At 32.1% G+C, this 129,909-nt stretch overlaps 2 protein-coding genes across 3 annotated transcripts; one reads left to right on the forward strand and one right to left on the reverse strand.

The window, feature by feature from the left end:
• Nucleotides 1–3,470: 3,470 nt before the first annotated feature.
• On the forward strand, nt 3,471–17,207 carry LOC143232269 (thiosulfate sulfurtransferase/rhodanese-like domain-containing protein 3). Its single transcript, XM_076467457.1, has 5 exons — nt 3,471–3,791; nt 10,017–10,324; nt 10,759–10,929; nt 14,085–14,247; nt 16,760–17,207. Exons 2-5 carry the CDS (start codon nt 10,102–10,104, stop codon nt 16,827–16,829), a joined length of 627 nt encoding a protein of 208 aa, XP_076323572.1. The 5' UTR covers nt 3,471–3,791; nt 10,017–10,101; the 3' UTR covers nt 16,830–17,207.
• Nucleotides 17,208–19,628: 2,421 nt separating this feature from the next.
• On the reverse strand, nt 19,629–109,706 carry LOC143232266 (gamma-tubulin complex component 3 homolog). 2 transcript variants are annotated; one of them, XM_076467455.1, is made up of 23 exons: nt 109,323–109,706; nt 105,004–105,049; nt 103,420–103,481; nt 98,466–98,533; nt 88,439–88,516; nt 84,879–85,287; nt 79,448–79,566; nt 63,340–63,534; nt 61,593–61,731; nt 60,695–60,789; nt 58,253–58,324; nt 57,278–57,388; nt 55,795–55,900; nt 40,683–40,810; nt 38,755–38,819; nt 38,054–38,189; nt 36,683–36,751; nt 36,358–36,493; nt 35,620–35,708; nt 35,193–35,324; nt 30,960–31,100; nt 29,752–29,871; nt 19,629–28,332 (listed from the first exon to the last, which is right to left on the reverse strand). In XM_076467455.1, exons 1-23 carry the CDS (start codon nt 109,480–109,482, stop codon nt 28,174–28,176), a joined length of 2,835 nt encoding a protein of 944 aa, XP_076323570.1. In that variant the 5' UTR covers nt 109,483–109,706; the 3' UTR covers nt 19,629–28,173. The 2 variants fall into 2 exon arrangements, with proteins under 2 accessions (XP_076323570.1, XP_076323571.1); XM_076467456.1 differs by lacking the exons at nt 19,629–28,332; nt 29,752–29,871 and adding an exon at nt 29,882–30,519.
• Between the last annotated feature and the right edge of the window lie 20,203 nt (nt 109,707–129,909).

Consider the following 129,909-nt stretch of genomic DNA (forward strand, 5'->3'; position numbering starts at 1 on the left):
CACGTAATCAGCTCCCCGCTGCGGCCAAAGTCCAAGAAAAATTACATTAATTAGCTATATGGTGTAACAAATGGAGGAGAGTTCTTCTCAAATCCAGCCTCGTATTGCCACGTGGTTATGGCGCTCTGTTTGTAATCTGGTGTCGTGGGCTCGAATCCACGTCACAAAACATGCTCGTCCTTTCAACCGTGGGGCGTTATAACGTGACAGTCAATCCCACTATTCGTTAATAAAAGAGTATCCCAAGAGTTGGAGGTGGTTGGTGATGATTAGCTACATTCCCTCTAGTCTTACACTGCTAAATTAGGGACGACTAGCGCAGATAGTCCTCGTGTGGCTTTGTGCGAAATTCAAAACAATTATTAAACCCACTCATAGCGCAGATAATTCTCGTATAGCTTTGTGCGAAATTTAAAACAAACAAACAAATCCACCCACTCCTGGGATGCTCTTTTACTAAACAATAGTGGGAATGGTACGGTCAATCCCACTATTCTTTATATTCTTTAAACGTAATAATAATGCTGAAAATTACATAAATGATAATATTACTTTTAATTTAAAACATTTAACAGTATTACTAAAATACCAGTGCAGGTAGATTTGTTTATAATTTCGCACAAAGCTGCACGAGGGCTATCTGCGCTAGCCGTCCCTAATTTAGCAGTTTAAGGCTAAAGGGAAGGCAACTAGTCAACTCACTGCCAACTCTTGGGCTACTCTTTTACAAATCAATAGTGGAATTGACCGTCACATTTTTTCGCTCCCACAGCTGAAAGAGCGACCATGTTTGGTGTGACGGAGATTTGAACCCACAACCCTCAGATTACGAGTCGACTGCCTTAAACACCTGGCGGTGCCGATAGGAAGAACAGATGAAAGCATTAAACTTTACCTTCCAAATTCCAGGTAAAGAGAGTTTGTTCCAGACACACATCAAGTCTTTGTCTCTACTTCATAAACGTCCAAGGTGGTTTGTCCCATGACCCTGCATACAGAATTTACAAGATAGGAGCAAAATATTCCACAATCAAGTTTCACGGTTCTATAATATTATTGTAAGAATATTTGTGTTTCTCCACGTATAGAAGAAAGTAGAAAGACATTAGAAAATACATCTTACATGAATTTTAAATTATTTAAGTTATTATTACGTTTTAGCATAAGAGTTGATTATTTTTTATATTCACTAGTTTGTATAATTTTATAAACTGGAAGTGTTTCAAATACAGGTGTGAATACAATGTTAGTAGGACACTGAAATCAAGTTGTTCATCAACCCTCCGTTAGATAAATGTTCCCTTACCGAATTTATGTTTGGCGGGAACTTTTGGTCTTTCTGTGGGACATGGTGAATATTAATATCACAGTGCATTTATTCTAAGTAGATTTGTTTTCAAAGTGTTCTGGTTTTAATTGTTTAAAGCGAATAACGGTTTTAAGAAGATATTTCAGTTATTAGAAATAATATTTCTCTTCATACAAGAACCAAATAAAATCAAAATTTGTAATAATATTCTTCGTAATACGCTGAAGTACCTTATAAAAACTGATTTAGAAAAATATATGCAGTTTTTTAAACAATATTACAAAATTATACTAAGGCAAATGTAGAGCATAAAAATTGTTCCGTTTTCACTGTATACTTTACAAACTATAACTACATGATTAGAATCAATATACGAAACATTTCCATCTCCATCTGTGATAAGTAATTGTAAAATGTGGATTTATTGTATTAGACGTCCAAACACACTTCTGCTACATCAGTTAAGAGATTTCAGATATCAAATTAAATGTTCTGAGGAACTGAGTAAGGTGAATCAGTTTTAGAAATGTTGTATGGATTTATTTTGGTCTCCACTGGCGTGACGGTAACTCTCATAATATGAACACAGGATTTTGATAATCGTGGTAGGCACAGCATAGATAGCCCATAGTCTAGTTTCGTGCTTATCAACACATAAACAAGTAATTCGACTGATGTCGTGACTTTTCACTGAAACAAAAAATGTTCGGGGTTGAACAACTATTTGGCAGTGTCAGTCACAGTTAACACTATCAAGTCACAGTTAACACTATCAGAATGAAACACATAAAAATGGAATAGATAACTGAAAGGGCGAACATGTTTGATGTGAATGGGATTCGAACCCGCGACCCTTATATTAAGAGTCGAGTGCCTTAACTACCTGGCTATGCCGGAGCTCTTTGTGGGTAAACTCACAATCAAGCAGTCTAGATATATTAATATCTTATTATTCTGAAAATATCCGATTCACCCAACTCTCCCACTTATATAAATTATTATCTAATGTCTCGTAATCTTTATTACAGCTAGACATACCAAAAATCTAATACCGTCATCATACTTTATTAACCAGCTGATCACATATCTACCGATATTATTAACGTACATATAAAACAAAACAGAGACCCAACTACTAACACATCACTAACAACAAAGATCCAGTTTGATTGGACTACACTAATAACAGTTTTTTGCCTCCTCTCACCCAGCCAACATGCAACCTAACCCCCACAGCTAGTATTCAGTGTGGCGTATCATTAAATACTTTTTACAAATATTAGTTGTATTAGATCTCCACCTTCTAAATAATCTAGTTAACGATTTAAAATTTTCAAAAATAAAAAGAAGCTAACAGCTCAATAAGGCAAAGTTTCCTCTTTAATGAGTTCGTGTTAAATAATTTAATTCATTATATCATATTTCACTAGATGATCTGGTAAAGCTTCTTTAATTGCATTCTCTGTATATTATTTGCCACATAATTAAGACTAAGTGACCTATATTTTCGAGGCAACATACTGTGTAGTAATCTTGCATATCTGATCTATGATATTCATTAAAACTTTGGAGAAAGAGAGCATTTTTCATTGTTTCCCGCTGGGGCAGCGGTAAGCCTACGGACTTATAACCCTAAAATCAGGGGTTTGATTCCCCTCGATGAAAACCGCAGGTAACCCCATATGGTTTTGCTATAAGAACACATATACAGTATTTTCATTTTTTTAAAAATAATTTTCAATCTGTCTATATTTTATATATGCCATCAAAGTACTGTTATTTTTAAGTAATAATTACCATATATTAACATAGCTACAGGTTATTATGAAAATTAATTTTATAAATTAACATAATAGCTACGTATAATGTATAACTTTATTTATCATTGTCTCATGTAATTTCATACAAACCTAAACATTCCACCCTTTAAACCTATTATGGTATTGAACTGCAACACAAGTTCACTAAGTTGTTTTCCATGGTGTTATTTATTAACTTAGTATAAATCACAAAATTTACAAACTCAGTACAGAATACAAATAATTTTCACCCCAGACATGTGTACTTAAACACAGACGGAAGGAAGGATTTAACCTTTCACACTTATCATTTTCTTCAACTCATCTAAGGTTATGCTGGGTCACTGACTCAGTTTTGGTCACGTAACTAACGTAGTCAGTACAGAATATAAATAACTTTCTTTATCATAACTTAATATACAGCAGTACAAATCTATGTGATCGTAACACTAAGGAAAATTAAAACTACGTTTGTTATCTCTGAATTTATCTTAAGTTTTATGCTGAATTCTCATCCGTTATCTTGTACATTTTAAAAGCTGGTCACCTTTAGTTTGTTCTCTTCAAAAGCCCCTTCCCCCCCTATCCTTTCATGATCGACCGTCGGGAAGACTTCCTTTAACTAGTTTCCCAACATAAGTGGATTGAATCAGGCTGCATAAGGTCATTTTTACAGGTTTGTGGTAAGTAAAACTTATCTTAACTAATATGTATAATACTGACAGTGTCGTTAATATTCATAAAATCTCCAATAAGGACATTGTGAAAACTTATTTTATAAATTAACATAAATACCTACGGAATATGATTTTTTTTTTTTTTTGTCATACTGGATGAAGCAAATCTTCGGATTACATAATCTAAAGCAAAGCTACCAATTCTACCCTTCAAAGTTATCATTTCTTTTAACTCTAGTATTATGTTTGGTGTTACGTTCGTTGATTCAATATTAATCGCATAATTAGTAGGGTTAATTAGCACATAACTTTCTTCGAACTACACATGTACTCTAACAGACCTGAACATTTAACTTTTACACATTGGCATTTTATTCAACTTTACCAAGATTAAGAGGATCAATCGTTCATCATGGCGCACTAGTTATTTCAGTTACTACAGGATAAACATTTTCTTTTATTATAACCTTGCATACCACAACTCAATTCTAAGTGTTAACACAGTGTTTCTCAACATTTTCGGCCCAACAACAAACCCCATATAGCTCAAACTAAGTACTAAGGTATACTAAAAATATGGCAATATAAACATTTATTAAAATATATATTATTCGTGTACTATAAATTACAATTAATGGGAAATTCATAAATACTCGGTTCGAGGCTCGATAGTGCTTATGGCTAATCGAAGAGATTTGAATTTTTTTTTGGTTTTTGAAAGTAAGACTGACGGGTCTAACCAATAAAATTACTCGTGAAAAGTAGGAATAAGGTGAACAATTTGTTCAGTGTATGTGTGTTGTGTTATTTTTTTAATTTCGCGCAAAGCTACACGAGGGCGGTCTGCTCTGGCCGTCCCTAATTTAGCAGTGTAAGACTAGAGGGAAGGAGGCTAGTCATCACCACCCATCGCCAACTCTTGGGCTACTCTTTTACCAACGAATAGTGGGATTGATCGTAACATTATAACGCCCCACGGCTGAAAGAGAGAGCATGTTTGGTATGACGGAGATTTGAACCCACAACCCTCAGATTACGAGTCGACTGCCTTAAACACCTGGCGGTGCCGATAGGAAGAACAGATGAAAGCATTAAACTTGACCTTCCCCACTCCAGGTAGAGTTCGTTCCAGACACACATCAAGTCTTTGTCTCTACTTCATAAACGTTCAAGGTGGTTTCTCCCATGACCCTGCATACAGAATTTACAAGATAGGAGCAACATAATGCATAATCAAGTTTCTATAATACTATTGTAAGAATGCTTGTGCGAAATTGTAATTCAGTCAAAACTCCCATATACAGCAGAAAGTGGAAAGACGTTAGAAAATACATCTTGCATGAATTTTAAATTATTTGACTGATAATAAAGTTTTGGCATAGGAGTTTATTATCTTTTTATAATCACTAGTTTATAAAGTTTTATAAACTAGAAGTGTTTCAAATACAGGTGTGAATATAATGTTAGTAGGGGCACTGAAATCGAGTTTTTCATCAACCCTCCATTAGATAAATGCCTCCCCTACAGAATTTACGTTAGCGGGAACTTTTGGTCTTTCTGTGGGACATTGTGAATATTAATACCACAGTGCATTTATTCTAAGTGTATTTGTTTTCAAAGTGTTCTGGTTTTAATTGTTTAAAGCGAATAACGGTTTTAAGAAGATATTTCGGTTATTAGAAATTATATTTCTCTTCATACAAGAACCAAATAAAATCAAAATTTGTAATAATATTCTTCGTAATACGCTGAAGTACCTTATAAAAACTGATTTACAAAAATATATGTAGTTTTTTAAACAATATTACAAAATTATACTAAGGCAAATGTAGAGCATAAAAATTGTTCCGTTTTCACTGTATACTTTACAAACTATAACTACATGATTAGAATCAGTATGCGAAACATTTCCATCTCCATCTGTGATAAGTAATTGTGACATATTGGATTTATTGTATTAGACGTTCAAACACACTTCTGCTACATCAGTTAAGATATTTAAGATATCAAATTAAATGTTCTGAGGAACTGAGTGAAGTGAATCAGTTTTAGAAATGTTGTATGGATTTATTTTGGTCTCCACTGGCGTGATGGTAACTCTCATAATATGAACACAGGATTTTGATAATCATGGTAGGCACAGCATAGATAGCCCATAGTCTAGTTTCGTGCTTATCAACACATAAACAAGTAATTCCACTGATGTCGTGACTTTTCACTGAAACAAAAAATGCTCGGGGTTAGACAACTATTTGGCAGTGTCAGTCACAGTTAACACTATAAGAATGAAATGATACAAATGGAATAGATCTGTTTTGGAACATCATGAAAACGCAAAAGGTAATTGATTTACGAGACGATGACACTCGTATTAACCAGCACCACGGTGTGATGGGTGCTATTATCTGTAAAACAAAAAGACTGCATTGGTTTGTTTCTTTTGAATTTTCTCGCAAAGCTTCACGAGGGCTATCTGCGTTAGCCGTCCTTAATTTAGCAGTGTAAGACTAGAGGGAAGGCAGCTAGTCATCGCCATACACCGCCAACTGTTGAACTACTCTTTTACCAACGAATAGTGGGATTGACCGTAACATAACGCCCCCACGGCTGAAAGGACGAACATGCTTGATGTGATGGGGATTTGAACCCGCGACTCTCAGATTACGATTCAAGTGCCTTAATCACCTGGTCATACCGGTCCTGTTCAGTGTCACAGCGCACCGGTTTAGAAACGTTGGTTTAGCACACCAAATAGATTTGAAACTATGTCTCTTATCTCTGACTATTTGGCTAAATTTTCAAAAACTATTTTTCCACTTTTTCAAACTGGTCAATTTTAGTTTGTTCTCTTCAAAAGCTCTCCCCTTTTTAAGACTGACCATTAGGCACAATTACAGTACTGTGCAAAAGTGTTAGGGCAAGAGAATATATTTTAATTCTTTCCATTTCATGAGTCTAATTCTTCTCAGACAGAATGTAGATTTTAACACTATGGTAATGCTTTACTGATCTCTGTTGACAATTGAACGAAACATGGTGAGAATACTTATCATTCTTTAGAATTATCATACAGGTAGGGACGTAGATTTTTACACCCGATGGGGAAAATGATTTTTGCAACCACTTATGTGGACTGTTCAATTTGCAAATTGGTAATCTCTGATTACGTGAACCTGAAAGCTGTAAACATGCAGTCACAGAGTAATCTTGTTGCCACGATACTTGCATGTATACTTAGGCCTACTGACTGATACTTATGAACTATAGCTTAGATCGAAAAGCTTAAAAGCACGCCTATATTAAAGATGTACATTTCGGCTACTGAAAAAGCCTACATCTAGGCTTAATTATGTAATTCGATTGGTAAGAACATGAGAATCGCAAGAACAAACACACAATTTGTAGGTTTGTGATGCAATAAAACAATTCAACAGACCAGACTATAGGGGGATGATTGTATGCACCATACCCCCACCTAAAATGAAGGGGGATGCATACCTCCCACGATCTACGCCATTGACAAGCCAAGGGCATGTCATTAGGGTTCTACTTGAATAAACATACTGATCTAATTTAGGGTCTGTAAAAACTGTCATGGTACCTCATGCAGTGATTTAACTACACACACACACACACACACACACAGAAGGTATCAACTAGCTAGTACATGGCACCAATATATGCTAAAATAAATCGGTGTAAAAGCGCTCCACAAATAAAACTTGATGGAAACAGTGTTTAACGCTACATATATTAAGTTTTGTTGTTATGTCACAAGTAAAAGAGCTTAGAGTATTACAGGAAAACATAGAGTTCACATAAAATCTTCACGTGATGCTGGATGGACTTTCTGACAAATTGCTGCAGACTTGAAATGCTTACCAAACACTGTCAAGTACATCCTAGGTCGTGAAACCAAGACAGGTAAATTTGAAAATGGAAAAAAAAAAATCAGAACATTTAAACTCAATTATATTAATATTAAATATCTTCATTTATACAGCCTTCGAGACACTAGAAAGACTGCAAGTGATTTCAAGCATGAGATAAACGATCATGTACCAAATGACAGAAGTACATCTACAGTATCAATAAGACTCAAATAGAATGGAATATTTGGTCGTGTAGCAGTTAAAAATCTTTATTTCTATCTAAAAATATTGTCAAGAGACTAAAATTTGATAAAAAAAAAAGTACAAAAAATGAATTGTTAATGATTGGAAAGAGATGTTATGGACAAATGTGTCCAAGTTTAAGCTATTTGGTTCAAAGCGTAGGTTATACATCCGGTGGAAGAAAGGTGAAAGACATTTTAGCACATACTGAAGCATGAGGTAGATAATGTAATTATTTGGTGTTTTTCCGGTGAGGTGATAAGAGATATTTGCAAAATAGATGGGATAATGGATCAGCGCAATTATCATCAGATACTGATCCGTCATGATATACCAAATGGTTTGCCTAATGTTGGTAAAGAACTCTGCCACCAGAAAAATGACCACAAACACTCACTCAACCTATGCAGAAATTACTTAGCTGAGAAAGAAGCTGCTGGAGTCATTCAAATCATGTAATGGTTTCCACAGATCCCCGATCTCAACCTGATTGAGCAGATCTAGGATTTTATAGATCAAGAACTTGACAAATCAAAAGTTACTTCCAAAGAAACTTTATGGGAGTGTATTGAAGACATTTGAAGTAAATTCCCAAAGGACACTTTGATTAAACATGTTGCAACATAGTCAGAAAGACTGTCTACATTCTTTAAAGCAAAAGGGAGACAAACAAAATATTAACGTTTGCTGACCTCAAGCAATGCCACTGAGTTTCGGTTGTACTAAATATAAAGTTAATAAAAGTTTGTTTCACTTGAGATTTATTTTCAATTGTTCTTTGAAAGTAGCCTGAAATCTAATTTTTGACATTGTCCTAACAACTTCGGACAGTATTGTACAAATACAGTATTGTATTTGGTTTGTTCATTTTGTAAGTCTTCATTTTCAACTCTTGCTGTTGGGCAGATTTTCTTGTTGCAAGTTTTCCCCAAACGCTATGGGGAAATAAAACAGGTAGAATTAGATCAAATACACTATAAATCATATGTTAAAATGCTGAGATATTATTTTGTGAACATCTAGCTGAAACTTGCTACGTACTAAATATATTTGCTTTGTAATTTATACTGACTTAAATTATTATATTTAAATAATGTAAGATATATGTTTTAATTATTAATGCATCAACTAAGTTAATATAACATTAATATTAAATAGTAACAAATACATTGACCAAATATTATAGGTATGGCATATGAAACTCTGCACGTGACGATTATTAGTACCATTGAGTAGACATTGCACATAACCAGATGTGGCTTTGCTAAAGAAAAACACGCACACACTCGCTTTAGGAATTCTTGTGCTTGGGTCGGAAAACGTCAATAGCAGAGAATGTACGTAACTGACGACTTTGCGCAGAGTTGTCATACGGTGTGTTTGTTAATATAACGAGTTTAATTGTTAGTTTCAACTGTGCCGTTTGTGATCTAAGAATGCCCTTAAGCATTAGTCATTTATCGAACAACTCGTTATGAATTTAGATTTCTACTCGTACCGAAATAAGTCCACTTCCATAGATTGTGAGCTTCATGATATAACTGAAATTAAAATGTGACAAACCTGGAAATTAACCAACAAATCATGTTCATTTTCTCATAATAATCAATGAATGACAAGTGAGCTAACAGGACTAACGCATTTCGTGACTGGTAATTAACGAAAGCGCCCGTAAATTTTTTAAATATAGTTTTCCTGCTATTTTTAATAAAATTGTTTATTAATGGTTATTGTATAATTTTAGCAGTTTTTCTGGTAGAAGTTATTGTGTACATTATTCGTATCGATTCGAGAGTTTTCCATAGAATGATCATCACAAACTCCCTTCTTCTGTAAAAACGTTTGAAAGTTCAGTCAACTCGCTGAATTCAGCAGAAGTACGTCATCAATGTCTGATTCCTATACATATTTTAAAGATTTGCGTGCTTCTAACATACCAAAAACTTAAGTTTTAACGCAATGTGTTTCTCATGAACTCAAACGTTTTATAATATTTTGATAAGTATAAATATTTAATTAAACATTGTCCACATAAAAAATAAAACAAAATAACATAACTAAGACTTAAATGTTAGATGCCATCAAATTTATGTGATATGATAATATATAATTTCAGGTCAAACGTTGGATAACCGAAGGGCCAAGACGCAGCTGTTCTAACCTTGAGTTCATTAACTGTTGATTTTTTTTCTTCTGGCATAATGGCGGTTGCGTTTGCTGGGTATACTTCTACTTTTAGCAAACTGTTCTTAAGGTGGTGTAATTTATCAAAATCGCGTATACTATTTTTATACAAAGCATTCCCAAAAAAACACGCTAACCCTCCCACCACTGCGTGTTTGTCTACTTGGTGCACAAGGGATAGAGTTGTGTGTACTTCGTCGTTTCCACCTGAGTTCAGCAATGACGAAATCTTCGTAACCCGTAAGTGTGTTTATTATTTGTAAAACAAGCTTTGCATTTCTAATTACTCGCACAATTTCCAGCATATGAAATGTTACAGCAATATAATATAATCATTTATTATATATATTTTATTACCACATTTCTTGGTCATATTGCATATTAATTTCTTAAAATTCTCGAAAATTTATTCTCATAAAATATTTTTGAAAACTTTTCTCAAGCTTGCAAAATAAGTTAACTGGTGTTGCATACAAGTGTATTACCACTACTATTAATATTACCAAACAATATGTGCAGAAAAGTTCTGTTATATTTTTTTTTATGAAAATATTCGGCCATTTAAAGGCAGTTCTAATGAAATGATTTAATGAGTTAAGTAATATTTTCTTAAACAAGAAATACCAAATGAAAATGAATCAATTTTACTTTCATGGTTTCTTCCTGTCTCAAAGCTTGCAGCTTACTCACAAAGAGGAGATATTGTGCATCAATAAAAGGTCGTGACATTTCATTCGAAGACCTTGAAGCTTTGGTCCATGGTGGAGATATACAGCTAATTGATGTTAGAGAACCAAAAGAAATTGAGGAGTATGGAACTATTACCAACTCAATTAACATTCCTTGTAAGCTGAAATTTTATTGTAATTTAAAGCCAAATTATTTTATTCGTTGATTTTTTACGTAGTTATTACTCAAAATTAACTGTTGACTCATTTGAATTTTTTCATTTCCTAGCATTAAATTTTAAAATATAGTTAATAGAGGACTTCCAGAAACTTAGCACATTTGCTATTTTTTGCCATATCTGTGAAGCTTAAACTTTATATTTTTACTTGTTCTCTTAAATTACAGGATATAAATTAATAGTTCACAATAAGAACAGAAATTTTGACTGCCCTTCTAAACATAATTCTTTCCTCTCAGGTTGTTGTTGTCATGTACAAAGTGTTTGTAAAATTTTTTAGCATTGATTATGTGACAAAATCTTTATCTATTCATTTATTATACACTTTTATTAGTTTGGGAGGTTTTCCTCCTTCAAAAATCTAATAAATATATTTGTTTGTTAAGAAATTCTGTGGCAGATTTTCTGTTAAATAATGATGATTTGTGAAACTGTTTTTAAAGTTTCAGTCTTCACATTATATTTTTGATTACTGAAAATTTGCAATGCTAGAACAGTTTGAGGTTTTTTCATGCAATATATATGAAAACTTCAAGATTGAATTAATTTTTTTTTGTAGAATTGTGCACTGCTGTTATTCTTACTATAAAGATGATACATTGTGAGCATGTGTGTGTTCATAATCATTACCCAGAATTAACTCGTTTGATTACCATAATTTTTTTTGTATGGTAACTGAAAACTGTTCAATAGCGTATATAGACTATTCTGTTTTAGGTTGTTGTTTTTTTCTAAGAAGAAGGGATAAACAAAAATGCACATTTCCTTTTTATTTTTAAGCTTTTGTCTGATATTTATTGTCAGAAGTACTTAATCAGTTGAATGAGTCAGTTATCACCTTCCACAGTGCAGGGTATGTAATTATCATGTATTGAAGTCATTAAGGATTTAATAATAAAAGAAGGGAAAGTTATTTATTATTGTTCTCTATGCATATTTTACTTTCTTAATTAGCTCCCTCACTTGATAAATTAACAACTTTTTTTTTTTTTCATCCCAGAATAAAGTGATGTTGTTTGCTATCATTATTTGTTTTAATTTTAGTAGTTTTAGGCTATCACACATTTCTTGTGATTCTGTTAAATAGACTCAGCTTCATTAATGTGGTAAGGTTAAGATCAGCCATATATATTGATTACTGCCATCTTCATCTCTATGATTAGGGTACAAAATAATTACTGGTATTTTTTATTAAGTTGTAACTTGCTATAATCTAATTCATAACTTTTGAGTAATGCCATAGTCATTAATTTGCATGTAATAGTAGTTAGTGCTTTTATATGTATTAGTGTATATGTTTGCCACTTAAAAGGAATGAGTACAAGGCTAAAGAAAATATTATTTATTTGGAATCATTAGGATTATCTTTAGTTTCATTGTTTCTTTTGAGGTAACTAATGGTAGTATAAGTGTTACAATATGTTGGAGAGTAGGGATTGAACCAGTTTTGCATTTTGTTTGGTAGGGTTCTTGAATTAATGTATTTATCATCCAGTATTATAAAGTTTTCAACTTGAAATGGAAAATATATGTCACATACAGCATTAAAAATAGTATGTTTCACAAAAATTATTTAGAACACAACTGCACAACTTGCTCAGTACACTATTACTGACACTGTGTAAAACTTGACTATTTATTGGTTGGTTTACAAATATCAAACTGTCATGCTAACCAGTTTTAAATGACTTTGTATTAGCATTTTGAAGTTCTTAAGTAAAATGTTTCTATAAACAGATGCTTAGGGTTAATAGCAATCTAATTTAATTGAATGATCTATTCATAGCTTTCCTAATCATTTAAAGTGGTAGCTGTTAGGCCTTTTGTAATGGCTTTAAGAAGTGAAGGACAATTCAAAAGTTGAAAATGTAATATATACAAAGCTCTCTATACCTGCATAAAATAAAATTACTTCAGAAAAAAATATTGACTTCAGGAACTGTGTGAAAAAATAAAGGGAAGTTATCATTATGTTTTCAAAATAAAAAAAAAAAAAATTTTGTTGTAGAAAAATTGTTCATAAAAACTGTCTGCAGCAATTTTATTAATATTTAACAAAGTTTAGTTAAAGTACATACAGCTAGCTTTCTTTGTCCTTCATTTTTGATTGAAGTTTGGAAGATGTAAGTTTGCAACAGAATGTAAATAGCCTGATTTTATGGTAAAGCAGTACATAATAAATACTCATTATTTTGGTGTAAGAAACAACAAAACTAAAGTTTCCTAGAGCTAAATTTCCCCTTAAAGCTTTTATTTTTGCACTTGTACATTCACATAAACACAGCAATAGTTTTCATCTTCTTTTTGCTTAACAAATATATGTTATGAGCAGTCAACTTCAAGTGCATTATATGAACAAAAACTTAAGAAATGGTTACTAAAATAATGTATTAAAAGGTATGTATTGTGGACTTTGTGAAGGTCAAAGAATATACCACAAGGTACTTAGTTTGCTGAAAGAACATACTTTGTTGGGATATTTGTACACACTATACACATTTTGCTTAATAACATAAATAAGAAATAAATATTTAAAAGCATGCATTGCACCTTTAATGGAATAGTATACATAACTCTTTACAAAACTATGTAGTAGTTTCCATAAGTAGTTTGATTAGTAACTATGAATTTAAGTTTTATAAACAAAATATTTTAATAAAATTTTGTGACTTGGTATTCACTTTTTTTTCTTGTCTTAATTTACTTTTAACATTATTTCTGGGAGATAATTCATGCAAGGAAAAACAACTAATAATACTTGATTCAGAGTATATCAGTCTGAGTAGTTTCTTGTATTTGAAGATTTTTATGGACTGTATATGTCCAGAAAGAAAATGTGGATTACATTTTTCTGGTTTTTGTGTTGTGTTTTTTTTTGCAGGTTGCAAGTATACTTCAGTTTGCTAACTTGGAAAGATTTTAACATCAAGAAATAAAGGCTTGTATCTTATATTACCAAATAAACCAAATGCTATACCTGAAGCTATTTTTAAAATTATGTTGAATATTTATTTAAAATTCAGTGTTTTAAAGTAACAATGCATGTTTCATCCAGTTTCTACAAGTTATTTTCTTTTATACATGTGTAAAAAGTGGGTCAGGTGAAGGATGCTTTGCTGATGTCAGATGATGTTTTTGAAAATAAGTACAAAGTTCTCAAACCACAGCAGTTTGATGCAAACATAGTCTTTTTTGGTCTTGGGCCTATCAAAGCAAGGGCAGCTCTACACCTTGCAGATAAATTTGGCTTCAACAGGTAAGTATATATAGTAATGATATGTTAAATATTTCTTAATCTCAAACATCATTTGTAAAATTGGAAATAGTTTAACAAGATATATTTATTAAGATAAATAATTTTCTTTTTTTCATTGGTATCTTAAGTACATATGAAATGCATAGTAATTAAAGTGATGTTTTTGTAGAGAATACAAAATATCTTTATTATGTTTTAATTAAAACAACTTTTAATATAAAATTTGAAAGTAATATATATCATTTGTTGTAGCATGCAAAATATTCATTCATGTTAGGGGATGATAAGACATCAAATTATAATTCAAAACAGCTATAATAATATTACTAATATTGATATTTATCTCGCATATCTCCAAACCTGCTAGCTATTATGATTTAGGAGTACTCTGATTTTGGTATCACTTTTAACATGTTTTCTGCTAATAATTCATCACTTTGCATATCGACTGTGCAAATAATGTTTTGAGAGAAATATGGCAGAAAAACATGGTTGTGCTTCATCCTCCATGACTTCAACAAAGGAAAGAAAATTTTATAGTGAGCACAAGTTTAGGTATTGAGTATTCAGAAAAAATTCATTGATGCTGTGTCATCTTCAGAAGGTATGAGTTATGTAAGATGTACAGTTTGTGTTTGTGATTTCTCCATTGCTCACAGTGGTGAAAATGAGATAAAAAAACAACAACATCTGAACACTGTTAATTACCATTAGAATTGCTTGAGGGCATCTAGAATTAATAAAGTATAGACTAACCCTGTCATAAAACCTGATACCAAACCAGAAAATGATTATGATCACAACAGAATATTTATTCATCTTCTTCATTGTGAAACACAATCTTCCTTTGTTTTTGGACCATGCTTCAAAATGTCTCTGGATTCAGAAATTGCTAAGATGCAGATGTTCTAGAAGCAAAACTTCTGCAATAGTTGGAGAAATGGCCAGCAGTGTAACTGAGTGAATTGTGACATACATCAAAGACAAAAAGAAAATATCTTAAATGCATTACTTTCTAATTCCAATTTAATTGGCAAATCAACTGACAAGAATATTGCAGGACTCATAAAAAGAACCAGCCTCAATTAGTGCTGATAAAGAAAATGAAGACAGCAAAAAAAACATGTTTCTCCCAATAATTTATAGATGACCTCCTAAAAAACCAAGAATGCTACTTACAAAGCTCTTAACTAGTACTGTACTGAATTGGTAAGTTTTAAATAAAACATAATTAGTAGTGACCCCATTTCCTTGTTGTTTTTCCCTTGTCATGATAGGGATTACTATTTTTCTAAATTTAATGTCCATATCTCTACTGTAAAGTTACTAAAATTAAAACAATATTAAAGGTTATATTGAGGACCTAACTTAACTAACCAAACATGTAGTAGTAAAACTTTTCATTATTCCTTTGCCAACTTTATTCACTGTGAAAATCTATTGGAATTGTTTCATGCTAACATTTTAATTCAAATAATTACAAATCATCAATAAGTTTAACTTTATATCAAGCTGCTTGATTATAATAAATAAAGCTTTGAGTTCTTATTATTAATTTTATTGTTGTATATTTATAAAAACCACAAAACGTACGTAATGACTATTACTGGACAGTTTAGTTGCACTTGTGGGCAAGATGGTAAGTAGTGATAATTACAAATACTATACATACACACAGCATAAGGTATTAAATTAAAAGAAGTAATTTTAATACACAAGTTGTAGCTATGCATGCCATTAAATAAAAAAGTGACTAGGCCTGACTAGCGTTGCTGCTTCTATAGCCCTGGTATTTGTATATAAATCAAGCAATGTCTTTTCTATAGAAAACCAGTGCCAAGTTTACTTCTGATACACAACATTAAACAGAGATTTATATTTCATTACATATCTAAACTGATAAACTTTTGAAACTTAAACATTTGTTAATGGTAGTACAACATTCTGAACTTCCATGGAAATGCTCTAAAAAGTGTGTGTATATATTTATATTGCAAGTGTTAAATAGAGTAGGACTAAACATTAGTAGCCTTTTTAAACCCAAGTAGTTCTTTTGCAAGGTTAAATTTGTTGCTCTTCTTGTGAATTGTAGTTTTTCCACATATTTTAATACTTCTCTATATTAACTGTCAAAGAAAGTAAAAAAATTAAATGTTTGCACAAAAAATATCTTTTAAAAATTAAATAATTCTAATACCTGGATATTATTATTATGTTTTTCCTTGGTATCTTAAAGTATAATGTTTATGTAATTAAGATATTTATTTATTTAGCCAGATATTTTTATTTCTAAGGCTATGTTTCTGTGAAGCTGTTTCAGTTGAATTATTTTTTATAATGATATTTGAATTATGAGTTTTCCAGAATAACTTGGTAAATAGCAGAAAATTTGGATAATTTTCCAAAGGTGGTGTACATTTTACCTGATTTATTCAATAAATATTTCAATATATTGTACTTCAGTAAATCTTTGTTTCCCTGGCTGTTAATGTCTTTTTTTTTTGTCCCTCAGAGCTCGTATGTATAGTGGAGGATGGGAAGACTTCACTAAAAAAACTGGACAGCCTTTGAAAAGAACTTGAAAATTTTGTTTTATTAGAATACAATAGAGATTATGCAAGAGATTACAGCACATTCATGCAACTTAAAGAAATGTGAAAAGTTAATTTTTTATTCTTGAATTTTAAGATTTCTTTATTCATTTTTATCATCAGTGCCTAAAAATAAAAGTAAAATAATTAACCATATAATATAGTGCCAAAGTACATTCTGTATGTATTTTTTCATAATTCAATCATTATGTCAGAGTAAATATCTTGAATTTGTCTAATTAAAAGTATAACATAAAATCAAACTAGCAATAATTTACAAAATGTATTTTGTTATATAAAAGAAATTTAAAACAACTCTTTTAGAATATTGAGACTATTTGTAAGAAGTAATAAAACTCTCCATACCATTAATTATTTATTTGCTTTCTAATGATGTACTTTAACCTTTGTGTGTGCTAAAATAAGTATGGACTTTTTTCCATAATGAAAACAAAATACATATGGTTTACACAGACTAATGGGCAAAATTTTCAGAGACCTTATTTAAAAAAAAATTAACTACCCAACATATTTTCGTTTTTTTTCTCACGCATACTTTGCAACATACAAGTAAGTATTTTGCAGGTGTTCTGGCAGCCAAGTTGACTTCCAACCATCCTGGATGGAATTTGTATTTTTCTGACATGTAAGCAACTAAATAAACTACTTATTTAAGGAAACAAAACCTACAATACAAAATAAATTCTAAAAGACCACATGGTACTGAATAAAAGCATTAAAGAATTCACTATTTATAGCCCCTTAAGTATACTTCTAACTTGAGGTACATATTATAAGTGATAAATGTTGTTGCCATGTAGTTATGTGGATAAAAGGCCAAACAGGACTGCTGGATCTCTCAATATTTTGAGCATTAAACAGCCTTTGTATCACACATTCAGAACACTGGTCTGTTCTGCTCACACAGAATTAGCCTTCAGTAATTCTCAGTTCACGAGTGTGTTGCAGATGATTTTGCTTCACACTATCCAATGAGTTACAGCCACTTTTTGTAATCTGAATTATATTTAACTGGATATATAGTTAAATGGCATGTTTAACTATAAACAAAACTTTATTTATTAAAGTTTGACTTTAATAAAGTTGCCTCCACTCTCTTTTCAGGAAATTATTATTCTGAAATGATCAGCTGTGACATTCTTGCTAAACTGCGAAAGCATTTCACACTGTTAATTCTAGCTAACTTCATTATCCAGCCTTGGAGTGCATCTGAATCACTTGCAGAGTTTGTCACCCACATACAGTAAACTACTTACAGTTTTGTTACCACTCTGAGAGATGGCTGTAACCAACCCTCAGATTAAATTGCTTGTTGTGCATGTTGAAACTTAAATTCAAAACAAGACTGAAACTTTTCATACTGATACCAATGCAATGATAGGAAGTAGCATGCTTGGAACACTGTTTCTATGTGGCAACTTTGATTAATAGTTCAAAGTGTTGTTTTAAGTGTCTTACATTTACATAGCTTTAACTGCTTATAAAATCTGCCATTGATTGGAATTAGAATGAAACCATGACTGTCTTTGAATATTAATAATTTACTACTTGCTACTGTATTATACAGAAATTGACGGGCAAAAAATTTAAGTAAAAATTTTAATTTCACTGCTGTGAACTTCTGAAAGAAAGAAATGTCTTATGTCTCAATAGTTTAAAAAAAGGGATAGAATTCTTAAATTTGGTGTTACAAAAAAAAAAAAAAAGCCAATCTTGTTTCTTCCTCTAGATATTGTGCTTTGGCTCAAGCTTAAAAACTTCAAGTTTGTAACCAGAATCTAATAATATGTATTGAACATATTTTATCTTACTAATAAAACAAGTCAACTTACCTGATTGGCTCCTGAACATCAGTGCTTGGTGAGTTATCACTGAAAGATTCACACTCGTGTTGTTGTGTATCTTATCGTCTTCTCAGTTTACTGCTGCAAGCAACTTTTCAAAAACTAGAAGCTTCATTGGTCAATAAAACTTTTATATTTTAACATGGTGTTTAGACCATAATTCTTCTTGCACAGTAACACATGCTAGCACCACAGCATTTCAGTACTTGTTGGAAGTTTACTTTCAAACTGAAATGCAGTAATATGCTATCTATAAAACATCCTCAATTTCCATACAGACTTCAAATTCTTAATATGTACATTTCTCTGACCTGAATTTCCTTTTCTAACTTTGTAAGATGTTATATAGTCACTGCAATAAATAATAGCACAACATTATGAAGCATCCTCCTATAACAACATTCACAACAAGTGTGGTGAAGAATATATTTGTTATGCAGACATCTACAACCATGTAAAAAAATTGTTTTGGCTAGGTGTATAAAAGTTAGCTTTATAATAAGGCAAAAAAAACCACATGCAGTATGTATTGGACGTGTCCAGTTTTCATACAACTTAAAAACTTACCCACCATAACAGCAATCTTGGTACACTTCTTATTTTTATTCTCAAGAATTATTTATTAATAAATTTGCTAAGGATTTATCACACTGAACTCAGTATGTGGTCTGTAGGGCTTTGCCTGTCTAATAAAGTATGCAACAAATGAATTTAGTATGAAATTCTTGATATTTCATTAGATTTGCCTAATTTTTGGGAAGACAAAATGGTCAGAGGGAAAGTTAAAGATGGAATTTTGGTTTTAATTGCTCAAATTGTTAGTGCTGTAGTTTGTGTTTTAAATTTTTCTGCTACATGTGTGTATTATAAACTTAAGCAAATCTTAATGTCTTGTACCAAAACTTTTATAACACATCTTCAGGGACATAATTTCCAAGTATTTATTATACTTATGAATGTACAGTGTTACAATGAACAGATCATAGAAACACTTCTGTATTGAATCACATGCATATCAAAGCAACATAATGTAGTCATATGACCAAATCTTTTTCAATAAAAATTCTGTTTGTGGCTCAGTATTTATACTTTTTCAAATCACATAAATTGGAAACCATTTTAGCAACAGTATAAGATCAAATGAAAACCTTATAAGAACTTTGTAACAATCATAGCATTCATGCTATGTATTTCAAGTGTTCAAATTTGGCCAATGTATTTTAAATAACTATTTCTCTTCTTTCAAGTTTGGGTGTCGTACACTTAAAGTGTATATGTTTACAGATAGGTTCTTCATTAATTATTAGAAACAACATTAAACTCATGGAAAACAGTCAATGTGAAAGATTACTTGAATGATACCATGCATTTTGTAAAATCTGTAGTGTAACTTCAATTTAAATGACTACATAACTTGTGTAACTCATACAAGCATGTAATCCAACTTCCTATGAAAAGTTTTCATTATTTCTGCAGAAACACGTAACATTAAGAAATTACTCAACTACATTTTGATAACCTCAACATACTACTTACATCCATACACAGAAACATGCAATGTTATAAAGTTAACATTTTCCTAAACTGAAAATTTATTTCCAGTGATACTTCCTTTCAGACTATAGCTATTCTTAAACATTGGTTTTTGCCTATCTAAACTTTGGTCTCTCATGCACTAGTATTTTATATTACACTTAAGTGCCCTTGGCAATATATAATTTGGAAATTACCTGGGTCAATGCACTTTCTATCCTGGTACTGTATATAAGCATCTCACATATAATGTAATCACTTATTCCGAGACTTACACCATCCCATTCACTAACACTGGTTCTTAGTGGAAAAGAAGGGTGAGAGAGTATCAGCAGAGGTACGAATTATTGGAAATACATTTTCAGTTTAGGAAAATGTTAACATCCGAAAGATACTAACCATCTGCTAACACTGTAAGCTGGAATCCCACACTGAGAAGGTGAAAAGGCTGGTGTAGCGAACAACCATACAGAAAGCATCTCTGTAGAACAGGGGTGTACTAAGATAAGAATGATACACAAGAGGGGGAATTGCACAACATCCAATAGGCATACTGTACTCTTCACCCAGAACCTAGTTCCTGTATCAATGCTGAAATAGTACACGAGTAATAATCAATATAGGCCAGCCTCAACCAGAGAGTCGAGGTTCCATAACTCAGGATTGTAATTAAGAGGTCTTGGTCCCTATATCCCACATTGTTGGCTACAGCTATTGGACTGCAGTGTTATATATAGATGCACTTTTAATTGGATCCCAACTGGAAGCAATATAGTGACGTGTTTCACACTACTGTAATCACAACGAGAAGTAAGCAACACCAAAGTGGGCAAACTTTATCCTCCACACGAAGAAGTTTGAAAGGCAACCTACAGGCTCAGAATGACAGGATCAAGTACACCTTACTTAAACAAAGGAATAGAATATGTCTGGCTTAGACTCGTGAACATTCATCCTTACTCTCCAACTGACTGGGAGGGAGCATACCACTTGTCCCCATAATTACAGAGAGGACACGGAGCACTAGGACTTAGGAATTATGAGGAGATAGTAGTTCTACTTCCACAAACAATATGCTAAACTGACATCGATCAAAGAGAAGGCCCATACACACCCCAACCAGATAGTGTAGTGTCAAATCTAAACCAGTATTATGGGTAGGCTCCTGGAAAAGCTGGTGCTGCTTCTAGTGACATCTTGGGCTCCAACTTTGCCCTCTTCTCTGAGAGTGGAAGAACATACTCTAACACTGGAGGAAAATCCTATATCCACAACCCCAATGACTGGAAACTAGGGTTTCTATTTCATTTTTATCAAGAGTTCTTGGACCTATGTGTTTTTAGAACATCATGGAAACTAGGTTTGGTAAGGCCATCCTAGATCTACCAGTAGCGTTGAGGGAGTGGGAGTGCATTCATGAGCCCTGAGAAACAGTGTACTAGGTTAACTAAGTTCTCTATGAAATAAAACTGTATATCAGAATGGCTGTTATGGCTATAAACACTTTTAGTGAGAAGGCGTGAAAAACGTTTTGACCATGGTAGGTCTTCAAGTTAAGAAAGAGAGAGTTTGCAAGTGGCCATTGCCAGGCACGTGTCTTAGGGACGACAGTATAAACGGATGTGGGAAAAACAGATATGGAAAGTTATTCAACAACTGTTGAAATAAAACATGCTTATTTTACTGTCAAAACAAGGGCAAACTGCTATCTGCAGTGTCGTGTATGGAAGTATGATAAACCATGAGATCTTCCCCACAGTTTTAACTAACCTATAACTAGAAGAAAGGCCAAATTTACACCCTGAATTGCCCTCAAATTTCTAAAAGTAACTTGAACCAAGTTTATTCAATCCAAAGTTTGGTAGGGGGAGGCAGAATCCCCATTAGCTTTCTTTTCTCATGATAGCCTATGAGTGCCAATCAGTGATAACATAATACCATATGGCAAGCATCTACATGGGCTTATGCAATATCTTATTTCTGCAAAGCCCATTGCAACCATTAGTAAGTATAGTCAAACTAATTGCTAGTGTGGAACTGGACAAATAAAAGCACACTCACCACAGAGTTGGATCCATTGAAAAAAAGAAGGGACCCTGGAAATAAAAGATATAACAGTACCCTTCCTCCTCATAATACAGCAGATGTTAAAATGGCCAAGGGGTAGTAAAAATCTGCCATATCATGTAAAGAATATGAGAGAAAAGCCAATGCTGAAGAACAGCTATAGTGTCAGCAGATGGTAAGTACATTGTGGAAACTTCTTTAGTGTTTCATAATCTCAACATACTATTCATATCCACACACAGAAGCATGTAGTGTTAGCAAAATAATTCATTACTGTTTCAACATCTGAACAAACTACTTTCGTTCACGTACAATATTTAAAAACTTCACCAGTCAACACACTTCTTGTATCCACAGTTAACAAAAAAAATTTATAAGTGTTTGATAATTTCAACATACTACTAACATATAAAGTTTAAATTACAGAGATACCAATCAATTTTAAAACAAAAAAAAGCGATTTAAAAAAAGTGGCTACATGGAGAAGTTAACTAAAATTTAAAAATAAATTTTAGGGAATTATTGTTTAAACACAAAAAAATGAGGAATTTATAAAATAAGAAAAAGAATAATGTAAAAACACAGTTGTACAAAACAGCAAATTGTTATTTTATCAAACTTGCTTCATTAGATAAACGTTAATGAAAATTTATTCACTGTATATGCAAAGCACAATATGTATTCCTATAGAAGTACCTTCACACAAAATAATCTAGCAAAAATTAAAATAACCATATTATGGGTCTTATATCTGTTTCAGTTTTGTCTAAAAAAGACACATTGATGAATACTGTTACATGTTTGAACTTGTCACTCAGCTTTATGACATAGTTTTTATTTCTTTTACACACACATATATTATTATGGACCATGTTTAATCAGAAAATAAATTTGGTAAAATCAAATAAATTGAAACTAGTAGGCTCTCTGAAACAAAGTCATGGGAGAGAAAGGATTATCTGAAAATACTTTAAAAACCTACAAAACAGTACCTCATTCTTAGAGCTAATTTGTCAAGTAACAAATTAAAAACAGCATAACTATTTTTTGCTTAATATTTTATGAATAAAAAATAGGTTCTGAAATTATATTGCACATTCACTATATTTCTGTAAAACTTCACTGTAAATAAATAAACTCATGAATGAAAAGTAATTTGAAATTATGTTTCTGTTAAACTTCATTGTAAATACATATATGTATATATTCACACTTTCAACTAAGAGTAAATAACATCAAAACAGATAATAAATGTATCAGTTATCAGGTAGATAAGTCTTACCTAATATAAACATTCAAGAAAACTAGTTTCTGCTGGTCATATTTAAACTAATTCCACTAGCTGTACAATCAATATAAACAAAAAAGAAATAAGATAACAATAAAATAAATAATAATTAAAACCAAAATAAACTCGTACATCAACCAGAATGCACTAGTCACATTTTGTAATTCTTAAGATTTTTTATTCCAGTTTTTCTTATTTCATGTTTTGTTTAAAATAAAATTATTGAATTGCAAATATTTTAGTTACAAATTTAAAAATGAACACTCTTCTAGATTATTTTAAAATCTAGCAATCAAAAATGTTTTCCCATTAATCTACTTCTAAACTTCTATTTAAATACATTTTATATCCAAGTAGGCTATTGTTTGAAACAGGAAAGGCAACTGTTTCCTGAGTGTGCCATAGATAATATATTCATTGTGCAGATAAAGTAGCACAGAATAATTTACATCAAACCACAGTCACAGTCATAGTAATAAGATAATATGGCTAAGAGAAAGAAGCCAAATTGTTTTGAACTTGCTATTACAACCTATCAAGAGATTAGATCAAGGCATAGAGAGCAACAAATCACACAGAGAGAGCACCAATAAAATATTACTTACTTATGATTTGGTGTGGTGAAAACTGGGCAAAAGCGAACTTGGCGACAGTAAATTAAGTTGAAAGACAAGTCGTCGACTGAACAAATTGTCAAAATACAACTAGTCAAAAAATCAACCTGTTGACAACTGTATCACGAAATGATATTGTTATTATATTTACATTTACTTAGGGGAATGTATGCATGTTTACAAGTACCTGTATCAGGTTTACAACATGTATGAGAAATCTGTTGCATTTTAAATAAATAAATACAAAATATAAATACATGACCAGTATTTACCTGGAGTATAGCAGCTTCAGTGTTGTGCTGCTCCCACTGTATTTTGTTTAGCAATGAAAACATGAGCACTCTTCTCTTGTTTACCATTTTGTTAAATGTTAAGCCATCCCTCTACAACATTATTAGTCCTAATAATGATTTATACAGTAAAAAAGCTATAGTCTTGTCAAAAGGTTAAGCTAATTATTTTACTTCGATAGCCATAATAGTCGGCTAGCCTACTATAAGCAAGACTGCCAGTACCTTCAAAATACTGTCAGCAAGTGATAATGCTGTTTGCAAATTGGTTGTCACCAAGTTGTCTGTTGACTAGAAATATTGTTGACAAATTGAATGTCACCAAGTTGTCCCATTGCCCAGTTAACCCTGAACTGTTATTTTGTATTAAAATCACATTACTCAAACTTATTTTTGTACACATATGTAGCTGTCATTCCTGGAACTTTTAGTGATATTTAACTTTAAATCTGAAAATTCTCTATTACACAAGTACTTAATGAGTGTATATAAACATCAAATAGTCTACAATCATGAAAGTTTCAACCTTAAAAGACTGAATATTGATACATAGAAGCTTTGTTTTTGCACAATTTGAACAGTACAATTATGTGGAATGAAATATATTTACAACATCATGATATATTCATTACCATAAGAACTACATTAACCTTGATACAAAAGATAATGCAACAAAAGTCTAATGAAAGTAATGAAAAATGGCTTATATTTTACCTCATGAAACAAAATCAATTTCACCTGACTGTAACACAAGCACAAGATTACAAGTGTTAAAATTAAAATCAGCATTTTTCATCTGAAAATCTCCCTCATACTTCCATAAAACACGTGCTACTGTAAATTCATGATGCTTATGCATTCCTTTTTCAGTGTTTTAACTGAATGCTCATTTCATTAATGCCTTCTCATAAAACAAGTTACAAAAATTCTTAACTTTCCAGTTTTCAGTGAGTTTTTAAGCTAAGTTAATGCACTGGGGCTAAAATTCACAAAACTTCTTTAAAATGATTCAAAATTAATCTAACATTTCCATGCAATGTTAAACACTTTTAAGCCACTAATTCTGAAACTTTTATAACAAGATTCTGCAGTAGTTCTGTATTCTTCTGTTGAGTATCTTAAACATTGTTAGTTATAAAAACTTTATCTGAAAAAAATTTTTCTCCCCAGAAACAACTTTACAGAAGTAGTGAATATCAGTGCACCTGAAATCATGATATAAAAAGTTAAGAGATCAATAGTTCTTTAAAACCAAGTATAACACAAGTATGTATCCACAAGCATTATTCATGAGACAGTGTAAGGTCAGAGTGAGATATTAGAATACTTTACAATGTAACATTTTAAAAAATATTTTATATACCACCTTTAATATACAAATAGGTTGTGTTACACAGATTGGTTAAGCCAAGTTTTATAATACAATTGAATCAGGAAAAGAGCAGTGCAATCTGACATACTATTCCAAATGTTGAATGTATAAAATAACTGTTCACTATATTACTGAAGTCTACTGTACACATATATATAAGGTCCTGTCTCTTAATTATATTATTAAAGTTAAGTTTACTGTACACATTGTAATGTAGATGACATATCTCACATTTCTCTTCCTATACTTTCTTCTGATAGTCTGTATAAATAAACTGTACACACTATGTAATAAGCTACTGTCACTCAATTATATTACTAAAGGTAATTCTGTCATATATATTATATAATATAGATGATATATGTTGTATATCTCTTTCTGCAGTTGTTTCTGGTAATCAGTAGCTAAAATTTGACAATTTAAATTTTTCATAGACCTTTAAGTATAAAATATGAAGTCAATGGCTCACTAATTAGTTTATTGTTAAACTAGTTTAAACACCTAAAAATCAGTAAAATTTACAAGTATTTAAAAAAACAATTTAATATAAATATCAAACATTTTCAGCATATCAGGTTTTTCTCAGATGGCCACAGGAACCTGCATTACTTTAAAACAAAGAAAATGTAATCACCACAGCCACTACAAGCATCCTAAATGCACTGTATATCTTTTGGATCAACCTAATTCTTTTTTCTTCATGTTCACTGAACAACCACGTGGAAAGTTTACACTATTTTTCACACTACATAAATTTCAGGATCATTTTGTTTTTAAACATGCAGTGTAGAAAAGATGTGTTCAATACAGCCTTAAGAAGACTGCACCATTAGAAATTTACTAATAAAGTCTAAAATTTGCATTTTACATTGTTCCATAATATATATATATAATCATAATCAATTGCCACAACAGTTGCTAGTTTTCATCAGAAACATAAAAATGTGGTTTCCCTGATGAAAGGAATGTTTTTTTTGAAATTTCATAAGAAGAAGATGATCACATTTTTTTAATATGACAACTTTTGTTTGTTTTTTCCTAAAAAAATATTATTCCAGCATATACACAAAAACCTAATTAATGAACATGTAGATGAAAGAAATTGCCTATTTTAAACATAAAAAAACAAACACTGTAATATCACTTATTGGACACTATTCACACTTAACAGTGTAAAACTGTTTAAAACTGATCAAAAATAGAGAATTACAATGTTACAGCATTCCAAGTTAATTATAACACTCCCCATGATATGAAACACCAATGTTTCCCTTCAGGTAACTGTAATAAACATCTCAGTTATATCACACCACTGACTTTTAAAGGTAATTGTAAATCTTTATATGCTATAACACACCACTGGCCTATTTGGTCTGACTGTAAAATTATCCCTTCTATAACCTGTGAGGACTTGTAACAATAAAGTAATTTAAGCATGCCACAGTTCATTGCCAGTAGTTTCACCTGTCTTATATAGAACTTTACACTGACATTTAAGTTTGATTTTCTAAACACAGTTTATCTGCTATTCAAAACATTGACTGGTATACACTGTAGCATGAATTAAGTCTTGACGGCTAATAAAAATAAACAGAGAAAATAATGGATAAACAATTCCCGACAGCAACTGTTTGGCAAGACAGTATTACTTCAAAACGTTATTACAATGCCCCAACAGAATGTACAAAGGAAGAAATCTCACGTGGTAATCACAAGTGTATTTTAGTTTTATGCATAGATTCAAAAATTGTTCATAATTGAATTTCTTCATCAGTGTGGAATGTAAAAATAGCAGGTACTAATGTATATATTAAAAAAAAAAAAAAGTAAACCATAGACAAAAGTTGCCTTTCATATACATGTTACTGCTGCTTCTAAGAAAAAACAAATCCACTCGATAAAGTTATTAATAACACACTTCAGGAAGTTAAATTACATTTTTAAAGAAATATAAAATTTTATAGTTTCTGTATTTTCAATGATATTTCAGTTTAATACAGACCATTACACACCTTACTACAAATGACAGTGTGATTAATACACAATTTTGAAAGTACGTAACACTTAATAAAAAGTATCTTATTAGTAACTGTTCATTTAAGTATGGCAGCAGTGAGGATGAGAGATAAAAATGTAGGAAACAGAATGTAATTCTCAGACAATAACAATGTCTTAACAGTTCAAGCAGCTAATTAAACGTAAGCACATCTAATGATAATTCCTATACTTGTTTTTTACATGTCACCAGGAATACAACAGTGATTGACATTACACTGAATTGTAGTGTACAAGGCCTAAAAAGAAAGCTACTTAACATATCGTCGTCTATGCTGGTACGTAAATGAAGTCTGGAGTCTTGAATTACGGCTTTTATAATGTTCATTGAAGTCCAAGCGGAAGCTGAGAAAGCGAAGATTTGGATCACTGTGGTCAGCAATCATTAATAAAAACTTCTGTACCATATCCTAAAATAGAAAATACAAAACATAAGGTAAGTAGTAGCTTATGTACCAGGCCTAAGGTCAACAAAGCTGTTGTACCATACCCACAAATAAAAAAACAAAACAGGACTTAATATGAACAGAAACTTCTTTGCCAAAAAGAAATATCAAGAAAAACAAAATGTAAAGCTTACAGTTACTATGACAATTAGCTTACACTTTACTGTATTACTGTTTTTAGAAACAATAATATCAAAACTTATCAGAGGTGTCTAATTACAAGTTGTTTTATGAATGTTCTTCAGCAACAGCTCAAAACATCAATAAATGCCATAAATTTTGCATATTAATAATAACTTTGATTTTATTTTTCAGTAACAGATCAAAATAATTATATTCATATATCAATATTGTGGCTTTCTAATAAAATTAAACTCTCTGATGTTTTAACTATCTGCATATATATATATATATATATATATATAAAATAACCAAATGTCTGTATCTGTCATGCTCTATATATCATGAATAGTTCATCTTTAAGACAAAAATTAAACAACAAATTCTTGTTCCCAAGAGTAAATTACAGAAAGATTATTCATTTTCTGAAATTCCTAAAACTTCATAACAATAAAATTGTTAATACATGCTGAAAGGTCAATCTGAGAAAACCACATTTTAAACAAGTTTTTTTATGTGAGGAAATTTCATGAAAAAAAGGGACTTCCTCCACTCACTGATTAAAAAAAAAATCTTCGAACAGAGGAGCAGGAACGGAAACAATGCATGAAAGGAAAAAGTGTTCGAGTCTCTGTTTTTGTTCAGTTTATACATATGTATTTCTTTTGAAGATAGTATTACATAAATACATGATTCCATTGTACCATGTTGAATAAACTGATTTGAATAACTGTCCTTTGACACTTTGAGTGGAAAAAAAACCAACCTACAACCTCTTAATGAACCTGAATTCTCTATTGTGCCAGATGTACCTGTTGCAATAAAAAAAACAAAAACGAATATTTTTCCCAATGATGCACTGCAGTCAGTCTCCTTTCATTATAAACAAACCCAATGCAATTTTTCTTCTTGAAATAACACAAAATGCAATCGGGAAGAGCCCATTAGACAATCATGTTGCACATATGCCATGATTCAAGGGATTGGGTTGACTACACATTTTATTATTTATACATTACCAATTTTAGGAAAATTACTATTACAATGTTTCACCAGGCATCTGCTAGTTCACCTAAAATGTTTAAGATTTATAATAATAACAATATATATGTTTGGTGCAGCTGAAACCTGAGATAACAATTCACAAAAAATAGAATGATTATAATTATAACTTAACATGATGAACACTTGATTAATAATAATAGGTGTTTTTCATTTGATTTACATGATTAATTAAGTTTAAAGCAGTTAGTTCTAATTTACCTGATAAGAACTGGCTAAGACACACAGCTGTGCTTTGGTTGTGGGTACAGTTTTCTTCTTAAATTCAAGCTGTTTTTGCCTTCTTACTTCAAGTTCTGCTTCTGCAACTCCCCATTTTCCCTGACAAAGTTAGAATATATATATATATATTTTAAGTGTTAAAGATAATGAATACATATAAAGTACAAGAAAATATAATTTTGCCTAAACTAAAAACTGCAGTCTAACTTCACTTTCACTAACTTAACATTTATTGAATTAACTTCTTTAGAAATCACTTGTGATGGTTAAACTGCCAACTACTCATTCTAGATCTATCTATTTATCTCTAACTTGCTTTCTTTTCTCTATTTAACTTGTGCTCACCAGTCACCTATTTCTATACTTTGTCTACTGGAACCTCAAACTGTCTATAAACTATGCAACATTATAATAGAACAATACTCACTTAAGGTAATAAGAAAAATACAGCATATTTAAGAAACATGAAATCAACAATATTACTAAAGTCTATAACAACAATCTGACTGCATACACAACATACAACTTGTACAAAAGTTATGAACTAAAATTTGTCACAACTAACACTTCTAAAACAATCAACTGTCAACATTCCCAGGAAAACTAAATAGTCGTTTAATATTAAGTCAGAAAAGAAACTAAATAACAATACTTACACTACACAGGCTTGTGTATCCAACACAGACAATAAAAAACAAAAAAACAAACTCACAAATGCTTCCAAACTATATCTATACTGACTGGTTTCTGGTTGTTTGGGTCAAGAACATTTCCACACATATTAAAGACAGAAAAATTGTGATTCATCACACAAAATTCAGACAAAATGTTAAAGTGCATTATACCAGATTCTAACAATGCATATGTCATCATCTTTTAATAACCTTCGTAAGGAAAGAAAAATTCTAACTCCTATTAATTTGTGCAAGTACTTACAATCTTTAACCAGGAGTTCAGACAAAATGCCAAACTGATACGAGTTTCTAGGTTTTTACATAACCAAACTTCACATATATCTAAAGGATTAGTACATATTTGGGACCTTTCAACATTCAGTTTAACAACAATGACATACTATATGCAAAATACCTCTAAGTAAATTTAAAAGAAATATGGAAATATTATAAAAGAGTGATATATACTTAGTTATGGAAGGGTGAAAATGAAACGTAAATTTTTGCACATACCTTTTCAGTTTTTGCATTAATTTGAGAGTCTAAGGCTTTATCAGCTGCAATCTCATCCAAACCCTGCTGCCAGAACTGAGTCTGGATATCCTGAAACTTGCTTATTAAATCATAGGTAGCACATAGCTGTGTCAATACATCCTAAGAAGATATAAGAACAAGTCTGAAAGCAAAACTTTCTATGTAATGTTATTTAGTCAAATATAAAAAAAACATTTCACATCAAACAAATGTTTTATTAGGGAAATAATTTATGGGAATCAAAGATATGTTTTAATTTTAAAAACAGAAACTACATAGTAACTCACTGAATATAACTGCTTTAAACACTAAGCACATGCAAGTTCTTACCATGAAATAAAAGATTTAATATTCTGTTACCTCTGTCTTTAGTTTCATATACATACAGATGCCCAAGTGTCTCACAAACAAATATCATGACTTCCCAACAAAAATGATCTAAGTCAATAGAGCTGTGAGAGTATTGTGCTGATCTAATGAAAAATCTTACAAGTTAATTGAAATGTTACCATATTCATAACTTCCTAGTACACAAAACATTTTAGTTATTCAAGTGCATGGAGCAAAGCTCTTTGTTTACTGTATTTCATATGTGCCACCATAATAACTGGCTTATAGATAGGACCTAAATAACAACAATATGCTTAAAACAAATAGCTCAAGTCAAATCACACACATTAAATAACAAATATTAGTTTCCACAACTTTTTCTTGAAACATAAGCTGACAATAAAAAAAAAAACCTAAATAACTAAAGAGCTCTTTGGACAAAAAAACAAAACAAAAATGCACACCCTATAGAAAAGAAAAACGTGTTCTCACATCTAATACTTACTTCATCCTTTAAGCAAAAGAATAAGACTTTATATCCATCATGTTTATTAAAATTTACTAATTTATACTTTTAAATTGTATTTTACTTTTCTCTCACTCAAGTTGTTGAAATTATTATCTTTACCAAAGAAAATAAATAAAAAAATGTAATTGTCTATAACAATGTACTTCATTCTCCAGAGAAGAAAATGTTATATGTAACAGATTCTCTTAGTGAAGTTACAACAAGCAAGTAAAAATTAAAAATGTATCTCAGAATGGCTGGTATGGGTATTAACACTTTTATTGGTAAGGAGAGAACAACGTTTCGACCTTCCTAGGTCATCATCAGGTTCTCTTCTTATCAATAAAAGTGTTAATACCCATACCAGCCATTCTGAGATACATTTTTATTTCAAATGGGTTTCTCATCATCAAGAACAAGTAGAAATTAGTACATTACTTCAGGACTGCAAGAATGTGTTTAGGTGTGTAAATGATACAGTCAACATGCTTAGGTATATAGATGATACAGTCATCATACAGTTATATTAAAACCAAACAATACAACACCTTCAAAAGCTGAATACTAGATACCTCAAAATCAAGTTCATTCCACAACTTAAAAAATACAGTTCTTTCTTCTCTAGATGTTATAATTCACTGTAAGAATAACTGTCTTACATATATTATATACAGAAAGCCAATATGAATAAACATGTACATGACTATATAGTCAAACTACCTACACACAATCAAAAACAATATTAAGTCCCTACTTTTCAACAGGACATTCACCTTATTGTCCCACTGACTTACATTAAATTTAATGAAGCTTTCCACATAAATTTAACTCATGTAAAACAATAATATACAAAACACTGTGCACATTGTGAAGATAAGTGTGCAAAAGAAACAGAGTGACCAATGTGACACCAACTGAAATATAATCAACAAGCTGATGAAAATTAACACAAAGGAAGTGAACAGGCAAAGAGAAATAACCAACAACAATGAATTGATGCAAGAGAAAAAAAGACATGCTCTCTCTGACACATTTTGAAAAACAGAATGTTTCTGGTCTTATCTTATGCCTTTTTTTATCATATATATTTTACAAATATGACACCCTTAAATATTACAGCAAATTAACCAAATTTGGTTAGACATTCAACAGTTCTGTATGTATTTCCTTTAGTAGTTTAATATATATTAATTGTAAAGTAACCCTATGAAGCATAATTTATAAGTTTGTTGCAAGTTATGTACAAAGTTTTTTCATAAATCAGATGTTTTTAGGAGCTATGCAGTACTTGCTGTTTACTCTAAATACAAACATTATTTCTGAATTTGTTTAAGCCAAATGATCAGCTTCAACACACACTTTGTCATTTTAAAATTCTTTCAATCTTTAAATCAAAATCTACATGAATAGATTTTGATTAACCCTCTCATGTTAGGTATTCTTTACTTGCATGACACAAAGTGTCTTACATTCAAAATTTTATTAAAGTATACTTTTAGTTTATGTTATACCAGCTGGTATAGAATAAAATCTCAGCTGATAATTACATTTTAATAGCATATACATTTTAAGTTCTTAATTCTAAAAGGCAATATTTAAAAATATCCTGAAGTTCCCTAGTGGGACATACGATACATTTTCTCTAGGCATCTTTTTTTCTCTCACCATTACCCCTTCCAAAAAGTACAAAATCAAACATAAATTACTCAATACAAAATTGTCATTGCTCAGATAAACCATAATTTTTGTAGCTTTCCATTTTGTTTGATTATATACCTATTATATTTTACTTTTAATTATATATTACCCATAACTTATAGAATGTCAAGATTTTCATCTATAAAATGACATATAACATTGTGCTCTGCACACATAACTGTTCAGTGGGAGATGTTAACAATGCTAATGTTTGAACACAAATGACTAAATTTCGTTACGTGTTTACTGATTAACGCTTCATTTCAGTATAGTCTTAAACTTTTGACCAGCTAGTATTTGAGCTAATTTCATAGTATTCACATTTTCCCTATTAAATGCTTAAAAGTTTATTTTATTTTCCATTTTCTTATTTTCATCTCTGAGCTCTACTCAAATAAGTGGTTGAGTCTAACAACACAAAATGCATATTTTTTGTTTATGTTCATTGACCTTCATATTTTGGCCAGCAGTGTATATTGTTATGAGCTTAAAACTAGTTAGGATAAACAAATATAGTTTCATGTTACAAGTGAAAGTCATTCTAGAAAGAAAAAAAGGTAATTTAGATTTATTTGGAACTTTTTGGGTGGTTACAAGGTCAGCCAAATTGACCAATCCTGTATAGAGATAAAGTAGAGAAAATAACAGATAAAATATAAAGTTTTACTGAACATGTAGCCAATGTTGGCATTGCCATAGACTGTGACAAGTAATTTCACTCCCAGTTATTTGAAACCCAGCTAAAGCTGTCAGATGTAGATTAATTCATTCCCAACACAATAAATAGTAAGTGTAGTAACAGTAATAAATTTAATATAAATTAAGATTTAAGTTGACAAAGGTACTTTAATTTAAAAATTTTAAACTGATTTCAACTCTAAAGAAAGAAAAATGCTTGGTACAATTGAAGAAAGTTCATTTAGATCGGAGTGACAATAACGACAAAAAGAAATATAAAAACATGAACAAATGGCTTACTAGATATAATCCAGATAAGATGATTGACTTTTTACAAACAAGAACTTATTACTTGCATCACTTTTAATAATCATTTGTAACACTGACTTGTTAAAGATATGTCATTTTTAACATCCATAATGTTTTTTTATATTGAGAGTGAAATAACCTTGAACCACCAAAAATTTGTACAACTGAAGAATTACTAATCAAGATGTAAACTGGAAAGCTCAAAAGACAATATAAGTTCTACATGTTAGAAACAAAAAATCTACCTTCAAGAAATACCAGGAAACAGAAACAAGCAAGCTATGCATTCCATTAACCTAGAAGTAAACCAAAATCTACAATCAGATACCAAGAGTTTGTATCAGATTCAAGTCATAATATGAACCCTTTTTCATTGCTGTGCATTAACACCCCTAAATTCATGCATCACCAGATTATACTGACCCTACAAAAATCATGCAAGTCATCTGAAATGCTTCCATGTTCCCAATGTCTGAAACAAGTTATCCATACATTTGTTTATTTATCCTAATAAACAATTTTCATGTACTTTACACATGTATACAAACGCACACACATATAGATTAACGTAATTACAAAATAACTACTTCCATATTTACAGCTCTATTTTAGTTTTTATATTCATGACATCTCATACTCAAGTCAACACAACAGCCCAAATCAGATATAAAATTAAATCATTATCTGACCTTTGATTGCTCGTCTAATAATGCCCTTGTAATTATACAATCTAAAAATTCTTCATGGGCAGCAATAAGCTGATCCAAGTCACCTGCAGATACAACTTTCTGTTGTAGCTCAGCCCAGGAACATTCCATTACCTACAAGAATTAGAATTAAAAGATACAAAACAATAATATAAAAATTGCAAGTGATAAAATTATTATTATGTTGAAAAACTTAAAATGGCATAATATATATTTATTGAATAAATACATGATGAAATACTTGTGAGAATACTGTCAAAGTGAAGTTCATATCTATAAGCAAATGTAGTAATGCATCTGTTGAAAAAGTAAACTATCTTATTAAGAATAATTTGGCAATAGTATTAGAGCCTTGCTCATAGATAGTGTAGTACTGTATACACACAAAATATGAATTAGTGACACCAACCTCAAAATTAATGTAGTACTGTACTTGTTGAACAAAATGAACCATCTCGGAGAGGATGAAGTGACAGTAGTGCAAAACAGGAGGAACCCCTAGAATGAAATAATTCATAAGAGCTATTTTTACATTAAATACAGATGAAAAAGTTATATATATTAACTTACATATAAAAATAAGCTTTTATAATAAATACTTCTTCATAAGTATGCCATTATATATAATGAATACAAATATTGATATTATCCACACAAACATCATTTTGCACTATGACTTATCAGTCAGACTGATTTTGTTATTTCAAAAATCATATTTCACTAAGTCAGATGGTAAAAGATTTAAATCCTATCTCTATGCTGTCCTTTTGACACACTTTCATTACAGTTTAAGGAGTTCATGCAAAAATGTTCAGAAAGGTTTGGCTTCAAAAGACATTTTGTGATTGGTCAGCTGTTCATCCATCAACCATTTTAAAGTAACATCACACATCAATTTTGCTTTATCACACACTACAAAGTAGACATGGCAATCTTGGGTTGAGCCTACTAGTACTAATACTTTGTACTTAAGGTGGACACCTGTTATAAAGTTCTGACCAGCAGAGAAAACAAATTCCTAAGTGTTGAATCTCTATTTGTCTGAAAATGTAAGAGTTAAGAAAAACAATACAAGAAAATGCTCAAATAGTCATAAATAACCTTCTAAACATCTAAAGTGGTAGTTAAGGCAACAACATTTGGTTACCAGGCAGAGTTTTCAAGAGACGAGAGTAAGTCATTTGAGACTGCCATATTCCAGACAGTATATATTCCATTCGTTTTGATCTCCATAAAGCATTGAAAAGACGAAGATAAGCATTCATACACTGAGGAGTGAAAACCTAGGATAAAGAGAATTAGACCTAAGTATGTGTTAACAACTAAACATTTTTATCAGATAACTAAACAAACAAACTTCAAATTTCAAACAGATGAATATCCATGCTGTTATATTTTTATTGATTATCTAAACTGTTTTAGTACTGTTATAAGATAAAATTTTCCAGTCTTCTGATCTCTTCTGTACTTACAGTGCCTATAGGACCATCCACATGGTAATCCAAGCTGAACACATCCCATCCACTGTCTCCTACAGAAGCCTGTAAAATACCCATGAAATAACATACAAGTAGAAAACATGTGATAATCAAAAGAGGAGAAATATTTATAACATAAAAATTGGTGTAACTCTCAAATGTGTTATAAAAAACAACAAAATGTGTAATAACCACCTAGAATTCTACATCAGAAAAATTGGAACAGTCGAACAAAATAAAACAAAGTCAAAAGGAAGAGCTGTATTAAAAACAACAAATACCACAAACCTCTGACTAATGATACTTTCTAATAAACAAAAACAAGTCCAAACAAAAATCAAAAGAATCTCCAAGTTATGGGCTATAATGTGAGATATAAAATGTACCCTAGGTTTTGAAGGTGACTGTGGAAGTAGGGCCCACATTGTGGTGGGGATACACATCTTATCAGTCTTAACTTCTGTTTTACCAGTCTCACACAAAGAAATTCATAATAATAGATAATAATAATTATCTATAAAATAATAAAAAGAAATTAGGAGATGAGATGTGGGTGCTCAAACCTACGTTAGCTCACATCTTTTCACAATGGACTTAATGTGTGATGGTTGGGAATTATACTAGTTAGTTTAGACAACTGGTTGGGATTCTATACTAAGATAATTTGTATTTTATCTATTGTACTACTAATCAGTGCTCTGCGACTATGATAGGGTCTGGAACACCAACTTTAAGAAGTAAATTTATCTTACTTACCTTCAAGTGATAGTACCTTTTATTATTATCTTCTTCTTTACTTTGGAGAGCAGTCACTTTCCCACAACTGTCTGCAGGTAGTGAAGGGTGATATAGATGTGGGTCTTTGTGGGTTTAGGCATCCTCATCTCACTCCTCTAATTTCTATTTCTTTTGATTATTTTATTATCATTATTCAATTTTATAAATTTCTTTATGTGAGACTAGCAAACAGAAGTTAAGACCAATAGACAATGTATCTAGACTCCACCCCAATGATGTGGATCCCACTTCTGCAATCACATTCAAAATTTAGGGTACATTTAATACCCCAGATTATACCCTGTACTCTGGTGATCTTTTTGACTTGTGCTGCATCTTTGATTTGATTTTTGTAAGGGCTTGTTTTGGCTTATTAGAATATATATATATATATATGTACAAACTATTGCATCTTATTATGACAAAGCTTTGACAAAATGTTGAACATTTGTTACTCTGTTACATTTGTAATAAAGTTTTCTCCATTTCTCATATAAGCCATCTTTAAAATAAAGACATATAAATTAGTTCTGGTGATTTTGTAAGTTACTTGGATTTACTTTTCTCATTAAAAATGTTATTTCTTACTTCCAGTAGTCGTACATCTAAACGCTGAAGAATATCAGGACTCTCAAATTGAGCATTTGTAGCACGTATGGCACTTTCAAGTATACCAGATAGGTTGTGGAGGTAGAGCATGTTGGCTGATTTTGGTAACTCCTCACTGTGCAAATTTAACATACTTTTAATGATTTGATTTAGTGATATTTTTACCTACAGTACAGATATGCAAATCAGACCTTGAAATAAGATCCAATAAAAGTATACATATTTTTGTATTTACACAGATCTGGATATCATTTTGCTATGAATCATTATAGGTAGATTTAGGTATTTTACAACTGTATTTTCCAAGTCATTAAGGATTCTCAAGACATTTTTATATTCTGATCATTTTTTACCATTTTCTGATGTTCAAAATGCAATATAATCCAAGAAAGATTTTTTTTTAATTTTTCAAGAATTAAAAATTCATATACAGTTTGTGCATTTCAAGTTTAAAGTATTCTTTCTTTACAAGAAAATTTTAAAGAAAATATTGCAAAAAAACCTAAAACACATTTTGATTTCAAAATCCTTGCATACATATTGTGTTGTGTGTGTTTGAGAGTAAACATTGTGGTATAAGTCATACCTAAATTACTAGTTATCATAAGACTAAAGTGCAACACAACTAAAATTTAATTCCCATTAACAGTTTTATTTTAAAATCACACATAAAAACTTACTGTAAAAGATCCATCAAATGACGAATAAAATCTCCTTGTCCTAAAAGTAGATATCTTCTCATTGCCTACAGGAAAATAGCCATATATACGCCATTAAAGCTATAAACATCACAGAGAATTGCAGATATACTGATAGCTAACATATTAATTAAATTTATTATACAACAATATAATAAGTCAAAAGCAGTTTACTTGTTAATTTTCACAATAGGTTATTCAATAAACCAGAATCTGCCAATGAAATTAATGTACTTCTTTAAAAGCATAACATTAAAAGAAAACAAGGGATTCTTTGTCCATCTACAATGTTTTTTTTACCCACTAACTTGAACTAAACATTAAAAACTAAAGTCAGCCCTGATCATTCAAACATTCAAGTTTCCCTTAAACTGCTTTATATTAACTCATCTACCACATTTGATAGCAACCCAATACAAAGGTTAACCACCCTGTTAGAAAAATAAAGATGTTGTAGCTGAAGGTGACTCCTACCATACCATAAGTTTTATCTGTGTACCCTAATGTTACCATTTTCACCATTCAATATGAAAAAATATGATGCATCCACATTATCAATTCTCTTAACAATTTTAAGCATCTCAAACAAATCCCCTTCCCCCAAGTTTAATTTTTTTCGAGAGAAAACATCTTCAGAGATTTTAACCTTTCATCCTCTGACAACTTTCCATCCAATGTATCATCCTTGTAACCATCCACTGAGCTTTTTCCAATAATTCAAATATCATTTCTGAGGTAAGGAAATCAAGCCTGAATACATTTCAAATATGCCTAACCAATGATCAATACAATGACATTATAACATATTTAGACTTGTATTCAATATTTCTATAGATATATCCTAAAATCTTATTTGCCCTACCACTAGCAACAGTACATTGTTTGGATGATTTATAAGACTGACCAACCATTACACCAACATACTTTTCTTCCATAACATTGTTAAGGTTATTCCTATTAAAATTATGCTTGTATTTCAAATTGTGATATCCAACATATACTACCTTAGATTTATTAAAAGCCATCTGCTATTTGTTCACCCAACTCACCAAAGAATCAAAATCCTGATGTACAATGGTAGCATAAGCTCAAAGCCAGCAACATCCAAAACTTTAGTCATCAACAAATTTAAATGATCTATTGATTATTCTTTCATCTGTGTCATTAATGTAAATCATTAAGAACAAAGGTTCTAACAATTAGCCCTGAGGTACTCCGTTCAAGAAATTGAATCCAGTTTTAATGAGCTATATTTATAAAAACCCATCCATCCAGTTTTCTACCAAATAAACTAATTTATTGCCTACATGTACAAAGATAACATTTTTAAATGAATTTTTTTATGTAGCATTTTGTGAAATGTTTCTTTCTTGAAAATCCAAATACACATCTGTACCTTCATCTACATAAACAGATACCTTTTCAAAGAATATCTAAAGATCAGTAACACAACATGCTCCTCCAGTGAAACCATGCTACTTATTATCCAACAGAATTTCAAAGTATGTTAAATTACTTTGTGAACATCTTTGTGAACAAACTTTCAAAAGGTTTTCTTGCCATTAGCAATTTTTATAATTACTGGGACAAATTTTGTCACATCCCTTGAAAAGAGAAATAGCATCAGTCAATTCCCAATCTGCTTATCATTCAAGGACTTGAATGTACAACTAATAGCAAGTAGCTCACATAATCAATCCTTAACCTCTTTCAAAACCACTGGGTCAGTGTTATACAGACCAGGAGATTTATCTTTCTTAATCTTCCCAAATTTTTCTAAACACAGTAAAGACAAGATTTATGTTTAATAAGTGTTATTTTTTCATACCCGTGAACATTTTCCTTTATACAAGATTTTCTTAACTATTTGATAATCTACTTATAGAAACAACACTCAGAAAATCACCTACAAGTAAATGATCAGTGAACTTGTACTGAGTGAATAAAGACTTGAGAACATGACAACTAGTTTCCTTATAGATGGCCTCTAAGAGTCTCTGGAAGTCACTGTCTTGATCTTGATTGAATAATGACTGTACTGTATAATTTGAAGAAAAAAAATCATAAATATCTCATATGAAAACTCTCTGATAAGAGGAGCCTACTGTTCAAACTACTTAACTTTTAACAATTTACTAATAAATTATCATCTGCTAAAAATACATAAACTTGGTACAAGTTAAAATACCCAATAACAACTCTACCATACCTGTACAATAATTTCTTAGACATGCTTCAGTCTAAATCACAAGTTGTGCACTCTGATGTACAAATCATCACATTATTAGGTATTCTATACTTTAAAATATATAGATTGTGAAATTTCATGTTTAGGTCTGCACATTATTAGGGATTTAATAATTTAAAGTACTAACTGTGATATTCGATATTCTGATCAACATATTATAAGCAATCCTACACTTTAAATTACAAATTGTGAACTCCAATGTGCATGTCAACACATTATTTGGTATTCTATAGTTTAAATTACAAACATGTGAACTCTGATGTGCATGTCAGCACATTATTAATTATTCTAGACTTCAAATAATAACTTTAAAGAGTAAATGATGGTCTATGCTCAATCAGTAGAATAAACTAAAGTCTTGTGAACAAGATGGCACTTTTTTTTTTTGCAAATATTTTAAGTATTACAGAGTACAAGTAAGAAGTTATCAGATTGTAAACATGTGACAAGTTTGACAGTTTGACACCAAAACAAACTAATACTTATTCTAGCAAGAACTTTTTAATGACTGTAACACTGATTTTAGGGTGATATATAAAATATGTATTTCTAGTTTTATCAGTATAAATATTAGTTCTGACTTGTTTTAAATTTGCAAAATCTTGTAAAGTTACAATGACTGTAACAGTTAATTAGGAACTTGAATGACTACTATCTCCTTCTTTCTCTCTTTAGTTACACTCTACCATTTGTATAATGCCATGTAAGTATCAAGCAGTCTTCTTTTATATAAGTAACAACATTATTCAGTCAGCTGCAACTGTTTCTGTCTTTAAATTTTGAAGTAGGAATAACAAATTAAAATGCTCTTTAGTACTTACACTACATTATGTCAGAATTATCCACAGTACAGAAAGTCAAGATTTTAAAACAATAAAACACCAGAACAGTATATTTTATGTACCTATCAAGCCATTTTTAAGCACTTTGAAACCTAAGTAGAGTGATATAAGCCACAACAGTTGGTTGATTTGGTATTTTATGACACAAAGCAGCTACACTATCTGTGCCAAACATCTGAAAAAGTTAAAATTAAAGGAAATTTTGTAAAATTCATAAAAGGAAATTAAGGTAAAACTAAACAAAGTTAAAAAAACAAATAGCATAAAACCAATGTTTACATCTTGTCTACAATGATAAGAGAAAAACTACAGTAATTGAAGTTGTAAAGAACTTTCTGTAGCATAATTGTAATTATCATAACTCGCCAGGAAGACTAACAAGTAAGTACAAAAACCACTGTCAGTCACCTGATGTTAGTCTTTCCAGTCCTGGTTTTGAATTATTTGACATTATAGCCATTTTCAAAAAATAAAGTAATAAAACTTTTAAAAGACTATAAGCAAAATTTTAATAATAATGTGCCAGGATGACTAATGAGTAGTTCAAACAGCAGCATTAGTCACCTGAAGTAGGCCTTTCCAATCATGGTTTTGAGTTATTTGATGTTACAGCCATTTTCTAATTTCAAATCAAACTAGATGGACTTTGACTCCTAAAAGGGAATCACATTAAAAAAAGTCTAATGATAAATTAAAAAAAACTTAAATGGCATTAAAAAGATAAATGGCTTTTAGAACACTAAACATATTTCCAAGGTGGACAGTGTCACCATCACCAATAACACTAACGTTATGGACAAACCTTGGGACAGAACATGTTTAAAATGGTGCTATTGTTGAGAGTCATACTGATGGAAAGAAAGTAAAATGTGGCTTATTGTGACCTGAGTGTTTCACAGAATATACATTGGTGCATCAATCCCAGATAAAAGAAAACAATGAGTTAAAAAACTGTGACCAAAGAGTAGTCTAGTGAGAACAACTTCCTTTTTCTGGTCCAATCAGGAGGGTCTGCATTTCTCAGATGACTTAAAGATAGGTCACAATTGGAGACTGTAAGAAGCCATGGTGGGATTGGCTGACCAGTGGATACAGCAATGTTATCCAAAGACAGACCCAATTCATCCAACTGCGCCTGGATACGAATGCCAAAAGGAGGAATGGTAGATCATCTGTGCTGAAAACGTATTGCCCACCGAGGAAGGAAAACACAACCCAGGTGGGATGCTTTGATAAGAAACAAAGTTTCGAAGCATATAGTAAAGGGAGTTGCAAACAGCAGAGGTGCAAAGAAGGTTCATGAGACTCTGTGTATAAGCCATGAACTGGGAAAGTGCAGAAAGCCCCAGTGCTGATGATGAATGGGATCCAGCATCTTTAAGGCCCAGGTTCTGGCAGAGCCATAGACCAGTGATCCATAGTCAAGTTTCAATTGAATAGAGCACGATATACCTTTAGCATAAAACATTGATCTGCTCCTCAAGTGGTGGAAGAAAGGACATGGAGGATGTTCACTGCTCTTGTACATTTGACCCATAGCTGCTTGATGTGTGGTATAAAGATCAGCTCAATGTCCACAACACCTGTTGAGAACATCCAACCCTGGTACTTGGTTGACCCTAGCCCAAATGGACCAGCCGATTAACCCAAGGGGAGCCACCCTAAAACTGCCCGTCAATAGAAATTCAAGGCCAAAGTGGTGTGTTAGGGTTAGACCTCTCAACCATCAGGATCCTCTCCTTTCCTTCACAGGTTGCCATGAATGGCAAACTCCCGAGTGGATATTTAGATTCCAGAGGAGGTAAACTGAAATAACAGAACCTTCCCTAGGAGGTCCCTTCACCACATACAGGAATCCACACCTTGGGGCCACAAATAGAATGCAGATGTAAATCCATAATTATTTTGGTCCATAAGTGACCTCACATCATGTTTCAGCAATAACTATAATATAAAGAAATGAAATAACAACCAGAAATATCTTAATCAATAAATTAATGTATATAAATATTCACAGAATGGAGTATATTATATCAAATATCAGTCTCAACCTGCCTTTTTGTCTACATTACCATTTCTCTTAATTCTCTACCTGATGATGTGCAAATGCCTTCAGTATAGATTATATTGAAAAAGGATCCATCATAAGGGCATCACATCCACTCCTCTCAACTGCTTTCCATGACCCACTTAATATATAGACAGTGGTTTCCCAGTGTCCATTTCAACAATTCAGTTGCTCAAGACCTACTGGTAATGCATCCTTGAACTGATATGCCTTTATAGGGAATATCATGAATACCCATTTTATTCTCCAGCTGCTTAAAGTATGTGAAAGTTGAATGGGAGGTAATATTGGACTGAAAGTATTATCCTGATGAAGTTAAACCTTGTTTGTCTCACTTCCATACAAAACCAGTATTTCTGGATGGTCAAAAACGTCCATAACATTAACCTAATAGTAAGAAGAGTTCACCTACTCTCCTGATACTTAACTTGCACCTGTTTTAGTAAGCAATGATGATCATAAATTATTTTGAAAACATTTTGTCACATGCTGTGTACTGCCTTTGGAAATTCCTACCGCCCATTAACCAGTAGCATAAATCTTGTTACAGTTATTAGAATACATATATCCTTCATCAAGTATTACCAGGTAATGCTACTCTTACATGAGTAATTACCATTAATACAGTTTTGACAGTTGGTCTTCCTTTCCTGGATATGTCATGGATTCATATTTCTAGACAGATATCCTTCTTCATTATTTTGCTTGGAACATGTCAAAGGCTTCTGTTGCTTATCTTTGTGGATTTTTACCTGTTACAAGATACCACACTTTGCTTATCAAACTTGGAATATAACTTCTTGCAGGTCTGTTACAGGTTAGTCTTGGTGCCCCATATTTATCTATATTCCTTTATTTTCCAATGCTAGAAACAGAGATGTTCCCATCTTGGACATTCTACATCCATAATCTGATTACATTTTTATGATCTAAGTGTATGAATATTTTGCATCAAAAATGTGATCAATTTTTGGTGGCATCAAACTACTTAAAGATTTCCAAGAAATATCAAAGTGCAGATCCAATACATAGCATTCCACTGCAAGTTTACTGAATGTGGTTATCATGTGACTTGTTGACTTGAATATTCAAAATTGCTTTAATATAACATACTCAACCCTCTGTATTAGGCAGAACCGTTAAATTATTTTATGTACAACACCTTCATTATCCTGTTTCTATCAAATTTTCAACCTTTAGCTTCTAAGAGTCCATGCTCAGTTGAGAAGCTGATTCTGTTAAAAACAGATATGAAACATTGAAATAACACTATGTAGGTTTTTTAAAGTAAATATCATTATAGAAATGTTGTTATATGTGTTTTTGAAAGTCATGTTAGTATCAATGAATGTTCAATGTCATATTCTGATTTTGAGATACACTAATTTCAAACATTTCAGAATCAAGTGGCTGCAAAACAAATGTCATGCAGAATGATATTTCAAACATGAACAGCAGTGAAATGTCACAGATCAACAAGTGAAACAAATCTTTATTCAAACATAGTATTTCTAAACACATTGCCAAGGGAAATTAGGTGAGTCAAAATTAATGAAACATGACACTTTCAAGTCAGGCTGGGGTCCTTGTGTGGTGTCCCACAATCCTTAATTACCTATAGCAGTGACTATTCCAAATAACATATATAAAGTAGAAAACTCCCAACTCACACTAATTTGTCAAATGTTTTCAAATTATTTGAATATTTTGAAATAGAGACATAATCTACATTTGTAATGAAGGGCTAAGATATAATGTTATTAATACCATCACACACACCCTTCCTTAGTTTTTGGTCTTCCAGACCTGAATTTTAAACATTAAAGACCAAATTAAAAGTTAACTAAGATATTATGAGATACAGTAATCATTTCCTTCAAATCACATCCATTAAGCCTACACAAATACAATAAAAATTGAAACTCAAAGGCTCCACTCGTCAGTTTAAGCTTAATAAATAAAAATGAAATTACAAAAAAGAAACCATAATTTACAACCAAAAAATAAAGGTAAAAATTAAATTTACATTAAACTAAAGCTAAAATTACATGCTGCAAAACTAAAAATCAAAATTACAAAATAAACAATGAAGCTAAAATTAACATGCTAACCAGCTACAATAAATGAAAAAATGAAACTTAAAATTACAAAAACAAATCAATCTTAATAAAAACTTTACAGCATGTTGAGGATTACATAAACCTAGCAGATACCCATTGAAATAATTCAGCAGTATATTTCTTAAAAATAGTGATAAATGAATAAAACATCTGCAGTCAATCCAAAGCTTTTGATCATGAACTACATACAATATGTTTATCTAATGGGCCATTTATAACTGTATTTTGTTATTTCATGTATTACTTGAATAAGGAAGAGTGATTTGCATTTAGTTTTAAGCAACAAAGACTAACTACAATGCACTGTTGGTAAAAATGTTTGAGGTCTGATTCAATGGGTGCATCCAGTACAAAAGAGCACTCAGATTCTGTAAGTAGCCATTGAAATTTTCTCCACAAAAGGATGCCATCCTTTCTTGTCATTTTATTGAGCACATGAAAAGACAACTAGTGGGCACTTTCTGCAAGTTGTTGTTTCTATGAGAAGTAACAAAGGAAATATATGTCATTCAATTCAAATAAATTTAATTGACTTGGTGCAATAGAAACGTGTTTATAAGAACAAAATGGAAAATAATCTATACACACACCCACACAGCAAACAACAACAAATTCTAATCAAACATGTTCTCCTGTTCACACATTTTCCATTCATGCTCCTACCATTGAAATATTACTTTCAATAAGGTTAAAGAGGAAGTCCTTTATGTGTGTGTGAAGTTCCCTCACAAAAACAAACATTTCTGTTATGAATAATTTTTTTATCAGATTGACTATTCATATTCAGCCCATATAAACCCTGACTGACTGATGTTGATATTAATATAAAATTGTAAAACTGCAAAATATGAACAATTTTCCTGTAATGTGTTCGAGAAAAGAAGCATTTTGGCACATTATTGTTTTATTAGCATTCTGGAGATACAGAGCATGACAGGCACAGAAAGACAATTGGCTATTTCAGACACACATGTACAAAACTTCTGCAGTAGGTCCACCTTCTGGTATGAGCTTCTGAAGTGACTCCTGTGATATGGTGGTTGTCTCTTAAAGTTCTATCTTTCCATGATAAGTTCACAGCACATCATCTACTAATAAATCAAACAACTGAAAGTTTCATTGGTGGTTGCTGCATGGGGTTTGTCTTCAGGTTATTTAGCACTTCACTGTGGTGCCGTTGTGATTGTAAAAGAGTATCAAGCAGTACAAAAATAATAAAGGTTAAAATACTTAACACAATCTCCATTTTTCAGTACACAACTGAAAACCTTTGTTCAAAAATGGATCTACGACCTTAAAATAGCCACTACACATTTCAATATCAAATTATGCCATCCTAAGAAGTGTGAAAGCAAACCATATATACATATAAACATACAGAAACATCAGTCATGTGCATACTTAGCTTACACACTGAATTTAAAGAATGTCATACCATCTACATATTGTCTAAGTAGTCACATGACCAACAGCTGGATCTCTCTGTGTATCTATATATAGATATATATTTTTACCAATTTTGTTTTGATACTCTTGAGGATGACATTACTCAACATTACAACATATAGTGTTTCAAGGACAATAATCAGTCTCAGAAAGTAACATTTTCTTTAATTGAAAATGTATTTCCAGTAATACTTATTTTCCTCTACTCACACTATTACTCAACTGCTATGGTTTCTTCCTTCATCCAACTAAGAATTGGTCTGATGTTTTTCTCACTTGCTCCAATCTTTTATAAACCACTTAACTGCTCTTGGCAGTATTTGTCTCATGACACTTTCCACCCAAGTCAATACACCCTCTATCCTGGTACTGTATGTAAGCACCTTATTTAGATAATTATATCTAACACCAACTGTAAGTAAGGCAGAAGAATTTGACAGAAGTTAATATTATTGGAAATACATTTTTGATTTAAGAAAATGTTAACTTCAAAACATATTTATACTCTCTCTCACTACAGTTAAAATCTCACACTGAGAAAATGGAGGGGTTGGTGAGGGCATTATCTATAAAGAAAGCATCTGCATAGTTCATGGTTGTGTCAATAGAAGACAGGCGTTCTAGTGGGAGGAACTGCACTACATCTAGAACAGATTTGTTCTTAACCTAAATCTTACGTCATGTACTGTGAGTGGAACTTTACATTATTAATCATCAATATTGGACAGGCCCCAATCAGATAGCTGAGGCTCCACTGGTTAGAGTTGGAATTATAGGGCCATGGTTTCTATATCCCATGTTGATGGCTAGAGAAAGTTGCCTGCAATATGTATGTGTATAAACATAAGAGTGGATCCCAACTGTAGCCACACAGTGGTGTGTTCCGAGCCACCAAAATCATGACAAGAAGGTAAGCAATACTGAAGTGGACAAACCTTCTTCTCAACCTGAAGACATCTGCAAGGCAACACCTCTGGCTTGGAAAGGCAGGATCTTGTATATATTACTCAACCAGAGAAAACAAAACTTTTGCAATCTGGAATTACAAACACTCATCCTTACCCCCAACTGTGTGAGCAAGGCAAATTCCTCTTGCTCCCAGAAGTACAGCAAGGACTTGGAACAAATTGTGATCAACCAATGACAGAATATTGAACCATTCTGGATTTGGAACTTTGAGAAGACAGTGAACCCTCTTCCATAAAAAATGTACTGAACCAGTATTGATAAAAAATAAAGGCCACACTCAACTGAACTAAATAAAAGAGCATCAGATCTGAACTTGTATTATGAATAGTCTCCTGGGTATGCTTATCTCTCTCCTATCAACATCTAGGAAAAACAACAAACAAAAACATCCAAGGACCTGGGTAGGAGGGCCCCTGACTCTACCCTCTTCTCAAAGAGTGGAAAAATTTCACTGTAACACTCTTGAACAAGAGCCTGTTTCTATTACCCCAATGACTGGAAACTGAGTTTGTTAAGAACTCCCTAGCTCCACTTGTAGAATCTGGGGGGCATTGAGAGTTCTGAGGAACAGTGCAACAGGTTAACCAAGTTTCCAAAATTTTTTAAGCAACTCAATCCTGATTTATTCAAACTAATGACTGGCAAAGATGGGCAATATCCCCTTATACTTTACTCAAGATAATCCACAAGTGGTAGTCCAGTATAGCACAGTAGTACCATCCAATCAGCTTCTAGATGGTCTTATAAAACACTTCATTTCTAGTTGCAACAGAGCTTGTTGTAACCAAGAATAAGTGGTTGATAGTGAAGAAATGGTTTCATAAAAGCACACCTGCCTGGGCAACACTTGCCACAGTGTGATATCCCACAAAAATGAGGTAAAGGACCCCCAAAGGTAAAGAAGAGAGAAGTGCAACAATAAAAATATTTACTGCCTCTGTAAAATCTAGTGTAAATGGGTAAGATAGTTACACAAGGTAGTCAAAAACCTTCAAATGAAGATACTACCAGATCATGCAAACAGTCTGAGATAGAAGTATTGGAAAGATATCAATGGACAATTCAACTGGGCTATAGAAATGTAATAAATATGATTTAACAAGACTCACAGAAGATTCCTCGGTCCAGAACTAGTGATGTGGATCAAATTCATATACACCGTCAATTTAATTGAAGATAAACCCTAGGAAGCTAAAAGATCCCAATGAATCAAAAGTCATTGTCCAGCATCTCTAAATACATTAATGTGGGCAACAAAATCACAAATGAAAACTAATTACCTATAGAAATGAGAAATAGTGATCAGACAAAACAGTGAAAATGAATTTATCCCCTTTCATGGCTCAAAGTGTCTTGGGGAAAAAGAATTGTTTTCAGGATATAGATAAAAAGATAAAGTGTCCTGTGCCCAAACAACACAAACCACTCTGACCAGCAATGTTTGTAGGTCAGTAGTAATGTAAAGCAAACCTCCAAAGAAAGGTAATACCTAATAATTGAAACTCAGGTCACAAATTGGTGCTGAGAAATGTTATGTAACCTTAGTATACCAGTTAGGTAACCAGAACAGGTGTTTGGGACAAAAGACTCAAAGAAACTTGAAGAAGATGGAGAATACTGCAAACTCAAAGAAATTTGTCTCGTGTGTTAAACAGTAATCAGTAGGCTACTTTATACAAGGTGACTATGGAAGATGCAAAACCCTTGCCAGAGTCAGATCAACAAACGAATTATGATTGGCACTTCTAATTGAAGTGAGTTCAACTTCCTTTTGATACATCGTTGCCAATAGATATGCCATTTACATTGATAAAGGTTCCTCATGGGACTAAGCAAAGACAGACTTATATGTGTCAATCTTAGAAGTTAAATCTCAATGTTGTACGAGGGACTGCATAAATTCCATGCCTAAATCTTGAGCTTTTGGATAGCTGGGTATCCAACATCTAATCACAGCTCCCTCCATGGAGAGGGCCAAAGAGGAAGTGCAAGAAGTGGGCACTCTTGGGGATATCACAGAAGCAGAAACCAGGGTACAGCTGCCAATCCAATGCTATCAACAAGACCTGATAATGAGTTGGAACAAATCATTAGTACCTTGGGTAAATTTTGAACTGTAAGGAAGACCTACAGCTGTAATCCTGTCCTGTCAGAATGCATCCACTGTCAAAGCCCAAAGATGATGTATTGAAAACCAAATTGCTACTAGTTGGGTATTACAATGAGTGTCTAACCCCCAATCATCAATGTTTCAAAATGAGAGTCAATGAAAGCCTCACAAATGCAGAATCTTTATGTTGGGAGAATCTGTTCAGGTCAAGACAACTGATTTGCTACCACAGCCATCATGGAACATAGCTAATAAGGTGATATTATAGGAATGGTCCTAATACAGGAGATTCAAGGTTCATAAAGAAGGAGCACTGAACCAAGTGCTCCTTTGAAAGAAAATGCAAAATACCACTTTGGAATTGTTAGAGAGAAGCCTGACAATTTTCCCCTTAATGGACCTTGACTGGATCTTTTGAAGAGGAAGAAGAATTAAAAAAATGGTGTAGGTAAGCATCATCATCTGTGTGTAGACACTAGTTTTCATGACTGTTGTGATATGCCCTCCAAAGCTGAAGTAAAGAATTTATAAAGAGACTGATCTCTGAACAAAGCAATAGCAGAGAAACCCCTATCTTAGTACTGTCCTGACTTAATAACCCATCGAGATTGAAGAATGAGTTTGAATAAGTAAACTAGGAAATTCAGTGATTTGATATTTTTGACTCCTTGGTTGCACAAAAACCACTAAGAGGATTTCTTCTGCACTCATCCTGAGGGTACAAGGAATTTGAGTGATGCCCACATTCCCAAAAGAGAGAAAATCACTTGTGCAGTGGGAGAAAAGAGTAAGAACTGAGCTTCTTGTTCCATAATGTGGATCTGATGGGAGTTGGCTGAGGGCAAATGAGATATGTGATGAAAAAGGTACACAGACTGAGGATGTATTGAGTAGGAGCACTAGTAGATATTTCAACTCTAAGAACAAAAGGAATAAACAAGTCTTGGTTGTTTCTGAAAGTAGAATCCAGGGGGTGATGTTCTGGTAACTGATGACATAATGCCAGCAGTAATCATTTATCCATTGAATGATGTGTGCACATACTAGGGTATGGAGGTGATGATAAAAAGCTTGTGTGATTCAGCAGAATGTATATGTTGCTGTTGTTAGTCTGAAGGCAAGAATCTCTAACTGCAGTACCTGACCCTTGTATACAAAAATTGCAGTAGTGCCACCACTATGGCAATGTGCAGAATTGAGCTGATGATATTAAACTTTGACATCTACAACCTTAGTGAAAAATGCCAATCAACCCAAATTGAGGAATAAATAATTTGTGAACCTTGGAGAATCTAAGCACTGAAATAGAATGATAATTGGACACCAATCTTTTTTTCTTCATAGACCCAACATCTCAACATCTAACAAGAATAAAACCCTCTCTCTCTGTCCCCAGACCAATCAAACTCTGATAGCCATGGAACTAACGTCCAAAATCCAAGGATCAGAAGGAGATGGAAACCCCACAGGTGAGGTAGTGCTAATGTGAACTGAATGGCTAACCATACTCAAGAACCTATAGTGGTTAAAGTTACTACAAGTTCAGAAATTCTTGGAGCCAAGCCCTCACAGACCCAGAAAGCATACACTGATCTATTCAGATTAACTCCAAACTCTGCCTTCGAATCCCTAATACAGAGGAGCAGATATACTGTTTAAGTTTGAATATGCTTTCACCTGATGGTGGTAGGCTAAATCACATAGTTCTGACAAAAGTGACAAATAAAGCACAGCTGTCCCTTCAAGTAACTGAGCAGTAAATCTCCCTGCATGAACCACAATGCCCATGAATGAAAAAAAAACTAAATATCTGTTCTAAGACCCTTCAGCCCTCAGTTTATCCCAAAGAGGCCTCTTTGTAAAGACTGTATTTATTAGCATTGTTTGGTACAATATTTTGTCAGATAAGTTTGTTTTGTTAGAGTGAAGCAACACTGGGCTATCTGGTATGTTCTCTATAGAAACTTAAACCCCAGACCTCAGCATTGTAAGTCCATGAACTCACTACTGTCCCATGGGGGTTGGGGATGGAAAAGCTAACAAAATAAAAGGAAGTGCATTCTATCCAGAATGTCCAGCCTCAGAGCCCCTCTGAAGAAACACCATCAAATCAAATAAGCATCTCCTTCTCACAACAAATAAGATCACAGACCTTCTCATCTGAGAGTAACCCCTTCCCAATTGTTGAGCAATGCTAGATATCAGAGGTGGGATAAGGAGAAACTTGATTTACCTTTGAGTGGAAATAATAATCTGATAATTTAAACAGTATATCAGCTTGTCAATTTTTTTTTTCTCACTAAAATCAGCCAGGTCACACAAAAAACACTCAAACTACCTCCAAATGATCATAGCACCAAGAAACCTGTTAGTGACATTTTGTTGAGAAAAAGTGGTAACATTACCTAAATTAGGTGCTTACATACAGTACCAGAACAGAAGGCACATTGACATAGCTGGAGAGTGCCACAAGACATATATCAGCAAGGCCAATTAAGTGGGGTATAAAAGACTGGAGCAAGCAAGAAAAAATCAGACCAATGCTCAGACTAGCAAAGAAAGAAACCCTGAGAGTTGAATAACAGTTATACTGTTATACAATTATACAGGATTAATAAAATTCCTTACTTCTTTCTCAATGTAATTTATACTAATTATGGTGGATTTTAATACACATAAGACACCTCAATATTCAAAGCCAAATTCTTTATTTGTCTGAAAAGCTGTGTTACTGTATAACATATATTTTCCATATATAATTAAATATAAAAACTAAACTCGTTGATACAAATAGCATAACACATGCACCCATCATCACAAATTAACAACTTATACTGTTTAGTACTGTTTGATCTGTTACTGTTTTGCCATAAAATCTTTCAACACATGGCCACTTTAACCACCTGCTGCCATGCAAATTCATGCACATCAGAAGCTGCAGAATACACCCATTCCACAGCTGCATGATCACTGTTACATATCTGCATTGAGTTGGTGGTCATATATCAGAATAACTTGGAGATGGAATTCTCATTAAAACATCAAGATATGTCAAGAACAATGCCAACTGTTGCTTAGTTTCAATGTATGCCATTGTGACACATTGAAGGTATTCATGTATTGATTCCAATCTATTTGATTGAAAGTGACTTAAAACAATGCCTTGCAATGCCTAGTCCTCTTTAAGAGCACCCTGATGTCTCTTAAGACCCACCCTAACAAGTTTTGAGACATTCAGACTGCTCAATCTTGCTATGACACTTCTTTATGTTTCTGTATAAGAAAATTATTTATTAGAGGTCATGGTTAGCAGCTATCTATGTTCCTCTAACTACTTTAGGACTCTCATTCCCAAGGGTAGTTCTAGAATGTGGACATAGTCCTCAACATGCCTAGTTGAAACTCTCAGTCTATGAAATGGTCTCCCAGTCCTTACTGTATTTTGTGTCCTCACTTTAAACACCAGCTTCTACCTCTTAAGTGCCCTTCATATCAAACATGATTTTTTTTACTTTATGCTATCAGAGATTAAAATATAAAAAAAAAGAAGTATGTTCAAAAGAAATCCTGCATAAATAAATCCTTTGGTCATGGCAACAAAAAATAACTTATTTATTAGTTTGTAAGATTCACATAACTGATGTGTGATTGGTTAGAATCCAATATTTGCAAAATACACTTCAAGAGACATTATGCATTAAGACATGTTAAACATGAAGAACAAAGGTAAACAAGTGATAAAAATAAAACAAATCTTTATTTAAAACAGTGTTTCTCTATTTTACATACTGCCAAGCCTCTGTATTTGACAGAACATATTTAAGAATAAGAAAATGTCACACTTTCAAGTCAGACTAGGCTATTAATGCATTATCCCAAAGTCAATAAATTATTTACAACAACAACCACTGTTACAAATAACATATCAAATAGAGAGAACCCTCATAATAACTTGTACAACAGACTGTATCAACTCTTGAAACAGGCATATCCAACACAAGGAAGTAGACACAGACAAAAATAAATCAACTTCCATGGGATAGTGGTTATAATATATAACTTTAAGCAAAAGGATTAGTAAATGTTTATAACATTTGTACATTCTGTTTACAATGTGGAAGCTAACTAGATCCAGAAAACCTACACAAAAACATAGAAACATTACCTAAATATATATGACATATTCTAGGCTATTTATGAATGGATAAGTATAACATTAATATAACATTTGGTGAATTTTTAACTTATACAGCTTAAGAAAACTGTGAATTATAATTTTATCAATTCATGAATTAACAGCTTAACAAAAGAGCAAATATTTTCATGGTTAAATGCAATGATAAAAGATATAGTGACTTAAATATTATAGGACAGCTTTAAAGTTAAAACTAATCACGTTACATGTTTATTAACAACAAAGGTTTTATGGTCTTGAATAATATATTGTTAACACAAGTCTTCATCAGAATTTCAGATTTTTAACCCTTTATTGTACATTGTAATATCTATGTAACAAATCTATCTTTATTACTTAACACACATACAAATGTTTCAGTCCTTTAACTGAATGTTCTTACTTCAAGTACCAGTCTATTATGAACCATGGAATTATTTTTGTTTACTCCTCAATCAAACAGTGTTATAGAGATAATGTATCCATTTTTAACTTACCAAAATATATTTTGTAAAAACATATTGTTAGTTCAAAATTGACCTATTTAATTAAACAATTCATTTTCATTTTAAATAGAATAGGAGGTTAAAGAGAATATGGCTAGGAAAGAAAAACACCCCAAAAAACAACTCAGTTTCAAGAAAACTCCAGCTTTCTAATTTTAAGGCCACTTTTTTACCCTAATCATAAAGTATCAGGCAAATGTACACATTTGAATTTATGTTTACTTCATAGATCTTGTTAGATTGTTATATATTCGCAGTTTTAATTTTTAAAAAATGTATTTACACAAATACAAAAACCTTTGGATATAACCTTACTGATGAATCTAATAACAAGAAATATTTCTGACATTGTTTCTTTTACTGGTGTCAAGTTTGAGGTTCTAGTATATTGGATGGTTTTAAACTATTGCAAAAATATGTTATAAAATGAAAACTTAAACATGCTGCAAAAAACAATTTGTTATTTTACAAAACTGTGAAAACATATGTACTGCTATGTGTTCTGTAAAAACTACAACTTATTCCTGAATATATATCACCTGTTGAAGCATCAGCTCTTATAGTTTGTTCATCCCTGGGTCGGACTGAAGTGTGATCATGGCACACCATCCGAAGAAAGTTGATAGCCTTTCCTGTACACAGCACCTGTAGGAAGAATATATTCAGTATATAAAGGAGCAAACCAAAAAAAATCAATAACCTATATGTATACAGTTTATTTACTGAAGGATGCTGCTTATGAAATGTAAAGTATTTTAAAATAAAACACCTGTTAAGAGTTTGTTACTAAAATTGGATAAAGTACAAGAAATTTAACTCCTACCATTTGTTTATATAAACTAAAACATATTGGCTATGTTAGTCATATAAGCATACATACTATCAAATATGTTACTTATATAAATCTATAAGGGGCCAACTGTATGTGTTTTATTTAAAAAAAAATACATTTGACTGAAATGTTAGCCATGAAACATTACTTAGAAATTTCACTTATCTGAGCACAATAAAGAAATGTTTTAAGTTCCAAACACTATCACCAACAGTCGCACTTTCTGTCTCATTTTCCTTTCTGTTGTAGTTTGAATACTCCTTTTAATTTTCAAACTTTCATAATCTCTAGACTCATGACTTTTTAACAGCTTTACTTTGTAGTTAAATGATAATTATATTCAGAAATCAATTTGCACATTGCTTTCAACTACTTTTCTTTATGAACAAAATGTTGTTTCTTATTAACCTGTGTGGTTTTCCTGTTAATGCATATACTACAAACTTTAAGATATTCATTTTCTAGAGCTTGAATCACCACAGAAAGTTAAAGTTCAACTCTACTCCCATTCCCATGGTTTTCTATTTCCATGTAATAACAAATTTATTTCCTCTCATAAACATTTGATATTTCACACTTAATCATGCTTTAACTGCTACTTTTATTAATGATACTTTTGAAAATATCTCATCTGAGAACTGTACTGAAAACAGTATATAACTTTACTCAATTACCAATATTTCTTTTAAACTTTTCTATTTTTATTTGACTTAGTATCGACCTTTCCTATTTTCACTGAAATTTTAGCAGTTTTATCTTACTTAAGAAACATCACTTATTATAAAAGTTTTGACTTTTAAAAATTAAAAGTATAAACAAGGTTAAACGTATAAGACAAAATGCATGAAGTAACATGTAGAGGTATTCAGATATCAATCAAAATGGAGGAAAGATACATATTTAACAATGAGTATAAACATCTGTATATATCTGTACATATATATAAGATTATGTTGAAAGTTAAATGTAAATAAACTTCTCCATACATTCCAACAGAAAAATATATCCTTGCTATTTATGTTAAGTAGATTAATTTATAAGCTAGAACCTGTTAATTACAAAAACCTGTATTCTGGTGCTTATAAGTCAGTCACGTGTAAGTTATTTACATTTGTATGCCCTATTCAACTTGTAATAGTGAGACATAACATACATAATGAAAAAAAATAATCTTACAAATATATTTTTACTTTTTTGGCTTGACTCAGACTAAGGAAAGATGGTATCATAGTCTTTCTTAAGCTGTACTTTTCATGCCACAGGCTAGTGTTGGGAACAGATGGGTTTACTGCTACAAAAAACTTTGAGAAAAATAAAGAGAAAATCGTAAACTTGTTATGTGATTTGACTAATCAAAATTATATTACAAAATACACACAGAAATTCAAACAAGTATACTAAAAATGTACTTTTTAAAATTGATATGTGAATTTTAAAATGTTGCTAAGTATTAAGAAAACACCCAGTATTTGATCACACATTCAAACCAATGACATTTATGGATATATTCAAACTAGAATCAAAATTTTATAAAATTCTCTTTGTGGCATCAATACCAAATCAATTTAAAAAAATTAATTTATATATTTACATACAAGTTTTTCTAGTGAGACACAGAATACCAAACTATTAAATCATTAAAGTTAGTATTCTATTTTTGTTGAAATACTTCTATTACAAAACATTATCAGAATGTGCACTTACTATTAATGTAATACACCATAATCTGCAAGTTTTGATATTACTTTCCCATATTGTTAGTTTCCAAATAAAACCTTATACAGAAAGCTTTGCTTTAACAAACAACATTCTCTACACTAGAAGTTTATTCAGGTTACTTAAGTCTAAAGATTAATAGAATACTTGTCACTGAACAAGTTGCAAAGAAAATCACCATAAAACTGTGGAAAGCACATAAGAAAATGGAAACCAGTTAGGAAAACATAGTTGTAATGGAATGTCATTTGTATTTTCTAATACCTTTTTAAAGAATAAATTTTAGGTTAAATTCCATAAACTGAGTTGTTCTTCCAGCCTGTGATTGTGCAGTTGAAAACTTTTTTTCAGACAAAGACATTATATGCATTTATGTAACTTATAATAAACCACTTAATGTGATTCTCATTAAGAGACAACATCCACTGAGGTAAAGTATAAATACTAACCTCATGATACATGTCTTCTAGTTCACCACTAAAAACCCAATGACTCAGCATTCTGTAGATAGGTTGTACCACCTGAAATATTCATAAATTTTGCTGAAGTTCACAAAAACGTCCAATACAGAATATGCTAAAATTAATTATTGTATTGAGTTATAGAAGTAATGTCAGGCACAAAATAACAAAGTAATTATATAAAACCACAGAAAAAAAAAGTCTAATACAGAATACATGTACATTAAAAATATTTAATTTATTAAGTACTTTGTGCTGACTATGAATGATATCAAATGTTTTCACACAAATTACATAAAAACAACTTTAGTAAAAACCAGTTTATAAAATAAAAAGTTTCTTACCAAATTAGTTTGACATTCCACTTATACCATTGAAAATACACAATGATTAATTGTGTATTTCTATAAACTGATTTATTTTTAATTTGTGCTAAGCAAAGTTTATTCTTGATGTCATTAGTTGTTATATTAAGCTATAGAAGAGATATCAGGTATAAAAAAGTTAAATAACATGTAAAAGCACAGCAAAAGAAAACTCTTAAAGAGGAAAGAACATTTACATAAGTTACACATTTAAGTATATTAGAAAACTATAATTGTCTTAAAATGCTATTGCAACCAACCTCACATAGCTAGATTTCTGAAAATACATTTGATTAGCACAATTCAATCACATAATAAAATAAATGATTTCCAACATTTCAACTTTTCTTTTCAGTCAAACTATTACAAAATAACTTCATTTATGAAATTAAATTTCTGCTCATAGCTTGATAATCTGATGTGGTTAACAAAGCAAAACTGAATTTAAACATTTCTTATAGCAGTGGTGTTTTGAATAGTTAAACCCTATAAAGATTACCATTCTTCTAATTTCTTAAATCGTGAAGCACATAGCACACCTAATACAAAAAAAAACAAAAAAAACATGAAAGCAGAAAGAGCTTTTAAATCAAAGTAATACAGGGCCTATCAAAAAATAAAAGTCTACCATAAAATTCAAATAATCATCACTGTTACAATTTTTCATCACAGAATACAATGGTGATTTCATATAAATATTTTATAATATAAACATAACTCAGAAGATGTACAAGTCTAATACTTTCACTCTTATTAACCATAACGTTATGATAAATTAAGGATTACTTTAAAAGCAAAAGACTACACAGAGCTAGCTATGAAGATAAATCAATGATACAGTCCTTAATTCTATAATATTAGCTTTCAACATGGACCTAACATCAGACAAATTGTTTCATAACAATCATCATTCAAATGCAACTTTAATGAAAACTGGTTTTGGTTTGTTTTGAATTTTGTGCAAATCTACATGAAGGCTATCTGTGCTACCTGTCCCTAATTTAGCAGTGTAAGACTAGAAGAAAGGCAGCTAGTCATCACCACCCACCACCAATTCTTGGGCTACTCTTTTTCCCAGCAAATAGTGTGATTGACCATCACATTCTGCCCCCACAGAAGAAAGAGCAAGTATATTTGGTGTGACAAGGATTCACACTGTGACCCTCAGATTACGAGTCAAGTGCCTTAACCACATGGCCATGCCAGGCCCAATTAAAATTGTAGTTTTAATCTTCAATAAAATATATCAGCACACTATTATTAAATTTAAAATTAACTCCAAATTATTGAACTTAAGCCTTTCAATACTCACTCTGACAAAATTTTCTTAAGTCTGACTGCTAAATTATGTAATAAAAATGTTAGACCAGGCAACTATCTGATCTTGATAGCCATTTCCAAATCTATATTACACTTATAGCAGTATTTGAATTTAGTTCCACAAATGTTTTTATCATAATCTCTGAATGTGTTCCACACAAAATACATTTATCAGCAATCACTGATTTTCATGCATGTGTTTCTTGGTAAGATTTTTAACTCAGTGAAGCATTGTTATTAACAAATTTTTCCATTTTATTACCTGTGGGAGTTAGTTTTATTAAATACAAATTTTTGAATATCATACAATAAAACCTGTTCTACACTAAGCACTTTTAGTATTTCAAGATTTTGGAAATTATTTATATCATAATAGTAACCAAACTGTTTTTTTCACTAAAAGTCAACAACTACATGAAACCTGAAAAATATTTGTTACACCTATATTTTAATTATTTCTCATAAAACCCTAATTATCTTGAAAGTTTTGGTTTTTCTAAACAATTATCTACATATATAGACCACATATAGTGATGTTGTATGTAATACACAACAAATGTCCAATATAAAACCAAAGTCAAGTTTATAAACACTGAAAAATTATATCTGTGATGCTCATTAGTTACACCTTTATTTCAACAGTACTTTCTATTCCAGTCAGTTACATTAAAAAAATGTAAGTATATGTTAGTTAATAATTTTGACATGGTTGGTCACTTTTAACGTGCCAGCTCAAGACACTTACCACTGACAACATGTGTCTAACTAGCCCATGGATGCTAGGGTCAGCATGATGTAGGTACGAATATAGTGTCGAGGCTAGAGCTCCCCCCTTTTGACCTGGAAGATAATTCTTGACATAAAGATTTCCATAACAACACTTTTATTTATGACTCATAACACAAGATGACAGTGAGAACAAAATAAGCAAATATAGGTTTCTCTTAATTAAATTTCACCATAGCAAACTTTCACATATTAATAAATACAATTATTGACATGAATAAACCTGTATTTATTACATTGTCTACAATTATAAAGTTACATGTGAATTACTAACTTTCCAAATGTCTAATATATAATACATAGTCAATGCAATAATAACGTTATATGTACTTCCTTACCATGCCTTTAATCTCTAAAGTATGATCATTGATGTTAACCTCTTACTGTAAGTGCAGTTCTTCATAACTGAAGTTCCTTAACTACTACCTGATGTATGTAAGTTATATATTAAAATGCAATACTAACACAGAACATATTTTCATGAAGCCATATCAAACTAATACGATAGATACAACATAGAACAGAATGGAAATCACTATGGTATAAAACATTTATATTAAAGTTATAGAAATAATTTGTTTGCTTGTTCCATAACGTAAATTAAAATATAAAAGACTGATATTAGCTTTTGAATGCATGTGGGTATATATGACCAACAGTACTTATATGATCTGACAAATTTTTGAAAAATTTCAAAAATTTCATTCTTAGTGAAAAGAGCAGTAAACATCTAATAGGAATAAGTTAGGTTTTATTACAGAAATAAGAAAAATTTGTTCACAACCATTCTGTGTTTTGTTCTGTATAAGAATACAGATGTAACTCAAAGACATAAAAAGAACTGATCTTACACTTACCATGACAAGAGTCAATTAAGGCAGCCAGTTGTTTCATCCTGACAAATGGATCTAATGTCCACACAACTAACTGGTGAAGGGTTAAAGACCCAGATCGAGTGCTTACATAAGTTTCTTCTGTAGTCACATCCTTATGCAGCTGATTAATATAAACAATTAATAAATACTAACTTATGAATTTTGTGTATCTGTTGATGATAATACACATTATTGTTTGGATAAATGGAAAATGGTTTTTGTTTTATACTTTCTCCAAAGATATTGCACTTGTATAAAACTTGAACTCCTTGTTCAGTATGTATCTAAAACTTTGAATGTAAGTTTTTGTGAACAAAAAACATTTTATTACAATAAAAACTAACATTCTACTTGCACTTCTAATAAATTAAGAATATGTTTTATTCTTGTGTCTAAAAGCAAAATACTGATATATATATATATATATATATATACACACACACAGAGTATGATGCACTGTTTCAAAAGAAGAATCCTATTATCAAAAGATGTTTCAGAAAATCTAACTACTGAAAGTGCTCATGTTTTCAAATTTCTCATTACCACTAACACATAATTTCTAATATCTGTCGCCTTAGTGTCAAGAATACATTTGCTGTATTATGTAGTCTTATCATATGTATATTATTTCCATTTTTCATAGCCATCATGTCAAGAACATACTATTCTGCATTTGTGATAATGAGAAACCTACTTAAAGTAAAAATGTATTCTCAAGACAGCTGGTATGGGTATGAGATTTTAATTAAAATAAATTACAGAACCTTTTTTCTTTTTTGTTAACCCAAAGATGGCCTAAGAAGGTCAAAAAGTTGTTCTGTACTTTATTTTAGTTGAAGTGCTAATACCCATACCAGCTGTCTTGACAATACATATTATTCTGTAGTCTTGATATCATGAGCATATCGCTTCTGTTTTCTGTAGCCAATAAATAGTACTTACATGTCTTACCATCTTTAAAGTAACTATATTTACATTTATGTGATGAGATACACATAAAGGATTAAAAATATTAGTTTTATTAATAATATAAAGTTATTATAATTTTTTACATATAAGTGATAATAACATGAAATACTAGAATGTTTATTATAATGGACACAAACATTTTTATTTGCATATGAAACAACATTCCAAGCTGCTGACAAGCTTCACAGAAACAGTATTTTGAATTATAATGTAACATATTACACAAAGGTTTGAAATATAATTTTTATAATAAAAGTTATGAGTAAGATGCAGTCTTGACACTTCTCTCATTTTCCAGTATGATATGTAAAATGTGCTGTGTACATATATTTGAAAAACAGTCATATATATCAACTATTACAAATAAAAAGTTTGACTATCTTTGCATTGTTTCATGACCAAAAAAAAAAAAAAGATAAACCCATTTAATTAAAGGAGAGGAAAGAATACACATTTCAAAGTTGGGATGTTAAAAAATAACAGATTATATATTAATTGTTTTTAATAATTTGTTTATCAAATTACTAAAAAAAAGAGAATAGCAATGTTACATTAAATGCATTTTTAAAGCATTTATCTGATATAAAAACAACCTGCAAATTTTGTACTTCAGGGGGTTTTCTCAAAATGATTTTAGAGATCATTAACGATTTGGTTAAGACAAAAACAAATATTCCTGAAGAAGTAAATACTAAACTTCTGTCGTATCATGGCTAGTTTTTAATATGTTCTACATCACATACATCCCACAGTAACACACCTGTGATTCTAGAACTGCTAGCAGTCTGTAGTATTCACTTAACTCTTCCTGAAGGGCTGCCACAAAGCTCTGTCCTACCAGACCTAAAGCTTTATTACAGCTTTGACTTTCACAAAACTTGTGAACTTTGTTGTACATCCAACCTAATTCTGTGAGTCTTAAGAGTTGTCGTCTTACTTGTCCACATATTCCTGCCTAAAGTACAAAGAAAACATTTCGGTTTGTATTAGTAAGCTAAACAATGGCTGTAACAAAGTTCATTTTTTATGCATGTTTAACACTAACAAAAAAAAAACAAAAAATCACAGACCTGAACAAAATAAGCTAATTTCTTTAGCATTTATTACAATACTTAGACTTTATTACAATATACCAACATGGAAAGTTGTATTAGATTTAATTAATAAATACTATTGAAATAGCTGAATACAAATATAAAATATGCTTCATTAATTCAAGTTCTGTCCTTTAATTAATAACACAGTTATGAAGCTACTAAAACTCACCTTATTTCAAAAACATAGAAGACAGAAAATGAAAGCTGGTCAGAATATTTATCACACATTTAAATTCGCCTACAGACAAATTAAAATATGTAAAAAACTTGTTAGTTTTTAGTTAACTAGTGAATAAACTGTTTTAATGACTCAAGACATTTTCTGGCTATCCACATTTGAGTCTAGCAGCTGAAATGAATGAAAACAATAAACCATACATGAATGGGTATAATGGTGAAACCATTTTTTGTTACAAAAATTCATTCAATTGAAACACATCTATCAAAACACATACTGTAAATTGCATCATTTTTACAGTCATTATGTACTATCTTCTTGCAGAAGAGCTGCTAAAATTTTATAACATATTCTTTTAAAGCATTTATCTGATATCAAAACAACTCATGAACTTTGTGCTTCAGGGGGTTCTCTGAAAGCTCAAAGAGATCATTAAGGATTTGGTTAAGGGAAAATGCACTGCCCTATCCAATGAACAAGTCTGGCCCATTTAGGCTATTCTATCTGTTAAACTTTAAAAAAAACTCAAAGCCAGCCCTTATCATTCAAATATTTATCAAACTTTCCTTTAAACTCCTTCAACTTAAATGCATCCACCACATCCAAAGACCAACTACCTTGTTAAAAAACAAAACTGTCTTAGCTGAAAATGACATTTTAACCTGACAAAATCTATATTTATGTATCCTAGTCTTACCATTCTCACCATTAAACATGAAAAAAAATGAGGCATCCATGCTATCAATTCCCCTAATAATCTCAAACATCTCAATTAGATCCTCTCAAACTTCTTTATTCAAGAGAAAACAAGTTCAGAGATCTCAATCTACCCCCTAATGACAATCCTTCAATCCCACGTACCATCCTAGTAGCTCTCCTCCAAATTCTTTCTGAGAAAAGGAGCACAAAACTGAATACATATTCCAAATGTGCAATAACCTCTTTAGACTTATATTTAATATTTTTGTAGAAACAACCTGAAATGTTTTTGCCTTGCCACCAGTAACAGTATATTCCTTGAATGGCTTAAGAGGCTGATCAACAAGAAAACAAAGATCTTTTTTATCACATAATATTGTAAAGTTTAAAACAGGAATCCACCAAAAAAAACACGCATACTGGACTATACATTCCTTGGGTCTCAGCACATGAAACAAAACAAAAACTCAACATACTAAGAAACCAAATAAACACAGCCATAAAACTATGCTCACCAGATAAAATTAATGATGAATTAGACAAAATAAAACAATACTTCATCAACATCAACACGTTTCCGCCACAAACCGTAGAAAACATTATACGCACACACCTAGACAGAAAGCAAAATCAACCAACAAGAGTAAATATATCTCACAAATCAAAAAATCATGAAACCATATACTGCTGCATACCATATATTCCCGACATCAGCAGAAAAGTAACCAACATTTGGCAAAAACTAGTAACAAAATATGACATTCCAGTTAATACCAAATTTATTCAAAAACCAGGCACAAAACCGAGGTCTATACTATTTAAAAACTACACTGACAAACACAACACCAGAAGTATTTATAAAATATAATGTGATAACTGCCATGACTTCTATATTGGAGAAACAAGTAGAAAAATGGAAACCAGATTCAAAGAACATAAAACGTCACTTTCACATGTTTTCAAACACTGCAAATCAAATAGACACAACATAACCATAAAAAACACCCAAATACTACATGAAGAAACAAACATAAACAAATGCAAAATTAAAGAATCCTGACTTATACAACAACTCATGCCCAAAATAAACCAATACAAGGGAACACCTTTATACTTATATTAATAGATACAATTCAACATCTAAGCACACCCTCTACATTCCTACACTCAATTACACAACCCACTTCAAACATGTGGTCAGCTGCCTCTTTCTTTCTTTGTGAACCTGACGATGACTAAAGAAGGTCAAAACGTTGCTCACTCCTCTATATAATGCTTTCTCTACCCGTACCAGCAGTTTTTACATATATAATTTTCTCTACAAGTGGATTTTCTCACCATCACAGAGTTCTCTACTTTGTATCTCAGAATGGGTGGTATGGGTATTATCACTTTTATTGATAAGCAGAGAAAAATGTTTTGACTTTCCTAGGTCATTTTCAGCTTAGGAAAATGATAACTTCAAATACAATATCTTACCTCATCTCACAAAAAGCTAAAATCCCACACTGAACTGGCCAGTGAGAAGATGATCCCCTCCTCACTTTGGAAGACCATGAGGTGTGATAAGGAATCAAAAACAACATCCAAGTGGGAGACTGCACTACTTCTTAGTCAAGTATACTTTTTTTCCATTTAGTAATGTGTCACAAAATCATAATGAAGAGAACTTGAAAGGTACTAAAAAGTAAAGAAATAATGGGACTCCCTGGAGCAGAGTGGCTAGGGCACAATACCTCAAACTGTTCATCAGGTCTGTGGTAAGATGAGGTTCCTCTTCTACCTTTCACCTCAAAAACATGTACTGGCAGGAAACAGGATCTCTGTACTAAAAACCCGTCTCTGCATGCATGTACCTCCAACTCAACTAACACCAGACCCACCATGAATCAACAACCAGGAGGAGAAGAGCCCAAGTGGGTGTTCATAACCAGTTTGAAACCTGGCAACATTTGAAATTCAGTCATACAGGCTATGATAGAAAGTAGGTAACCAGCCTTACACAAGTGAGAAATCATGAGTCTTATCCAGCTACAGCCACAACCAAATTTACTCGGAACCAACATCTAACAGATGGCAAGAAGAGAGACTGCAATTTTGGAGTTGTATTTCCAGACCAAAACCTGGTGACATTGGGAATTTATCTGCCAGTCCATGGTGGAAGGAGGGTACCAGTTAAACATACATAAGAATTCGTGTCACTGGACTTAATCTGATCAATACCCAATTTATAGGAACTGACATCCAGAGGATAGTATGAAAAAAATGTCTCAGCCACATAATGAGAAGTTGTGGTCATGTCCACCTAAAACAACGAGTGCATAACACTAAAAATTAAAATAGAAAATATACAAGAAACAGAACAAAAACATAAAATAAATCAAAAGAAACCATTAACAAAATTAAAAACATGGAAATGTTAATGAAACTGAGAGAGAAAAAAAAATATAATTGGAAGAACTGCCAAGTGAGAACTGATTAGGGAGGATGCTAGTTATGACATGGATAGTGTCACATTCCTGTTGTGGATGGTTACTGCATGTCAGCATATAAGTTGGAGTAATAAGGTCAGTGGTGAGTGAAAATTTGTGCCAACAGAGAGATGTACAAGTTCAGAAAGTGTTTTATGAGTTGTCATACGATATCGTATCAGTCCATAATTTTTCTATAATAAAACCATGGGTTACATTTTTTTATTTAAATGTATTTAGTCTAAACTTCTTACTGACTTTAAACATAAAACCTTTTAATGGACTTTTTATTAAAGAAAAAACTTTAAAAAACAACTAAAATGAGAGTAAATACTGGAGTATTCAAACAGGAAAAATTTCTATATTCCTTTGTTCTCTGATTATTAATGTAATATATGCACTTATTAATATCATAAGATTGTGTCAAAACCTTATCTGTGAAAAAAAATTACATCCTGCAGATATATTTCTCACACTCACTGTGATGAAGCAGTTTTACTAATCAACAATTATATAAATATTGCTAGTTTCTGAAATTTATAAAACCTAAAGATTTGAGAATTAATTTTTCTTCATAAATAATGACATATCTACTATAAAATATTATTTTGTTAACCAACCCTTATAACACCCTTATTGTTTTAAAGTATCATTATGACTTTGTAAGTAACCTCTCACAATAACCATAATGTTGAAATTTGGTTGAATGGATAGCAACTGCTTGTGTAGAAACACAAATATATAGTATAACGTTTCAAAAGTCTTCTGTCTTTCCTCTAAAAACTTTCAAAACATGGTAATCTATGTATGTGTGTCAGGTGTTAAGGTTATGTTATATTTTACAATTATCAATTAAAAGCTTTTACTGATACTTTCTTTAGTACGGATACATACTGTATTGTTGTGTAAGCTTAAGATTATTCTACAGCAAGTGTCTGTGACTCACTGGCAATTAATTCAAAGACAAAGAAACAGTACACTCCCCACTTGTTTTCAAAATAAAATATACATAAATGAACTAGATAAACATGTGCAATAAATTCTTTACATTATAGAAATCATAGTGATATCATAAACACTATATGATTCTCTTTTTCTCATCAAAAATACACTTAGACCTAGTCAATTATTTTAGAATTTCAGTTGAGAAGCCAAACTAATGTATAATTCAATTACAATTGTGACATGAGTTACCACAGTATACTGTTCTTCTACTAATTGTTTGGTCTTCTTTCTTCAAAATATCTTCTGTTCTCTTTGTCAAACTGCTTTGACAGAATAAATTATTGTTCTTATTTCCATTTCTACTGTTAGTCTTACTTTAACATATTAAGCATTAGGCCTAGGATAATCATTAAGCCTATCACTTCTACCACAGTTGACTTCAAGCCAAACTTTTCCTTGGTCACGACTTTAATCTCTTCTGCTACTGTGTTTGTCTGTCTGATATTTCCTATTCATCACATACTATTTATAAGTTTATTTCTAAATTGTCTGCTCACTGTATTCTTAACATCAATGAGTTATGAACACCACTTCCAATAACCATCTGCTTTTAATGATCTTATAATAAAAAAACAACTAAATTTTAAAATATTTATTCACAAAATAAACTTATTATTAATATCTACACAAAACAGTTTTTTATATCATGACACTGTGTTTCTACAACAGGCAGTTGCCATCCATTCAACCAAATTTCTTCAGGAATACACTGCCTAAACAATCTATCAAGAAATCGTAATGTGATTCATAATAACAGTTTCTTTAAATTATAAATGAATATGTTTCACCACTACAATCCAACTGATCCATCAGTGGCATTATGTTTCACTATTAGTTTTTAATGAATAGTCTTTCCCTAATTAATTTTTTAATGTGTCAAAGTACGAGTCACATGAGCATTGATGTATTATTATATTACTACAGGAGTGCTTCTTTGCAATGAATATTTAAATATCACACACACACACACACACACTAATAAAATACCACTAAAATTTCAAAATTTTTTTTCAGAGATGTACTTTACTGGAATAAGTATATTTGTTTAAATGTCGCATTGCTTCAATGTTGTTTTGTTCTTCTATGCTATGACATGTCCAAGTGTACTCTGAATTTTGTCAATGGCTTAACAACTGTAAAATATTTTCTGAAGGACAGTTATATGTATGTAGGTATTACATAACATACTGTTGATGCATGGGTCTTCTGTATCAACCAAGTACACAATCACTTATACACTGTATATGTAAAATAAATTACGTACATACATGTACCTTTCATGAGAATATTTCTGTTTCAACAGGTCACATCACCTGACATAAGTTAGCTACAATACCTATCAATGGTGTAGTAATAAGATAATAAACAGAGTTCAGATACCTGTACTTTCTAAAACACTGAATAAAAAGTATTTTGTACTTATTCATTTCATTACCAAGTGATGAATTTCAGTATAGATAAGTCGTAGAGACATAACCCTCTTTTTCAATTTTCTATCCCAACTGCAACAGACTAGCTTCACCAAATTCGTGGCTCATCAGATGCTTGGAATAGCAATGTAAATAAATAAAGTAGGTCCCGTATAGTGGTGGAATGTAAGGTATTTGTTTGTTATAGACATATGGTCCCTTACTCACCATTAATGAGCTATTTTAAATGCTTGGATAAAAACAGTAAATATTTTGAGTTGTTAGTGACAAATACAGGACTACTATACACTTAAACCAAACAAGATATTTTGCATTGTTGAAGATACCCCCTACATAACTATACATTCAGTTAGCATTTTGTATTATCAAAGTTTAGAGTGGTTACAGCATTACGATATATTCTTTTGGAGTTTGATATGTTTACATTGCTTCCACTGAAACATAAATTCTAGTCATTTATTGTAAATGATTAATTATAAACCTGATGGATTTTTCATGGTTTTTTTTAGCAATTCTTGAATGAAAGAAAACATAATTATATAGTAAATCACCTTCACAGCTGTGCAATTTTTAAGAATTTTCTAAACTTATGTGATGTTTCATGTCTTATCTGCTAGATTAGATCTGCACATGGAATAAAGAACCATTCATTAAAAAATTTTATTTAAAATCTACAAAAAACTTGTACAGTCCCTTTTTCTAGTTGTATTAAAAGAAAAAAGTAATTTAATACATGAAATGTGTATGAAAATTTACAAAATATTGAAAAAAACACAATGTATCTTACTCAAAATATATTCAAAATGAAAGGAAAGTATCCAATAACATGGAATGTGAAATAAAACCTGAAAACATAAAAAAAAGTAATTTAGCACCAATATTCACATATATCTTCATCTATGTAACTTCTATATGCATTCTTTATAGCAAAATTATCAAACTATCTTTCTATTCTCTACATTTTCTGATGACATTATTTGTTTTACAATTAAAAATCACATATTTCCATACAACAAGAAAGTCACAGGTCACCAATTCTATGATTAGGCAAATCCAGAAAAAAAACAGTACAAAGAACATTCTTCGTGTACAAAAGATGTCATCTTTCAAATTATACACTGTACAGTGTCCATATGACAATCACAAAATTCACATTGTTGAATGTGCAAATGACTTTGAACATGGTAAAAGCAACTGTGTATTCTTTTAAATTGAAGATCTGTGTCTGAAGTGTGTTAACTAAGGAATAAAACTGTGCTTAACATTTAGCAGCTAGAAGTGATATTTAGTGTTTGGCTGTTTTGAGACACTCCACTTTCAGTATTTCATATTTTTCATTAGTCCAACTAATGACACATCAAGAAACCCAATAATAAGTTGTACCACTGAGGTTGTATTCTCTATTTTATTTATAATCTTTTGTAGTATGACCTTCTTTCCATACTGAATGGCCTTTGTCATAAAGCAACCTTCTTTATGTGTTATTAAAAGAACTAGTATCCAACAACTTATACATTCATCCAAATTCTGCTTAAAATACACAACTCATTTCCACACTGATCACACGTATTCTGTTCCAGCTCATTTATTCTTCTTCCATTACTCTATAAGAAATTTCTGACTAGTTCTTTCAATCTAATTATAATTTAAAATCTGTTTGTAAGAGACGGTCAACATAATTCTTGTTTCCTTCAATACTGACTTTTCTTCCATTTATTTCAGGCATGTTCTTTCTTACAGAATAACTCGATGCTTTTTTGTCATCATATGATATATCTCTTGACAACAGCAAAACAATTTTTAGTGCTACATTTTTCCAACTTCTTGGTGTTTTGGTCTATACTAATAAGATAATTCATCTCCTTGACATCAACAATGGTAATAATCAGATTAAGACTGGTGGAGCTTCTGTCTACACAAAAGCTTAGCAATCAAATGAAAGTACCTTTCAACAAAGTTGGAAGTGCTATCAGAAACTAGTCTCTGTGCTCTACTGACAAAGAAATCTGCAGCATCTGTGATCTTTCCAATAACAAGCCAAGGAAACTATGAAATGATACCATGAATTGAAGAAGTAATATTTTGGATAACATTTTTATGGTCACTAAAAACATATTAAGAGCTATTACACAGCTGTTGTCTCAACATGTTCAGATGTATTCACTTCCATTAAATTTTTTTGTTACTTCCTTTGGCACAGTACTCAAGTCTTTTTATCCTGGTCTTGCTTAAAAATCACCCACTTTCAGCATTACATCTAAAAACTCCCAGAGTGCTCTGATGTAGCATTTAACAGCTGCACAACAGTGCATTTGTGTCCATTACTCCAATGAAACCAATTACCATCAGCATAAATGATGTCATCACTAGCTGTATCTTCTACTTTTGTTGTGGCATCCTTAATTATTTAAGATGTGATTCTTCCAGAACTGGAAAAAACAGTATATAAAGTTAAATATAATTAATTTTATGATACAATATGAAAAATTGGTGTCCATTCTCACTTACCTGATAACAGAAACAAACAGTAGAAAAAGTTAAATATTATTAGTTTTATAATACACAACGATGAAATACCAGTGCCCATAGTCACTTACTTGATATCAGAATTGAAACAAACAGTATATAAAGTTAAATATAATTAGTTTTATGATACATGATGATAAAATACTGGTGCCCATTCTCACTTACCTGATATCAGAAAATATGAATCTGCTTAAATGTATGAATGCTTGATAAAAAAAAATCTTTATATTAAATATAAATAAATATAACGTAAAGTAACTATTTATATTCATACATAATTTTTAGAGTAAAATGAAGGAAGGAATTACAGTATACCCATTAGTAACTTTTGAATTTCAAACTGAACTAGATGAACTGTTATTTTAAAAAGGGAGCCACATTAAAATGGTGTAATGTATAAATTAAAAACTTAAATGGCCTTTAAAAAACTAAAAACATAACCAAGGTGGACAGTACCACCATCACCAATAACACTGTAACATTATGGACAAACCTAGGGACAGAACGTTTAAAATAGTGCCGTCGTTGGGAGTCGAAACGACAACAAAAAAGTGACATGTGGCTTATTGTGATCTGAATGTTACACAAACTACATATTGGTGCATCAGTTCCAGATAAAAGAAAAGGATGAGTGAAAAAAACTGTGACCAATGCATAGTCTAGTTAGAACAACTTCCTCTTTACGATCCTTATGGAAGCAAGACGGCCAAAGTCTAATATAGAATTTTATTTCAAAAAGCTTGTTTTTGCATTACTCACTCCAAGTCAACTGCCAGCTGGCTTGGAGCTGAGTCTTGAATACAGGACCATAGTCCATATATAGGGCAGGCACAACAGTGATCGTGCCAGAGCAGATATACTTCACTGAGGTGTCTGTGAGCTCATTCCCATTAATACCAATGTGACCTGGTATCCACAGAAAGAAGTAGATTTTAAAGAGAAATTGGCCAGTCGGTTTTGAATACTGGCGAGAACAGGGTGTGAACCAACGTGAAGCAATTCCAGAGACAGTAGAGTCAGTATAAATGGTGCAGTTTGAGTACTGCTCAGTTTCTATGCAATCCAGGGCAAAAGAAATGCTGTACAGTTCAGCAGTGAACACAGAAACTGTATAGGGGATTCTGCACGCAACCACTGAACTACAACAAACCATGGCAGAGCCCACACAGTCACCTGATTTAAAACAATCTGTATAAATAGGAATGGAAGGATGGTTAGAAAGATGTTCAGCAAATAGCAGACAGTCTTTCCAATCAGGAGTATCTGCTTTTCTCAGATGACTTAAAGATAGGTCACAACTGGGGACTGTAAGAAGTCATGATGGGATGGGCTGACCAGTGGATACAGCAATGTTATCCAAGGACAGACCCAATTCATCCAACTGTGCCTGGATATGAAGTACAAAAGGAACAATGGCAAACTGTCTGTTCTGAAAAAGTATGGCCGACTCAGGAAGGAAAACACAACACCAGGTGGGATGCTTTGGTAAGGAACAAAGTTCCGAAGCATATAGTAAAGACAGTTGCAAACGGCAGAGATGCAAAGAAGGTTCATGAGACTATGTATAAGCTCTGAACTGGGCAGAAAGCCCCATTGCAGAGCTGAAGTCCTTGATGATGAATAGGGTCTAGCATCATTAAGGCCAAGGGTCTGGCAGAGCCATGGACCAGTGATCCATAGTCAGGTTTTGATCAAATAAGAGCATGATATATCTTTAGCATAAAACGTCAATCTGCTCCTCATGTGGTGGAAGAGAGGACATGAAGGATGTTCAGTGCTTTTGTACATTTGACCCATAGCTGCTTGAGAAAGAGAAGTTAAAGCCATTTGCTGTGGTACACTTCAGTAAACGAATGAGGGCAGTCAATAGCTGCTGCTCAATATACCTCACGTTCGACAACTGACATGAGACGTGAAAGTTGTCGACATGGAGCCTGTTTGCAACAGTGTGAGGGAATTGTTTAGTGATGGCATTAATTTTATACTGAAGTGTTACACTCAGAACACAGCCCTGAGGACTCCAAGTTCCTGTACAAAATAATGGGAAAGTGTCAAACCCACATGAACTTGGAATCTCCTGTTCATTAAAGCATTTTTAATACAAATGGGCGAATGGCCACGTAGCCCATACATATGGAGGTCTAGCAAAATGCCATACCTCCATGTTGTATTATAAGCCTTCTTAATGTCAAAGAATATTGATACAAGATGTCATTTGAGAAAGGCTCTTCTGATTGAGGTTTCATGTCAAGTCAGATGGTCCATGGTGAAGCGGTGTCATCAGAACCCACACTGGGTAGGCGAGAGGAGGTTGTTTGATTCGAGGAACCAAACAACACAAGCATTAACCATATTTTCTAAGGTCTTACAGAGACAGCTCATCAAAGCAATTGGACAGTAGTTTGAAGGAATCTTGGGATCCTTCCCAGGCTTAGAGAAAGGTAGGACAATAGCCTGGTGCCAAACATCAGGAAAACATTCTCCTGTCAGATTCGGTTAAAAACAATCTGAAGAATAGCAAGAGAAGCAGGAGATAGATGGTGCAGCATGTCATAGTATACATCATCAGGTCAAACCGATGTACTGCCAGACTGATAAAGGGCCAGTTTGAGTTCCACCAGTGTAAAGAGATGATTAGATTCATAGAGACAATCAGCTTGAAAGGAAAGAGGTGGTCACTTTGCCTGAGTCTTGAGGGCTTAGAAGGTGGAAGAAGAAGCAGAAGTGAAAGATACCCAGCAAAAGCTTTCACCTAGAGTATTGGCGATGCTCCAGGTATAAGCTACTTCCTGGCCATCAGAGAGCAAGATCGAGAGGGGGACAGAATTATAATGCCACTGACCTTTCAAACCTTGTCCCATATGACTTTGGTACTGGTGGTAGAAGATATGCCAGTTGTGAACTTAATCCAAGATTCCTTCTGGCTTTGACGTCTTACCCACCAATCATGTGCACAGGCCCGCTGGAAAGCGATGCGGTTTGAGTGTGTAGGACATCTATGGAAAGTATCAAAGGCCCATTTTTGAGCCTTCCGTGCCATGTGGCAAGCAGGATTCCACCATGAACAAGGATATAGTGAAAAACGTGTTGTGGTTTTAGGAATACATTGAGCAGCTGCTTGTAGAATACAGTCAGTTACTGCTGCCACATACTCGTCTATTGATGGCTTACGGAGAATGGCAGGATCGAGTTTTGCGAGAGCAGTGAAAGAGGGCCAGTTTTCCTGATCCAACTTCCACCAGGGCATGAGGGTCAGGTGGCATCAACCACAGCCTGTCTCTCTCAAGATTATAGGAAAATGATCACTGCCTCATGGAGTATTGTCAACCCTCCATTAAAAATGGGAAAATAATGAAAGGGAGCTAATTGAGAGATCAATAGCAGTAAAGGACTGACTAGGTGCATGAAAATAAGTAAAAGAACCAGTCTTGAAAAGAGAAAGGTTGTGATCAGAGAGTATACGCTCTACAGAGCAACCACTCCTATCAATATCAGCACTTCCCCAGAGGGTATGATGTCCATTAAAGTCTCCCAGGATTAAAAAGGGAGACGGCAACTGTTCATTGAGAGTTTCAAGGTCTGATTGATCACATGTCTCTCCAAGCAACAGGTAGAAAGAACAAACAGTGATGGTATGACCCAAGGAAACATGGATGGCTACAACCTCCAACGATGTGTCGAGTGGAAACACCAGGGTGTGCACATGGTGATCAACCACCATTGCCACCCCTCCATGCACTCATCCTGTAATTTCTGTACAAAGAAAACTGCTGAAAAGTGACTGTATTGGCAGGTTTCAGAAATGTTTCTTGTAAGGAAAGACACAGAGGATGGTAGAAAGCAATCAGTGTTTTGATGTCATTCAAATTAGAACGTAAACCTTGACAGTTCCATTGTATCAGGGTGGCCATTTTTATTTACATGTAGGCGAATTGGGTGGAGAGCTTTTCTGTTTATGACCACATCATTTTTCTTTACTGTCTTTATTCGCGGGATATCTATCGACATTTATGGATCCTGGGCAGGTCTTTGCTGTTGGAAGGGGATTCCAGTGACTGAGGACATGAACAAATGATTGTTTTGCATCTTGGGGTGGGAGAATATGTATCTGAGGAAATGTCTGTACCTGGAACCAAAGGATGTGGATCTTGGGGTTTGTTGGAATGTATGTAAGGGATAGAGATGGGTGTTGAAGTTGATTCATCCACTTTTTAATCATGGAGGTCAAAAGACTTTTCATTTGTTTGGAAAATGATTCTTTTAGAGGCACAGAGAGATCTGTCTGTGCTCCCACTGTAGTAAGAGCAGCAGCATACATCTGATATGAGGTGGTGAACAGCAACTTTGAGCCTCAGGATAAGTAATGTTATGAATTGTTTTCAAACTCTGCACCTCTTTTTCTTCCCACCATTTAGGGCAAGAATGAAAGTTGGACATATGACAGCCATTGCAATTGATGCAATGAGGGTCCATTTCACACTCACAGGCTTCATAGTTCTTGCCACTGCAATGAGCACATATCAAGGAACCATGACATGACATCTACGAGTGACTGAACCTTTGACACTGGAAATATCAGAAAGGGTTTGGAATGTATGGCCATACTCTAAAATTACGATAACCTGCCTTGATAGTGGCAGGCAGACGTGGTGATGTAAATGTGAGAATGAGGACATTGGTCGTCACAATAATTCCAACTTTGCCAGTGGATATACGCCTCACTGCAGAAACACCTTGGGTGGAGAAATTAGCAAGAATCTCTGACTCTGGGAAGTTCTTCAAATCCCTCTCAACAATACCTCTTCATGATGAATTCAAAGAAGCATGAGCTGTAACCTCAATAGCTTTATCCCCAATTGCCTTTGAAAGTAAGAAGAGTTCACTATGTTGAGATGTAGATATTTCCACCAATATGCTACCAAAGCAAAGCTTCTTTACTGACTTTGGAGAGCCAGCAAGTCCCTCTAATCATTTCTGAATGAAAAATTGAGACATTTGCTCTAAAGGTTTGTCTGAAAGTGAATGCAATATAAAAAAATGAGGACAATAAGTGGTACAGATGGTGAGGATTGCTGCTCAGAATCTTCAAGACGTGGTCTTTTACCTATAGACTGTTTTTTCATTATGTTATTCAGATTTTTAATTGGAGAATTCATAATAAATAAAGGAAAATTTCAGTTCCCACTGGCCCCACCCACCATGGAGCCCTACAAGGGGACGCACTACAATGTCAAACAAACACACTGCAGCAACACCAGGGTTTCGTGAGCACTATATTCAAACACTAGCCTCAGATACAATGTTCACATCACCTGTTGAGAACATCCAACACTGGTACTTGGTTGACCCTAGCCCAAGTGGACCAGCCTATCTACAGGAATTGAAGGCCAAAGTGGTGTGTTAGGGTTGGACCCCTCAACCACAAGGATCCTCTCATTCCCTTCAGGGGTTGCCATGCACAGTAAACACGTGGGTGGATGTTTAGATCCCAGAGGAGGTATATACAAAGAGGAAAACAATTATAATATGACAAAGGAGAAATAATATTCTTTACTGTAAAAGGATTGTTACATACCAAGGATTTTGTGCTTGTAAACATATTTACCTATGAACTACGAAGAACTTTATTTCTCTGATAAAATGCTGTTCATTAATGGTTCTCCATCCATAAAGTGAATGAAGTTTAATGTCATTAGCTGGATAAGCTTTTCTTCTTCCATAAAATGTAGCTCTGAAATAATACCTGTACTTGTGATTATTCAGATCATTTACATTTATTTATTAAAAATAAAAAAAAACACCATATCACTTAGAAAATAAAAAATGATGCTAATTAAAGCCTTGGTTAACATTTCTTCTGGTGCAGAAATAACAAACCAAGATATATGGTAACTTACCATGACACCTATGTAATCTTCACTCAGGTTACTTTTCTTCTTAGTTTTCTTGGCTGCTTTCCATTTTTGTATCATATAATTGTCATGGTTGGTCTTTTTTAGCTTTATTTGGCCAACCTCATGCTTTCTGTTTTGTTAGTAACATTATTTCATGTTCTTGACCAGGGATGCACTTGAGATAAACTATGAATAGGTCTTCTCTATTTTGTTTAGTGTCCAATTACATGATTGCAACTGTATATTCTACATATTTTACACCATGAGAAAAGAACAAAAAATACATAATACATATGCTTTTACTTAATTCATAAATATTATTGAAAATTATGTATTTATAATAATAGAAAATTGTTTTATGACTGTAAAGATAAATGTTTAAATAAATGTGAATTTACTTAGGGGAAAAAAAAATCTTACATTCCAGACATTACAATTTTACAGACTCAATATTCTGGAAATGAAATAGGAAAATATGTTAGTAGATTAATTACTTTATATTACAGTCATTGGATGATTTGTAAAGCAGACTTATGCCAAATATCAAGGCTGAACATCATGTTGTTTTAAAATGACAATGGAAGTTCAAATATGGTTTTACAAACTTCTGAAAACTCTCAGAATACTTGAATAATGGATATTTACATAAAGATTTTATTGTTTAAAAAACATTTCAAACCACCTTTAGATTCTGAAAACTCAATAACAAAAATGTTTATATTATATTTACATACTTAGAGAGATATCCAGTTAGAAAACTGAACTTGAATTTTTTTTTTCTGTTAGTGTAAATAAATGAATAACCTTTAAAATGCTACACTGAGCCTAGCCTGAAATCAAGTTACTTTTCTACAGCAACTACCATTAGTTTATTTTTTTAAACTTTTACACTGAAACAAAATTTTTAATTATAGGGTCTGTGAAAAAGTCTGTAAATGTACCTATTAATAAAAATTCAGTGTGTGTGTGTTAGTTGTTTTTGAAACATGATTTTCTGCTTCCTACCATTCAATACGTGCCATTTCACACTGTTTATGCTTGATTTTCCAAATTGCAATATAACTTTTATCATTTGAAAGATTCTTGCTTGTTTCTTAAAAGATAATTTAAAGCCCCTAGTGTTCAGTAATCTATTTCAGCTTATATTTAAAATTTTTCTTTTCTATGTTTATTATTTACTTTGCCCTTTAAACATTTGTTTAGATATAATTTACTAATTTAACTTTTTAAATAAATCTACTCCAACATTTACTTAAAAAAAATGTTACCAGTTTAATTTAATACCTTTATACAAGTGACACTTTACATTATTAACACTTTTGTGAAAATACCATTTGAAGATAGGAATTTCAGCCAATATTGAGTTTTGTTAAAAATATAAGCTAATAATAATATTTTAAGGTTTCACTTTCTTGGTGAGTTCATTTCTAACAGTTACATTAAACACAAAAGTATTTTGTTGTTTTATTTAGTGAATAAATTGTGCATTTTTCACTGTTTTATAAAATATAAAAACCACAAAAGCACAATATATAATAATTCAGTTAATCCTTTAGTATGCAACTTACTTTGCTATCAATATGAAATTTGTCCTTTCCTGGTTGCATTTTTATGAACTTCCCATCAATGCCTTGGAAAGCAAAAAGTACTTCTCTTAGAAGTATACTTTCAGGAACCAGAGGAACACCTACATGTAGGTAAAGGTACAAAATTAATCAATGCTATATTATTAGAGTCTCAATTATTGTGTATATGCTCCTCAATAAGATACTTCACAAACAAGTATCAAAACACGTAAACATCATTTTTATCAACTTGAAAGCTTCCTCAATAACTTAGTAAAGTTTAACAAAATTGAAGGGAAAAAATAAAAATCAAGAATATTTTTTTTGTGTCTGAATTATTTATTTTTAGTGGTATTTACGTATGAAATACTATAACAACCACTCTGAAATTTCCTCTCATGCTGTCAACAAACTGGACTAAAATTTTGAATGTCTTTCACACAATGCAAAGAAAGTACCAATTTACCCAGAACTTTTGGATATGACGATGACTGAAGAAGGTTGAAATGTTGTTCGCTCCTCTACATAGTGCTTTCTCTAACCATACCAGCAGTTTTTTTTACACATATAGTAATCCATTAAAGTCTGAGTAGACACCAGAATCACAATAAAACTAAATGAATTGGGTTCATGAAAGAACTGAGTGGGGCAAATGAGCTTCATGAGAGACTAGATCAAAAGTAGAACAATTAAAAAGATAATCATTCTTCTTAGCAGAGTATCTCATCTCCCTAAAACCCTTTAAAATATACTCAAGACACAAAACAAAATTATACAAAAACAGGAAATGTTTGTACTCATTTTACTTCCTTCATTGCCTCATTCTTCCTCTACAATGCTTGACTCTGATTTGCTCTGCCTTTCTGGATTATCTGTTGTTTTGTCAATACACTTGTTCTCCCTTCCTTATGCTGTTGTTCCTTGATGCTTTTAAAAGAGAATTTTAGTACTCTGCACTTTTGCTTTTCTGTTATGTTTCTAATCTCAGTCCTTTAAATAATTTGGTATTTGGCCTTATCTTACGACTGTGAACTTTATGCAATTATCCTATCTTTCTTATTCATTACAGTCCAAGGTAGCATCACTGACAATTAAAATGTCTATCACTTGACCACGAAGTATAGTTTGGTCTCCATCTCTTTTAATTTCAGCAAAGCAAGCATTTAACACAAGATGTTGGGTCAAACAGAGCCCTCTGTACTGATTCTTAGCTTTAAACTATAGCCACATTAAGTGAGGTGTGAAACTAAGAGTTAATTCTGTTTTGTTCAAGAATTCCACACTCATACTGAGCAGCTGATAATGGTTGCACAGGCCCCAGTTTCATTAAGTGAAAAATTTCTGAATGTTTTTAAATGTTCTCCATTCTGCTGGAATTGCTTCAATAATGAATCCATTCTTTTTTTTAAAAGGTAACAATACTAACTGAAGTTTCTCATCTCCAAAGTTAACAAGATCATAAGACAATGCATCTTGACATAAAACTAAAAAGCAATGTATCACTCTGGGACCTCGTGAAACCTCTTCTTCTGTGAAAATCTTAATTGTGTTGACAAACCTGTAGTCAAATTCCTTAACTTTGATTTCATAAATTTTTCCATTTGTGTCTTTGAACCATTTTTAAAAATGTTATGCATGTGTAGATCCTCAAGCTTAATGTTATGAAAAATGTCACTAGTACCCTTGCCGTTCCTGCTTCCTGTATTATCCTGCTGCTGCACACCTGCTTCAGATTGGGAATCTTCTTGTTTCTCGATTTTTATCTGTTGCATTTAGTGCATAGCTACTTGAAAGCTATCAGTGTTGGTCATCCCTAATTTCAAAGCGACAGTCTAAAGGGAAGAAGGCTGGTCAACACCACCTATAATGTTCCCAAAGATGAGGGGGTGAGAATGTTTGTTGGTGGAATTCAAACCACTAATTCTTATGATGTAAACATTTTTCTGGTTTGTCATTATTAAATGTGTTTTCAATCAAACTTTTAATTGTGATATACAGCAGTACACTGCCCCTGTTCAGTAGCAAGATCTTAATCACTTAACTGTAAACAAAAAACAACAGACAATGCTCAATAAATATGTAGCAGCCACAGCTGTGTCTTTACTGCTGAAGGTGTCCTAACTGTAAAGACTATATCAGTCCTCATGGCTTTTAACTTGAGCTCATCTTTAAGACTGAGGTGGTATGTTTTTCACACCAACTGTAGAAGATCATACGCTTTATGAATCATTGAAATTGACCTATGAGTACTTAACATTGCCAATTCAAGTGGAAGTAATGAAACAACAAAATGGTTTTGTTTAATATTCCATGACTATGAACCCCACACTAAAAAGAAAGAAAGAAAAAAAAAATGGTAAAAGAAGCTTTCTACATTCATCTAACATGTAGATATAACCCATTCAGCCAATCCAGCACGGAAGAAAGAAAAGTTTGGATACACCTCTTGAATGTATTCAAGTAAGTTGCTTCATGTTTTAATAAATGAAGATCACAGACGAGCAGAAAGCTCATCAGTTTAAACTCTAGCCATTACTATGACATAAAAAAGCCTTCTCTGAAGACAGCAGCAGAAAAGTAGGACACCAACTAGTTAATAGTTGGTATCTAGTGATAACAAATATATATTTTAGCAAGTAATTAATTATGAAACTTAACAGCCAAGAAGTAGCATAACTCAACCAAAGAGGAGCAGGTGTGTGTCCACACACCAACTTGCCCCAAAAATAGTTGGAACCCAATTTTAAAGCTTGATTAAATTGGATATAAACAAAATATACACACAATCCAATTTGCACTACTTAATGTTTACAATGCTTTGAATGTGAAATAATCATTCAATATTTTCATGGGTAACTGAAAGTCTATTTGCTAACACATGTTTAATGGCTTTTCATCAAACATCATAAATCTAAGACTTTCCAAAATCATGCAGTCTGAAGTTCTTTTATAGTATTTTGATATTTATTAGCAATTCAGATGCTATTGCAATTGTTTCTGTGATATCCTTGTGAAAGTAAAGATAAAAAAAAGAAGAGAAATGGCTAACAATAGAATGGTCAGAGAAAAGGTAGTGATGAATGAACCAAAGTAAAAAAAGTCACTTATGCTAGTAAATAGCCAGTGGATATAGAAAAGAAAAAGGTTATCATACAGCAAGTCTGGCTAAACAAGTATTAGACCAGACAGATCCTAAACATGAAAGTGGAGGGACATGATCCCTGGATGGAATAGTGATACGTGAGGTTGAAACAAGAGGAAAGGTGTGGGAAGAAGAGGAAGAGAGAAACAGGAAGGCAGTAGGCAAAGAGAGAACTGGGGTTGAGCTGGCCAAAAAGATGCCATCAAGAGGACACACCAAGGAGTGTCTCAAATCAGTGCCACACCCATGGTAAAAGGAAGAGAGACAAAGAAGCATAGAGGAAGAGATTAAACCAATTTTGATATTGAAGTGAAGATTCATTTTGGTTCCATGTGCCTGATGTAAAATTATTATTCAAAGATGCATCCCATCCAGATATGAAAGAATTAGTGAAGATGTGCAAGTCAGGTTTGGGTGGAGGAAGAGGTAAACCAATAGTAGCATTGGAGTGGTACAGCTATCAAGAAAAGTTTGTAAAAAGATAAGGCAACAAAAGAAATACTTAGCTCAAAAGTACCCATAAATGGCTCCACTAGTTGTGAAAGACCTAATGGAGGAGGAACATATGAGCATGGCCAAGTGAAATAAGCAGTTCCAAGGAAGCCACGAGCCTCAAAATTGACAGAAGCTCACACGTAGGTGAATGAGACATTAGGGGAATGAAAAAGTATTCAGAAGTGTTGACAAGCCACCCTAAATTGGTGGCTTTCTACAGAAGTAAAGAGGTATGAAGGTGGGATTCCTCCTGCAAATAGAACAAAAGAAGCCAATCATCTATGTAAGAATGGAATTATATACTAAGTCCATATAGATGGCATGTGAAGGCCCTGAACAAGAAGATACAATCCCAATGAACAAATTAATAGAAAAATCTTAAAGGCCCTGAGAGAAGAATATGATGGAATGCATCTGAAACATCAACCTTAGTTGCTGGTCTGGGTGGAAACAATCAATGGATGAGAAAAGATATTTTTATAAAAAACATCAACCTGGTCATCCATGGTCTTGGTGGAAAGAACCAATGAAGAGAAAAATATTTTATATGAAAGTGAAGGTTGGTTGCTTGGTTGGAGTTTTATGGCACAAAGTAGCCATTTTAATAAAATTATTAAAAGTTGTAAAAAGGAATCAAAGTAAAACAAAATAGAGTATATTTTTTGAATTAAAAACTTAAATAGCATTAAATCCAATTCTTATATCTAGTTTACAGCAGTAAGAAAGATGGTACAGTAATCCATATTTCAAAGGACTTTCTGTAGCATAATTTGAACTATCATAACTTGCTAGAATGACTGACTGGTAAGTTCAAACATCAGTGTTAGTCACCTGAAGTTGCCTTTCCGGTCCTCGTTGAGTTATATGACATCATGACCATTTTTAAAAAGTAATACAAGTTTTAAATGACTTTCTGTAGCATAATTTTAATTATTATAACTTTCCAGGATGTTTATATATTAAAATATATTTGTATTAAGAAAGAAAACTGTGTGTATTAATCTTGTTGGCAAATATCATATATTCAATATAGACATTTATTTAACTTCTAAATTTAAATTATCATTTAACTCAGTTTCAGGTTGTTTGAAATTTTAATATATAACAGGGAATACTAAGTGGTGAGAGTAAACCACGAAAGGGTAGTGCACCCTATCTGTGGTCTATGGGTTCTAGACTTTGAAGATAGATGGGATCCAAAGGAAGAAGGAAGTAGTGTGGGCTAACGAAAAAAGAGGAAGACAACTGGAGGTAAAGAATGTGAGAGAGAAAAAGTGTAATCTATCTGTCTGCAAGTAGTTGGTCCCAATAATGTGCAAACTGTAGCAAACCAGCCACTATAAGAACTGAATCCACTCCATAGTCACTGACAAACCTGGCAAGATTGATGTTGGTACAAAGACTGATTCCACTACACAGTCACTGACAAACCTGGCAAGACTGATGTTGGTTCAAAGATTGTGGAGCAGAAGGAGAAGGACAGGAAAATGGAAAGGAAATAAGGGGAGTGGGAGGACTAGGATAAGGCTTTGAAATGGAAGAGGGGATAGGATAGGCAAGATTCCAACAAAATGAGTGAGAATTGATGCTTCTGCTCAAGATTAAATTGTAAAAAATTTTTCATACAAATTATTTGAACAATTTGTTGAAGTAATTATATCAATAAAACAACATAATTAGAAAATAAAAATACATATCACATTAAGAAAGATAAAATACTAAAAATAGACTTCTTAACTATATAAAAATTATTAAATTTCAAAACCTAATGGAAAGATTAAAAGTTGAATCACTTACCCAGTTCATTTGAAGTTTTAGACCCTTGTTTTTGTACTTGTGAACTTAAAACTTTTTCTTTCTTTGTTACTGGCACTAGAATTCCTTCTAATTTCTCTCTACCTGAGAATAAAGCTGCCACATGCTCAACTCGACTGTTGCTTGAATTGGAACAGACACTTCCATTTCCACTGTCTGTTAGGTTACCATGGCTCTGATCAACAGAACTACCAGAATGGGTTAGTTGATAGGATGATGGTAGAGAGGCAAAGACCATCTTCTCTGAACCTGTTCTTGTACATAAACTTTTACCCGAGGAAACAGCTCGTGACTGTTGATTACTATAACTTTTAGTGGTGCCGGTAAAGCCGACATTTCGTAATGGCGAGGACACTGTGAACTTGGCAAAACAAAACCCATGTGGCCCATTCTGAAAATGAATATTTTAAAAATAAATTAAATTATAATTTTTCAAATTTTGAAAGGTTGAAATGTGTACCTGCTATTTTCAATAAGAAATTTGCTTCTATTTTCACACTTTTAATGCAATTAAAAGTATTCAAACTGTAATCATCATTTTCAAAGAAAGATAAAATTATTCTTATTTCTGTATTATAGATATATATATCAAGAACATCATACCTTAACTGTTTACATGCCAAAGAAAATGGTTCAAATAACAAACAAATCATTTTTAGCAAACTTCTCATGACTGGAAAGCCAACACTAAAATTAAGTTATTCTAATGTTCATAGTAAACAGCCTTAACATGGAAATTGTGTAATATTATGTCATTAATATAGTTTCAAAATAACTTAAAGTTCAAGCTCTTATTTTCCTGCATTCTTTATTTAATAAATTAAAGTACTTAGGTTTAGCTGCACCTTCCAATCTGCAGTCTTACACCCTAACTACTAGACCATGTCAAACCCACTATAATAATTGTAAGAAATATAAATAAAGATAACTTTCAAAAAAGGTTATCTAAATAATGATATAAATTTTAAAAAAGTTTTATTTTACAAAAACTTTGTAACCTTTAATTAAAATTATAGCTTGACTAATTGATATAATCAATTAATTACAAACAGTTGTTACTGTCATATAATCAATTAATCAAAATTCCAGTTATAATCAAGTGATTGAAATTAGTTTGTTTGTTTTTTTCAATTATTTCAACAATCCTGGTAATCAAAAACTTGCCACCAAACTTGTTCATGATATCTTTGTTATGGCAAAGCTACTAACCCTATCTGCCACTGACACTGGTTTTGAATTGAAGAATAGCAACCCTCTGGCAGCATCTACTATCAAAATGTTTTTGCATCATTGTTGAATTTCTGACTAGATGAAAAACACCTTGAGTGGCAATACCAACAACTCTAATTAAAATTGGCATACAGAAAGTATATTGGTTTTCTTTTTGTCATTTCACCTCTTTCTAAAAATAATTATTTCTTAAGTTATGTCTTGTTCAAACACCCTTTTCTACCATCAAAACAAATTTCATTAAACTCATATTAAGTTTTTTACATTTTACATTTCAATTACTCTTAAAATAATAAATAAAGAATACAGATGAAAATTAAGAAATAAAGTACTTACTGAGTTCTTTTTTTTTTTTTTTGTTAACTGTCAATGACTCATGATTGTAACATACAAGATAATTTTTATTTAATTAAATAATGCATCAAAGAACACAGAATAATAACACAAAATTTCCCTTAATTATCACAATTTTTCTGGTTTTCTAACTGAGCACCAAGAGCCATTACAAATTCATACAAGTCATCATATTTTACATAGGCAAGAAGTGTGTATTAGGAGAAATTGATAATACTCCACTCAGAAAACAATGTAACATAATACATCACTTGGAAAATAAAAACCTTGACTTTCTGTTGGTTATACATAATAAAGCACAAAAGAGAACTAGTAACATGTCCTGAAAGAGAAGACATGGCAAGAGGGATCTGATTTTCTATTGATCGCTATGTAACAAAAAAGATATTTAAGGCTATAAAAATTATGCTTTGTAGGAGCAATAACAATTTTATAATGATTAATTTACATTTCTTACTCTTTCAAGGGGCAGTGGAAAAAATACAGACAAGATACGTAGAGAAAATATGTCACATGTCACATCAGGTAAAATTAAAGATATTAAAAAATATTTCCTTGTAGAATTAGGAACTCAAAATTTATATAATATTAACATATGGATTATTAACCAAGATTTTTTGCTATACTAACTGTTATAACACAAACAAAATGTTATTTAATAAAAGTTTGAATGTAAAACACTAAACCTTTGTCATGTCTAGTAAAGGATATCTGGAGTGAAAGGGTTAAAGATCTTAACAATTAATATGATGAACTGATAACACTGCACAACAAAGTTTTTGCTTCTTGAACACTGTTGGATGTTCCTTATAGATTTTGGCTGCTGATCACGAAAATCACATCCAAATTTGCCCATCACATACCATTTCATAGAAATATTCAGTTTCACCAGGATATTGCTGCAATGGAAAAACGATATCAGGGCAGCTGGAATCTGTCAATGCTTGCTGACTACTGTTGAACACTGCAACATGATGCACCAGACATTGAATACAAATGAAAATCAGGAGCAAAACACTTTTATGTTGAACTTAACAGCGTATTAGAAACATAAACAAAATTAAATATGTTATTGCTGGTAAGCAGTTAACTGTCTATTTCTCAGAATTCCTACGTGATGAAGCAAAACCAAAACTATATTTGTGCATACCTACCGGGTACCTGTCACAATCAGCAAAAACTTTTCAGGAAGCAAAACTTTAAAAAAAAAATTGTTGTGCAGTGTTCTTCCATTTCTTCTTGTTAACAAAGTGAACTTATAACGACTTCTCTCCACATGAATAAGTTTCCAACAAAAATTAATTTCTTTGTGATCCTGATCCTCAATATGCAAGAATGTTTTTCCGAGATGGATACACTAAACAAACTTGTGTTTAGAATATTGCTGATGTATACTCATCAGTAGTGAATTCTTCAATACTGGATCAGGTATTTATTAGTTTAGCATGAAAGATCCTGAAGATAAGATAAGCCATACTGTTTAACCTCAGTGCATTTGCCAATCAGCAATGAGCTGTCAGTTGTTAATCAAGTGATGCCCTCTTGCATCGTTGCAGGCTACATGAACTTTTGAGAAAATATATTCTAATCAAATAGAACGAAAAACTTTAAAGTTATCAAATTTTGCTAAACTGGATGGTATATCAGCAGAAACTGGTGAAAATTTCTCAAATCATAATGCCAAAAAATCTGAGACAGCCTCAATTTCAGAAAGTTGGTTAGACTACATCTAAAAGAAATATTTTAAAGCCTGGATTAAAAATGTTGTTCTGATGGTCAAAATTACTCCAACAAAACCAATTTTAATAATTTTAATATACTTAGTGCACAGGTCTGTGGGACATAGCAGTAGCAGTCTTTGAAATCGTGTGGTAATAGTTAAAATAACTGCTTAATAAATGCAGCATAAAATACAGAAACTGGAAAAAACAGAATTAATTACCAATTAAAAAGATTACCTTAGTCTGGTACTTGTTACTTGAGCCTGTCAGATTATAAAGAAAACACAAAACTGCCCAACGATTCTTCAGTACAATCTGGAATACAACATTTATTTTATGAATTTAACTTTACAACACATATACATTATGCAAAAAACAACAACTACAAGTAGTAACTATTTCAACCTTTATATACTAGTTGTGAAAGATAGTCATATTTATGTGAATAAAATATTGACTTAAAAGTTATCACTGAAAGGAAGAACTCTGAAATGGAATTTACATAATGAAAACACCTTCACTACAAATTGTTGATTTACATAAAAACAATATAATTCTGTTTAATAAAGGTATATATATTTTCAGAATTATCAAAAGGCACATATCTGTTTCAACTACTCCATATTCAATTAGTAGCAAAACATTGATTTTAAATGATCAAATAGTTTAATAAAATTAATTCTTGTGATCCATCTTAACCTAAATTTGCTTCTAATTGGATTACAAATTCACTAATGTTTCACTTACATGTTCTCTGGTACTGTGCAATTTAAAAACAAGACAACACCAGTATATATTTTTCCAATACTAAATATATTAAACATAAAAATATCTATCTTTACTGACAGAAATCAGGACTTCTAAAACCAACATATCTGAAATTGAGATATTATGATTCTAATTTGTGTATTTTATGTATCAAACAAATTAATTTAAACTTGCACAAAGTTCACTGGAACATGTGGATCAAATAAAACCATGACTTTGATACAATTTTACTTCAAATCATCACATTTAATAAACGACTTAAAGTTTGTTTCTGTTTTGATACTTAGTGTACAAAGAACTTGGTGTTAGAACTATGTCACAATTTTATATCTACTATAATTTTCAAAAACCAGATGGGTCTTTACTTGGTCATCAAATTTGATGATGCAGAATAGTTACATAAAACATGTGATTCATCATGAATAAGAATTACCTTCTGCTATCTACATAAGAAAATTTTGTTTTACACCATCATGTTAAAAAATTAATACTTAACAAAATAACTTGAAAAACTTTTTTAAATTTTAGTTGCTGATGATACAAAAAGTTGAAAAAATTAAAATTGACATTGAGATCTAATACTATACAAGTTAGTGCTCGTTTTTAAAACAATTTTTGTAAACAACTTACAGTTACTTGGATTTTCTTTAAAAATATTTACTATGATATTTCTAAGTTAAATTTATGACAGCTTTTATTTCATTTGTTTGCTTGTTGTTAAGCACAAAGCTGTACTCTAGCCATCACAGGTATCAAAATTTGCTTTTCAATATTACAAGTCTTCAGACTGATGTACAACTTGGGAAATGTGACCTATTATTAAGAAAAAATAGTGTAGCTAGAGCACAGAGATCCACAAGAAATTAAACTAATACACTAAGCGTGCTTGTTAGATAAACATAAATACAACTAATTAAAAAAAAAAGGAAATTAAATAAAAAACAATGAAAAAAAATATTTAAATGTAAATAAAAACTACTTATATTCCTCAGCAGATGATTTTCTTCTTGGAGTTTTCTTTAACTTTTAATAAAAGCCATTGCAGGTCCTTTACAGTTGTTTTAACGTGCTAAGACTTTACTGCTCAGTGGAGAACATCTTTTTTGCAGAAAGTACTGCCACAGATTTTCAGTGCATTAAATCTAGCAATATAGCCCAACTCTGACCATGCATGTTTAAATCTCACTATTATTAAGTCATAAACTGAATTTCAGGCAAATAAATGTTATATTTAAATAAAAAAAACAAAAAAACAGATGTAATGTTCTTACTAATATTAATTTTGGATATAACTTAAAAACCATGCAACTCACAAACACAACAGGTAAGCTTTTTTTAAAGAAGAGTTTGTAGGCATGGAAAGGTAAAAATATCCCATGTCATTTAGAAGCCAACAATAAATCATGTGAGGATCAAGTATTTATTATAGATTTGTTCAAAGTAAAATTTTTAACTAATTTTCTTTTTTGCAAGTAAAGCATTTTGTTCATAAACAAATTACACATTTTTCTTTCTTATTTTTACAAATGTTTAAAAGTGAAGCAATTACCCAATCTCTTCCTTGTATTTTGAATATTACAAAGCCTGGAAATGTTAAGTATCAACACTCTCAGCTGGCAACTATGAACTACTACCAAAACATCCATTCATCTATTTAGGCCCTAAAATATTTAGTTTTGGACAGTTGTTTAGTAAATACTAAAGAACTTTCAGTTAGTTTTGTTCAATTGTCAGAAATAGTTTGAATTCAGTATATTCTGTAAGAGACAGTCTGATATCTCTATAACATAACAACTCTGGGTTTTAAGTCAAGCAGTAATCTTTCAGTGTGAGAAAACTTTAACTAAAATGCATGTGTCCTTCCCTCACACTAACAAGTTTGTTAAACTTGAATTCCTTCTCCTATAAAATGCTTTATTTCTGTCTCTTTTATTGAAATATATAATTATTGCAATTGTAAAAATAATATAAAATTAAATGCTATAAATTTTAACATGTTTTGTGTATCCATCATGATATGAAGAAATACTATAAGTCAAGTTTTTTTGTACAGTTAAAATCAAAATGCTACTTGCTTCATATGCAAAGTGATTTTCAGTCTCTAGGTAGTTTCATGGAACACCTCATTTCTACAAAACCTGTTGCTACTGAGATAAAATATACTAAAATTGTGGTTGCTCATGAAAAATTGGTTTGATGAAAGCATACTTACCAAAGAAATACTCACATCACAGTGAGATCCTATGAAAACAAAGGGACCCTGAGAGGTAGAAATAAATATACACACCTTCTGTATAATCTAGCAGAAATGGTTAAGACAGCTACAAAGGAGAGGCAAAACTCTCAAATTAAGAGATTGCAAGATCAGGCAAATAATGGGAGGTAAAGGTATTGGGGAAGGTCCACATACCACTCTGCACAACAATAACCATTGGAAGTTCAATAAGGCTGCAAAAGGCATAAAAAAGTGTCATGAGATCCAACTCACAGAAATTACCTCACATTCAAAAAGAGTCCAGAATGAAAAAGCATTGTCTTCTACTTATAAAGGTATAAATTCAGGCAACAAAACCTTTAAGAGCCTCCTGAACATGACCAAGACCAAAATCTGATTAGGTATACAAATAATTGAGCAGATGAATTGGAGAAGAGGACTGAACTTCCTATCTGACAGAGCATTGTGTAAGAATTCCAATCAGTGATGTCAGCAACCACAAAAATAAACCTGCAGGTAAATGACATAAGAGTCAGGTCACAAACAGGTGTCCAGAAAGAACATATATAATCTTAATCTACCTGGTAAGTGACTGGAATGGTCATTTGGGGCCAACTATTCAAAATGATGCAGGGAATCTAGAGAGTACTGGGGGCTAAAAAAAATACACGCACAGTATTTGAATAATAGTCAATAAAGCCTCCATAAACAATGAAAATTGTAAAAGATGCAAAAACTGCTGTTAAAAAGCTACGTAAAACAAATTGTGATTACACAACAGATTGAAAAGGGTTCAACATTCTCTCAACACAACATTCCTGATACATGTCATTACTGTTATTAAAAGTGTCTTTTGGACTCATCAGAAATTGAGACAGATACATGTCAACCTCAGAAATTAAACCCTAATGCCATATTAAACACAGCATAACCTCTATACCAGAAACTTGAGCTTTTGGATAGCCAAATGTACCATTACATATCATGACTGCTTCTGCAGCAAGAGCTTAAAAAAGAAGAGTTGAACACACCAGAAAGGACTGCAAAAGCAGAAACCTGGGCACAGCAGCCAATTTGGTGCTATCAACATGATTTGACAATAGACTGGAACAAATTAGAAAGTTTTAGAGAGGTAATTGTGTTTTCTGTCCAAATGGAAAGCATCTAATGCGAAAATCCAATTTGAAACCAAATTGCCAGTTGTTGAGCAATTCAATGAGAGGCCAACCCTACCAATCAACAGTTGCAAAATGAAAGTCAATCCAACAGAACTTTGCAACACAACATTTAATCGGTTGTGATAATCTGTTGAGATTGAAACAATCAGCCCACTATCACAGGTAGTGGAAACCTAGGATATAGACAAAATGTGAGTACCAATTTTCTGAGTGGCTGATATCAGGAGCCAGGACATATGAATAGGTACAGAGCTATAACCACCTACAGAAGCCTATAAAACTTAAGACTCCAACTATTACTGGGAGGAATGTAGAAGCTGAAAACTGAAACAACATGTATGGTAACAACAGATCCATTTCAAAGAAGCTAGTGATTTTAACGGACTTCTAACAAAGTGAAGTGAAAGGAAACAAAATGTTGAATTTGAGTTGTAAGTCTGTAGACTTACTTTGTGCCATCAGTGGACATAGACCTATATGGGTGAACTAAAAATTCTACCTTAGAACTACAAAATTCAAGGAACAAATATGTTATTTAGTGGTGGTAGGCTATATTATGAAGTTCTAAAAACATGTCAGATAAGGCTTAACAGCCTTTTCACATAACTAAGAAGTAAACCTTCTAGGCAGAAGTACAATATCCAAGTAAGCAGAAAAAATTGTCTCCCGATTCTTTCAGCCATTAAGTAAGTTGCAAGCTCAAAAGCAACTAGTAAAAACCCAAAATCTCAGCACCCTCAAAAAACTAATAGAAGAAAAACAAATCAAAGGCATCTTATTCTAAAGTAGCCTTTCTTTAATTTCTTGTAGGTCATATAAAGATTGTATTGATTACCACTGATTGGAACAGTATTTTATGAGGTAAGGGAAATTGTTCTGTTCCCCATTAATAGCCAGTGTTAGACACTGGGGTAATGTCAGTCTAGAAAAAAAAACACAAAAACAATAAAATTACATAACTGAGGTACTTATACACAGTACAAGGATAGTGGGCACATTAATGTAGGTGAAGGGTATCATGAAATAAATATCAACAAGAGCAATTTAGAAGAGTATAAATGACTGGAACAAACAAAAAAAGTCAGATCAATGTTTAGATGGGTAAAGAAGTAACCCTGGCAGATGACTGACAGAGGTAAGTGTCAGCAGAGGTATGTTTTAGACTGTTATTTTTTGTTTTTTCAATAAAAGTCCATATTTTATCTTTTACTTTCACTGCTCTAATTCTGTATGCATTCAGTCAATTTTCTCAAACTCATAACCACCATAAAAAAAAAATTGAAATAAAATGAGTAGTAATGTTTTGATATTTATCATAAAGTTCTAAAGCACTTCTCCAGAGTTTCTACTTTCATCCTTTTTTACACCTATTTCCTATATTTATTTTACTTTCATGGCTGAAGTAAAAATCTACCAAACATGAAACAACAAATCACAATTTCTGTCATTAGACTGTATGTGAAACCGTGATACCACATCATCAAAAGCAAACAAAAATGTGAAGCACAAAAAACTGATAATTCCAATCGAGTTTATCATAATCCCAATTAAAAAAGAAAATGGTGGCAGAGAATTTAATGGTTTGTGTTCGAAACAGTGGCTGTAATAAAAGTTTAAGAAAATGATTATGATATGGATCCACACAAAGTCTAGGCCACCAAAATAAACTTTGTAGGTACTTGGATGCAAATTATTTTTCTGGGGTGGTCAGAACTTTGAGGTATAGGTGTATAAAGTGTGTAAATGCTTACAAACATGTATGTATATTATTACAATGTATTCATAAATCCTAAATTTCAATTAGGTTTCTAAAACATAGAACAATAAATAAATAAAATACTTATGAAGTTACAAAACTGATTTGTACTCATACTTACTAAGCCTTGCTGTAAGCCTCATTCTCTCAAGTGAAAATGGAAGAAAAATTAAATTTTGTAGATGTCAAAAATGCATTTTAGAAAACCAAAAGTTATCAAATTACCATACTGTTACATGTAAAATCACTGTAATTTATCTGCCTTTCTACTAGCTATATGTGGTTTTCAAAAATCTCTTCTGTTTACAGCAATGATTTGGTCAACAAACTTCAACATTTCGAGTAAAACTATGGCTTTTCTCTTTCAAAACAATTATAAATGACTGTTATATTTAGTTTGGAATTTGGAATAGGATATTTTTGTTGATTATAAACATGTACTTAATAAAACTAGGCATGATTGAAAAAGAGGTTTCAAAAGAATGTGCTAGATTTACTAAATACATCAACATCTCAGCAAATCCAAAAGGAAGGAAGTTCTTATTCTAGCTTGTCAATGTCTGAAGTTTTAGTTTTTAATTTTGTTAATCACCATAGATGTTGTATGGTAGGCATGTTACATAAATTGTGCATTAAGACAACAGGACATGCCATGTGACACACACACACACACACAGATATTTAGTAATTCATTTTAACATTTTTATTTAAATTAAGAAATTGAACTACATACATAATGATAATATTTAAATTATAAAGTACACATTCCTGCCAATTTTATTAACCCACATTGATAATAAAGTTGTTTTATCATATTTTGAAAACACTAAAACATTATGACATACTCTACTCGACTTGTTTACAGTGAAAAGGTTCAGTGATAGCCTCATTATATTATCCCTTTTGTAACGGGGGCTCAGTATAACAAAGATGAGTTCATCCAAACACATGCACACATCAAGTATTTGCACTGTAACTTTTGATGTAGCATGTGTATCTTCACAAAATTTTGTAGACTTCTAGTAAAATTTAGAAGTATATTCTACATAAAAAAATAATTTTTAATGAAATATTTTTACTAAAGACTTCTTTGTGAAAATAGAGTCCATTTTGCTAGTAGTCTAAGTGCAAAGTGATTTCATGTTATGATTAAAAAACTATTCTTCATCACAAAAATATCAACCATTATTTGTGTAATTTTTAAAACCTCCTAATAACATTTCAAATGTTTGTTTTCACTAAAACTTTGTATTTTATTTTATTTTCTACACTCTTAACTGTGTGGGGTCTGTCACTTGACCAACCTTGTAACCATCATATAAAAAAAAATCAGGAAGTAAATGTAAATTGTGCTTTTTTCACGCTAGAATGGTTACATATTATAATATGAAAATACAAATGTTTAGTCAAAGAAGCTCAAGTCTCATAATGCTATATATTTATTATTATATCAACCTTCCAGTCATGCCTAGCTAACATTACATAACTTGCACTGATGTGGTGCACTCATGTTACATATCCAGTAATATAAAAGTGATCTGTAGTCTTGCCTGTCTAGGCTGCATTCCAGTGGACCAGTATTTTGTAATATATAGTCACATTTCAATTATTATACATTATATATACATTGCTGGCCAAAATCTTAAGGCCAATAAACATAAAGAAAAAATATGCATTTTGCTTTGTTAGATTCAACCACTTATTTGAGTAGAGCTTCGAAAGATGAAAATAAGAAAAGGGAAAATAGAAAACTTTTTTTGCATTTAATGTGGAAAATGTGAACACTGAAATTATCCTGTACACTAGCTGGTCAAAAGTTTAAGACCATACCAAAAAAAAGTTCTAAACAGGGTAGAAAATGCCCAACAAGAGGTCTCAGTAGTGAGTTGCACGGCCATCATTGCGAATAACTGCAAACAATTGCTTTGGCATGGTCGATGGTCCAAAAGAATCACATTATTTGCCATGAAAAAGTCCTTTTTCCTGCGGGTATTGGGGATTGCAGCGTTGTCCTGCTGAAAGATCCAGTCATTTCCATACAAGCAAGGGCCTTCAATCAATAATAATGATCTCTACAACATGCCAATGTAGCCAGCTGCTGTTTGATGCCCCAGTGTAATCTGAAGCTCCATTGTTCCATGGAAGGAGAGAGCACCCCAGATCATGATGGAACCTCCTCCACTGTGTTGTGTAGAAAATGTCTCCAGTGGGATATCCTTATCGTGACAGTAACGTTGGAAGACATCTGGACCATCGATGTTAAATTTTTTCTCATTAGAGGTCAAAATCTTTGTCCACTTCTCTACATCCCATGTTTGGTGCATCTCAGCAAAGTTTAACTGAGCTGTTTCGTGGTGTGGTAGGAGGCATGGTCTTTGAAGACTTTATGGTTTTTAAAGCCTTTCTCTTGTAGATGCCATCTTATTGTTCTTGAGCTGCATTCTGCATCTGTAAGGGCCTTAATATGGTTCGACGATCAGCTGGTGTTTTGCCGGACAACCTGTCGAATCCTCCTGCTCAACACCAGCAAAATTTTCTTGGGCCGACCAATTGAAATTCTTGTTCCATATCCCTCAGGGTCTTTTAAAAAATTTGCAACAGCAGTTTTACTATGTCCAATCTCACCAGTGAAGGCACGTTGAGAGAGACCTTGCTTTTGCAGCTCAACAATTCTGCCATGTTCAAACTCTGTCAACTTTTTAGCCTTTGCCATGTTTTTACCCAATGTAACAGAGGAGATATCAGTGGGATATGTTGACAACGCTAATGCTTGAACACAAATGACTAAATTTCGTTACACGTTTACTGATTAATGCTTCATTTCAGTATGGTCTTAAACTTTTGACCAGCTAGTAATTAGGCTAATTTCACAGTGTTCACATTTTCCCTATTAAATGCTAAAAATGCTTTTATTTTTATTTTCCCTTTTCTTATTTTCATCTTTCAAAGTCTACTCAAATAAGTGGTTGAGTCTGACAACACAAAATGCATATTTTTTCTTTATGTTCATTGGTCTTATGATTTTGGCCAGCAGTCTATATATACAGATTATAACCATTTATAAAAAATTACTAACCTTATTTCTCTTTAAATATAAAACAATAAATCAAGAAATAAAGCAAACAATTATCTCTTCTTGCTATGACCTTTGAAGTTAGTTGCTGCTGAACATAGGTCGCTATGCCTTTTAAAATTTTGCATGTGGAGGATATGTACCAAAACTTTTTTTTTAAGTTTTATACACAGATTTGAATAACCAAGAAATCATAAATAACTACATTAATACCATAGAATTCCACTGTAATTTAAGCTTAACAACTAAGATTTATTTAGATTTTTAAAAATATGAAACTTCGAGAACATTAAAAGGTACAACGTACCTTTTGGAAATCTTGGTTTGAAAAAAATACGGTAGCCTTTTCATAGATTGAAATGACTGAGAAAACCACTAGGGAGGCATTCTAAGCTGTTGATTGGCTATTCACGTTGTATAATGAATTAAGTGTATGTAAAAAACTGTTTTCAAAAATGGAAAGAGTTGAACAAAGTCATTGTGTTTCATTCAATACACAAGCCATACCTCAGCAAAATAAAAAGATACAAGGTTCTTATTTTATATTCTAGCTTGTTAATATCAGTAATTTAAATTCTTAATTTGTACACAACTATAGACTTAGCATTTTGACATCACAAACATCTAATTTTAAACAGTACTGCATTCAACCTACAATGCGGCTCACCAAAATTAGTATTTAGGTGTTTTCTTTTAATATTTACTTTTAAATTAAGAAATTAACTGATTTATAATTTAAAGTTTGAATTGTAATCTACAATTTGGTTCCAAACCTATTCTCATAAATTCACAAAATAGCAGTTCAATAAAATTTTGAATGCAACTCAACAAGTGTGATGACCTGACCCATCACGAAAGGATTAAATGGTAACATTAAGCAGTAGAGTCTATTAATAGCTACTGTTACTTGTTAGTAGTTAATGATATGCCAGAATGCCTTTCTGTTGCACATGAATCTTTCATATTTTGTGGTTGGAACTGATATAGTATGAAGACACACAATCCAACATTTCTGGTTTTAATACAAGTTCTGAGAATAGTGTACAACTCTGCTGGTGGAAAAAAAACAAATATACACACAAGTTATATCACTTGTCTGTGAAGTTTTAATTCACTATTTCTTTTTTCAGTTATACTCAAACTATTGTTTGTTTTTAGCTCTTATCTGTATAGTTTTTCACATAAAGAATTTGTGTGAATTAAAGAAGAAAAAAAAGACTTATCAACAGTACAGGGATATCACAATATACATAACACAAATCTGTAGAACTTACACTGCTTTTAAGCTTCCGATGAAGTTCTGCAAATCTCACTGCATCTTCTTCCCTTTTTTCTTTAACCACTAGAAGGAGTGTTAGGTTTAGTATAATTAAGATAATAATGTTTCAGTGGCGTCTAAATACACGAACGTATGAACTTAAGTTCTTGCTTCTATACTTATTCAATATTTCATCCTGTTGACTTCAATGCACACAACCAAGTAAAATTTAAAAAAAATGACTGACTAACAGTTTCTTACGCATCAACTCAAAGTTTGTCAGAATACATTTAGGATCAGAAAAAAATAAATATTTGTTAAAAATTAACTATATACTTATAACCAACATACAAGTCTTTATTTTCAGAACTATCACAGAAAGAAACATTACCACAAAAGCAACATAATATATTCTCTAAATAGTTTATTTTTAGATAAATAAATTGTACTACAGATCAAAATCAATGTTTCTAAGTAAACATTTTAATTATGCAAGTAGTCTAAGCAAAAAATTAGAAGGAAGAGCTATGAAACTGTAAAATTTATAAAATATCTTTTCAACCATCATTTTGTCTTATTTTGATAACACTTTCTGTTTGCAATATTTCTATAATTTGAATCAAGTTAGATGAGAACTAGATCTTAAATTATAAAGATTATTTTTGTATTATTTATCCATCTGTATGACATGTTAAAGCTTCCAAGTATTAGCATTCATAGTTCATTATGTAAACATAGCTCAAAAGTTTTCATATTTGTTTTATTTAGGAGGAGCAGAGAAAAATATTTAATAAAATTATTGTTGTATTGTATGATTCATTAATGCAATTGTCTACAACTAGCCAACAGTAAATCTAACAATCTCAATAATATATTATACATTGTTCTGATAACTGTGGTAGATAAGGTACAGCTGTCCCTACATGTAACCAAACAATAAACCTCTCTACATGAATCACAATGTCAGTAGATGGAGGAAAAACTAATTATTTGCTCCCAGCCATCAAGTGACGTGTGGGCTCAAAAGCAACTTGGGAAAGACCCAAACCATCATGTACTCATGGATCAACTGAGGCAATTTATCTCAAAGTGGCCTTCTGAGAAACCAACAGAATAAAAAGAGGTGCAGGAAGAAACAAATTCAAATCTTCTCCAGAATGTCTTAAATTGCCCTAAATGGCAGCTTCAGAGCCCCCTGGAGGAACATGAACAAACCAAATATACATCTACACCTCCCTAGGAATACAACTTTTGGCAATCTCAACTGATAATGATTCCCTACCACCAATTATTAAGTGACATTAGAACAAAGAGATAGGACAGAAAAGACCTGATTTGCCTCCATGGCAGAAACAATAATCTGAGAATTCATGTCATACCAAATGAATTTTTTTTATTTAGAAAAATCAATTAAGTAACACTAAAAATGTTCAAAATATCTCCTACTGACTGTAGCACAGAGAAATCCATTAGTGACTGCTTATCACAAAAAAGTGATAACATTATCTGAAAGAAGCCCTTATACACATTACCAGGGTAAAGAGTGCATTGATGTAGGTGGAGAGTGTTATATGACAAATATTGCCAAGGACAATTAAGTGGAATATAAAAGAATATAGCAAGTGAGAAAAGTAAGATAAATGCTTAGATAGGCAAAGGAAAAACCCTGGCAGTTGAGTAATGGCTATAATATGAAAGGAGGTATCTTTTGGAATTTATCCCCTAATCAATAGACTTACAAAGGCTCCAATAAAGAACAAAGCTTGCAAAAACAAATTTTTTTAATGTGAAAAACATTCAACCATTCCTTTAACCCACTATGAATGGTACTAGTGTAATGCACTAACTCAGTTTCTACAAAGCTATACAAGAGTAATGTTTAGTATAATTTCAAGTTTAATAAGTATGTCTTCAAAACTTTGATAGGCTTTAATGAACATTCCAAGCATACTGTTCACAAAAAATTAAAATAAAAAACTGAATTTTTAAAAGTAGTTTTTTACAAAATATTTGCCTGAATTTATTGCCTCAGAAGGACTCAAACTACATTCTGAATGCAAGATAATTTTCATCTTACAACTAAAAATGCAGTTTTTGATCTTACAGTTTCATATTTATTTCCATAACTTCAAGAACATTCTAAATGAATAGCCTTTCTTTCAGCAAAACTTTATATTTTATGTTATTTTATTTACCTTAACACTAACACAACTGTCATAAGAAATTCAGAGTCAAATGAAAAGTTCAAAAATATGAAATAAATCTAATTACTTTTTTTTTTTTTTAAACAGACAGTTTATTATAAAATACATTTCACAGTATTAATTCATCCAACTAAAACTAACAGATTTTTCAAATCTGAATTCATTTAGTTTTACAGATTTGGAGTTGCACTCAAAGACAGGAAACTAGACTTATTTATCCTAGATAGTTTAACCCTTTCACTACAGGCTCAGTATAATATACAAGTTCATCTACATATTTGCACAAGTTAAGTATTTACACAATAAATTTTGATATAACATATGTATATTCACAAAATTTTGTAAACTTTTAGCAAATATTAGAAGTAACTTGTACATAAAAACTCAAATTCCTTATTGAAATATTTTTAATAAAAATTTATTTGCAAAAATAGTTTCATTACTAGTCTGAGTGCAAAGTTATTTCATACAATGATAAAAAAAACATTCTTTGTTCCAAATATCTCAAATATTATTTGTGTAATCTCTGAAACCTAAATATATTTCAAATGTTTGTTTTCAGTTTGTTTAAATTCTACCCTCTAACTATGTGGGGTCTGTCACTTTACCAACCTCACAACAATTATAAAAAAATTAAGAAATATACATTATGCTTTTTAAATGCTAGAATGATTACATATCATAGAACAAAAATACAATTGTTTAGTCTGAGTAGCTGAAATCTCATAATAGTATTTTTATTATATTGATCTTCCAGTCATATTTAGGGGACATAACTTGCATTGATGTGGTGCACGTGCAATCAGGTCATGTATCCAGTAATATAAAACTGACCTTTAGTTTGCCCTGTCTTGGCTGTGTTTTAGTGGACTAGTATTTTGTAATATACACTCACATTTAATTTATTATACACTATATAGTTTATTACTATTTAAAAATAAATTATTAAACTTATTTTTTCTTAAAATATAGAACAATAAATCAAGGAGTAAAGCAAACAATTATCTCTTCTCACTACAACCTTTGTACTCAGGTATGGCTAGATATAGGTTGCTAAGTTTTTTAAAATTTCACATGTAGATATGTAAAAAAAAAAGTTTTTAGGTTTTATATATACAGTTGAATAACCACAGTATAATTTATTAAGCTTAACAACTAAGATTTATTTAGATTTTTAAAAACATGAAATTTAGAGCAGACTAAAGACATAGCCTAATTCCTTGAAAACTTGAACTGAATTGAAAGAATGTGATAGGCTTTTTAAAGATTAAAATAGCTGAGAAAACCACTCTGCAGACACTCTAAGCTGATGATTGGTTATTCACATCATATACCGTAGTAAGAGTATACAAGAGGCCATTTCAAAAAATGGAAAGAGTTGAAAGGGGCCACCATGTTTGATTTAGTACATAAGCCATATCTCAGCAAAATACAAGATACGAGGTTCTTATTTTATATTCTAGCTTGTTAATATTAGTAATTTGATTTCCTAATTTGTACAAAACAATAGACTTAGTATTTCGACATTATATATATACAAGTTTAAACAGTGCTGCATTCACCTTTTCATGTGACTCACTAATATCTGCATTTAGATGAGTTATTTTAATATTTACTTTTAAATTAAGAAATGAACTCATATAATATTAAAGTTTGAATTATAATCTGCTTTAACTGCTTATGAAACATAATCCTATTTTTTAAATACTAATGATACTACCATACTATATTTCCTATTTAAGTACATAACACACTTTAGAAAACAGAAAAAAAAAAACAAACAATAACCTACAACTATCATAATTTTTTTGACTTTCTATCTACATGATAAGAGTCATCAAAAATTCAGTTAAGCCTATCAATGTGTTTCATGTGGGAGTATAGCTTGAACTGGAAACAAAAACAATTTTCTGTAAAGAAAATAGTATGACATAATACAACATTTCATTGATTGGAATTAAACTTTGGTTTTCTATTGGTTATGAATAACACCTTATTAAATATCTGGGAGAATTACTGACAATTTGTGAAAGAGAATGTAACAGGTGGGTATGACAAGAGAGGCCTAATTTTCTATTTCATGGCTTTATAACCAAACATGTCTGAATGCTATAAAACTCATTACTATCCAAGTAATAATATTATGAGTAATTTACATTAAATTCCATATTTCTCATAAAGGTGATAAATAAACTTGAGAAGCTTAGATACCCAGAGAACAAATGTCACAATTCTCATACTAGGGTGAGACTGAACTAAATATTTTTTAAAATATATCCTTACAAATTAAAAAACATTAATATTAAAATTTAGTTTATTAACTATATTTTTATGCCATGTTTATTTGTATACCATGATAATAAAGTAGTTTAATTAAATTCTGAATTTAACTCTCAAAACATCATGGCATGCACACTTTGATCTGTCTGTAGTGAAAGGGTTAATATAAGGCAGGAGACTTAGATTTTATACTATGACTTTTCAATATCTAAAAGCTTGATCTTCTGGTTCAATGGTTTCACTGACAAAAAACCAAGAATAAGTGCATAAGAGCCATGTGATATAAAATGTCAATATTGAAAATGCATTTCAGTGTTTGATTATGATATTATAATTTACATATTTTTTGCTAAATTTAATTACGTTTTGAATACAAGTCTCTGAAATAGGACATGACATGCACTTCGACCACGTAATACACATACAGTTAACAAAACATGAATATAAAATTTTTTAAACAAAATGAAATTACAAAATTTAACATACGTCTTTTCTTGATCTTCTCACTGACTTCAAATTCATCACTTTCTACACCTACAGTTGAAATACTGAAACACAGAATTAATCTTTTTAAAATCAAATGCCAAGCATTTAGATAATTTTTTAACAAAATATAGTGACTTGTAAAAATATTTTTAGTTTCATTCTTTAAGAAGCCCATGGATAAAATTTACATATATAAAAAATACTATACTTCTAATTTATTTATGGTGTAAAAATAACGACAAGTATTTCTACAAAATAGATGATACAAGATGTGGAATGCTTAAATCACTGTGTTTGCCTAGAACTGCTCGATTAGTAAAATTTGCCAAAAGATTAAGCATTCGGGCTCATTAATCAATTAAATTTAACTAATCAATTATTCTCACATGAGATTTGGATAATTGGAATAATAAAAATAGTAATAATTAGAAATACTAATTTTGATTAGTTAATTATTTTTTTATGAATGAAACCCCACAGGGTTTCTGTAGACAGCCTCAGGAAGGAAACGTATGGTACTAGTGTTGTGCACTAACCCAGTTTCTACAAAGTTATACATATGGGTTGTCAAGAGTAAAATGTGGGCAAGAACACTGGGCATGGGTAACACTAATATATGATTCAGGAACTTGTTAAAATTAGTTTTCTTTCTATTATTCAAACAATCCAGTCACTAAAAATATTGCAACATGATTTTTCCATATTATTTTTGATTATTTTAAGCTTGTTCAATTTAATAATTAGTACTGCAACTTGTGTAAACAACTAACTAATTGAAATAGTGTCATTATGTTAATTGTTAAGTGCAAAGGTACACAACAAACTATCTATGCTCCATCTGCAGTGTGTATTTAAACCCAAGTTTTAAATGCTATTTAGTCATTTGTTCTTTTTTAATTATGTTTTTGAAAATCAATTAGTTGAATGTAATCAATTAATGGACCTAGCACTAGCTGCAATATACTTGTGCTATAAAGATAAAAAATCATTACATTAATAATGAAAATTTAAAAAATCAGAAATCAAATGGTAAAAGTCATTGTAAAATATACTAACATTTGAAGCATTTTAAACAGTTGTTACACACTATAAGAATTTTTGTTGAAATATTTAAATGGTTTTGTAAAATCATATTTTTTATTGTTTAAAAACAGTTACATAATTACAAGAAAGTAATGCACTTAATTAAAATAAAATATATAATACATCTAATATTGTTTTAAAAAATTATGTAACAATTTTGGAGAATTTCAGCAAATTATAAATAAAACACAGACATATACAAGTTGTTTCTTCAAGCAAACAAAAGAGTAGTTTTTTAACAGGCCAACATCAACAAAGTAATGTTAGCAATATTAAAATGTTTATTAATAAATAAAATCCTTTATCAATTATAGTATTTGATAATTGGATCCTTAAGAAATAGTCTGTTAACAAAGTTACAAAGCCGAACAAGAAAATGAAACCTGAATAATGTGAAATTTGAAGATTACAATTTGAATTATAGATCTATTAAAACTTGTATATTTACTAAACTCTTACATAATTCAAAATAGTAAACATGATTTGTTTAGAATTACTTACCAGCTAAGTGTTCTCAAGGCAAGTTGATAAGTTGGTGTTGAAACATCTAGAAAAGACAATCCATAATTCAATTAAGACTTTAACACATGCTTAAATCAAAGCAACTATTTTAAGTTGCTAATTTATGCTGTCAATCCAATATATCCTTATATAATTTAAGTATTAAGAACACAATCTGAATTTAAAAACTGCATTTTTAAACTAAAGTTTAAAAATGTTTTAGCTATTAATCACTATAAAATAAATACTTAAAACTGTCTTAACACATTTACTCTTCAGGATGCACATCCACTTTTAGCATTCATTCACATGGGCTCATGACACACATACAAGTTCTCAACTAGTTAATATTCCTGACTGCCATTTGAAATGCTCTTTGATAGTAGCACACTGTATAACTGTGAGAAGTATAGGTGTTATACATATTTTCATGCCTACGTGAGTGGAATCACCAGACAGGATAATGTTATCATACTGTCCTTGTTCAAGGAAAAACATAAGGTGGTATAAGAAAATTTGTATTCATATGTTACAAATGCCTTTCCTAAATTTTTTTTCTATTTGTATAATCAATATTCTGTGAACTAACTGACACTATACAATTTTTTGTCTGGAGATAATAAAGGAACTTTTACTACTTTGAATCTCAGGTAAATCAACAGAATATAAAGATGTTAAATATTTACCAACAAAATGTGAAATTGATCAAAGTGGTAAAATGCAAAGAAAACCCACAGATTCAAGGACACATGTCCAGAATCATTTTGACTGTTTGGATCAGGACTACAAACTGCACCACAAAAAAAGTGCCGATGTACTCATCATGTGAAGTACATATCACGATAAAAACATTTCAACCAATATTTTCTTTTGTAATAAAAGGAATCTTCCACATATTTTATCTAAAGAAATTTCTAGATGTACATGTGCATCTGAAGCACTTTGTGTAATGCTGAGAAAGCCCATGTGCTTCTTAAGTAAAAAAAAAAAAAAGTACAAATCATGTGTGTGTCTTTGATTTATTGTTATCATCACCATGGTTTAAACTGAAAACACAACAATAGTGGATTGAAATAATTACTAACATCTGCACAGACAATGTCAAGCATTGCAGCAGTTAATGTGTTAATTGGACCCTAGCCTGTCTTTTCCAAACTTTAAAGTTTTGTTCAATTATTTTCAGAATATAGCACAAAGGCATCAAAAGGTGTTTATTCTGCTGCCTTCTTGGATAACTTTGTAAACTACCATAAACTCTCTTTTTTCTGCAAGATAAAATAATTGTCACTATTAATATCATTAATACAAACAAGAAAAAAATCAAGTGTCAGGTATCAACTCCTGTGGCACTTTGTTAGTTACAAGGGCCCAGTTTAACTAGACTATTAATAACCTATTTTCTCCCTGTTAACTACCCTACAATCCAATTAATCACTACTAATTTGGTTTTCTTAGTTTATGTATGACACTTTATCAAAAGCTTTTATAACATCTAAGTACACAAAGTCTGAATCCTTTCCACTATAAAAATAATTCCAAACATCCTCATAAAGTTAAAAGGTTTCACAGAAAAGAATCCCTTCAGTGAATCCATATTGATTTCCTTTCATATCATGTTTTATTAGATAATTATGCAATGCTTCTTTCATCAGACTAGAATTTTTTTTCTACTGCAGAAGACTAACTAGTTTATAATATCTAAAGAAAGAAACTCTTATTATCCCATCTGAAAATAAAAGTAATAATAGTACTTGTCCAGTACTCAGACACTGCTAGACCACTATCTACTGGCCTACCAAATGTGAAAGAGAGGAGCACACATATCTGATCTCATACTCTTTTAAAACCATGAAAGAAAAACAAAAACATTGCCTAGTGCTGATGCCTTATCTAGTTTTGATCTTTCAATGCTTCTTGTAACCATCAAGGGGTTCATCGATACCAATATTTCTCGTAAAATGATCAGGTTCAGGAATAATACTATTACCATCTTCTCTTATAGAAACAGATTAGAGTATTTCATAATCCTCAAGAAAAAACCTTGCCAAAAGCATCCTTTAAGTAATCAGCACAAAAATAAAAAAATAAATAAAGGTTAGTCCTTTAACTTTATCAAATAACCTAAATGTTATTAACCTTTCTAATGAGAAAAGATGTTTATATGGTTCATACTGAATTACTTGGATCAATTTCAAGCACTTTTTGAAGCAGCTTTTGGAAGCTAAATTTACAACAAAAATTAATCAAATTCCACACAAACATTTATAAAATTTGTAGTTATTTGTTCAAAACATATATTCAGATAAAAAAGAAAAGAAATATTTTATATATGATAACACCTTATACACACACACAATTTGCATTCAATTCTACAACATACATTAAAATTAAACCTCAACATATTCTGCAATTATATTTCCAAGTACTTTTGCAAAACAAAAAAAAAAAAAAAAAAAGGCCCATTTTCAAGACCTTGTAATTTCTTTCTCAATTTCAAGAACTTTAAGGATGAGTATGTATGCCATTTTTAATAATTGAAATGTGACTGCTGAATAATAAGCAATCACATTTTCTGGTACTCTCTTTTATAAAAAGAAATTGAACAAAATAAAAAGTGACAAAAAATAGATATAAAGAATATAATAGTGATAATACCCTCAAGTTGTACATGGTGTGATACCAGGGACAAACACAATGAAAAGTTGGCTGACTAACTATTATGTGTCTGCTGCAACTTAGTTCATATTGAAATTAGTATCTAACATAACAGCCAACAAGGGATCTTTCAGTCCATCTAGGCTGTCCTATCCACTAAATTAAACAAAAGAAATTCAAAGTCAACCCTCATCACTGCAATATTCAATAAAATTTCTCTTAAACTCTCTTCAGTTAACTGCATCTGTCATATCTGAAGGTAACTTGTTCCAAATGTCAAACTACCCTGTCAGAAAAATACAGCTCCCTTGTCAAAAATAACTCCTACCTCCTCAAAATTTATAGTTTTCTTCCCTAATCTTAACATTCTCATTTTTAAAAAATGCAACACTATCAATTTACGTAACAACCTTACACAACCAAATAAGATCTCTTCAAACTTTTTTTCTTTTTTTTTTAAAAGAAACCAATTTCAGACATCTTAAACTATCTTCACATGACAACACTTCTATTCCAGGTATCATCCAAGCTGTAGTTACTTCAGGGATTTATGATTTAAATGTGATTAAGTATATACAATGACCCACTAACTGTGGAGAATGTTAACAAATTCGGTGAAAAACATACACTAAGAGTTATTTGTACATGTTTGTAGCAACCAAGTATCGGTATTTCTATGTATGTTGCCATAGCAGTAATATCCTCAACCAATATAAAATAAATATTCTATTTTAAATGTTTTACACAGTATATCAAACTCATAATAATAGCAGAACCACTGCATTTGTTTACACTAACTTATTTTAGTACTCATGTAAAACAAACTGGGGCACTTCATGCAATTTAAGTAACAATGATGCTTTAGAAAACAAAATCCTTTTTCACTTTACATTTTGCTAATCATGAGTCTCATATCCAACTAATAAAATACAAATATTTGCATTTATAATGTAAACATGTCATAATACATCTGCGTTTACTTACTGAAAGTCCTACAAATTATTCACCATGCATTAAGGCAATCCGAGATAAAACCCCTCAACAAACATTAATAGATATAGCTGATAAAACTCAATGCAATAAATATACACTCACACACACATACACATCCAACACTAAAGAAACAGAGACAAATACAACATAGCCTGTTACATGTCACAAAATATCATAGGTCTATACATATTTAGCCATACTTTGAAAATAAACAACTGTATTGTTAGTGTATATGTAAATGCATAACACAAGCTAATCAAAGTTACAAATAAATATTTTAACCTGTACAATCTATGCATCAGTAATATCCACTTTTTTTTTTTTATTGGAACATTATAAATTACAAGAACTTTCCTTCAGTGGTTTCAAAAATAAACTCACAGGGCTCAACTGCAGAACAAATGGTGTTTTTGTTTGGGCATAAAAAAAATGTCCTCTAATTTTACAGTCACCAATAATTGAAATATGTATGGTTATATCTCGCCACTACTTACATATTAACTTAACTTGTTCAAAGTTTTGATCACTTATTTAAGTTATGTAGATTATAATCTTATGCATTAATAAAATGGCACCATTAATTTTGAAAGCGAAATAACACTTTACTGATATTATAGTTTGACCACTTTGCAAATAATTGAAATATATACATTTACTATTAACATATATACCTGAGGATAAGCCAATTATTTGATTACAAAGTTTATATACAAGAGCTGCCGATGTTGTTCCTGACGCTATGCCATCTAATACGGCATTATTAGAAGTTCCACTAATATTCTGATTTGATTTACTGTTTTCGCGGAGAGCATTTTGATGAGATACTGGCATTTTAAATTTTCCTAGCCTTACGCAAGAACTCTTACTTTGATTTAAATTTTTGGCCTTGCTCAAAATTCCAATATGAATAAAACAAAAACACTTCAAAACCGTTTTTTGAATACAATAACAAGATAACTTTGCTGTACATGTATCGCCTTATGATCCAAAATTAATTTATTATCGAAAACGCGAAAATTCCTCCATTTTTACCGGCCCGCCACCACCAAAAAGCGGCATCTAACGTATATTTACAATAACTATTTCTTACAATGTTATTTTTAAAATTCAAAAAAGATAAATCAGATAATTGTGCTGCGAAATTCTGCCTGAATCTCGAATCTCTGTCGGTATTTGGGTAAGAAAAGTTCACACTCTGGAGGGTCAGGTTCTCTTTTACCTCTTCCTCCTCCCCGTACTTATGTTCTTGCCGGATTGGTATTTGTAATTGTAAAACTGAATATTATTTTGATTCTTTTCAGGGCAATATCCATGTATTGTGGCTCATAAATGGGCCCGGCATGGCCGAGCGCGTAAGGCGTGCGACTCGTAATCCGAGGGTCGCGGGTTCGCGCCCGCGTCGCGCTAAACATGCTCGCCCTGGCGGTCAATCCCACTATTCGTTGGTAAAGAGTAGCCCAAGAGTTGGCGGTGGGTGGTGATGACTAGCTGCCTTCCCTCTAGTCTTACACTGCCAAATTAGGGACGGCTAGCACAGATAGCCCTCGAGTAGCTTTGTGCGAAATTCCAAAACAAACAAACAAACAAAGGCTCATAAATAGTGATTATTTTATTCTATCAACAGAATGTCAAGTTTGTTGGTGGCATTTTATATTGTTTAATATATGTATATATATTATTATTTTGTTATTATCATTATTTTTATATATTTTTATTTATTTTTTATATTTAAAATATAAATTAACTGGGGAGAGATATTTAGGACTAGCTTCATCGTGTATGAGGTACCTGTCTAGTTCGCATAGTAATTCGTTGTTCATCCAATTCTTATTAAAGTACATTATTGTAATATGTAGGAGTCCATCTGGTATGGTTGGTATGTTCGAATATTTGTGAATGAACTGAGATGATATAGTTCTTGGAACTCTGTATGCAGTTGTGAGAAGTGTGTTTTGGATTGTTTGTAGTTTGGTTTGAATTATTTTATTGCTTACAGTTATCCATGCTGGAGCTGCATAATCTATTACAGGTCTAATATATGTTTTATAGATTTTTAGTATGTTATCTGTAGATGCTCCACTGTTTTTACCAGTTAGACTCCCAGCATAGTTAGTTCTTCGCCAGACTTTATTTTTAATTTCGTTAACATGATTGATCCAAGTTAGTTTTGAATCATAGGTCAGACCTAAAAGTTTTGCCGATGGGACAGTCTGAAGTAGTGTGCCATTCATATATAATTCTGTCTGTTGTTTTTTGTGTTTTGTCAATTTCGTAAAGACTACGAGTTGTGTTTTTGCTGTGTTTATTTTATTCTATATTTTTGACAGTATTCACTTATTCTATTTAGTTGCGGTTGTATGTTAGTGGCTGCTATCGTGGGTGTTGCGGCACTTTTCCAGACTGCCACATCATCTGCGAACTGTGAAGAGAATCCATGATTCGGATCCTTCAGTGGCATATTGTTTACATACATGATGAAGAGTATAGGGCTAACCACCCGTCCCTGAGGGACACCAGCTTCAAGAGTAAAGTACTCAGAAAATGTACCCTCAATATTTACCCTACACTTTCTATTTTCCAAAAAGTTAGATAACCAGCGAATAATTCCTCGCGGTAGTTCCATTTTATTCATTCGGAACCTTAGACCATCGTGCCATACAGTTTCGAATACTTTCTCGATATCAAGGAAGCAAGCGACAATACATTCTTTATTATTAAAGCTATTATGGTTTCGGTTAATCTGATTAGGTGGTCTGTCGTTTGTTTAAATTTCCTCTGCCTGAATACAAAGAGCTATTTGTTATTTTGAATTTCGCGCAAAGCTACTCGAGGACTATCTGCGCTGAATACAAAGAGAGATACCTGAAAGTGAAGGAGTTTTGTTTTGTTTGTTACTGATCCCAATTCTGCACAATGAAACCTCTGTGATCTGCTAATCATGACTCTCAAAATTCGATTTATAGCTTCATAAACTCTCAAATTTCATGTGAAACCACAGGGGATCATTTGAAAAATTACTCTTTACATAAAATATCGCAACAAAAAACATCACTAACGAGCCAGAAAGCTTAACTTCACCTAAACACAAAACATATACACTAAAAGTATTGTATCGCTGGAAAAATAAAATTAATTATATGCTAGCTGGGGGCGTTATAATGAGACAGTCCATCCCACTATTCGTTGGTAAAAAAGTAGCCGAAGAGTTGGTGGTGAGTGTGATGACCAGCTGCTTTCCCTCTAGTCTTACACTACTAAATTAGGGACGACTTGCACAGATTACCCTCGAGTAGCTTTACGCGAAATTCAAAAACAAACAAACAATGGTGACAACATATTTATGCTTTGTTTATGGCAGAAATAAGTACGATGCAGGCCAATACGCAGATGTTTGAAAGGAGGTTAAGTGATCCACCACTGCACATGTGTATGTGCGTGTAATGTATAGGCATCATAACTGTTGTTGTATTTTCGGGCACAATAAATTTCTTTACAAGTATAAAATAGGCAAGTCACAAATAATATATTCAATAAGAGATAACTATTAGATAACCTGAACAAGCTCTTTTAAATCTGAAATCATAAGTCGGAATAATTGACAATATATGAACAAAAGTTTTATTTCGATAAATAATCGAAAAACACAATTTTCGTACCTGTGTTGTGTTTAGATACTGCAGCAGATTTTCTGTTGTACAATTGTTTTAGTGTCTATGTTTATTTCAGTGTAGTTTTCGTTTTTGCCTGTGACATATGTTAGCTGTGTATTGCTTAAGTCTCGTTTGTTCTCAAAATTTGTAGACGGTTCTTGAAAGTAAGAATTAACAATATTTGTTTTTCGAAAACGCGCTAGAACATTGTTGAAATTGTTACAAACTCTCATGATTCCTCTAAACACGGATAGCCACAAGATATAAGGAAATTATTATTGGACAGCCATAGTTAGTGTGCTATAGCCCTCGGAAGCTATATTCGTGATTAACGACCATTAATCGGAAAACTACCAAATCTTGCTTGTTTTTGAATTTCGCGCGAAGCTACTCGAGAGCTATCTGCACTAGCCGTCCCTAATTTAACAGTGTAAGACTAGAGGGAAGGCAGCTAGTCATCACCACCCACCGTCAACTCTTGGGCTACTCTTTTACCAACGAATAGTGGGATTGACCGTCACATTATAACACCCCCACGGCTAAAAAGGCGAGCATGTTTGTTGCGATGGGGATGCGAACCCGCGACCCTCAGATTACGAGTCGCACGCCTTAACCCACCTGGCCATGCCGGGCCCCACCAAATTGGACCAAGAATGTTTACAGATTTCGAACATTATATACCGTTCACCTTCAGTGAAACAATTTTGGACGTTTGTGCTTCTACGAGGACATTAACTACTACCATCAATAAAAATCAGCTTATAAGCGGCGTCAGGCCAACCGAACCAGCTAGCTTAAGCGAGGTGCAACAGTATAAACTCAAAATTGATTTGTTCAGCGAGGACTTGAATCGTCAATAAAATATTCGGTACTCACGTATTCTAGGGGGCCATTAATTCCTTAATTGTGTTTATGAGATTTAATATAAATTTAATGTGGTTAACATTTAGACTCATGTTTAGCCGAATATATGTGGATTTCTGGGTATATGAGATAGTAATACGTAACGTAATAAATCGGAGACTCATCCGAAATAAAATAATAACACGTGGCATTTGGGAATCCAAAATAATTTAGATATTACATTATAATATTTTAAATAACTACACCAAAGTCTGATACAATTGTTTTTTATATACAAACCCTTGTTCCTTACTTAAGGTTGTAACATATTTTTAAACAAATAATAATATCGCCATGTGCTTTGCTTGGTCCCCCGCTAGTAGAGCGGTAAGTCTATGGATTTATAACGCTCAAATCAGGGGTTCGGTTTCCCTCGATGGGCTCAGTAGATAGTCTGATGTGGCTTTGCTAAAAAGAGCATACACACTGCTTTGCTGGTTAAAGTAGTAACGTATTTATTACGTAAGGAATTTAAATATTCAGTTAGTTTTTTTCTTCTTTCTTATAAGTACTTCATTGATGTTAATTTTGAAAATTTTAAAGTATATTGAGATATTATGATTTGGGTCTTCAATTCTGTTTAACATTTTTTTAAGTAGGATTACTTTTAAGTTTTCTGTTTATACAAAACTTTATTGGGCGATTTAATAATCACTTGTTTAGCGTGTTTCCAAACAATTTTAGGAAATTACCTTCAGATTATATCTCATTAATATTTGCAGATCATCTTTCGGTACGACGTCGTGGTTACCTGGTCCCCATATGGGTTCGTTTTCGTCTCGGTTGACTCAGCAGATAGCCCGATGTGGCTTTGCCATAAGGAAACACATAAACACACGCACTCGTTTTCTTCTCGGTGATCAGAGTTATGACATTCTAATGTATATCTTTACACTAAAAACAAACAACCAAACAAGATTACAGACAAATGTATTGTCAATGGAATAATGAATATAAGGATATTAGTTACACTCGCATTGAAATGATAAACTTTATTTGTTATGTAGTCTGATACATTACCATAGTACATTATACTGCCACTGGGCTTTATTTGTTATGTAGTCTGATACATTACCATAGTACATTATACTGCCACTGGGCTTTATTTGTTAGTAGTCTGAGGGCTTATACTGCCATATGTAGTCTAATACATTAATAGATTATCGACTATCCTCACCTGATCTGGATAGAGCAAAGATATAGAGCAAAGATATTATGTAACTTTATGATTAACAATAAACAAACCATACTATTACTAGCTCTTTTATAAGAATAGCTAATAAATGGTTATTTAATTTTATAAACATTAGGTAGTAACTGTTGTATAGAAGTGCCTCTTACTGCAGTAATTCTATGCTTATGTCAACAAAACTCATTGTAAGGCAAAACCTATTTCTTTCTGCATTAGCAATTGTTGTTTTAGGTTTAATTGATGATAAATAAAAAAACAGTCTACATCGATACCCAAACTTAATGACACATGTATTAATGTTTGAATGAATAAAATAAAATGTATTAATATATAACGCTCAAAGCTTTACAGTGGGCTTTCACATGCATTTTTTTCTTCAAACGTTAAGTGCAGATAGTCTGTCTTAAATTAGACATTCATTAGAAATCGATTGCAGTTAGAGGTCAACAACGCTTAGTCCCATATTTGAGTCTCCTACTGGTACAGACGTAAGTCTACGGATTTACAACGCTAAAACCAGGGGTTCGATTCCTCTCGGTAGATTCTGCAGATAGCCTCATGTGGCTTTGCTGTAAGAAAAAAAAACACACACACACACATATTTGACTCCCTGATGGTCAGGAATAGTATAGATGTATCTGCTATTGTATGTGACCAGTATAGTTGATTTATCGTGTTTTTTTCATTTCAACACATTTCCAAGAGATGACAAGTGGCTGCTTAGTCAGTTTCGGCTATTCCATTCCCTATTATCTCTTTATTCCAAACTACATAAAGTCCCTTTTTTATAGCTAATTCTGACCTTTAAAATACCTTCTTTCAGTCTTAATTTAAACTCTTTCAATGTCGCAGCGTCGATAACTCGTTAAAAACCAAAAATTAACTTGTAAGCCATATACAACATCAGAAACGTAACCCTGCCTTAAATGGAAAAGTGTCAATCTTCCCACATCTTAAACTATGTATTTTAGAATATATATTTACTGTCTACAGAGCTATTTATTTATTATTGTTCAAACTTCATCTAGAATTGTGGATTCCAAACATTTAACAATGTTACAAAAATGTCAACTATATCCCCACCACCACCACTCTTCTCTCTTGAAATATATATATATATTGTTCTGCTGCGGATCCGGAGAGGCTCCAGTGTATCTGTCAAACTACTTCATTAGCCACAATTAGTAAAGAAACATGAAACTGGATGCCAGACTATCTAAGTTTACAAGTTGAACTGATATAGGATTCCAATATAATAACCAAGAACTCAATCTTTCCTTAAATAAGTTGTCTAAAAGTAAAAACAATATCCGAAATAAGATCTAGACAGTATCTTAGAGATTTAGATGATGAAATAATTTGACTAGTACCCAATATTTCTGTATATACAATCTAAAATAATATTTGCCTTATTACTAGCTAACGTTCACTCTCTAGAAGGATTTACAGATTTTTGTAGCAGTTTTGTTAAGATTGTTTTTCATCAACTCTGTATGGAAATTCCCTGTCATGGACATAAGAATAATTGGTATTCTAATAACCAACATGCATGTGTAATTTCTAAGCATCTGCAAGATGTTAACTTAGTTCACCAAACAGCTCAAATGATTGTAAAAACTACAGCATTTTTCACTGCAAATTGAAATGTCAATAAAATATTATTCATAAGCTAAACCAGTTTAATGATTATTTTATTATCAGTGTCGCAAATGAAAATTAAAGTGACAAAAAGCCTAGCAAAAAACACTCAAGTACCTATTTATAACATTATTCCACTGTACTTTCTTCACATTTAATAATAACCCAATTAAGTACAAACCCGTTTCATTAGCTTATTGCTGCATCAACAGATGTAATCTTTCCAAAGCAGCCTCTAAAGTAATTCCTTGACACAAGTGCTCTGAAGACTCGAGTACTTCAAGTTCACTCTATGCAACATTTAATGTTCCTGTGATATTTCTTAAACTATAAACTTCGGTAATTTCCCGACCGCTAAAATAGAACTACCTGTTCAATAATTCTTGAATATTGTTTTATTTCCCTCTTAAAAAACAGTGCGATACTGGCTAATATACGATATTCTGAAACCTCGTTATTTTTAATTAACAAATTAGAAATGAAATTTTCTAATAGTATTTAAATCAACTATTTCGTTTCCTTCATCATTTTAACCATTTTGTAACCCAACTGCTTCAGTTTTCTTCAATATTTCAATCTTCAATTTCATCATATCTGGTTTAATCTTGACTCCATATAAATATGCAGGATCTTTAAGAGGAAAATCTCTTTATGAGGGCTGTCCTACAGGCCCGGAATGGCCAAGGGCGTTAAGGCGTGCGACTCGTAATCTGAGGGTCGCGGGTTCGCATCCCCGTCGCGCCAAACATGCTCGCCCTTTCAGCCGTGGAGGCGTTATAATGTGACGGTCAATCCCACTATTCGTTGGTAAAAGAGTAGCCCAAGAGTTGCCGGTGGGTGGTGATGACTAGCTGCCTTCCATCGAGTCTTACACTGCTAAATTAGGGACGGCTAGCACAGATAGCCCTCGAGTAGCTTTGTGCAAAATTCAAAACAAACAAAACTGTCCTACATTTTCTTCAGTAAAAATTGATGAGAATATAAATGTAGATTCTCAGTCATCTCATAATAATCAATCAAAACTTTCCCAACACCCACCAAACATTCTTCAACATGCGTAAAAAGTATTTGCTATTTGTGTTAGGAAGTTAACATCACGTTTTTCTCAGATTGGCATAGGTAGAAATAAAATTATACATATGTTACTTCTTTTTCATTATGATATTCGTCTTCTAAAGTGTGTGGTCAGGTCTTTTGAGAAGTTTAACAGAGCTAGAGTTTGGACTATAGTTACAAAAAATATAACAATTGACTCAGTGTGGTCATTCGGTGGTACAGAAGTAAGTTTACGGACACGCAACGCTAAAATCCGAGGATTAAATCCTTGCGGTGGACACAGCAGATCGTCCAATGTGGCTTTGCTGTTAAATAACATTTTTGTTTGTTTATTTAAAATTAAGCACAAAGCTGTACAATGGACTATCTGTGCTCTGCCCACCACGAGTATCGAAACCCTGTTTTTAGCGTCGTGAGTCTGCAGACATACCACTGTGTTACTGGAGGGAGCTTAAATAACCACTGAATTAAGTTATTCAATTTAGTTGCATCCAAAAATGATTTTATCTAAAGTTGTCTAAATCCCTAGTTTACGTCTTTGTGTATATAGCCAGTCATAAGCCAAGAGGAGCTTTATATATCAAGGGTTATCTCTTTGATGATGTTTAATTGTGCATATAATGTTATTATTTCTTCTTACAGTCAGGTTTCACTTACTCAGACTCTGCTTGTATTTTCTTTAAATCTGTTATCACATTGGTTTTCATACTTACCTAACAATTTCAGTTTTACTTAAGAATACTATAAACTAATTTATTAGGTACATTTTGGTCCAGTTGTCAAATATTTTTATTGTGAAGTTGAATCGGATTCTTTGTTTTCTGTTTGAATACCATTGAAGACGGTGAACGAAGCAGAAAGAACTGAAGCTAGTATCATTTCAGCTGCACTGCATTCAACAGAAAATACATAGCTTTTATCAATGTACCTGAGGTTACTTATTGAGGATTGTGCAGACAGTAGAACTCAGAATGGCAATATAAAATTAGAGATTTTTGGTAGAATATATTAATAAGTTTGCATAAATAGGTGGCAAAATGAGAATAAGCATATATCATCACATTGACACGAGTATTGCACAACTAATAAAACAATTGATATGACAAGCTCCCTTGAAGCACAAATAATGTAACTGTTAAAATATAGTGAATTTCTAAAAAGAGAATATATGATTGTCAGCGAGTGTTTTCGTTATCTTCAGTAGAGATAATAAAAAAGAATGAAACGCTAAGGGTTTTTTTAATTGAACCCAGTAATACACAGTAACGCTTCTCCTTTGCTTTGGACAAACAAGTATTTGAATGTACTATAAGATGTCCATTGGTTTACAATACTAGACCTGGTATTCAAGTAATAACAAATTTTCCTGAATGATGGGTTCGTACCTAAAAATGTTTTTAACTTTAAGAGTGAGTACCTGTATGAATTTTGTAGCATACCACTTTCACTTCTCGACTGGCTAACGGAAAATAATCTGAGAGGACTGCATTGACATTCTTAAATTCAGCTACATACTTCAGAATGTTGCTCAGAATCTAAGAAAATATTTTAACAAATAGTGATGACAGTGATAAAAACAATGGTAAAGACATGTATTTATACAAGTTCTGCAGACAGGGAAGCAACAGGACTATGCCAGTCTAGATTTTAAAGGCTCTGATTTTTAGTTTAGAATAAGAAATACATTTAAAAACTGCCCTATTATGCCACTCTAGTTGTCTTCTAGAGAAAATATAGGAATTAGTAAATAATCACAATTGATGCTTGGCTCTTTTGTCCTTCCCCTACCTTCTCAGATGCTACACCTATGTGGCAGCAACAGTGAAAATGGACCATGAATTGTGACTGGATTCCACATCAGGAACTTCAGAAGAAGAGATTAGAGGATCTGAGAAGGTAAATTGTGACTTTCAAATATTTGTAAACACAGCAAACATGCACAAAATAGGTGTTGGAACAGGTAAAGGTACATGTTGATGTGATGTACATTGCTGAGAATCACTTAAATGTGGTGTAAAATTAGTGATACATCTAGTTGTTTTAGGGGTCTAAAAAGAATATACTTTAGATTTTGCATACTATAAAGATTTGTGGATGCAGTGGTCTTTAATGCACTTCTATCAATATGTGAAACTAGTTTTATGCTTACATTCATGACGAGAGTTTTATCATAAGTCAACAGTGTGGCTGTGCTGCCAAAACGAAGAGTTAGCCACATCAAGATAAATTCCACCAGACTGATTATTTTCTGATGCAACTGGTGTTTGAACACGAACTACGGCTCCTTGTGAATGTTGTGTGTGATGCAACTGTCAATGCACTTGTGTCGCAGTGTCCAGAATATGTGGAGCAGTTGAAAGCCATTAGTTTATGTACATACATTTTCACATCAGCAGTTGGCTAACGTTATTACACATAATAAAATGTGATATGACAAAACAACAGTAATAAATGTTCAAGCATGGAGACTGAGCATGGCTTTAACGAATGTTGGCAGACGATATGAAACTCAGTTTTGGTTGAACTGATCTTTATATCATTTTTAGATGGCTCAGAATGCCAAACTATGAGTAGAAATATTGATATGATGTGCTAAAATAGGTTTAGTACATTGGCAAACTAAAGTCTTACGTGAACGATGAGTTTCTCATATACAGGAATCAAATGTAAAGAAGACTAATGAGCAAGTTAACATTACAAACACATTGCTTTATAACCATGATCTGGTTAGTAAAGGGAAAAGTGCTACAAACACTTAACTTACTGTTTATGAAAAGTCACATGATCATAAGTTGAATGTAGAATAGTCCTTATGTTTAGGAGATAAGTAGTAGTGGGAACACTGACTTTTAAGTTGAAATAGTTGGGATTGAAATATATAAGTTATTCGAATAGCTTTATAATCATAAGTTGCATACAGATTGGAAGACTGAAAACCAGAAAGAAACAATAACTTTAATATTCAAAACTAAAGAGTCTAATTGATATGATGATTTTGTGGTGCAGGTTTATACAGTTAGGACAACTAATTATTGGATGTAAACCTAGGTTATTGTGATTAATATGACAGTTGATAAGCGCTGGACATTCTGATATACCAAGAGATAAAGGAGCTTTGTGATCATTTCTTTTTAAGCACTAAGATGGAGTTTTACGCAGAATTGTTTCAGATGTTTATACGGTGCACTTCCTTAAAAGTTTTGTGTCTAGGTATTGTGACTTTAAACTGCATTAATAAACAATATCACATTTTGGGTTTAGTAGGTTTGTACTAGTCTTCAAGATGTACAATGAGGGAACTGTGCTCTTGAACAGCACATTAAATAACTGAATTGTCATAAATTATGATGAAAATGGCTAAGTGAATTTCACTGCGATGCTGATTGCAGTAAGTCGTACAATCCATTGTAGTAAATGTTAGTAGTCAACTTTAACATTCAATGCGTTTCTGCTGCCAACCTTTGTCTATCCTGCATTAATCTGTCTGTATGTTGATGTGCACTGCAGATAGAAGCACAGATTGTAATGCAAACGTTGTGTAAATTGCATTTGAGGAATCTATCTTCACTGAAGTTTATCTGTGATTGTTCTTTTTAGGGTTCTGACAGGTTAGGAGTTTTGGCTCAAATGTGGCAGTTTTGGTACTGGAACGCTCCGAAACAGAGTTTATAGTCAGCCATAATCTTGTACAACCAGAGGTTAGTAAACCCACTTTACCTTACAAGAGATTATATTAAATGACTCCAGAAGAACCGTAGTCTTTTGAGCAAAAGAGGACAGGAGAGTATGTCAACTATGCTATTTCGTGGGCCCATCAGTGTACTTTTTATTGGCCTATGAAATATTATAGATTTAAATATATTCGTTCAGTGCATGATACTGATGTATATATGTGTATAATAATACATAAGAATTATATGGTATACATAGATTTGTTTAAAGGTGTTGCATTACCCACATGAAAGTGAATATAAATGAGTAGTGAAGAGCTATGATCGAAACACAGATTTTTTTAAGCATTCACTAATATAATTATCAACATTAGAAGGGAAGCACAAAGTATTTTCTGTTTTCTTAATAGTAGCAAAAATGTATTTGACTCATTTCTAAACTAAAATATTTATAGAATACGACTAATCCCTGAAAGAAATGGAACTTGCTGTTTGATTTTTATCACACTGAGGGAGAAATGTTGTGCTCTTGTGTTTTCATTGTCTTGGTGTGTTCAACTAAATGCAACTCAAATATCTGAATATTTAACGACTTTGCCCGAACAAAGTGAAATCAAAATTACTAACTTGATTCAAAAATAAATAATACTTAATTTATTTAGTGTTTTTCAACGGTTTTAATTGAGAATAAGTTTGAGTTGTAGAATTAAACTATTAAAAGCAGAGAAAACATTATTGGATTTTCGAACAAAGAAAGATGTTCTTAACTGCTGACGTTCTTGCTTTGTTTATTTTTTAATCAGTCAGTTAGCATGTCTTCTCAGTTGTTTAGTTGTCAAAGCATGTACGACATAATCTCACTCTTACATAGTATATGTAATCTTTATTACATTATATTAAAACGACTTTGAAGCCTCAAAACGTCTATTCATATTCCATCTGATGACTGTAGATCTTGACAATAGTCATGCAAACCTTGTTATTTTGCAAAAGGCTCCTTAGTAAAGGCTTTCATGTAAAAAAATACACTAATACCCCAACACACTTTCTATAATCCGTTTAGTTTAAGAGAACGATTGTTTCCCAACATATATTTTAACAATCGGGTTGTTTACATATCAGTAGGTGCTGTAACTAGTTAATTGACCATTATCCAGTTGTTTAACATGTGTTATAGTTGAACAAATATGTTGTGGAAGCATTATACGTACATGTAATCCTTCTTGATTATTTTGTGTACTTTTGGGTGTCTTTTGACACTGACCTCTGTGCTCTTGGATTCTTACCTGTTACAAGATGTACACGTTTCTTATAGTGAATGTAGTATGACTTGTTGCAGGTCTCTTTATAGATGGACTTGGATTCCAAAATTGATCCATATTCCTTTCAATGCTACAAAGCACAGTAGATATTCTCATATAGAAAACTCTAAATCCCAAATCTGTTCACATCATTATGATATGAGTATATGAATAGTTGTATCAGGAAGAGTTGTTACACACCTTTCTTAAAATAGATCAGTTTTAATTGGCATCACTCTATCTATACAATGCAAAATAATATAAAGATGTAATTCTGATACGTCCTATACCATCATTTTGTATTGACAATAGTTTTCACGTGCATTCCCAAAAGCATTTTAATACAATATACTCATTATTCTGCATACCTTATGTTTAAAACAATTCTAAATTTGTCTAAAGTTCTAATTTTAAACATGGCAAGTCTGTCAATTTCATGTGCTGAATTTAGTCTTAGGTGTTTGTATTTCAAATCCTAATCACTAAAACTATATGGTGTTTAATAAAATATACAGTTTTATTGTGTCCTGAGGATGTTACATGGAGTAACAGTATTTTTAGATTTTTATGATCTAATTTTCTAATTATTCAGCAATGGGTAGAGGGGATGAATTGTTACCGATCTTCACAAGTAAAGGTTGTTCCGGTTTCATCTTTTATTAACTTCACTTTATATATAAGTTAAGTACCACATAGTCTGTCTGTTAACTCTCCCACTGGGAGAGTAGTATGTCTTCGGATTTATAATGCTAAAATCAGTAGTTCGATTCCCCTTGGTGGACACAGCAGATAGCCTGATATGACTTTGCTATAAGAAAACACACACTCACTGTACGTTAATTTATTTTAGTGGCATAAAGCAATGCAACACTCCCATCCAACAATCAGTCACTCTCTTGTAGTCTCGGCATGGCCAGGTGATTAAGGCACTCGACTCGTAATTCGCGGGTTCGAATTCCCGTCACATGAAACATGCTAGCTGGGGACGTTATAATGTGACGGTAAGTCACACTACTCGTTGGTAAAAGAGTAGCCCAAGAGTTGGCGGTGGGTGGTGATGACTAGTTGCCTTCCCTCTAGTCTTACACTGCTAAATTATGGACGGTGCAGACAGCCCTCGTGTAGCTTTGCGCTAAATTCAAAACAAACCAAACTTCATCATGAACAAACGTTGGTGAAACAGATAGAAACAGCTTAGCATAGTAATTCTTGAGAAATTATTGAAGTGTTAATCTGCCAAAGTAGGAAGACAAAAAGTATGACAATTTGAAAGACTTCCGTCCTTCGCCTTCAGATCAACTTGGAAGTGCTTGTTTGTTACTTGGTAGGTATTCAGGTTATTAACCTCTTCGATTAGTTTGGTTTCGGTTTTTCCGAATTCCGCTCAAAGCTACACGAGGGTTATTTGCACTAGCCGTCCCTAATTTAGCAGAAATAGACTAAAGGGAAGGCAGATAGTCATCATCATCCACTGCCAACTCTTGGGCTACTCTTTTACCAACGAATAGTGGGATTGATCGTCACATTATAACGTCCCCACGGCTGAAAGGACGAGCATATTAAAATTAACTGGTCACAGTCATATAGAAAAATATAAATGAAAAGGGAAAAGTCAAGGTGGAATGTGGAACACCTTAAAAATAAAGACAGATAAGTGTAGTTTAGAAACTTTATTCGTTGGGTAACTTTTTTTACTGTTGATTCTGAATCTTTCCTGATGATTTTTTTTAGTTTCTCATTTTATATTTTTCTCTAGAACACTTTAGCCACGTGCTTATGTGGGTTAAGGACTAATTGTCGGAAGGTCGCTGACACATATAAACCTTACATGAAGAAATATGTTATACATTTATCAAACTAAATAAATCTTTTTCAGGTATTTCTGAAACAATAGTTTTGCTTAAAACTATATTAATGTAAAAAGATAATTGTTTTTTGGAATTTCGCACAAAGCAACTCGAGGGCTATCTGTGCTAGCCGTCCCTAATTTAGCAGTGTAAGACTAGAGGGAAGGCAGCTAGTCATCACCACTCATCGCCAACTCTTGGGCTACTCTTTTACCAACGAATAGTGGGATTGATCGTCACTTTATAACGCCCCCACGGCTGGGAGGGCGAGCATGTTTTGGCGCGACTCGGGCGCGAAACCGCGACCCTCAGATTACGAAGCGCACGCCTTAACGCGCTAGGCCATGCCAGGCCTATAAAAAGATAAATAACTGAAGTAGTTTGTTAATTGGTTTGGTTTTCTTATAATAATGCCATATTGGGCCATCCACTGTACTCACTGAAGGGAATCAATCGCTGATTTTAGTGTTGTAAATCCAAAGAGTTACCGTTGTCCCATCAGGAGACACTTATTAATCGCAGCCAGGATAATTGTTTTGATGTTTTGTGCATTTTGAAATTAGAAAGGTTATGAATGGTTCGACCACAGTTTATATTAATAAACTCTTTTTTCTTTTTCTTTTTACTAAATAAGTGTTTGTTTGTTACATAAGTTAATTTATTAAATTGCAAAACAATACAAATAAAATGTTTTTATTGTCCGAAATTAATAAAAAAAAAATAGCGCTTAAGTAAAGGTGAACTTTGAGAAACACAAAATAATTTAATTCCTTTATTTCAAAGAGACAAAAAGAAGCCGAGTTAGTTAGACAAGTAGATTTAGACTTTTATCCATTTAGACTACTATATCGGGGTGATTAACCCTAAATCATTGACTTTTTTGCATTCCATTTACTATCAGTAGATTTCACATACTGATAAAACTGAGTAATTATATGTTTATCCCTGTACCTAGGGCTAATTAGAGGTCGCGAAGGCTATTTTGCCCAGCCCTCAAGCTCATAGGGCTACTCAATTTAAACTCTTATTTGTTTGTTTTGCACTTTTTTAAGTTTCTCGACTTGCTTTTATGTGCCTCCTCATCAGACCGAAATGTGGCACACGCACTCTCAACTTAAAGCTGCACATTATATATACAAATTAAATATTCAAATTATTTTTCAATTTTCTATGGTGCTAATGATTTATGTTCTTGTTATTTTCATATGTCTTTTTTTTTTCATTATCTCCAGAAGTGCCAAAAGATAGAAGTGGAAGGGCCTCTTTGAACCCCTGAATGGGCCTGTCTGTCACAACATTCAGTGTAAACAAGAGACCAACAAAAATATATTACTCATTTTCTGCGTAAAATATACAGTAAAATCCAATAGTAATTAGTGGAGTTAATTCCGAAACTAACAGCATTTTGTTTACATTTTTTGGAAACAGTTCACAGCAGGGCTAGTGAACGATGCTTGGGACGGAAAGTTTTCATACGATAATAGGTTGAGAGCTCTGAATTTGTTTTTCCTTGAAAAAGAGTTACAGGATACCTGATTGAGATGTTAAAATTGTTAAGGGAATTAATAGCGTCATGAAGCATATTTTTGTTGTATTTAATAGAGAAAATATTAACATAAGGGGTCACAAGCATATATTTTTACAGGTTAGGAGTTATCTAAAACTTATATTCAACTAAAACAGATTTATTTTTCTAATAGATGTTTGCCCTTTGAAATGGGTTGCATTCAGATATGGTAGATGCAGTTAATTTCTGAGGTATTGTAAAGAAAACCCTGATAATTATTTGAATGATAAGGAATGATTTTGAGTGTTTTATTTTGGAGATTAGTGTAGTGGATAGAACGGCCTAGATGAGCCAATAAGACCGATGTTGTTCTTAAAAAAATATATATATATATATATAATTACAAATTACTGTTTGAAGAGTAAAAAAGAAACTGAGGAAGACCTACAATAGCAAAGAGTTGATATATGAAGCTAAAATTCACTGGTTAAACCCTCCTCATTTGTCGAACACAAATGAAAAAGCAGTTGGCTCAGCAGATAACCCGATGTGGTTTTGCTATGAAAAACATACAATCACACCCCTTTGAGTTATAAGTTATTTTTCTTATTTTCGGGTCGTTCAAAGAGATTTATTTGTAAAAAAATTATTTATCAGTTAGTGTTTTTGAAATTAAAATATTATAATATTACATAACTAAACAAGTAAATAAATAGTAGGGCATTTCCATGCCATATCCAAACATGTTTGGTATCAATGTGTAATTTTGTGTCCTTTTGTACATACGTTTTAGAAAAGAAAAAAAGAAAACTTTAAGTGCGGTTCTATTTTGGATAAATCCTTTGATTGAACAGTGGTAATTTTAGGGCTTACAATGCTAAAATTAGGAGCTCGATTCTCGTCGATAAATAAAGTGAATAACTAATGTGACTCTTCTATAGGAAAATCACAAACACTCTTTTGAATAAATAAATCGGTTTTGGTCAACAAGAAAAGATTACACCGTTCTTTACATGAAATCCTTTTAAGCAAGATGTTATACGAAAAACAAACAAACAATAACTGACACTTCGACATTAGTTTTGTGTTTTTCAGTAGTTAAGATAATAAATATTGGTTTCACAGAGGAACTCTATCATCTTTTTTGTGTTACCATGGTTAACATATAACCTTCTCAGATAATTTATTTTAAAAATGACTTATTTATTAATTTTTATCCTTTATACTTGCTTTTCTTACGCACTGTATTTGATATTGATGAAGGCACATGATGTGAGTCATTGATGTATATATTAACATGCCAGTTACGTTTTCTGAATTACAACCCATGTTTTAATTCGTTCACAGGCTATTGGTTACAGTTTCATCAATGATGCAGTCTACTGAGCGATTGAAAATCATCCAACTAAGAAAATTTCGGATTGGGGAATAAACAGTGTCACATAAACACTATAACTATTACACGACAAAGTTTAACACACCAATATCTTTTCTTATAAAAGTTGTAAATAACGTTATCTGTTGAATTGTAAAAAGTGAAAATTAATTAGAAAAATAAACAGAAAAATATCCTTCTTAAGAAATTTTGTTTTTTATAAACAGAGTTCAAATGTTATTGAGTTCATTTCTGCTATATTTTTTGTTTAGGCCTGTATTAACGTCATTTACATGTGGTTTGATCCTCGATTTCTCATGCTGATAGCCACTGTTTATCACGTGCCTAAATGTTTTCGCTTCCGTTTATGATGATCAATGTAAGAAGCATGTTCAAATGTTTTAACCCTTGTTAGAGTACAAAAGTCAATATTTATACGTATTCAGCTTGTTGCAAGATGAACCCGAGTCTGTTCATTTTTATCTTTACATGAGTCAGCATGCTTTATAGAATTCTGATTGAAAATTGTTATGATATTGTGTTGGCTAAGTATTTTTAACCGTATATTTAGATTTCGTATAAACAGTGAACAACTTGTTTATTTATACTCTGTTATACGTTGTTTAGGCAGAGTCTTCATGATGAACAAACGTAGGTAAAACGGGTAGAAAATTCTTAGTTTAGCATAGTAATTCTTGAGACATTATTGAGTGTTAATCTGCCAAAGTAGGAAGACAAAAAGTACGACGATTTGAAAGACTTCCGTCCTTCGCCTTCAGATCAACTTGGAAATGCTTATTTGTTACTTTGTAGGTATTCAGGTTATTAACCTCTTCGATTGGTTTGGTTTCGGCTTTTCCGAATTCCGCGCAAAGCTACACGAGGGCTATTTGCACCAGCCGTCCATAATTTAGCAGTAAAAGACTAGAGGGAAGGCAGCTAGTCATCACTACCAACCGCCAACTCTTAGGCTACTCTTTTACCAACGAATAGTGGGATTGAACGTCACATTATAACGCTATCACGGCTGATAGGGCGAGCATATTTGGGGATTCGAACCCGCGACCCTCAGATTTAGAGTCGAGTGCCTAAACCACCTGGCCATGCTGGACCCTAGCTTTTTCGAAGATGGTAGGCAAACATAACAATCAACTTATAAATCGGGAAACGCAACACTCAAAATTACGAATAATATTTATATGAATCATCAGACAAACTTTCATCATGTTGACATTTGTTTTATTAATCAGCGAATGTTTAGCGGTGTAAGATTGCTATTGTGAGGTAATATATAGAAATAACTTTAATTGTTTGTACATGTTTAAATTACACCTTTAGACAATTGTACATGAAAACGCTTTTAACACACCTTCCTTAATTCACACACACAGAAAAGCGTGGCTCCGGCTTCGCGCTTTGGACCCTTAGTTAGATGGTTGCGAGTTCAAGGCTGGCGTTCGCGTCGAACAGGATACTTTACTCCAATTGTTTCAGTCTACCCACTGCTAGCTGGGGGTTAAGCTGCGACAGACTGACAATCCATCCATGAAGGATGTGTCACCACTGACATCCGTTTGGGCCAATTAAGTTGGAGCTCACCAGTGGCTCCTAGTTGTCAGCATGAGAAGATTTGATCTTAACTTGACTTAATTCACACTCAATTTTCTTCTAATTACTTGATAAATATAACATAGGAATGTAAGATATAGGAATTTGAATTTGATCACCTTATTTTTCCACAGTGTTTTATATGTACACTGAAGAATCATCTAATTATTATTTCAGAAAGTAATGTCGCATTATATTTTAAGTAATTTATATGTTATGTTATTACTGTCCTATTTGCAGAATAGAAATGCCGAGAATGAATACAATATGTGACCACACTGTTGTTGATCATACTCTAGGATATGTTCAGAATTAATAAATTACATTAAAATACACTTGAATAAAAATAAAATGGCTCTCGATGGGCCAGCGATAAAATTGTAAATTTGAAATACTAAAACCTCGGAAGCAATTCCCTGCGGTGGATAAATGATATTCTTACGCTATTAATATCACAGTAATTTATACAACATATATTTTTCGTGTGTATTTTACGTTACTTGACACAGAATATTCCGCAACAAAGTTGTATCATATTTCATGTCTATACAAGTACCTTATTTTAATGGTGAAAAGAAATCAACCAGTATGAATGAAAAAGCGTTCATTGTACTTCGTGGAAGACTTTAGATCAAGCTTAGAAATGAATAGTCATAATTTCTTTCAGAAAAATCTTCAGAGTAAGTTAAAAAGACACTGATTATTGTTTCTTCAGGAAGATTTTCAGAACAAGATAAAAAGGCACTAATTTTGTTTCTTCAAAAGACCTTCCAAACAAGAAAAAAAAGGCACTGTTTGTTGTATCTTTCAGATCTTCAGAACAAGATAAAAAGACACTGGTTATTGTTCCTTACAGAATACTTTCAGAACAAGACAAAAAGGCACTGTTTGTTGTATCTTCCAGAAGATATTCAGATCAAAATAAAAAAGCACTAAGTTTGTTTCTTCAGAAAACCTTCAAAACAAGAAAAAAAGGTACTGGTTATTGTTTCTTCCTAAAGACTTTCTGAAAAAGATAAAAAGCTACTAGTTTTTGAATCTTCCATAAGACCTTTAGATCAAGATAAAAAGGCACTAATTTTGTTTCTTCAGCAGACCTTCAGAACAAGGTTGCAAGTCAACAGTGGTTGTTCCTTTTTGGTATCTAGATATCAATTTTTCAACCAATAGCCGTCGTTTTTATTAGAAGACTTTCAGATGAAGATCATGTAAGTAGTTATTGACTCTTCAAGAAGATATTGATATTTTGATCAAGTCCTCGAAATATTTTCTACCATATAACGACTTCAGAACTTTCAGATCACGAACTTAAGCCATTATGTTTTCAGAATATAGAATCAAACCAAGTTAAAAGTCGGTAGTGACATTACTTCCAGAATGCTTTTTTATGGCTTTTCTAATAGAACCATTGATCTGAAAAATCTTCAAAGCTTTAAATTATTGATTTGCAAAAATATGAAATTTCGTCTATACTCTGAAAAACCAATTTATATTTACAACTGGTTTTGTT

Source organism: Tachypleus tridentatus, chromosome 11 (assembly GCF_004210375.1).
Source record: "Tachypleus tridentatus isolate NWPU-2018 chromosome 11, ASM421037v1, whole genome shotgun sequence".
Taxonomy (NCBI): Eukaryota; Metazoa; Arthropoda; class Merostomata; order Xiphosura; family Limulidae; genus Tachypleus; species Tachypleus tridentatus.

What these genes read in the sequence shown, in the direction of transcription:
- LOC143232269 (XM_076467457.1), top strand. Translation starts at nt 10,102, where the DNA reads ATGGCGGTTGCGTTTGCTGGGTATACTTCTACTTTTAGCAAACTGTTC. An exon ending in CAACTCAATTAACATTCCTT is followed by an intron (nt 10,930 to 14,084) that starts GTAAGCTGAAAT and finishes ATGTGTAAAAAG; the next exon opens with TGGGTCAGGTGAAGGATGCT. An exon ending in GATAAATTTGGCTTCAACAG is followed by an intron (nt 14,248 to 16,759) that starts GTAAGTATATAT and finishes TTTGTCCCTCAG; the next exon opens with AGCTCGTATGTATAGTGGAG.
- LOC143232266 (XM_076467455.1), bottom strand. Translation starts at nt 109,482, where the DNA reads ATGCCAGTATCTCATCAAAATGCTCTCCGCGAAAACAGTAAATCAAAT. An exon ending in TGAGAAGATCAAGAAAAGAC is followed by an intron (nt 98,534 to 103,419) that starts GTATGTTAAATT and finishes CACTCCTTCTAG; the next exon opens with TGGTTAAAGAAAAAAGGGAA. An exon ending in AGTACTACATTAATTTTGAG is followed by an intron (nt 35,325 to 35,619) that starts GTTGGTGTCACT and finishes TAATTCTTGTAG; the next exon opens with GTAATGGAATGTTCCTGGGC.